This window comes from Oncorhynchus clarkii, chromosome 17, assembly GCF_045791955.1.
Source record: "Oncorhynchus clarkii lewisi isolate Uvic-CL-2024 chromosome 17, UVic_Ocla_1.0, whole genome shotgun sequence".
Lineage (NCBI taxonomy): Eukaryota > Metazoa > Chordata > Actinopteri > Salmoniformes > Salmonidae > Oncorhynchus > Oncorhynchus clarkii.
The window spans coordinates 45,967,632-46,111,810 of record NC_092163.1 but is presented as its reverse complement, the minus strand read 5'-3'; the positions used below and the strand labels follow the sequence as shown (position 1 = coordinate 46,111,810).

Sequence of the window (144,179 nt, the reverse complement as noted above, 5' to 3'; positions counted from 1 at the left end):
ACTTCAAAACTGAGTGGTCAGGGCTCTTAGCGTTGCGAGCTTTTGATGCCTCAAAAGCTGTGCTTGCGAGCTCTCTGAGTTGTAAGATAGGCAAGCCAACGTGGGCTGCAGGGCCCAAGTAGGTAATGAAGGTAGGATACCAGGTCGACAGGAACATTTGTTTAAATGGTAACAGGTCTTCCATGCCTGTTTCAGTGAGTATGCCAAAGTAAGCTGAACGAAGCCTATGATAGTAAGCTTGTGGGTGTTCGTTCCGAGCTTGTTTGACCGTGTTAGCCAGTGAGCTATCGTGTTTGCGAGTCGCAGAACCACCGAATTCTAATTTCAAAGCTGTGGCAAGTTTAGCGTAGTCATTTAGCACGTGTTGCTGTTGTAGGCGAATGATCCTGGTCACATGTCTATTCAACGTTCGCTTCAACAGGTAAACCCTGTCAGAACCCGTAGCGTTCGGGTAGCCATCCAACGAGTCCTCTATGTCAGCTAGGAACGTCTCAGATTCATTTGGCTGACCTGGAACGGGGTTAAAGGTGGGGAAATTCTTGACGAGTTTGTCAAGGTATTCCGCGACAAGCGGGCGGAGAGGGTTGGCTTCATCCTGTGGGGAAAGTGGGGCCAAAAGGCCAAGAGGAGATGCCAAGCTTTGGCTTTGTTGGCCAAGAGGCGCCATATTACTCCGATTGCCGAATGGCCAAGAGTAGAAGACTGAGGGACACTTAATGGAGGCAATGTCTGAAACCGATCATCTTCACTCCTTTGAGTGCAGGGCTCCGGTTGCTTGGATGGGTAGTCACGCTGTGGAGCGTGACCATTCTGGATTTCCTCCAGATGGTACCTAAGGGTGGTATTCTGCTGCATTGCAGAGTCCACTTGAGCGCTTAGAGTACTGATTTTGGACATTTGAGTGTCGCACTTGCTTCTTTCGGTCTCAAACTTATCTATCATGGTTTGCAGATAGAGGTCTTGAGTACGGAGCGAGGGATTCAGTGATGATATTTCTTCCTCTTGCTTCACCACCCGAGTTCTCTCATCATCACTGAATCCAACTTTGTCATTGTGTTCATCAATTGATTGTCTTTGGTCTGCAGAATTTTGAGTAGAACCGTGTTAACGTTCAACAAAACTGCCTGCATGTTATCAAATTACGCGCTCCTATTTGTAGATAATTCAACAGATTTATCTAGTTTGGAGTGGACTACCTCGTATTTAGTTTTGGCTAAATCGAGTTGTTCCTGGAGACAACGATTTTGTTGCAGAATTTGTGCTTGTTCATCGTCATAAGTATTTGCAATTACTTTTAATTTTTCAGATTTCAAACGCAGTTCCTCGACTAGCAGAATGTTTTCATTTCCTGCTTTTGTCAATAGTTGCTCAGTTCTCTCCACCTGTCCCCTCTTGTTAGCCATGTCTGGCACGTGCTTCAGCTGTGCACTGTGGTATTGGACCGATGTCACATTTTTATGGCGATACATCAGTGCAAAAGTGGGGAGAACCGTCACAAAGCCTGTGTTTGGAGATTTTGGAGAGGGTTTGCAATTTCGGCTGTTTTTTCGCTAATGGCATAATTAGGGTTGGTATCGCTGCTGAGGTCAGAGATTAATCATTTTATGGGTGGAGGTTCACTAATTAGCGGAGGAGTGGTGACCACCTCCTTTGATAGCTTGCACATTATTAGAAAAATTTAGAGGAAAATTGTTCCTTTTTTTTCAAAGTTTGGGTTTGGAATTCATTGGAAGCTGCAAAGACAAGTTTAATCTTGAATGAATTTGCAGAAGCAAATTGAATTAATTAATCAATGCCAATGATTAATCCTACCTGGGTAGACTATCTGGGTATTAAACTTTAATTAACCTGAGAAGTCGCTTCATCTAGGTTAATATGAGAAGTTTAAAAGTGTCTCATTTGATTGGAAGAACATTAAGTTATGTTCAACAATTTAATTTATTAAATTAAATGAGACGATAATCCATACAATCTCCATTGATTGGATATCATAAGTGTAAACAGTAGATCAAATGTTGGGCACATTCAACACTGGTGCACTTCTCCCTAAGGCCGAAACCACATGGGCTTCCCGCTGGGGCGGGGCTTCTGTCAGTACTGGATTACTGAATGGTTTTGCAAAAACCAAATTTGACTAATTTATCAATTTAATGATAAATCAGACCTGTATAGGCTATTTGGGAATTCAACTTTAATTAACCTGAGAAGTTGCTTCATCTAGGTTAGTTTGGAAAAAGTTTACAATGTCTTATTTAGACATTAGCCAGATTTAGACATTAGCCAGATTTACACTTATTATTTCAATTGGATAAGACATTGATATCCATCTGGATATCATAAGTAATGACTTGAGTGTGACCTGAATAATTCTTCATGAACTAATATATTAGGGCACACGCCAGCGGTCAATGATTTCACATACTGAAATCAAACGGAACTACCCAGGCCGGGACTTCCGTTCCTCAAGGCGGAGGAATTTCAACGTAGCACAAGGAAAGAGAAAATTGCTATTTTCCCTTGTTAGCTTTAGCATCTCATGCAGCTAAACCCTCCTTTGTGCCTGCAAATGCAGCACAAAGGGAAAGGTTTTTGCTAACAACGTATTATGTTCAAACTCTTTTCGGCGTTTTTTGACAATGTTTTAACCGGAACACGCGGCAAACAACGAAATGCATCTTGGTCTACTTGTGAGAGAGACAGAGATATATATCGCTGGTCAAACTTATCTCCTGAATTTCAATCGGCTGGCCCTTTGTCCTCGCACGAGAAATTAATAATGACCGAGCCTACCCGCATCTGAAACCGCCAGGCAGAAATAGCCCTGCATTTGGCCAAACGCTCTATTTCGCAGATTTCTATAATTAGCTTTATCATACAGAAATGTATTCGATTACATTACCCACTGAATACGTCAGCGAACAACACGGAGGCGGGGGAATCTTCAGCACCCACAAACACAATAATGCTTGTCTACCACTCCAAAAATGTGTACAATAACTTGGTATATTACTGAATCTGTTTTTCAATTTTATACAGGCTGAATCAAAATGAAAGCGTCGTTCTATTTTAGATTCCTCACATGGGGCACCAATAATGTTGTAACTTTGGCTATGCCGGATTAAGTGATATGACATGCTATTCTATAAAATAATTTATCCGTAATGAATATCACCTGATTGAGCTAATCATGTAAATGTAATTAACTAGAGAGTCGGGCACCACGAAAGAATACTTATAGAGCTGTTATCTTCCGAATAAACTCTTAAAGACCTAGTAATATTTTACATCCATAGCAGTCAATATCAATCTTCACCTCAATTGAGTCTCATCTGAAAGTTGCATATTTTTTTATCTGCACGAATCCTGGCTAACAAGTTGAATCAGCAATACAAAATTGGGTTTAATTATGTATTTATTAAATACCTAACTAATCACACAGAATCACACATATACACAATTAATCATAACTTGATTACAAATTACGTCATAAAGGAAAACGTCCCTAGTGAGCGGAACAGATATGACAGCTTGTTACACAAAGGAAAAGGGGCTGGGTTGAGTGAAAGAGCGGGAGACTGAGGAACAAAGGGAAAAAGCTGTGCTATCGTAAATACAGTATCTTATGCATTCTAAATTACCGCCCATTTGGAAAAGGAAAATGCAATAAATATTTACTCTGAGCTGCGCTTCAGTATGTTGGTGGTAGATGGAAGACCGTGTTGCCAAACCGAGTCCTCTGTCCTTTGAAGAATGTCTCTGGTGGTCAATTGGATAAGTTGTAGTAACGTCGTTGTGTGATAGACGGGATACTCTGTCTGTTCCTTCCTAACCCTTGTTTGCAGCAGCTGTTGCTAACTCAACGGCTAGGAGGTATCACTTCTGTAGTGAATAAGAGTTCAAAGTTCATACCATTCTCAACCAAAGCTCACGCTGATGTTGGCTTCGTTCTGTAGTTATTATCTGAACCATTCTGACATAGGACCGTCATCCTCACATCATCGGAACAGGAAGTTATGTTGTCGTCAAGGGCTTATATAGGAAGGGAGAGGGGGGCGTGTTTGAAAAGTTTTATAGCCCATGTCCCTTCACAGGGTGGGCCACTGATTGAGCAGCCCTATCTTATGAAAATCCAAATCTCTCATTTTAGAAGCTAAAATCACATTTCATCCCATCACAAATCATTTAATTTTCAAACATTTAAATTGAACAACAATTCCATGTGAATCCGATAACTCTGATGTGTAGACTTTCCACTGTAGAGTTTATGTCATCTTATCATTGATGAGAATGTCTCAGATGACAACCGAACTGACATCATATTCATTAAGTACCACCGCATATGTTCAATTGTTCGGATTACCAGAATATAGTTCATTTCCCCCCACATTCTGACATTCCCAGAATCTCTATGTTAACCAAGGGTTTTGCAAATGTAACCTCAGTAGGGTAGAGAGAGGAAAAAGGGGGGGAAGAGGTATTTGTGACTGTCATAAACCTACCCCCCAGGCCAACGTCATGACATGAGTAATAATGACTATATAAAATAAATCATAAAAAATTGAGCTATATTGTATGGTCAAAATAATGTATTAATACAAGTAATACTTTTTTTGGATTCAAAATATTGACACCCTTAAACATTTCTATAAATAAAGTACTCAAAAGTTTAGTATTTGGTCCCATATTTCCATAACAAGCTTGTGACTCTACAAACTTGTTGGATGCATTTGCAGTTTGTTTAAATTGTGTTTCAGATTATTTGTGCCCAATAGAAATTAATGCTAAATCATGTATTGTGTCATTTTGGAGTTACATTCATTATAAACAAGAATAGACCATGTTTCTAAACACTTATACATTAATATGGATGCTTCCATGATTACGGATAATCCTGAATGAATTGTGAATGATGATGAGTGAAAAAAGTTAGAGAGGGTCAAAGATCAAACCCTCCAAGACATGCTAACCTCTCACCATTAAAAATAACAGGGGAGGTTAGCATGTCTTGGGGGTATGATCTTTGACTATTCCCCTGATTAGTGTTCTGGGATTGATTTGCACTTTTCGCACCACAGTGCGTTCATCTCTAGGAGGCAGAACACGTCTCCTTCCTGAGCGGTATGACGGCTGTGTGGTCCCATGGTGCTTATACTTGCATACTATTGTTTATATAGATGAACGTGGTACCTTCAGGCGTTTGGAAATTGCTCCCAAGGATGAACCAGACTTGTGGAGGTCTACAATTTTTGGGCTGATTCCTTTTGATTTTCACATGATGTCAAGCAAAGAGGCACTGAGTTTGAAGGTATGCCTTGAAATACATCCTCAGGTACACCTCCAATTGACTCAAATTATGTCAATGAGCCTATCAGAAGCTTCTAAAGCCATGACATCATTTTCTAGAATTTTCCAAGCTGTTTAAAGGCACAGTCAACTTAGTGTATGTAAACTTCTGACCCACTGGAATTATGTTACAGTGAATTATAAGTGAAATAATCTGTCTGTAAACAATTGTTGGGAAAATTACTTGTGTCATGCACAAAGTAGATGTCCTAACCGACTTGCCAAAACTATAGTTAGTTAACAAGAAATTTTGTGGAGTGGTTGAAAAATGAGTTGTAATGACTACAGCCTAAGTGTATGTAAACTTCTGACTTCAACTGTACTAGTTATTGACTTGAATGGGAATGTCCATTCTAGTATTTATATTTCTAATGTTGTCATGGATTCACCCGGTACTGCTGCTCATTCCGTGCACCAGTTCCGGAGGTCTACGTCACCGGCCTCAAGGTGACACTGAATTGTCTCATTACGCACACCTGCATCCTTTTCCCCTGATTTGTAATTGTATATTTGTGCTTTGTTGTTTCGGCTTTCGTGCTGCGTGTATTGTGCACTTGTTATTACGAGTCTCGTCCCGTGTATTTATTAGAGGTTTAACCTCGCTCTGTTGTTTGGGTTTACATCCCTGTGTTTTTGTATATGTGTGTGTTTTGTGCTCCGTCCCCGTGCCTTTTCTGGGCATGTTGTATTTTTGGGTGGAGCAATAAAACCCTGTTACGTATTTCTACGCCTGTCTCCAATCATTTATACAATGTGACCGGAATCGGGACGGAATAGGGAGAGAGAGAGAGAGTGGAACTGCATGACAGGGAGTTGTATAAGAGGCAAATGACAGGAGTTTAACAGTAGCTGCAAAGCAAACAGTAAAATGAGTAAACCACTCCCTTAAGAAAAACTTGCTCATGTTAATGATTATGTTACAGAACACCTTGATGAATCATAATAGTACATGGTAGCACACCACCTTATGAAAACACCAGACCAGAATGACTCCAGTACTGTAATAGCCTGAGGTAGCTGTGTGTTAGTCAAATAATGAGATGAAACATTAACAAATAAGTAGCATTTAGCAAGTCCTCCCTCACAAACTTGGGCAGTTCCCAGCGGTGGCCGTCCACCCTCTCCAGCCTGCCCCAGAGAAGCTCTCCTCTCAGGGTGAAGCCCTTGGGCCAAGTCCCTACCTGGTTCTGGAACCTCTGGGGCCTGGTTGGAGGAGAGTTGGCATAGAGGCACTGGTGGTAGTTCCATTAAGAGTTAGACATAAGTCAATAGTTACACCAGGGTAGGGGTAAGGTCCATTATAGTGGTGGAACGACCTGTAATCAGGTCCCCTGGTGCTCCTGGTCTTTAAGGGGAATTGATGCTGGGTTGGAATAGATGGAAGATGGGACTATAGTTGTTGCGCCACTGTCGCTGTGGGGTGATGGCGGTGGGATACATAGCTCTGTAGAAGTGATGTGTAGGCACAGGTCGAGATGATGTGTATTGATAGGAGTAGTGAGAGTTGATGTTCTAAGAGAGAGGTGGTGTGGAGGTAATGGGAGATGGTCGCCTGGCCTCAGAGGCAGGTTGGGGTTGTCTTCATCCATACAGAGATCTCACATTGATGAAATAAACAACTTTGGAGACAACAAACACAAACAAAGAGGTGAAAAGTACTCACAATAAAAATGCATATAAACAACTTTTATCATTCCTACAACAATTGTAGTAGCACACTGCAAAAAGTGAAATCGAAGCTAGCCTAAATATTCCAAATTGAGTGATAATTAGTAAAAAAAAAAAAATCATACCAAGCTAAATTATCAACCATCATTGGCAGATAATGTTGCTTATTAACCCTTTACACTGGCCGACTGTAGATGGATAGGGCTAAATTGAAATCTTACAGAAGAAATATGAAAAGCATATACATAACCATTTGAGCAATTTAAAGAAGAGTTTGGCGAAAATGGGAAAATGATTAGACCAAAGGTGAGAACACAGCAGTTCACATGACACAAAACTGAATCCAACCATTACACTGTTGATTTTATGTGCATTTTACATTTACTGTACTTTTCGATGCATTTGCTGATAACAAAATCTGAAAATACATTCAGTAACATGATACGACTAGTCCTGGAAAATGTGGAGTAGGTGCAACATAAGACAAAACAATGACAAGGATTTGAGTGAGGGGACTAACTGGTGTCTACAAATAGACACACACCTCTCCAAAGTGTACAAAGTTCATAAGCAGTTTCAATGCAAAGAAGAGTCGTCAACTATAAGATTTTTCTTTTTCGAGCTCTCCTAGCTGTGCTGCTGAGGGACAGGAGCAAGCACACTAGTTGTTTCATTTGGAACACAAGCCTGCATTCCTACCATCACACAATTACTGTTGGTATTTACACAATCCAAAAACGTCCCATTATATATCGCAATCTGGGTCAGCTGCGTATGACTTGCAAGTTTGTTCTATTGCCAACATGACTAGTTAAGTTATAAAATAGATCTTAGTGTTAGGCTTTCACAAAACATTTCAAAGAAACAGATTGTAATTTTGGTGTGCATAGAAACAAGTCATGAGTGCATTTTTCTTCACAATAAACAAACAACCAGGGTATGACGACATAGTATCTTGTACATCAAACATAGTGATCATAAACGTTGACACGGATGTTTGGCTTGCTTGTATGACAACGAAGCAGTAGCACCTATTTACAGTAGCACCTATTTACAGTAGCACCTATTTACAGAGCCTTCAGAAAGTATTCACATCCCTTGACTTTTTCCAAATTTTGTTGTGTTAGTCTGAATTTAAAATGGACTAAATTGAGATTTGTTTGTCACTGGCCTACACACAATAGCCCATAACGTCAAAGTGGAATTATGTTTTTAGAAATTTTTACAAATGAATAAAAAATGAAAATCTGAAATGTCTTGAGTGAATAAGTATTCAACCCCTTTGTTATGGCAAGCTTAAATAAGTTCAGGAGTAAAAATGTCCTTAACAAGTCACATAATAAGTTGCATGGACTCCCTCTGTGTGCAATAATAGCGTTTAACATGATTTTTGAATGACTACCTGTCACGCCCCAGTCTTAGTATTCTGTGTTCTCTTTATTATTTTGGTTAGGCCAGGGTGTGACATGGATGATTTATGTGGTTTGTTTTGTCTAGGGGATTTGTAGTTTATGGGATTGTGTTTAGTTAAGTATTCTAGGTAAGTCTATGGTTGCCTGGAGTGGTTCTCAATCAGAGGCAGGTGGTTATCGTTGTCTCTGATTGGGAACCATATTTAGGCAGCCATATTCTTTGGGTATTTCGTGGGTGATTGTTCCTGTCTCTGTGTTTTGCACCAGTTAGGACTGTTTTTGGTTTTCCACGGTTTCTTGATTTTTAGAAGTATATTGTTCACGTTATCATCTTTATTAAAGATGTTTATAAATAACCACGCTGCATTTTGGTCCGCCTCTCTTTCACCAGAAGAAAACCGTAACACTACCTCATATCTGTACCCCACACATACAATTATCTGTGAGATCCCTTAGTCGAGTAGTGAACTTCAAACACAGATTCATCCACAAAAACCAGGGAGGTTATCCAATGCCTCACAAATAAGGGCACCTATTGGTTAATGTGAAAAAAAACACGCCGTTTTGAATAACAAGCAGACAATGAATATCCCTTTTGAGCATGGTGAAGTTATTAATTACACTTTGGATGGTTTATAAATACACCAAGTCACTGCAACAATATAGGAGTCCTTCCTAACTCAGTTGCCAGAGAGGAAGGAAACCGCTCAGGGATTTTACCATGAGGCCAATGGTGACTTTAAAACAGTGACAGAGTTTAATGGCTGTGATGAGAGAACTGAGGATGGATCGACAATGTTGTAGTTACTCCACAATTCTAACCTAATTGACAGAGTGAAAGGAAGGAAGCCTGTACCGAATAAACATATTCCAAAACATGCATCCTGTTTGCAACAAGGCACTAAAGTAATAGTGAAAAAAATGTGGCAAAGCAATTAACTTTTTGTCCTGAATACAATGTTTTATGTTTGGTGCAAATCCAATACAACACATTACTGAGTACCACTCTTCATATTTTCAAGCATAGTGGTGGCTGCATCATGTTATGGGTATGCTTGTAATCGTTAAGGACTGGGGAGTTTCTCAGGATAAAAAAGAAACAGAACGGAGCTAAGCACAGGCAAAATCCTAAAGGAAAACCTGGTTCAGTCTGCTTTCCACCAGACACTGGGATATTAATTCATGTCACGTTTGTCGTAATGATTGGACCAAGGCGCAACGTGTGTGGAGTTCCACATATTTTAATAAATTGAAACCCACCAAACAAAACAAACAAGCGTAATGTGACGCTACTGGTGTGTACACAGGCAACTATCTACCGTCGGGGGACGCCTCCAGTGCAGGCGAAGGACCCACTCCAATCGCAGATACGATGTCTTCCTCCATGGTGCAGGGATCGTTGCCAGAGGCTCCGGACCGTAAATGGTCATAGGAGACTCTGGACTGAGAACCCCTGCTGAAGGCTCTGGACTGCAGACCGTCGCTGGAGGCTCCGGACCGCGGACCGTCTCTGGAGGTTCCAGACTGTGGACCGTCTCAGGAAGTTCCAAACTGTGGACAGTCTCAAGAGGTTCCGGACTGTGGACCGTCGCCGGAGATTCCGGACTGTGGACCGTCGCTGGAAGTTCCGGACTGTGGACCGTCTCAAGAGGTTCCAGACTGTGGACCGTTGCAGAAGGTTCCGGACTGTGAAACGTCGCCGGAGGTTCCGGACTGTGAAACGTCGCCGGAGGTTCCGGACTGTGAAACGTCGCCAGGGGTTCCGGACTGTGAAACGTCGCCGGAGGTTCCGGACTGTGAAACGTCGCCGGAGGTTCCGGACTGTGAAACGTCGCCGGAGGTTCCGGACTGTGAAACGTCGCCGGAGGTTCCGGACTGTGAAACTTCGCCGGAGGTTCCGGACTGTGAAACTTCGCCAGAGGTTCCGGACTGTGAAACGTTGCTGGGGGTTCCGGACTGTGAAACGTCGCCGGAGGTTCTGGACTGTGAAACGTCGCCGGAGGTTCCGGACTGTGAAACGTCGCCGGAGGTTCCGGACTGTGAAACGTCGCCGGAAGCTCTGGACTGTGGAGGCACACTGGAGGCCTGATGCGTGGTGCCGGCACTGGTGGTACCGGGCTGGTGACACGCACCTCAGGGCGAGTGCGGTAGGAGGCACAGGACGTACTGGACTGTGGAGGCGCACTGGAGGCCTGATGCGTGGGACCGTTACAGGTGGAACTGGGCTGGTGACAAGCATCTCAGGGCGAGTGCGAGTAGCAGGAACAGGTCGGACCTGACTGGGGACACACACTTGAGGGAGAGTGCGAGGAGCAGGAACAGGATACACATGACTGGGAAAGCGCACTTGAGGGAGAGTGCGAGGAGTTGGCACAGGACGTACTGGGTTTTGAAGGTGCACTGGAGACCTGGTGTGTATAGCCGGCATCAATTGTTCCGGAACTTTAACACACTTCTCAGGATGAGTACGGGGAGCTGACTCAGGTGGCACCAAACTGACAACACATTCCTTTATTCCAAATCCGTGTATCCTCCACCAACTCAACAACTCTCCCATTTCTCTCTCCTCCAAATTCTCCTTCTTCTCCCAGACTGGCTCTGATTCACTCCTCGGCACCTCCGACTGCTCCATGTGTCCCCCCCTCAAATTTTCTTGGGGTTTCTGTGGCCTACCTCCCCGACTTCGTCACTGTCCCTCCTTTGCTGCTTCCGCCTGCCTCCATGGCAGGCTCTTCTCTCATGCTATTATGTCGTCCCAAGTCCAGGATGTTCTCTCCCTAATCTCCTCCACAGACCAGGATGCCATTATCTCCCGGGCACGCTGCTTGGTGGGATCTTCTGTCACGATCACTATAATGATTGGACCAAGGCGCAGCGTACGTAGAGTTCTACATATTTTAATAAATCGAAACTCACCAAACAAAACAAACAAGCACAAACGAAACGTGAAGCTACTGGTGTGCACACAGGCAACTATCTGTAGACAAGATCCCACAAAGATCAATGAGGAAATGGCTGCCTAAATATGATCCTCAATCAGAGACAACGATAAACCGCTGTCTCTGATTGGGAACCATACCAGGCCAACATAAACCATTAATCACCTAGATGACCCACCCTAGTCACTATCACTCCCCAACCAACAGAGAATAAACAGCTCTCTATGGTCAGGGCGTGACACTTAATCTTTCAGCAGAACAATAACCTAAAACACAAGGACAAATCTACACTGGAGTTGCTTACCAAGAAGACAGTGAATGTTCCTGAGTGGCCGAGTTAGGGTTTTGACTTGAAAATCTATGGCAAGACCTGAAAATGGTTGTCTAGCAATGATCAACAACCAATTTGACAGAGCTTGAAGAACTTTGAAAAGAATAACGGGCACATTTTTCACAATCTAGGTGTGGAAAGCTCTCAGAGACTTACCCAGAAAACCCACAGCTGTAATCGCTGTCAAAGGTTCTACAAAGTACTGACTCAGGGGTGTGAATACTTATGTAAGTGAGATATTTCTGTATTTAATTTTCAATAAAATTGGAAAAATCTAAAAACATTTTTTCACTATGGGTATTGTGTGTAGATGGGTGAGATTTAAAAATATATATATTTTAAATTGAGCCTGTAACACATCAAAATGTGGATTAAGTCATGGGGTATGAATACTTTCTGAAGGCACTGTATTATAATCCTCAATTTCTCATCTTTCAAAATACATCAAGTCATCTTCATTTACAGGATTTCCCTGACTCAGACAGCAACAAATGTACAAAAGTTGCACAATTACCGGGAGGGATGTGGGCAACTTCTTGTCGTGCATGGGTGCTCAAATTCAGAACGGCTGTCAGTTAAAACCCATACAGTGATGTGAAGCGAAGAGCCTATAGGCCTATAAAATGTTACTATACAGCCTCTACATTCCAATTTAGGCCCTTATTAGAGCTAAAATCAGCCATTATCAACCCATATAGGGTACTACTGTAAATGGCTACACTGACAAAGGTTTAATACAAGTAATTGATCTTATTTTAATATATTTTTCAATATATTTTACTTTTATCATCTTAAGGTATGTTTAAAGATATCTTAAGATACTATCGATTCTACACTGAACAAAAATATAAACGCAACATGTAAAGTGTTGGTCCCTTGTTTCATGAGCTGAAATAAAAGATTCTCAAAACTTTTCATACACACAAAAAGCTTATTTCTCTAAAATGTTGAAAAAGTTTACCAGACATGTCACCCATGTTAGGGATGCTCTGGATCGAAGTGTATGACAGCGTGTTCCAGTTCCTGTCAATATCCAGCAACTTCGCACAGCCATTGAAGGGGAATGGGACAACATTCCACAGGCCACAATCAACAACCTGATCAACTCTATGTGAAGGAGATGTGTCACGCTGCATGAGGCAAACGGTGGTCACACCAGATACTGACTTTTTGTTGTTGTATCTGTGGGCAATAGATACATATCTGTATTCCCAGTCATGTGAAATCCATAGATTAGGGCCTAATTGTCTGACTTCCTTATGAACTGTAACTTGCATGTTGCGTTTATATTTTTGTTTCATATATTTACTCACCCCAGGTTTCTCATGCCTGATGGGGAATTTCCTGGCACTGGCCACTGACTGTCTGTCTGTGCTGTCTATATCGCATGAGATACGGACTTTGCTCTCCTGCAGCGATGCACAGTGCTGCTCCAGCTACACAAGGGCCTTCCTCATCAACATAATCAGCAAATGAAAGGCGTTTAGAAATCTATTTCGATGTTATTTGTCTTTTACATGTAAAAGAAAATACCTGTCCTATTAAACTATTGTATTTTAAGGGTAGGTCGTGTGGTTTGGTGCACAACTTATAACTTGTATCTAATGCTACATTCATAACATCTCGTTAATTCATAAATACGAGCATACGACTGCGAAACATCCGCTTGAACGCCCGTCCAACTTAATTACTTGTGGGAAACTCGTCTATCATACCTGAGCTCTGACTCTGACGTAATTGACGAAAAAGACATACGATAGTGAAGGACCGCCATCTACTGGAACATGCACGAAACATTCTGGATTGTAATTTGGGCCATTATGCGATGATATCAAATAGACGACACCAGAAATACTTTCACGCTATATTTTGCCAGTATTCCTCGAAGATTAGCCAACATTGCATTTAGTGTACATTCATGTTCAACCATTTATTTGCAAACAAAAATAGTAAATACACATTTAGCAAATTGGTGTGACAGACATTTTTACTTTAATCTGTAGGCCAAGCACATGATCACCAACTATCAAATTTCCGTTACTTTTTCCCTTTTCTTTGGACTGATACAAAGTCAGTCTCACAGTAGGCGTAAGTAGGTCCCTGTTTTTGTATTTATTTTTTCAGATAGTTTAGTTTTATCGGGAATGGGAGCACTGCAAAAAGTTACATCTAAGCAAGTACAGAAGTACCAAGTATACTGTAGATATGATAGATGTAGAGTTCGAAGTCAAAGACCACCATTAACTATAACAGTGAGCTAGGCACAGAGCTATAACGGTATGAACACATCTCTTCATATTGACACAGAACCCGATATTCTCCCTGAGACGCTCAGTACTGAGACTATTGAATTTGTAGTAAACCGAATAAACCCAGAATAAACGCAGAATAAATCAAGTCTACCCTGTTCCTCTGGATGAGTTCGATCGCTGCTTTTAACGGCTGGAGCCACAGTCCGATCGGACAGGACAATATAGAACTCATGGACTCAGAGCACGCTGCAAAGAAACAATTATGGGGTTTGTGGAGATATTATAAATAATGTGAATTATTATCATGTAATAATTGTAAATTTCACATGATCAAGCAAGAAAACTCATCAGAAAATCTATGAATCAGTAAACATAATGCATGATCTAGATTATATACAAAGACAGAGAAATATCATAAATGATTGCTTTTTACATATATATATATATACATGTGAACATTTCAGCAGAATAAATAACACAAGATTGTAAGAGTAGAGAGACCACTAGATGGGGGTAACAGTTACAAAAAACACTTCAATAACAATTCTTCATTCATGCCAGATGGGTGGAGAGTTTTTAAATAGAACATCCACCGGCATTCTGTGTGTTCTACAATACGTGTTCTTATCGGTCTACATAATGCTGTAGATGACTGTGCATGTGCTGACGATTTACAGTGATGATGGCCAGAGGCCGAAACATTTGTGATTTATTTTCACCTTTCACACTTTCTTGCATGATTTCTTGGGCACCATGACGTTTTAATAAACATATTTATTTTGCATTCAATCCTCAGTTTTGTATATATTTGTTTTTCAACGTGTGCGGTTCTCCATCTATTCCAATATTCTTATTTTGACTCCTATACAACTGGAACAGGCACTATTCAGTAGTAAGGACCTTAAAAGAGCGCAGATTACTTCTTATCATGATTTATAATACACATAATAATTCACATTTCTTGTTGCTGCAGGATTATTTTCCTGCTGTAGCAAACTTGCTCAAATTAAGACCCTACATCTGTAACTTTATCCGGATTAATAATACAAATCTCAACATTATTCCCCCTATCTCCACCAGTCCTTTTTCTTTCTAGCTTCCAATTTGTTACTCTGGTCGTAGAAGTGATAATGGCCTCATTCATATTGCATACATCATCCACATGTGAGGAAGAATCACATTTGTATTTTTTACCATGGCACTATCTGAAAATTACTGCAATTGAAAAGCGCTTATTTTCTTCCTTTTCTGTGTCAATAACTCATGCTTTCAAGTTTTCAGGAAAATGCGGTGCTGGAAGATAAGAACAGAGAGCAGATCCAGAGTATCCAGGAACTGCAACACAGACCAACATCAGGAAAGACACATTCCAAGACATTTTCCCCAAATTAGATAAGTATTTAGTTTAGTTTATTAATTCTACCATACAAAAACAAGGAAAATCATTGAACACAACACACAATAAAATCTTAGACTTCCATTGATTTCCATTGTGGTCCTCTTGAGACAAGAGGGCTAGGCAAGATCGAATACGGTTGAACACAATATGGCAGCGAGATAATAAAACATAACAATAAAGAAGAAGAACATCTGTCTCATCATTGCAGTTATGTCGTAGGGTACATTCATATGGGCACAGAAGACATCAAACTGTTTTTTACTTTATTTTTAAAGCTGGAAAGAGGACATCGTTTTTATGGGCAGGGACAACTCATTCCACTCTGAGGCTCCAGTATACAAGAAAGTACCTATCCCAGCATTACTCCAGAACCTGTATAAGCACACATTAGCAACGCCTGATCTGGTGCTGTGGTTGTGTGCATCCCTAACATGGGGAAAGTAACAGAACCACAAATACTCCTGTAAACCAGACCCAGTCTAATCTGGGACACCCTAGCCTCAACAGGCAGCCAGTTGAGTTCCTGAAAGCCGCTCCTGCCTATGTGAGTACACAGATTACCCTTCAATACTACCTTGATCAGCTTATTCTGGGCTATATGGAGTTTCCGCTTCAGAAGCTTAGATAAGCCCCCAAACCAGGAAGTACTAGCATAGTCAAAATGGCATTGAATGAGGGCAGTGGCTATCACTCTCATGGAGTCCTTTTCAAGCAGCTTTGACTTTCTATCCAAAAACTTGGTCCTGGCATTAACCTTCGCTAGCACTTTAATGACCATGCTCACACCCCCCTAGCGTCCTTCAAAGATGCATCCCAGGTAGCTAACAGAGGTTTTAGTAGTCAGCACCTCACCCCCTAACTCCACTCTGATTTCAGAGGACCTACACAATTTAAGGACCCAAACAGTATTGCCTCTGTTTTACCTAAGTGCAGAGACAGTTTATTATCTCCAAGCCATTTGATAATGTTAGTAAGCTCTGTGCTAAGTATGTTCTCCAACATAGTTTTACTTTTATGAGACACCAGGAGTCATTCGCATAAAGGAAAAGACAACCAGAACAAGCATCTTTCACATTGTTTATATACAGTAAAAACAGTAGTGGCCCAAGCACGCTACCCTGCGGAACACCACAACTTATCAGTTTTGCCTGAGACAGTGAACAATTAACCTCTACCACTTGCACCTTACATGACAAGTAGGACTTTACCCCGCCTAGAGGGATACTGCTTAACTCCAGGGCATCCAGTTTGGATATTAGGAGAGAGTGGTTAACTACATCAAAGGCCTTCTGTAAGTCAAGCAGTACCATTCCACAAAGATTTCCCTCATCAATCTCTTTCCTGATGAAGTCAGTCAAGTAGACATTAATCAGTGGAGTATGTTTTTCTAAACCCTGACTGAAAATCATACATTAGGCTTTGTTTGTTGAAATATTCATACATTTGCTCATGTACAACTTTCTCCAGGATCTTTGATGTTAAACTGATACAGGCCTATAATTCCCAGGTTCAAACTTTATCCACTTCTTATACAGAGGTAGAACTTTAACTTGTTTCATGTCCTTGGGAAAGATGCTTTGTTCAAGAGAGAGATTAATGACATGCATAATACAAGGGGCAATTTTCTCAGCAGAATCTCTAAGAAACCTTGCAGGAATATTATCAAGGCCTGAGGCTTAGGATAATTTAAACTCTGCTAGCATACTGACTACTTTGGTTGTTGCTATACCTTTGCAAAAGAATAAGAGTTTGGCTGAACCTCTAATTCAACATAATACTTATTGACTTGGTCGTTTCCATACAAACTAGAATTGGTAGGCAGCTTGCTAACCAGCTTGCTGGCAACAGAAGTAAAAAATAAATGTTGAATTCATTGGCAACCTCTGCTTTTTCATATATCATCTCCCCCCTGATGTTCAGTCCAATACTGTTTATTTTGTTTTTGGTAGTACTACTACAGCCTAGTTCCTTAAATTATTTCCGAAGCTTTTTAGGGTGATTTTTGTTCTCAATGATTGTATTAGCAAAGTAACCCCTCTTAGCTTCATCCATCCTGCTCTGTGCTTCATTTCTGTGACATTTATACAGGAGAGTTCTTACATTTCGTAAAGGCCTTATTCCTTGCTTGGATACATTCTAGGATCCCATGATTAAGCCAAGGGCTCAATCTCTCCTTTACTCTGACCTGTCTAATGGGAGCCATCACATTCACCACATCAAGAAATATACATTTAAATGCTTCCCAGGCACTGCCTACCCTTGCACTATCCAGCACAGGTGACCAGCCAATTGCACCCACTTGCTCCCTAAACATTTCAACACAGTATTTTTTTGAGTGCTCTGATTCTAACAGTTTTGTGACATGTAAATATATCTTTAAAAACACTCCTTGTGCAAAATGTAATAGAATGGTCAATGATTCCTGACTATCACTCCATGATCAAAATGATCAATGACTATCACTCCACTCAATCGTACTTTGCACTGTTTGACATACCCTGGTGGGATCTTTTATCATTTGGATCAGAGCAAGTGATCTACAGAAGTGCATAAATACATTGTGGGTTAGGTTATCCTTTTGCAAACATCAGCATTGAAATCCCCTAACAAAATTATTCCCTTCACCAGGGAATCATTACAGTTTGATGAAACAGTTTTCATAGAATTCATTCTGATTGGGCGGCCTGAAACACACCCCACAAAAAAAATCTGCTTGGTTTTGGGGAAGCAGATAACCAGCCAGACAATTCCCGAGCATCGATTAAATTCGATCTGATGTTTTAAGTAAAGCACATGTCCCCCCCACCGTTCCGATTCCAATCCTTACTGACAACAGAGTAATTGCCTATCTCAATTTCTGAGTCACAAACAGATGAACCCAACCATGTATCTGTAAAACATAAGACACCCACCTCTGATTTGCGAACCAACAGGCGTATCTCATCAATCTTCAGTTGTAGGCTTTGGACGTTTAAGTGCACAAAATGTAAACCTTTCTTCCCAAAGGCCTCCCGATCCAAGTCAAGTCAAGTTGACGGAGGGCACTTAACTGTACACTACTGCTCTTCATAGGCTGTGTGATGTTATCAATCCATGCCATGGGGGTGGTTACTTTAGACAATGTGGCTTCAGGCATTTCTTGATGGGGGGGGTTTAAAAATAATTCCGAAAGAACATTGTCTAATGTGCATCCCTAAAACTAAAACAAATACTAAAACTGATATACTTACATTATTTGATTTAAGTAACTATTACCAATATATAGTAAATTGAGTAAAATCTAGGCAAAGAGTATGACAGTGTCATAATACCAACCACTGAGCTGTAGGGTTGTTTATCTATCAGACATCTATCAGTGTCACAAAAACAGCTGGACCAAACTGATACACGTGACAGGATTTTAACCTCTTCTTTCCTCTTTCCATCAAAAGCGATGTCTCGGAAATAGTAATGAGGTATCGCTGTTTAATATTACCCAGGTTTGGGAACAGACTTGCAGCGCCATCTTAAATTGAAATGAAGAAGCACAGAAGAGCCTTGTGTTCACGGAATCCCAGTCTGACATTAAAGGGTAATAAGGTGGTCAAATTTCACCCCTACGGCTGTTCCAAAACAAAATGACACAACACCCTCTGAATACATTCATTTCACGTGGGATTTTATATAAGGGAGATTCAATGTTGAATTGGGGTTTGAGAAATTACGACGTTTTCGGTAAACATCCTGAATCTCACTTAGCAAAGACACCATTTTAGCACTGACGTGTTTTAAGCCTCAGAGAGGGAACTATAAATATGAAGTTGAACTGTAAGTGCAAATGTTCCATATGGAATAAGCTGTACTGACTCTGACTGATTCAAACTCATCATTCTCTGGGCTGGTAAATAGCGGGTCCACACAGACACAACTGCTTTCTCTCACTCTGTTATTGTCTGAAGTCACTTTTGGGGAGAGAGTGTGTTTATTTAAACAGACGTGTTTTTTCCTTCTTCCGTGATAGGATACAGTCTTCCATAGAGAAACTGCTGTCAGCTTGTTTATTCTGTCTTTTACAATTACTTAAGGCAATGTGAGATGTTACTTTCCATTCATTTGTTCTCACTCAGATGGGCCAGTTTTAGGATGTAAAATGTAGGTCTTCATCATCAGAATTGAATTAGCCCACAGTACATCTATCATAGGATGTAAATAGGAGAACACACCTGATATGCATGTAAGGAAATGGAAAGGGACCCAACCCCTCTGAATCATTTTGTGTGAATTTTTTTTTTTTTTACATTATATCAGTACTGTAGGTTTCTAAAATATTGAATATCCATCAAGAATAGCCCATACTTAATCATGATTTCATTTTTGAAGGGCACTTTAAAATGGCACCAAAACCTTCACACGCAATTAACATTTCCAAATGTATACTAAGTATGTTAATAAGGAAATTGTGCTCAGTGTGCATTAAGGTTCTAAATGTGTGTTGTGTTCATTCCAGATGCACCCCGGAAAATGGCAGTGACCTTAAACATCCCTCATGAGGAGCGGCTCCCCATTTAGATGTGTGACAGACTAGTGTCACTTGGCTGCATTTAAACCTGTTAGGCTCTTCTAGGCGCAACCCCAGAATGTGTGTTACACTGAGTGCCCATCTTCTCAAACCTAGTTCCACATTGTAATATGGCTCAACTGGGGTCAATAATCGATTGTAAAACGTTCAAATAAATACCTCCAGGGTTCAGGTTCAAATCATTTGTATATTCTTTGAAAGAGAAAGAAACTTCAAAAAAGTAACATTTATTCTCCTTTTTTGGGAGTGGAATCATACACTATATATACAAAAGTATGTGGACACCCCTTCAAATTAGTGGATTTGGCTATTTCAGCCACACCCGTTGCTGACAGGTGTAAAAAGTACACAGCCATGCAATCTCCAAAGACAAACATTGGCAGTAGAAGGTCCTTACTGAAGAGCTCAAAGACATTTAACGTGGCACCGTCATAGAATGCCACCTTTCCAACAAGTCAGTTCGTCAAATTTCTGCCCTGCTAGAGCTGTCCCGGTCAACTGTAAGTGCTGTTATTGTAAAGTGGAAACGTCTAAGAGCAACAACGGCTCAGCCGCGAAGTGGTAGGCCACATAAGTGCGTAGCATGTAAAAATTGTCTGTCCTTGGTTGCAACACTCACTACCAAGTTCCAAACTGCCACTGAAAACAACGTCAGCGCGAGAATTGTTTGTCGGGAGCTTCATGAAATGGGTTTCCATGGCCGAGCCTAAGATCACCTTAGGAGGAATAATGGTCTGGGGCTGTTTTTCATGGTTCGGGCTAGGCCCCTTAGTTCCAGTGAAGGAAAATCTTTACGCTATAGCATACAATGACATTCTAGACGATTCTGTGCTTCCAAATTTGTGGCAACAGTTTGGGGAAGGCCCTTTCCTGTTTCAGCATGACAATGTCCCTGTGCACGAAGTGAAGTCCATATAGAAATGGTTTGTTGAGATCAGTGTGGAAGAACTTGACTGGCCTGCACAGAGCCCTGACCTCAACCCAATCGAACACCTTTGGGATGAATTGGAACGCCGACTGCGAGTCAGGCCTAATTGCCGAACAGCAGTGCCCGGCCTCACCAATACTTGTGGCTGAATGGAAGCAAGTCCCTGCAGCAATGTTCCAACATCTAGTGGAAAGCCTTCCTAGAAGAGTTGAGGCTATTATAGCAGCAAAGGGGAGACCAATTCCATATTAATATCCATGATTTTGGAATGAGATGTTTGATGAGCAGGTGCCCACATACTTTCGGTCATGTAGTGTATGAGCATTTGATGTGGGTTCATTCAGCTATAATTTATGGTCTATAACTGCCAGTTGAATCTCATTTATTGCCCATTATCACATTCTTCAGTGTGCCACAGAAAACAGAAAATAATTTTCAATATTTAGAATGTTTATAGTTTGCTTTTTCTTTTCACAGTAAGTGCCGCAATGAGAGTAACCACTTCCAACCCACCCTCTTTTCACAAATCTCCTCAGACCCTGTAACCGTAGTTTTGGGAAGTCTCTGACTGTGATTTACTTAAGTGTGGGAAAGAAGCTGGCTTTATAAACAGTGTAGGGCCTTCATCTGGCCATCGTACGGCCGACTGGTCTGATTACTTATGTTGTTTCAGTTGGAAAAGATTCAGCAGAGCCTCAGAGAATACAATTTCCTGGTAGAGAGTGCTGGTCTGCGGCTAGGGGTGTGAACTCTGCCCTCTCACAGTGTTAGGACAGAACTGATTTACAGATGTGTGTGTGTGTGTGTACTGATTGTCTCAAACTGAAACTATGCAGCATACTTGTAAAAGTGCTTTTAATGGAGACTTGGCTCCCTTTGAAGATATTTTTGTACTTTATAAAGAGTTCAACACTGGGGCTTGATTTGACTAATCTAAACAGACATGGATTTTAGGACAAGACACATCCTGTCCCCATATTTTCTATAGAAATGTATATAAAGCAGTGGTTGTCCTGCTTGGGCAATGTAACCAACTCATCAGCAAGCTTTGATGATTTGAATCAGCTGTGTAGTGCTAAGGGAAAAACCAAAACGTGCACCCAGGTGGGGGGGCACCAGGACCGAGTTTGGGAAACCCTGCCCTAGTAGATATCTGCACCGTGGAGGTAAACATTATTGTGGTAAAATAGAGAGAAAACTAACAGTCTAGAACAGGAAGTGACTTACTTTTACGTCATGTAGTCGGGGTGGGTTCTTCGATGAGATTAAAGTAGATTCACACAGGGAAAAGTTGCAGCAGCAATGAGAGAATTGAATGAGGGCTGATTCGAAGCACGCGCGCATCATCAAAGGACACGCTCCGCTGAAAACACCCAGAACGCGCATTGCCTACATGCGTTAAACGGAATTTACAGCACGGGTGAGTATCCATAGGTAGAAAACTGAAGTAGCCTAATTAAAATACGCCATATGACATTTGGAAATTAGCACCCACCATTTAGCCAACAACTTTTTGGACAGGAAGTGCAATAGCGTTCCTAGAAGAAGTGCTATGGATTTATAAAAGCAAAACATTGCATATTGAAATGATTGTCCTCCCCATTACATGATTTAGTTGTTGACCAACAAAGTTAGCGGTGTTCGAGTTTTTAAAATAGCCTATTTGAATTAGCCTACACCATGACTACGTCTCAGTGCATGTTATTAGAGGAGGTGATCTGAAACATTGTGTCTGCCTTTGTGTGTGTGTGTGTGCGTGCGTGCGTGTGCATGCCTTCTTGTGTGATACAGAGAAGAGATTGAAAAAGAGAGGCGAGCGAGCAACCTGTGATTCCACTCTTACATTTTTTACAGGGTTGTGGAACTTTGCAGGATGTTGCCATGACTCCAGGGGTATAGTGTTACACTTGTATAGAATAGATGATGGGACACTGTAACAAAACTGATTGATACATTGGAAGCTTTCCTTGGTACAAGAACAGAATGACAGCTCGGACACAGCTCCCCGAACCGAGAAAACTTTACTATATGGTGAAGTCTGTGCTTTGCTCTGCAATGGAGAATACTGGACAAAATTAGAAGATTCATGGCTACAGTTGTGAGTAAATTCCAGACAATATTATGTTTCAGTGCTATTTACACTCCATAGGCCGTGATATTTTTGTTTGTTTTACAATTTATCTTTAATCCGGGAGCAGTGTCTGTTTATAAACTGTTTATTATAGGGGTTGTTATATTATTTAGCCTAACCAAGTTTATTATAGTAAACGAAAACAGAGACGAAAACTAATAATGAAAAAAACTATTTGGTAACCTGAAATAAAAAAAAATCAACACCCGTTTGAAAAACTACAACTAAACAAACGATTTATCTCCAAAACGAACTAAAATGAAATAAAACCATCATGAATTATGTTTTTTTCTAAACTTTGGGTAAAAATGTAATGGGGATTACAATAGTGTTTTCAAGCTTTTGATGGGGTTTTCAAGCCTACTAAATCCGGTGGTAAATGTGGCTAAGAGATGGTTTCAAAAAGACCTAGCTTGTACATCACTATCACCAGCTAACAGTGGAAAGCAGATCATTAAGTAGTCCATGTAATCAAGTTAAGTTAAACATTGGATTGGTGTAAACATGGGCGAGAGAGATACTCCTTCCACCATATTTCTTTGCATCAGTCTCAGCGCTATTCCTTTCAAATCCAAGTCACATTGAGATTGACTGTATAACGTAAACCTAACCTAACCTATGACCTGACCCATCACTTTACTGCCCCCCAGTTGCAGACTATACAACAGTAATGACTCCTAGTCTGGCACACACATACTTTCTTGCCCTAACATTAGAACTGAACCTAAATAAAATAAAATACAAATATTTTTATACAACTTAAACTAAATAAAACTAGCTAATCAGGTCTGAAAACTGAAACGAAACTGAATTTCAAATAAATCGCAAAACTAATAGGAATAAAAAGGAATATAAAAACACAGAACTATAATAACCTTGAGCTTAACTCTTATGTCCTAGTGAATTAGGACTTTATCTTATGATTATTTTACATATTCTTATTTTTAAGGGATGTTCTTTGCCTTTTCGCTAAGATGACACACACACAGAGAGAGGGCAAGGAGACTTTGCGGAGAAGGGCAAGTACTCCTATCCCTGCCTCTCATCAGCCGGGGACGAGAGGTAGAGACCCGCCAGCCGACCCCCATCACCCTCCGCTTGGCCAGTCCGCCTCATACCATCCCGGAGACAAGTCTCTCCACTGCCGCGCCAACTGGTCATCTGATGACTCGGATAATGACTCGGATGGCTCAGGAGCAGATTGTTTGTACCACGTTGTTTTGCTAGGAGACCACGGTGTTGGAAAGTCGAGTCTTGCCAATATCTTTGCTGGCATTCAGGAAAAGGATGCTCACGACCATACGGGAGGTGGGTTTTTCTACCAAGCACAATTAATATGATTATTATGAGGCTATTTATGGTGTGTAGCCTATTAACACAACTATTTAGTAGTTGTTTGTCAATGTCTTATCAGTAACCTAAAAAAACTATTAGTATCATCCATCCTCATCTGCTAATTAAAATCTATGGACACTAAGCACTAATGAGTTATTCAATGAGTTAATTAATTTTATGCATCTCTTCAACAATGACTGTAAAAGTAATGGTCTCTGACATTGCCCTGGCCCTAACAACCTTGGCTAACCTGTCACAACTACATTGATTGAACTCTTGTCTCTGTCATGTGTAGTACTGAGTGACCTCAAAGCATTGATTGGCAGCTTATATTGACCCATGCATTTTGGCATCCAGCTGTGCTGCTGAGTGATGTGATTTGTGCAGTTTGTCCTTTTTGAAACACCAATTTCTCTGAAAGTGTTTACTAGGACAGGATAAAAGTCATAATATTTACAAAATAAATAACGAAAACTTTTAGGTCATGCCTGATACGGTAGCCTAGACACGGTTTGCTTTATTTGTTTGTGAGAGGTTCATGCTGCCATGACTTGTGCGTGTCGGGTCGGCTGATGGGAGTGACTGGCTAAAGATGCGTCCCAAATAGTACCCTATTCCCCTTAGTGGGGTAGCTCAGGTCAAAAGTAGTGCACTATACAGGGAATAGAGTTCTATTTGTGAGGCAGCCCAGCTGAATGTTGCTGTATAGCCCCTGGTCAAAAGTTTCTGCAATATACAGGGAAATAGGTTGCTGTGTGTGTGTGGCAGCTCCTATCTCTCCAGAGTGGTAAAGTCTCTCCTCATGAGACCTCCCTCTGACATCATCAGGAGAAAGTGTATAGCTGTCCTGTTTTCAGCCTGTCACTGACTTGGTCATGTTGTTTTTAGTTTTGGGTCACTTTGCTTGTCACACTGACAGCAATTTAACTGTTCTTCATAGCGGACTCCTTGGTTGGTTTAGAGCTTGTGTGGTGAATGGCAAGTGTTTTATGAGGAAAGAACGGCATTACGAGGATATTACAATACATTCCATTGTAGGCATATTACTTGTTTGCTTGTTTACAGGTTCTGACCTTCACAATACCAAGGTCCAGAACAAATTCAAGGAAACGTACAGTATTATACAGAGCCATGATTGCATGGAACTCCATTCCATCTCATATAGCTCAAGTGAACAGCTCACCTGGTTTCAACAAAAATAAAGCAACACCTCACGGCACAACGCCTCTCCACATGTGACTTTTTGTGTGTATGAACTGACATGTATGTGTAACTGATAGACGCAAAAACATGCACTACATGTTCATGTATTTAAACGTATGTAAATGGTAGTCTTTTGTCTGTCATTTATTTTTCTTTATGTGTCGGACCCAAGTAAGACTAGCTGTCACCATTGGCGTCGGCTAATGGGGATCCTAATAAATCAAATCAAAAACCTAGATTTGTCACTTCAACTCAAAGACCTCAACTTCTCAAGGCTTTGACGGGCCATTTGTCCTTGTCTTGTGCAGCAGCTTTTACAATAAGGCTATGGTTGACAGGAAAATGTAACAAGTTCTTTTCACTTTTGGCCAAAGTGTGTTTTAGTCTCGCTAGGATGATCTAATCAGACTAAACTAGACATGGCTCAATGGTGTTTCCCGCGGCTTATATTCCCTTGTCATGATGATATGGTAGTGAAGTGTAATAGCTATATTGCACATTTTAGCAGTAGTAGGGATAAACACAAGTGTAGAGTTCTTGTATGTCAAATATTTATATATAACCAAATTCGTAAAACACCTCCATATTTTAGTTTCTAAAGTCATAACCTTAAAATGGACATGGCATAAATGATTCAGCATGAGGAAAAAAGAGATTCTGCACACTGAAATCTATGCTCCCATGTGGTTTATTGACAGCAGTCTACAAGGTTTTGACCCTTGAGTCTCCATCAGGTCTCCATTCACAAAGAAGCCTATATTTAGAGAGAAAGAGAACCAAATTCCATCACACCTGCTGGCTGCAACCAATTGTAGATATGTTTGAAGGAGTTGACATAAAGAAAGAAGTATAATTTATCTACAAGAATAAAACAAGTTGTATTTATATTTTTACCCTAGGTTGCAATGTCTAGACTCCCTTTTAGAACGTTTTCCAACGTTATTGAGGTACAGTAGGAAATAATATATTTTCTATTCTCTTTCCTGGTTGTTTTGTTTGTTTAGGGGACACCTATGAGAAAACCATGATTGTAGATGGAGAGGAGACCACCCTCATCGTCATGGACACCTGGGAGAACGAGAAACAGGTATGACACAACACCAACCATCAACATCTTTGTCACAAAAATGCATTGCACAGTAGAGAATATGATATAGTCTCACATCAAAAAAACGGACTGAAAGCTTTAAGCTTTCTAATTTATATAACTTAATCTTACTCAGTGTTACTTAAGAACACAGGTAGAGCAAAGAAACAAATCTGCTTGTGCCAGCCGAACCATAAGGCTCCATTCTAAACAACTATGATACCAAGGGACAGCCCTGCCCCTCCCTCGGTTTTGTATAAAAATATATGTGCTCGCACTGTGTGCCTATAGCTAAACTCCATTGAGTCAAGCTGAAGTGGGGCAAATCCTGGCTGTGCTGGAGACAGTGAGTGGTGGCTCCAGTGGCATTAGGCGAGTGTCTGTATGGGACACTGATGGCTGTGGGGCTTAATTACTCCAGTATTGATTACAGCTGGGGAGTGAAGCGTGCAGGCCAAGCCACATGTTGACTTGTCTGTACCGGGTTAGAGGAGATATAGGGAGATAAGGATGTCTATAAAGACAGTGGTTTCAATGTGTTAAAGAGCACCAAGTGTCACTACAAGCAGAACGTCAGATGTTTGACCAATAACCATCCCTGGAGACCAGAGTTCTTTCTGTATTCACAAATGCATATAAGTCAACTTAGCTTAGTGCTTTTTCGAATAACAACGTTAAAACTTAATGTTGACCATCACTTATCTCAATTATCTTTTGAATGCATGAGTGCATTTTTGACATCAAAGGTGGCTTCAATGATTCAATTATAACAACAGAAAACACATGCTACATTACAAAGAACCCTTTTGGAACCCTTTTTTCTAAGGCAAACTTTTTAATCCAATGAACCGCTTTTGGAAGAACGGGTTCTTCGGATGTTAAAACAGATTCTTTGGAAGGAAAGAAGGGTTTTACATGTATTTATTTTATTGATAACCTTTGTACAACTAGGCAAGTCAATTAAGAACATATTCTTATTTACAATGACGGCCTACCAAGAGCAAAAGGCCTTCTGTGGGGACGGGAGATAAAAAAATACAAGACAAAATACGCATCACAGCAAGGGAGACACCACAACACTACATAGAGACCTGAGACGACAACACATTGGCAGCAACACATGACAACACAGCATGTTAGCAAGACAACATTACAAAAACACAGTAGCAACATGGCAGCAGCACAGCATGGTACTGTAGCAGCACAAACATGGTACAAACATTGTTAGGCACAAACAACAGCACAAAGGGCAAAAAGGTAGAAAAAACAATACATCTCGTGAAGCAGCCACAAGTGTCAGTAAGAGTGTCCATGATTGAGTCTTTGAATGTAGAAATGGAGATAAAACTGTTAAGTTTTTTTTGTAGCTCGTTCCAGTCACAAGCTGCGGTGAATTGAAAAGAGGAGCGACCCAGGGATGTGTATTAGGGGGCCTTGAACAGAATGTCACTGGCAGAACGGGTGTTGTATGTGAAGGATGAGGGTTGCAGTAGGTATCTCAGATAGGGGAAAGTGAGGCCTAAGAGGGTTTTATAAAAAAAAAAAGCATCAACAAGTGGGTCTTGCGTCAGGTATACAGAGATGGCCGGTTTACAGAGTATAGCGTGCAGTGATGTGCCCTATAAGGAGCATTGGTGGCAAATCTGATGGCGGAATGGTAAAGAACATCTAGCCGCTCGAGAGCACCTTTACATGCCGATTTATACATTTCATCGCCGTAATCTAGCATAGGTAGGATGGTCACCTTAATCAGGGTTAGTTTGGCAGCTGGTGAAAGAGGAGCGATTACGAGAGGAAACCAAGTCTAGATTTAACCTTAGCCTGCAGCTTGGATACAGTGGGGCAAAAAATTATTTAGTCAGCCACCAATTGTGCAAGTTCTCCCACTTCAAATGATTTGAGAGGCCTGTAATTTTCATCATAGGTACACTTCAACTATGACAGACAAAATGAGAAAAAAAATCCAGAAAATCACATTGTAGGATTTTTAATGAATTTATTTGCAAATTATGGTGGAAAATAAGTATTTGGTCAATAACAAAAGTTTATCTCAATACTTTGTTATATACCCTTTGTTGGCAATGACAGAGGTCAAACGTTTTCTGTAAGTCTTCACAAGGTTTTCACACACTGTTGCTGGAATTTTGGCCCATTCCTCCATGCAGATCTCCTCTAGAGCAGTGATGTTTTGGGGCTGTTGCTGGGCAACACGGACTTTCAACTCCCTCCAAAGATTTTCTATGGGGTTGAGATCTGAGAGCACCTTTACATGCCGATTTCTGGGGCATCATAAGTGGCTTGTTTCAGCTTATCTTGTTGTTGATACCATGTCTTGTTTTGAGGTGTTTTGACTGATTTCATGTCAATACTAATATGGCTGTGCTTATTGTGCAAATGTATTTGTTTTCAATAAACATTGAAGACGAAATATAGATTAAATGTTGTCAACAGTCTAAGCTGTGATGGAAAATGTTATGTTTGTGCTTTTTTAATAACCAATTTCTGTGTTCATGCAAGTGACTGAACGAATCCTCACTATCAGTATCTGCAATTTGGCAGTACGCCCAGACCCTTGTTTTGAGAACTAAAGATGTCTCAGCTTAGAGAAGAAGCCTTTTGAGGTATTTGTCTGTCACATGTATGACCCAGTATTGGTCGGACACATGAATGAAGCAAATGTTAATGAACTAATTATGAATGATGAATAAGCTAAAATCATGCAAACATGACTTGTCTGCAGTAAATAAGAGAACTAACAGGAATTCCCCGGGCGAGCTCCTGATCGACATGTGTACTTGGTGCATTGAGTTGGTTGGAATTGCCCTTCTTATAGAGTATTAGGGAAAAAAAGGTGCCATCAAAGTCCAGATCCTGGACGAGCACCCAAATATGGCTGTTGTTGGTGAATGTTGAACTTCTCTCTCTCTTCTTTGTCTGTGTCTCTCAGGAGGAGGATGAGAAATGGGTCCAGGACTACTGTATGCAGGTGGGCAACGCCTACGTCATAGTTTACTCCATCACGGACCGCAGCAGCTTCGAGAGTGCCTCTGAGTTACGCATCCAGCTGCGGCGCATACGGCAGGCCGAGAACATTCCCATCATCCTCGTGGGCAACAAAAGTGACCTGGTCCGCTCCAGAGAAGTGGCTGTAGAAGGTAACGTTGATTCTAATAATGTAATCATTAAAGCGTCTCTCCACACCTTCTGAACAGTGACTTGATGAGAGCCATTTAACAATATGAGCAGCACTCTGCTTATAAAAGAGACAAACAGTTTGGCATACAATAGTCTGTACTGCACTTTCTGTGGCCTTTATAGTCAAATAAACAAGCAAAAGTTACAACTACAGAACATGATCATATATCAAATGTTGCAGTCCACACAACATACTATAAGTTGTTCCCTTAATATTCCATGAGTTGAATTTACAGCACACATCTCATACACTAACACTGTATTTTACAATGTCACCGTAATTCTTGATGATTTGGTCAATGTTTTGATATTTAACCTGTTCTGCAGATGAGAATAAGCTTTGCTAATTCTGGTGCGATGAATCAAATGTATTTATGTTGCGAGTTTCACCTGATCCCTGCGTAATAAAGACATCCCTGACTAATAAAGAATCAAACGTACCCCTCTCACATGTAAACACCTCTCGTATGACCTCTTCTTCCTCTGTGCTCTGCTCTCTCCCAGAGGGCCGTGCATGCGCCGTGGTGTTCGACTGCAAGTTCATCGAGACATCCGCTTCGCTCCACCACAACGTCCACGAGCTCTTTGAGGGCATCGTCCGGCAGATCCGCCTGCGGCGAGACAGCAAGGAAACCAACGAACGCCGGCGCTCCGTCTACAAGCGCAAGGAGAGCCTCGCCAAAAAGGCCCGCCGCTTCTTGGACCGCCTGGTGGCCAAGAACAACAAGAAGATGGCGCTGAAGGTTCGCTCCAAGTCCTGCCACGACCTGGCCGTGCTGTAATGGTTGCTGTGTGACCAAGTGGTTCACGCCGACAGTGGTCGCAGACTTCAACTCTCCTCTTTGCCCTGACGCTGTGTTCTTCGGGCGGCCATCTTGTGGGTCAAATCCTTAAACCAACCAACGGCTGTATTGTACTGTCTAGAGAGACTAATTCTATGCTCCAACCCCCTAGTGGTAAAGGGGATGGACGTTGTTATTTCCTATTTATTTCAGCCATTCAAAGCAATTGAGATGAAAATGTGAGGCAATTGAGACTTTTTTGTTGCTATATCACAGATCTGCTGAGAGTGAGTTTGCTAAACAGATACCTTATCAACTGTTTGCCTTACATCTAAGTCAATAGATTCCTAGACCAGTGTATCCAGACATAGATCTGGCATTTGAAGTCCTTTACAGTCTCCTTTGAGAAGGTTTTCTAAGATTATTGAGGTATGAAATAATAATTTTATTTTCTACCAAAGAAAGTGCTTTGAACACATCGTATGATGTATTTTTGCCATGAGGAAAGCAATGCCCACTTAGGTACTTTTAAGCAGACGTCACTAATGATTTGATTTCAAGGTTTTGCACTATGGGAGACAGTCATGTGTTGGGAGGAATCAATGGACATTCTTCTACAACAACCAAGAGAGCTCTTGTTTAAGACTTCTGTTCTGTCTATGAGCCCATCAGTTGACAGCTAAATTACATGTGAGTGCCGATGTTGTTTGGGAATCGACACCATCGTGAACTTTCCAAAAGGATTATCCCGTCCACACCTTCCTCTACAAGCACCTCCTACGCTGGAAGGACCAGTGGGGTGTTAACAGTACAACTGTAATGGATGCTTTTGAAGAGGCGTGGTCTGATTGACCACAGTCAAAAAACACCAATGTATGATGACATGGTCCTGAAGAGACCAAACAAGAAAAATGTTAAGTCTTCAATGTGTGTGTGTGCGTGTGTGTGAATGTGAATGTGTGTGTGTGTCCTGGTTGGCTTTGAAAGAGGTATTATCACTTTTGTACAAAGTTTGTAAATACAGTACATAAATGTCAAGGATTTTTATGAGGAAATAAAGGAGTAGGAAATATATTACCACTATACCATTGTCTGCTCTGGATTTGAAGGTTTGTCACATTTTTGTAACCTTTTGTAAGAGAGAGAGATATATATAGAAATTAAATGGAAGAGATAGTTGTGCTACCTTTCTGCTTTTTTCCTCATTGTCAAGTGACAATTTGGCTGAAGTAAAACCAGACCAGGCTACTAGGCTAGAAATTACACTCTGAACAATGTGATCATAGAGTTTTCAATGGCTTTAAAAGTACAAGTGATAGTTGTGCTGATTCTGGTGGGCACCTTTAAGCCAGAGCCTTCCATAAACCTGCTAAAGGAATCGGCGACTAGAGAACATAGTTTTACAATGTCTACTTCCCAAATGGCACCCTCCTCCCTAAAAAGAGCACTACTTTTGACCAAGGCCCATAAGGCTCTGGTCAAAAGTATTGCACTATATAGGGATAAGGTGCCATTTGGGACATAGGACAACGTCTGTTTGTGTTCCATATGGAGTTGTATGGCTGCCTCGTAACGTTGACAAAGTACAGATGATCAGGAGGTTTCCATTGATTAATGACAATGCCCATGTTGTGGTTTAAACCCCTAGATGGGTAGAAGCTCATGTTAGCATGAAATTCATGTCCAGACACAAACGGGTTGGGATAAATATGGAATTGTTCAATGCAACTTCTTTCATTTATTTTGATATGGAAGAAATACTGATCTCATTTGATGATCCAGTCTTATTATATTACATGTTCCTTACTTTGTTGCATTATGGACATTTTTTAATCACATTTGAATTACATCTAACATGACATTTAGATATTGAATTAATGAAAGGAAAACAAGAGATAACATGAAAAACATTAAAACATATATGAACTGGTCAACCCTGGATTATTCTCTGAATAATAACATATTGCATTTTATCACCAAAACTGTCATTTGACACGGTTTAGATCAGGCCTTGGAATTTTACGTGGATTTCCATGATTAGTTGCTGGCTTAAAAAGAGTAACAATATAAGTGGATACTCTCCTGCGTCTCAAATGGCACCCTATTCCCTACATAGTACACTGCTTTTCACCAGAGCCCCCACATAGGGCTCTTATCAAAAGTAGTGAACTATAAGGAAGGGTGCCATTTGGGACGTAGCCCCTAAGTGACACTTTCACAACCAACCAGAGCCCAATTTTAGCCAACCATGCACACGGTATCATTGAAACTTCAGTGTACTGAGAGGTCCTCAAGTGACATTCACAATAGGAGACTATTCACTCAGTGTTCATTAACACAGGTTATTGCACTGACATTTTGTGGCATTGATGAAACATTCCTGAACAAAATAAAACTCAAAAACAGGATGTAATAGAAATAACAGTTTTCTCTTGTCATTCGTACAATATATAACTTTTTTGTACTTTTACCCCTTTTTCGTGATATCCAATTGGCAGTTAGAGTCTTGTCCCATCGCTGCAACTCCCCTACGGACTCGGGAGAGGCGAAGGTCGAGAGCCATGCGTCCTCCGAAACAAGACCCTGCCAATCCACACTGCTTCTTGACACACTGTTCGTTTAACCCGTAAGCCAGCCGCACCAATGTGTCAGAGGAAACACCGTCCAGCTGCTGACCGAAGTCAGTTTACAAGCACCCGAAGTCAGCTTGCAGGCGCCCGGCCCGCCACAAGGAGTCGCTAGATCGCGATGGGACAAGGAAGTCCTGGCCGGCCAAACCCTCCCCTAACCCGGATGATGCTGGGCCAATTGTGCACCGCCTCATGGGTCTCCCAGTCATGACCGGCTGTGACACAGCCTGGGATCGAACCCGATGCTGTAGTGATGCCTCAAGCACCTTGATCCAGTGACTTAGACCGCTGCGCCACTAAGGAGGCCTGATGTGCAATATCTTTAAGTTCCAAGAATTCAACCAATATGGAACACTGGAATCCATAAAACGGCATTGCTCCTGGCTGCACCTCTGAAATTATGTTTTAATAAATGACAGGTTTTATGTATCTGGGTTTGATAGAATTTGAGATCAACATGCTAAAAGAGAGTTCCGATTCTACATAGTTACAGCAAAGGCCTCATGTTATTGCAGTATTGATTGTTAGTGTTGTGCTATGCCACCAGGATTGGTTCAATATATAAACTGATTTATAGAGGTTTGATGAGGTGAATTACTGTGGCTCACCACTACATATAAAGTCAAATCAGCATTACTGTATAGTTGAAAATGATGCGATATGGTGACCACCCACCCCGTAAGCAGCAGTGAAAAGTATAATTTTGAAAGTACAAAATTGAGTGGTCAAATCCCCCAAAAGCATTGATACAGGTTATTTGATCACTTATGGAAATGCTTATAGGCCTACATGTCAGGGTAATGGGTTCAATTTCCAGGAGTCCCCCATACGTACAATGTATGCATGCATGACAAAGTTGCATTGGATAAAAGTGTCTGCTAAATGGAATTGTTTGTATTATTATTATGTCAAATCAAATGTATTTGTCACACGCATCGAATAACACAGATGTAGACGTTTACCATGAAATGCTTACTTACGAGACCTTTCCCAATAATGCAGAGCTAAAAAGTAAGAAAAACGTGCACACAAAAAATAACAAAATAGTAACACAATAACGAGGCTATTTACAAGGAGTGCCGGTAGAGTCAATGTTCAGGGGTACGAGGCAGTTGAGGTAATATGCACATGTAAGTAGGGGTAAAAGTGACTAGGCAATCAGGATAGACAATAAATAGAGTAGCAGTGGCGTGTGCTGTATGAAAGAGTGTGAAAGTGTGTCTGTGTGTGTGTGGCGTCAATATGCATGTGCGTGTGAGTATGTGTGTATGTGTTGGAGTATCAATGTAGTATGTGAGAGTGTGTGGGTAGAGTCCAGTGAGTGTACAAGAGCCAGTGCAAAAAAAAGGGTGTCATTGCAAATAGTACGGGTAGCATTATGTAAAAAAATAAAAATAATAATAAAATAAGATCAGCGCAAAAACACAAAATAGCACAATTGGTCAGGACCCCATAAAACGCCTGCTACTCCCTCCAGCGCCATAAAGTCATGTCCTGTTACCCAAAGGGTCATTGAATCATTTTGATTAGCTTCAACTCAGTTTTCTATTCAGAAGAATGTCTCACTTGTTTTTTCACAAATTATCTCAGTTTTTAGGCATATTTATTCCGTTCCTGACATTATTTTAAGCTGTCCTCCCCTCAGCAGCCTCCTGTGCTTTACACTTCTGACAAACCTCACCTTTCACATAAGGTGCCAAAACCAACACGTTTCACAGGAATAGTCAAAAGAAACATAAGCAAACAGTAGAACTAAGAATGCGTGTGAATAGTCTGTGTGTGCATGCAAGGCTGTGTGAGTGTGTGTGTGTGTGTGTAAATGTTATTGGAGCCTGGGTCGCATGTGTTGAGACAGCCACTGTCTGTGTGTCTCTGTGTGTGTGTGTGTGTGTGTGTCAAGCTCCATGAGCAGCAGCAGGAGGCCAGGCAGGGGGCCAGGGCTACATTGGGGCCAGGCCTGGCCTGACAGGGTTGGGTCAGCTCTTTCCACTCTCCCCCCTAGCACAGCACAGCAAAACCAGAGAGGGAGGAGGAGGAGAGATGTAGGGGGGTGCTAGTTGGCTCTGAGCTCACTGCATTGATTTGGTCTGGGTAATGGAAAGAATGCACAAACCCTAACGAACACACACATGCACCATACACACGCATACGCACACACAGACCCACTGACATACGTATGTATGCAAACAAACAGGATGTCACAGGTCACACGCAGACATGTAGAAACACACACACATCAAACACTCTTACGCCCTTTCATTAATTTTGCATTATATCGTTAGCTGGAGTTATGAAGCCAAGATTCTAAATTGAATGAAATAATGGTGTCATTAGACATTATCCATCATCTGTGACTGATGTAATGGTTGTGGACAATTAGGTGAATTATTGTACTCACACTGTAAGTCATCTATGAAAAACTAAATCCACCATGTTTTTACTGTACTGTCTAACTGTTGTGCAATCACAATGTAGAGTTTATAGATGCCACCATTAGCTATTCTTAGTAGAATAGCTAATGGATGAGTAACAGTGAAAAAGATCAGTAATTTGATAATGAACTCGAGAGTTTTGGGGAGAGTTTACTGCCTACGGAGCACCGACAACAAAACAGCAGAAAGCAGAGAGCAGAATGGAAAAAGTGAATAAGAGCAAGAGGAGAAGGGAGGTGGCGGGGAATACAAGAAGATGAATGCTCCTGCGCCAGTCGCAAGGCTGGTTCTTGTTACGTGTCAAGAATCTGGCGTCCTCCAGATGTGTGTCATGTTTATATTGGGCAAATCCCCCAGAGAGATTTAATTTGCCGGCCCTGCTCTCTGGTGAACAGCTAGCAGAGATGGAGAGAGAGAAGGGGAGAAGGAGAGCGAATGTGAGTGAGCAAGAAAGAAAGAAAGAGAGAAAGAGAGAAAGAGAGAGAGAGTGCGCCAGAGAGAGAGATAATTACGGAAAGTTGGCAGCCAGCAGAGGAGCAAGCTGTGGCAGGACACAACGGAAAGAATAAGATTAAACACAGAAAAATGCAGGGTAATAAAGTTTAAGACAAAAAAGATGAGTAATGACCATGCTCCTCAGCCTCTAAAAGGTGAACTTCCTCTCCTAATGTTTTGGCTAGTTTGTCCAGGAGTGCAGACTGGTTGTAACAAGGATAACTTGTAAGGGAGGGGTGATCTTCAGGTCATAAGAAAAATGTACTTTGGGGCTCTTGTTTCAGGGCAATTATTATTTTTGTTAATGAATTTTGTTTATATCTTTTGTTTTTAAAATGTAAGACATGCAAATATTATAATCCATACATATATTCGGGGTATTTTCTCACTGACTTCGATAGTCTACTGGGAGAGTTTTAAGGCCAACTGTTCGCTGTCCTCTTTCTGTCCCTCTCCCACACTTCCTGTGTGGACCAGCGGCATGGAAATCACGCTAATTAACTATCCTTGAACTGTAAATCTCAAAATAACATTCACGATAGCAATCCAAAACCATGGATATCGAGCCAACATAAAGCCCTATAGAACATGAAGGATTTCTTGCTACTTGCAAGAATGCTAAGTATGTCAACTTCTTGTTGCTCCCCATCTGAAAATTAAATATTGTAATCAAACTCGAGGGAATATTACTCTCAAACTACACTGTGTTTGAACGTAATATTGCCTGCCCTCGACTTTGACATAACCTCAAATGTAATAAAATGGGGATTATGTACAGTTTCAAAAGTGAAAAAAATAAGACTATTTTAAAGGAGAACATGCAACTTGTATCATTACAAATTAAATGCTTGTCATACTGTACTCAAAAACATTGTTTCCTAGATGGATTGTAAGGAAAGAGTGCCAATTTGCCATGTAAAGGCTCTGATTTAACCCATACAGCCATTTCCACTCATCCTCCCAAACATCACTTGGAAAAATGTATTTATCAAGGAAGATCATGTAATAGTATTGGGTCACTGTGTCTGCTAGTTTATGAACTTACAATACGGTTGGCAACTGATCTAGACTTCAGATGCAGGTATATAAATATATCTATTGCTGACTGCAGATATGCACTGCTACATGGATTATCCAAGAGTCCAGGCCTAGGTCGAAATGGTATGGAGACAGGTTGTGTAACGATGACTGATTTAGATTTAGTCTTTGGCTCCCTCTGGCGGATGTACTAAATGCCAGCACACAGTCTGTACTGTTCCTAGGGACTGTACTGTTATTCATCCAGTCAATGTACTATACATAGCCTATCTATTTAGGAACTACATTTTCTTATATAACTTTGCCCTGTGCTTCTCCAATCTTGTACTTCCTATAGCCTATCGTGCACTGCTGCTGAATGTATCAGAGATGAGGGGCATACATCAATATATAATAAGCAACAAAATAATCACCAAAAAAATCTATTACAAATTACTAGACCTGATTTGTTTCCTCGAGTTCCCAGTTGTCTTGAACACACTGAAGTTGGAAGTCTGAAATTTCAGAGTTCCCAGTTGTATTGAACGCATTTCTACCACTGTATGGCATCACTACAAGCGCTACTCGATTCGCTAGGTTCTCTACACGCCCACATTCTTGATACGCCAAGCACAAATATGGACTGATCGAACAGCCAATGGAAAGGTAAAAGCGAAATGCCCACCAATACTGGCCTTAGCGAGGAGAATGAGAGAGCAGGGTTGTAAACCAAAGTTACACATGGTCTAATTCAATATGTACATTCCAAAAGGCTGAAAAATACTGACATTTAATCGATTACAAATTACCCTCCCTGAACATAAATAATAATAATACTAAACCCTGGCAGAAATTGAAAAAGCATGACCATCCCCCATTTTCCTCCAGGTAACAATTGCGTAAATTTTAACCACTCCCTAAAAATAAAGACTCAACCCAGTAAAATACTAAGTATCTGGTTTAAAATGTACTTAAGTATCAAAAGTATAAATTACATCCTATACATCAAATTCCTTACATTAAGCAAACAAGACCGACCACTTAAAAAAAAAAAAAAAAATCTACACAGTCAGGGCAGCACTCCAACATTCAGACATAATTTACAAACCTATTAGTTGCGTTTAGTGAGTCCGCCAGATCAGAGGTAGTAGTGACGACCATGCGTTCTCTTGATAAGTGTGAATTGGACCATTTTGCTATCCTGCCTGAGCATTCGAAGTGTAACAAGTACTTTTGGGTGTCAGGGAAAATGGGAGTAAAAAGTGCACATTATCTTTATGAATATAGTAAGAGTCAACAAAAAATTACTCACTTATTTTTACTTAGTTACTTTACACCACTACCTGCCAAGCAGGGAGGGAGATTTAGTACCACACTAATGCCTTGCTGCTCCCACTGTCTAGCCTAGTGTTGCACATTATTTGTAAGTGGGGTACAGACGTCTTTTAACACATTGTGCCTTATTGTAAACCCCACAGTATCCGTCCAACCCCCATTTATCCCCAGCAAAAAGCCTAGCTATTAGCAACTGTAGTAAACTCAACATGGGCATCTTTTCAGGCAAGTAAACAGGAGTTAATTTATCTAAATTACAATCCTACAATTACTGCTAAATCGACCCTCTAATGTATTCTTCTCCACTCCCTCATGTTGGCACTGATCATTAGCTGACATTCTAGAAGATGCTGTGTCTGGCTGATCCACGTGTCTAGAAGTTTGTTGTTCTTCTTTGTAGGCTCGCACGTCCTTTCAAATAAGTGTAGCCGAGCCTGTGAAAGTAAAACAACTCGAGGGCACGGCCTTCACGTTGGAAAGGTAGTTTGATACACTTGAATGACTTGCTTTAGTTATTTAGCAAGAGTAATGGCACAGAGGTTTTGCTAACGCTCTTTATCTCAACCACTGAGGTGTGATCACAAGTTTATCGAAAACTACAGAGGACATTCAAGGATATTCAACAACAGTGTTATACGAAAAATACATACGCTAGGGGGTGCTCAGTCCTATAGCATGACGGGGGCTTGAAGTTATGCAATGTGCAGTTCATTGCTCTTTAGAAAAACAAAAATAAGATACATTAAAGAATTAAAGATGGCTTCGGCTGAGAGTGTTTCTATATACGATAATCCAAATGTAGCTAGAAATGTTATTAATAGAAAAAGCGAAACTTTTGAAAATAAAACAAACAGTTCATGTTATTCAGAGGGTTTCTGTTGATTTAAAACAACCGTAAAAGTAACAAAATGCATTTCATACAAATTGGTGACATTTTTGTTGTTGTCACCATTAACATGGACGACAAATTATTTTTGAAATAACCTTTTCAACAATGCCCCATGGGCTTGTTCAGTTGAGATAGTTTCAAACAGAAATGCAGTATATGGCCTACACAATTCCCTATTCAGTGTCAGTTCTTGTACAAAAGTATTTTCCATTGGACCTAAAAAACCCAACTCTGACTTCCAGGTCTTCAAAGCCTTGGTCACAACCTTACTTCTGTTTGGACTTCACAGCTGCTTTCAGTTTGGTGTAGAGATATCCACAATTCTTAAAAAGGAAGAAGGAAAGTGGATAAATGAGCACATGGTCAGTGTTTATTGAGCAACAATTTCAGACCCTGGCACTAATGCATAATTAATATTGCATAATCTCACAATAAAATAATATGCTTAATATCCCCGTTGGGAAAATGCACTTTTTTGGATCCAGTGACAGAGTTTGTTGACAAATGGGCAGTCTATGTATACCAAGGTGAACTGTGAATGTCTACCAACCTCGATGGCATAGTAGACTATCGCCAGGTAAGCAGCTATACAGCCCCCAAGGAAGAGGTCAAAGGCTGCTGGCTTAATCCTGGTGATAAAACATGTAGGGAACGAAATCCAGTTAACAATTACCAAACATAATGAAAACATGGAAACAACCTCACAAACCCAGACGATGAAATGCATTGTTTACTTAAATGTGTATGCACTATTCGTATAATAAAAATATGAAAAATATAAGGTTAGTCATTGGATTGGCAAGTGTGGGTGTTTGGATACTGTTTTCCTCATTGGACTAGCACCTAAAATGTGACTGTTTTACACATGTAGTCCTCATACCTATACATCATCATTGGTTGCTCCATTTGGTCAAAAAAGGTAAGTTCAGGATCCCTGAAAGAGAAACAAAACATTACCAATTCACTCTTAACAATCATAATTTCAAGGAACGAAAGGTAGGAAGACGTGTTCTTTATGGCTGTGTGCATGCGCACGTGCGTGCGGCTGTCTGTCTTGTACCTCTTGTCTTGGCGGAAGGTGTGTCTGTGGACCTGGTGCAGATAGTACCTCAGCTCATGTTCCAGAGTGTTCACCAGTATGGTGTGTTTGGGATCCTTATCCAGCTGTGTTGCCCGTGGGATGGACGTCAGGAAGGACATCAGGCTAGACATGCGACTGTCCTGAAACTCCTATACCAGAGATTGAGATGGACTATTGAGGATGCATACTGTACAAGTTTAGGTTATAGGTACAGTGCCTTTTGAAAGTACTCATACCCCTGGACTCATTTCACATGTTGTTGTGTTACAACCTCAATTCAAAATAGATGAAATGTATATATTTTTTCTCACTCATCTACACACAATACCCCATAACGACAAAGGGGAAAAATGTATTGACATTTCAATAAATATTTAATTTACATAAGTATTCACACCCTTTTGCTATGACACTCCAAATTGAGTGTAGGTTCAACCAATGTCCTGTTTCCATCGATCATCCTTGAGATGTCACTACAACCTCATTGGAGTCCACCTGTGGCCAATTCAATTGTTTGGACATGATTTAGAAAGAAACACACCTGTCTATATAAGGTCCCACAGCTGACAGTGCATGTCAGAGCAGAAACTATACCATGAAGTTCAAAGAACTGTCTGTAGATCTCCGAGATAGAATTGTGATGAAGCATATACTGTGTGTATATATATATGAGGAAGGGTATAAAACTATTTCTAGCATGTTGAAAGTTTCCAAGAGCACAGTGGTTTCCATAATTGGGAAATTAAAAAATATATAGAATTACCCCGACTCTGCCTAGAGCTGGCTGTCCGACCAAACTGAGCAAGAAGGACCTTAGCAAAAGGCACGTAAAAGACTGAGATCATAAGGCAAAAGATTCTCTGGTCTGATGAAACAAATGTTACTCTTTGACCTGAATGCAAAGCGATATGTCTGGAGAAAACCAGGCACAGCTCATCACCAGGTCTAACACCATCCCAACTGTGGTGGCAGGATCATGCTATGGGGATGCTTTTCAGCAGCAGGGACTGGGAGAACGGTAAGAAGAGGGAACAATGAATGGAGCCAAATACAGGCAGATCCTTGATGAGAACCGTGCAAACGACCTTAGACTGGGGTAAATATTTACGTTCCAACAGGACAATGATCCCGAGCATACCTCCAAAGAAATGCTGGAATCCCATTGACAATATGTGTAAAGAAAGACTTGAAGATGGCGGTTCACTACTGAGAGAAAAATGCCTGAGTCCAGAAAAGCTGATACAGACAAGATGACTCAAAGCTGTAATCACTGCCAAAGGTACTTCTACAAAGTATTGACTCGGGGGGTGTGAATTCTTATGTAAATTAAGATATTTCCGTATTTCATTTTCAATACATATGGCAACCATTCAAAAAAATACTATGGGGTATTGTGGGTAAATGGGTGAGAAGAAAAAAAATATTTCATCCATTTTGAATTCAGGTTGTAACATAACGTGTGGAATAGGTCAAGGGGTATGGATACTTTATGAAGGCACTCCAAGACGGAATTGTTTCACACAAAAAGTGGCAATTAAGTGTTTCCTTAAGAATGTTAGATTTGTATCTGCATTTGCATTTATGGAACCCCATTAGCTGCCGCCAAGGTAGCAGCTACTCTTCCTGTGGTCCGCGAGAATTAAGGCAGTTATACAATTTTAAAAACATTACAATACACTTATTACATAATTCACTAAGTGTGTGCCCTCAGGCCCATACTCCACTACCACATATCTACAAAACAAAATCCATGTGTACGTGTGTGTATAGTGCGTATGTCATTGTGTGTGTATGCATATGTATGTGCCTATGTTTGTGTTACTTCACAGATCCCGCTGTTCCATTAGGTGTATTTTTACCTGCTTTTTAAATCTGATTCTACTACTTGCATCAGTTACCTGATGTGGAATAGAGTTCCATGTATTCATGGCTCTATGTAGTACTGTGCGCCTCCCATAGTTTGTTCTGGACTTGAGGACTGTGAAGAGACCTCTGGTGGCACATTTTGTGAAGTATGCATGGGTATGCAAGCTGTGTGCTAGTAACTTCAGCTTGTCAACGCCTATTTTGAAAACAAGTAATGATGATGTCAATCTCTCTTCTACTTTGAGCCATGAGAGATTGACATGCACATCATTAATGTTAGCTCTCCGGGTACTTTTAAGGGCCAGCCATGCAATTTTTCCAAGTCCCTCTTTGTGGCACCTGACCACACTACTAAACAATAGTCCAGGTGCGACAAAACCAGAGCCTGTAGCACCTGCCTTGTTGATAGTGTTGTTAAGAATGCAGAGTAGCGCTTTAGTATGGACATCTTAGCTACTGTTGTATCAATATGTTTTGACCATGACAGTTTACAATCCAGGGAAACTCCAAGCAGTTTATTCACCTTAACTTGCAAAATTTCCACATTATTCATTATGAGATGTAGTTGAGGTTTAGGGTTAAGTGAATGGTTTGTTCCAAATGCAATGCTTTAAGTTTAGGAAATATTTAGGATTAACTTATTCCTTGCAAAACATTCCGAAACTAACTGCAGCTCTGTGTTAAGTGTTGCAGTCATTTCAGTCACTGTAGTAGCTTAAGTGTAAAGTGTTGAGTCATCCGCATACATAGACACACTGGCCTTACACAAAGCCAGTGGCATGTCGTTAGTAAAGAATGGAAAAAGCAAGGGGCCTAAACAGCTACCCTGGGGAATTCCTGCTTCTACCTGGATTATGTTTGAGATGCTTCCATTAAAGAACACCCTCTCTGTTCTGTTAGACAAGTAACTCTTTACCCACATTATAGCAGGGGGTGTAAAGCCATAACACATCAATATTTCCATAAGCAGACTATGATCGATAATGTCAAAAGCTGCACTGAAGTCTAACAAGACAGCCCCCACAATCATTTTATAAATCAGTTTCTCTCATCCAATCACCAGTCATCAGATTAACGATTCCCCTTGCATTATGTTTGCACTGTGCATAGGACAGTCAACTTCTGATAAATCTGCTTGGAGCTGATTCAACAGTGTACGCTAAATTGGATGACAGAATTGTTCCTTTCATGACTGTAGTTGCCTTTCCTGATTCTGGTAAAAAATAAAATCTTACCATTTGGCCCTTGAAGACCTGTATGTCTTTTGGGGAACCCTATTGGAAAACAAATTGAGATGAGTTAATTTGTTTCCTCATTGATTAAAATAAAGTATTATTTTGTGTGTGTGTGTGTGTGTGTGTGTGTGTGTTAATACATGTTTTATACCTTGTCAGAGAGATTATACATAAACCGAGCTAGCGATTCTGCAATAACGATGGCATTGCGCTTCATCTTCCTCAAGTCCACGTGCAACCTGTTGGGAGGGTAACAGTCTCATTATGGACCTTTTCCAGACTCTGTAATAATACCAATATGTCTAAGAGTCTAGATACTAGACTGGAAAAATATTGTGGAATATGCATTTAATATACTGTTGTCATTCTACCCTAAAATAAAACAGAGTAGTGCCACTCACACAGTGTCCAGGATGGAGCCTCTGAGTTCAGCTTTGGGGTCCTCCAGGTGAGACAGCGTGAAGCCTGGTATCCTGCGCATGGCATAGCGCTCGTGCTCCCAGGAAACAGTGGACTCCCCCAAGTTGATCTTCTTGTGGACCATCCCAAACCTCACCCAAGGGAACCGGGAAGAAACTACCTACATGAAAGGTGGTGGGATGCATGTACGTTTAGTTCATACAAGTGACATTGGGCCATCAAGCGCCTCCACACTTCCTACAGTATCTGCTGGTGGGAGGAGTTACCTGCTCCAGATGTTGTACGAAGGCATGCTGAGGGGTGCCAGGTTTGGGGGGGCGGGACACGTGCAGGAACATGTCGTCCCCATTGGCCAGCGTGTCCAGACACAGAACAAATGCCACATTGTCATGGAGAAGGCTGGTCTCTGGAGGGAGACAGACCACAAGGATAGAATCAACTTGAGAGAGACATAAGGCAAGGCTACAATCAACCAGACTGCAGGGCTGTTGTAGCAGTGTCCTCCCAGCCATGGATCACCCACTAAACAGCAGATGAAAACACAAGTATGTGGCATAGTAGGTAGGAAAACATGTGTTTAGGGGGCCTACCTCCCTACTGTAGAAGCCGGGTGTACGTGCAGTGGGTAAAGTTTTTAGGGTGTAGATGCTTTATGTTTCTGACTTGAGATGGTTGGTCTTGGTCTAGTCTTCGATAGTTCTGGTCTCTACTCCATAACTGAAAGACGATCAAGTGAAATAACAACTCACCGGCATGATCCATATTCTCCTCTATAAACCTCTTGGTACCCAGGAAGTTATACTTCCCACCGCCAGTCAGGGAGAAAAGAAGATGGTATCTAGAACACAAAGAACACAAGCGTCATTTCAAATGCCCAAACATTCCCTTAAAACCTGATTGGATAAGGTACTATTACTCAAAGTGTATGATATTTGAAATGTAATAGAAATGTAATATACAGTGCATTTGGAAAGTATTCAGACCCTTTGACTTTTGCACTTTGTTATGTTACAGCCTTATTCTACATTAGATTTGTTTTTTTAAATCTTCATAAATCTACACACAATACCCCATTATGAAAAAGCAAAAACAGGTTATAGATTTTTGTAAATATATAAAAAATGTTAACTGAATGATCACATTTACATAACTATTCAGACCCTTCACTCAGTACTTAGTTGAATCCCATTTGGCAGCGATTACAGCCTCAATTCTTCTTGGGTATAATGCTACAAGCTTGGCACACCTGTATTTGGTGGAGTTTCTCTCATTCTTCTCTGCAGATCCTCTCAAGCTCTGTCAGGTTGGATGTGGAGCGTCGCTGCACAGCTATTTTCAGGTCTCTCCAGAGATGTTCGATCAGGTTCAAGTCCGGGCTCTGGCTGGGCCACTCAAGGACATTTAGAGACTTGTTTTCCAAAAGACACTCCTGCATTATCTTGGTTGTGTGCTTACGGTCGTTGTCCTGTTGAAAGGTGAACCTTCGCCCCAGTTTGAGGTCCTGAGCAGGTTTTCATCAAGGATCCCTCTGTACTTTTCTCCATTCATCTTTCCCTCAAGCCTGATTAGTCTCCCCAGTCCCTGCCGCTGAAAAACTTTGCCACAACATGATGCTGCTGCCACCACCATGCTTCACCGTAAGGGATGGTACCAGGTTTCCTCCAGACATGCCGCTTGACATTCAGGCCAAAGAGTTCAATCTTGGTTTCATCAGACCAGAGAATCTTGTTTCTCATGGTCTGAGAGTACTTTAGGTGCCTTTTGGCAAACTCCAAGCAGTCTGTCATGTGCCTTTTAGTGAGGAGTGGCTTCCCTCTGGCCACTCTACCATAAATTGGTGGAGTGCTGCAAAGATGGTTGTCTTTTTGAAGGTTCTCCCATCTCCACAGAGGAACTCTGGAGCCATGTCAGAGTGTCCATCAGGTTCTTGGTCACCTCCCTGACCAAGGCCCTTCTCCCCTGCTTGCTCAGTTTGGCTGGGCAGCCAGCTCTAAGAAGAGTCTTGGTGGTTCCAAACTTCTTCCATTTAAGAATGATGGAGGCCACTGTGCTCTTGGGGAACTTCAACACTGCAGAAATGTTTTGGTACCCTTCCCCAGGTCTGTGCGCGACACAATCCTGTCCCAGAGCTCGTCAAGGGGTCTGAATTTTTTTTCCGAATGCACTGTATATGTGATTAATTATTTTAATTTCATCTATGAATAGTGATAATATTTAATATATATAGTAATCATTTATGCCACTTAGCGACTTAAAGTCATGCGTGCATACGTTTTACGTCTGTAAATAACTAAAAGATAGTGTGTTTAACTCACGCAGGCTGGCTGTGGGGGTTGCTATAAAGTTTCTGGAAAAGACGGATCAGCTCAAGCAAGATGATGACTCCGCTACCGTTGGAGTCTGCTCCATATGACAGCCACTGTTTTACACACGCACCAATATTTTTGATTGAAACTCCGTATTTGTGAATACATTTTTATTTCACTAGTATACGCAGCGTGCAGTTGACTTACTGGAGTAAGGCCGTAGGAGTCGTAGTGGGCCGTGATAACGATGGTGGGCGCATCCTCTCCAGCACCAGGAAGTACACCCTGAAGGCACACTGACCAATCACAATCTGTACACAAGTCTGACTTGGCTATGTTGGGACCAGAAGGCCTAATACAGTATTTCACATCCAATTATAATTCATTCCAAGGTTCATATGCCATAAGAATTGGCTGATGTCCTTGGTCATAGACAGGGTTGGAGAGACTCACCTCCAGAGTAATGATTGTACTGTCAGTGATGGGCTTGATGGGGTTGGTGTTGCTCACTAGAATCTGAAATACGGTGGCTGTGACCATACTCCGGAACACTGACAGAGAGTAAAAGAAAGAAGTTCAAGTTGTGTAATGAAAGATGCTGAACCTATTACATTTATTATTATTAAAATCGATTTTCACATTGCGCTGTATCCCCCTCCTTTCTCTTCCCTCAGTCTACCTCCTTTCTTTCATCCCCTTTACTCATGCCCCTCTCCAACCTTCCTACTCTCCAGACCCTCTTCCTCCCATCCCGCCTTCTCCACTTACCTCGGACCAGTATAGAGGAGGTGCGAGAGGCTGCAGCGTGCTTGACCTCTTCGTACATATAAAGGAGCTGCTCGTCCTCCGGGGTCACGTACACAGGCATGATGGTATCCTTTAACAACGCTTCGCTCTCACTCACCATGAAGGTCTGTATGGAAGCAAAGGGTTAACACTATATTGGATTCATGTGCCACATATCCAGAACTTGAAGGTGCCAGGTAGAGAAAACAGGCATTGTCATAAACCTGTAGATTGTTGTATGCTCCCAAGTGATTGATATTACAATAGAATGGGGCACCAACCCTGATAAAAGGTCTAAGATACCTGTATGATATCCTGGGGGACAGCGGACATGTTTTTGGGTAGCAGGAGGAGTACAGCGGCAGCGCTCTGCCTCAGAGCCTCAAAGTATCGCTCCACGGTGAAGTCCGGCAGCTTCATGATGACACAGCGTCGTGTTAACACTGGTTCGTCTGCTGAGCGGGCCTCCGCCTGCACGATGGCACCGCGACAACCTCCACAGGTCAACACAGAAGTCACATGAAAAAACAGTTCCAAACTTCACTTTGTCTTTCCTGTCTCAATCACAGAAAATAAAAATACAAAATAATGAAAACAGTGCACAAATATCTTCTTTAGGAGTACAGCACAGAAAAAGAAAGCTGCTCCACAGAGCTGCACTATATATTTTGAAATGATAAAATAACATGGGTAAACCTTTCTCTGGTGCAGATACTTAGTATGTCTGGCCAAGTGACCCTACCATGTTTTTCCTGCTGAATGGCATACTGCTGCATCCTATAGGCAGTGAACTCGTAGGAGGATACAGTAGGCAGCACAGAGGCATGCAGGAGCTGAACATACAGCATGAGCAGTGCAGCCACTCGGGGCAGAATTCTCAGCAGCATGGCTCCACGTCCTGATGAGATCCCCTTACTGTCCTGACACAGAAATCTATGGAGGAAGGTTGGCTGTTAAAACAAGCACGATACATGTGCTTATTGAAAACACGATCGCTCAAATAGTATTCCTCTTTTTCAGGAGATTCCCCAGATACGCCAATAGAAAACTCCCTTACTCCTCACCTTACCAACAGATATAGCACTATAGCCAAAGGATTTACGAAGTACCTGAGCAGCTTAGGAGAGACGCATACCATTCTCTCCATGGCCTATGCCCAGAGTTAAGTTGGGGGCCAAACTATCCAAGGAGAGACACTCAGGGCCTGTATGTCTTTACTCACCTGTCTCCTAGGCTCTCTCCCTCTCGGTGAACAGACAGCGAGTTCTCTCCACACCTCCTCGCAGCGTGGACATAGACTAGCCTCTTAAGGGAGAAGGCTCAAGACGCCTCGTTGGTAAGCCGCTAAACCCGTGTCCACCATCTGTCCCTGGGGATAAAGTCAGGCTAATCACCCCCTCTTCCCTTCTCTCCCCTACCCTCCTGGCCTGGCCCGGCCCATAGTTACTGTCACAACCCCAATCACTAGTGGAGGTAATAATTGTACAAGCCCTTGGTCATTGGGCTATCGCCTACAATTTGCTCTATTATAGGTTCTCAAGCGTTACAAAAATAAACATCTGAGGACATTATTTTAAATCCGTTTTCTATCCAGCACCTGACCATTGGCTGTGCATATTTTTCCTTTTTCCAGACATCACATGGCGGTTGCACCACAACGTTTAATTCAGACTGTTGATATTTATTTGTAGACATGATACACTACACAGAACAATAACATTGTTACATACAGAAACTTTAATTGTTCACATCTTCATTAAAATCACAATGAGTGTCTGAATGATACCCCCCAAAAAAGCCTATGGGCAATATTTAACATCTGCAAAATGGCACTAAACTCACAATATTATGAGTACTGTAGAATTTCAGTGCAGTTTCATAGCTGTAAGTGCTGCCCTCTGTCTATGTTAAAATGTAGACCCCCCCCCCCCCAAATAAATTAAAACAAATAAAACAGGCAATAAATATCTTCCAATACAATGCATTACTTAAGGCATACTCTACTTTAGACAACTCTGGGGTGAGAGTGAGTGTGATCAGAGTGTGAACTTGTGATCACAATGACAGGGGAAGCTAATGCTTAGCGCTCAGACAAAGCAGGGATACATTTCCATTGCTATTTGGATGATGCATCCTTGAATATAGACAAAGCGTTTTTCCACTTCTTGCCTACTGAACACAGTGTTCCCTGTTTCGCACCATCCTAAAACAGCAGGTATTTTCATTATTTTGCATTGACCCGTTTGTGCTTGATTTGTGTGTATTCAAACTGGAGTCAATCCCTCATATCATTCATTGCACTACAGTGGAATGCACTGGATAACCAAGCACCCAAAGAAATACAGTAAATAACATATTTACCTCATCCATCCCTTGCTTTACATATAGTACGCTATACACAGTCTTGGATCGTTAGACATGAGGAGCATTTTCCAATTTGAAGCATTCCATAGTGCATTCTGTGTGTGTGCGCCATGTGTACTGTGCCTGTGTGATTGCACAGACTGTGTCAGTGGCAGTGAGAGAAGCACAACGTGACGCTACAGCCTACTTCTGGAAGCACTATAGGAGGACATGGGCTGCTGTGTGTACAGGCGGACATTTTGCCCAACCACTATCATTAGTGTACTGGTAATATCCCTGCTCAGGAATTCAGAAGGACACATTCTCCATTTCAACTGGTATATTCATACAATATTTTAACACCATCTCATGTTAAAATTATGGCTGTTATGCCCATGAAAGTGTTTTTTTTTGGACACTATTATACAAATACATTGTTTTTTTAAATGGCCTTTTGGCACAGTTAAACTACAGTACCCACAACCACTGGGTGCCAGGACTATGAAATGGTATTATAGTATGGCAGGTACAGTAATGGTTAGCACATGGTTGTTAGCACATTAATCCTATTGAGCATATTGGAAAATGTGCTTTCATACAACAGTTCAACGCAATTTACAACAAAATAAAAAGATAAGATTAGAAGCACAATAGACAAGTGAAGACAGCATAGTGAAATCAACAATGAGTATACGTATAAACAGGATGACCCAATATACAATTATATTGAGGGGTAACAAACCATTTAGTGTTACAGAAATATCCACTAAAATAAGTTATTATTTTCATGTGGACAGTAGTAGAATGGCACTAAATACACATTGGCTTCACCATACAGTATCAGACCTAGCCTGGTCCCAGATCAGTTTGTACCATCTTGCCAGCTCCTATGGTCATTGTCATGCCAAACAATGCGCAAGACAGCACAAACAGATCTGGAACCAGGCTTTGTGACCTTTGAATCCCATATATTTTTCTCTAAGTTAAGTACTGCACAAGAAAATGACCAGATCTAATTGGCGCTAGGGTGAAGTCGCAGTAGACTGGTCCCAGATCTGTTTGTGCCGTCTTACCTTGACCATACTTCAGTTTGTCAAGAGAGCACCAGACAGATCTGGGACCAGGCTAAGGATGCAGTGGGTCAAGTTGAGAGCCTAACCACCGCTCCCCAGTTACTGTATTGGTAAGGGTGTTTATCTAAGTGGCACAGTGAGCAACATGCAAAGCTGTTCTCAAGTCATATATCAAAGTTTTAAATAGGAATAGTTATTCTGATGTCTTTGTATGAGAATTCAAATATCATCATGTGAAACACGTATCACGACAACAGGAAGAGAGAGAAAATCTGATCAGAAAAGATAGAGGAGCGAGAAGACAGACTGCTGCAAATCCACTCAACTCAAAACTCACTTTGCATTTTAACTTGTGAGATGCCTGCTTGGGAACATAAAATAAATATTCGGGATTCCTCTGTGTTCGTTGCTGTATCTCCTTAAATATTCTAAAAGATTTGATATTTGATTTTAGACACGTTACACACACTCAGACAGCTCTTCAATCAAATGTTTGTCCTTTTTCCACGCTCACAGTACATTCCCTGTTGATCCCTCCATACAGTAACAGCAACAAAGACTTTCAGGAGGTCAAAAAAAAAGCTTAAGACGACATAATCCTCAAGTGACCATCTTCGAAACACTGCCATCTCACACAAGTTCAGCATTTTAGACCTTTCCATTGCCATCCATGTAATATTCCAAGATGAGACAAGGGAGAGCTGCTTCTGAATACTACTCAGACATAAAGACCCATAAAGACAAACGTATGCACATGTCCTACCATAGGAGGAACCAGTTACTCTCAGTAAATTTGTTCTGCATTTTCACCCTTTTCAAATCCACACTAATTCCAATACACCTATTCTTCTGTCCCGTCCCCCCAATCATTTAAACTCCTCTTCCTTGTTGCTGCCCTGGTGGCAGGGGCATCTGTCATGGGAGGGGCTACTGGATGTGGCAGGCTGAGGAGGAGGTGGCTTGGCAGCACATGCAGGTGGGGTTGACTGATTTGGGAGGGATCAGATCCAGATCCTCGTCGTCAGGGATCTCGTCTAGCCGGTAACCGTCCTTCAGAAGCTGGATGTTGAGGTCCTGGTTGATCTGCTGCAGGGGACAGAGTGGACAAAACATGATCATTTCCCAATCGTAATACAGTGTGTTCGGAAAGTATTCAGACCCCTCGACTTTCTCCAAATGTTGTTACGTTACAGTCTTACTCTGAAATGGATGACCATGTCCCCCCTCATTAATCTACTACACACAATACCCCATAAGGACAAAGCAAAAACAGGTTTTTAGAGATGGAAAAAATATATATATTTTTGTTACATGTCACATTTACATAAGTATTCAGAGCCTTTACTCAGTACTTTCTTGAAACACCTTTGGCAGCGATTACAGCTTCGATTCTTCTTGGGTATGACGCTACAAGCTTGGCACACCTGTATTTGGGGAGTTTCTCTCATTCTTCTCTGCAGATCCTCTCAAGCTCTGTCAGGTTGGAAGGGGAGCGTCGCAGCACAGATATTTTCAGGTCTCTCGAAAGATGTTCGATCGGGTTCAAGTCCAGGTTCTGGCTGGGCCACTCAAGGACATTGAGACTTGTCCCGAAGCCACTCCTCTGTTGTCTTAGCTGTGTGCTTAGGGTCATTGTCCTCTTGGAAGGTAACCCTTTGCCCCAGTCTGAGGTCCTGAGTGCTCTGGAGCAGGTTTTCATCAATGATCTCTCTGTACTTTGCTTCATTCATCTTTCCCTCAATCCTGACTAGTCTCACAGTCCCTGCTGCTGAAAAACATCCCCACAGGATGATGCTGCCACCCCGCTTCACCATAGGGATGGTGCCGGGTTTCCTCCAGACATGACGTTTAGCATTTAGGTCAAAGTGTTCAATCTTGGTTTAATCTGACCAGAGAATGTTGTTTCTCTTGGTCAGAGTTCTTTGGGTGCCTTTTGGCAAACTCCAAGCGGGCTGTCATGTGCCTTTTAGTGAAGAGTGGCTTCCGTCTGGCCACTATCATAAAGGCCTGATTGGTGGAGTGCTGCAGAGATGGATGTTCTTCTGGAAGGTTCTTCCATCTAAACAGAGGAACTCTGGAGCTCTATCAGAGTGACCATCGGGATCTTGGTCACCTCCTTGACCAATGCCCTTCTCCCCCAATTGCTCAGTTTGGCCGGGTGGCCAACTCTAGGAAGAGTCTTGGTGGTTCCAAACTTCTTCTATTTAAGAATTATGGAGGCCACTGTGTTCCTGGGGACCTTCAATAATGCAGAAATGTGTTTGTACGATTCCCAAGATATGTTCCTTGACTCTGAGCTCTACGGGCAATTCCTTCGACCTCATGGCTTGGTTTTTGCTCTGACATGTACTGTCAACTGTGGTACCTTATATAGACAGGTGTGTGCCTTTCCAAATCATGTCCAATCAATTTAAATATACCAAGTGGACTCCAATCAAGTTGTAGAAACATCAAGGATGATCAATGGAAACAGGAAGCACCTGAGCTCAATTTCAAGTCTCATAGCCAAGGGTCTGAATATTGCGTAAATTAGGTATCTGTTTTTTATTTGTAATAAATTTGCTAAAATTTCTAAAAACCTGTTTTCACTTTGTCCTTATGGGGTATTGTGTGTATTGTATTATTTTATTTTTTCCACTCATCAATTTTACGATAAGGCTGTAACGTAACAAAATGTGGAAAAAGTCAAGTGGTCTGAATACTTTCCGAATAGACTGTAATAAAGAGCCACACACGTTATTATTGATTTGAAATATCACAATGTTTTAGGTAAAACATAAGCGAGTACAGAAATGCTATGGGTCGTGCTAGTGCTAGTCATTGTATAGTCGCAGACCTAACACCAAGTAAAACTCAAGTGAGACAAAAATAAAATGACTACTTAAACACATATAGACAAACACATGGATATAAATGTATGGTGATGAAATGTATGGATAAATCACGACTGACTGAAACGCCATAGTTATACATTTACAAAAGTGAATGGTGATCAGAGGAGAAAAAAAATACAGGTTATAGGATAGAAGCTATGGGAATTGACATAAGCAGGGAAGTGACATGACAGGTTATGCAGTGCTTATGACAGCTTATGGTGACATTAGCTGTATGTAGTGCATAGATACCTGGTCCCTCAGACATCTCACCTCGGCTGAGGAGTATCCAGACGAAGAGTATCTGGACATGTCAAAGTCATCATCACTGAAACAAGAAGAGATGGTTAGTCTGACACCTAGACCTCCCAAACACCAGGACGTAACAAACATTGATAGGGACAGTAAAAAAAGTAAAATAAATAAACAAACATAAAAAAAAACAATATTTTGCTATGGAGCTTACATTTCTAGATAATAAAAAGGGAACTCATTTCGGGATACTTTTTAAAACATTGCTCAGCATTTCAGTGTGTTCCCTTCCAGAAAATGATTTATGAAAAACAAAAACAGTGTTATATTCTAGATCTCCAGGCATCTCCCTAGTAGATAATTAGGCACCACGAGGAGCTGACATTTCAGCAGGATTGATTTATTCTAACAGAGACAACCAGCAGAGACAATCTGGAACGTTCCATTGATCCCGACTCCAGGAATGATTGGTCCTTTTCTTAATGAGGCTGAAATCTATCAGACATGCCCAAAGACAATAAACACACATGTACTTTCATACATGTGTTTTTTGTGTGTGTGTTTTCGGGCACATGACATAATACAGAATTGTGTGTGTGTGACAGAGAACAACTATGGCAGTGCAATTGAGTGCAAGTGTGAGAGAGAGCATGACGTCATCGTTGTGATGGGTGCCAAAAAGCGCAAATCGGCAGATAAAGGTCATGGAAAAACAACACAGGGTACAGGATCCATGTATTTGTTCCAAATGGCACCCTATTCCCTTCATAGTGCACTACTTTTAACCAGGGACCTAGTCAAAAGCAGAACACTATGAAGGGAAAAGGGTAGAAAATGGTGCCATTTGGGACGGCTCCCATCTGTATCACATGCTGGGCAGGGAGCACTGAAGGAGGGAGGACACTGAGCCTCTTTTCCCGGCGGTCCAAATCCCAAACCCCCCTAATCCGACACCCCGGGAGAGGATTTTCCCCAAATTTGGGAATGACTCTGCCTGCTTGCCGAGAGAGAGAGGCTCGGAGCGGAGCTGTAACAGCCAACAGAGCAGTTACACTTTTCCTGCTTACCCAGAGTCGGATCACCCTTTTCTGGTATGTGCTTTGTGCTACTCTTTCAGCCTGTATTGAATAGTAGAAGTAGTTAGTCCCCTACGCACTGTGACTGAGCTTTGAAAGGCTGAAGGCGGAGGTCTGGAACAAGTCTGTTGGAAGCCAGTGTCAGAGAGAAAGAGAGTAGACATCGGCAAAATGTGAGATGGATATCTTCTTCTCACCCTTTTGAAATCCCATTCAGAGAAATATTACATTCACTGTTACCTGTCTGTATCCAGCGCTACCAGGGGCTTCTCATCTGGGCTGGTCTGGTCTAAAGAGGAGTAGCCTTTGTTTGGCACCACCAACCTAAAGGAAAGTAGAAGAAATTACACAAAACGTGTGTGAAAATGTCATGGGGATCCTCAAAGTAACATTTTCAAGTTTTCAATAAAAAGGGCAATATATCCCAAAATCTTAAACTTGAATGTTCAGTCAGTTCCAGTTATGTGGCGCCAAAATGAAGATATTCTGGTTCCTGGGTTTCTCCTCCGATCTCTTGGATACAACAGATCTGTGGCTAAATCTGGGCCAAATATGGGATATCATAAAATGGCACGAACCAGCCTCCTCCTCAGCAGCAGCTGTTAGTCACAGCAGGGGTTAGTATTCTCCTAGCCTGGTTAGAGCGCTTTTGGCTAAATCGCCATCCTCCAATCTAATGGGTGCTGCCCATAATCTGGGGCTCTGGGTGTAGGGGGAGCTGCTTTCACATCTCTGCTAATCCACCGAGGGACTAGGATTACAGACAAAGGGAAGGGCACCTGTTAGTGGGTTTGACTGAACCAGGCCCATACGCTTATCAACTAGAGAGAGTCTGAATTTAGCATTCACACAGACTCCCATTTCTAAAGTCCCTGTTTAGTTATGAATGGTTTATATTTTGAGTTTTAAAATGTTAGTGTTATAGTGTATTTCTGATACCATTTAAGACTTTCTGGTAGATGTTTTCTAAGACCCCTTTTCCATCTGTTCACCCAGAAATCAAAGCCTTTACTTATGGCTAAATTTTAAAGACGGAAAATACAGACTCTGCTTTCATTTGACACCCAATTTGATATGACCTATTAAGTTCACGTTGGTGCTCATTGGTCCTTTTCCATGGAAATGCCACAAAATAATAACATGGTGAGGAAACCATAAAGTTTGAGCTTGTTACCGTGTTCTGGCCATGACGTTGTTCTTCTTGGGTTGCTGGTTGACGGGGCTACCCACGGTGCCATTTTTTACTGATACCTTCCTGGCCAGCTCTCTCTGTTTCTCTGCCAATCACAGGAGATATCATCATAGTTAGAAACAATTAACAAACAAGGCAACAGTAAACATGTAGTCCCCCATGGATGATGCAGCGCCCAACCTTGGGCCAATTGAGACAGCGCGTGACTAACAAATTTCAGCTAATTACTTCAGCTCCCGCCTTGGGCCAATCAGTGTAATTTAAGCAAATTCTGGATCTCTACTGCAAGACGCGTCATTCACCTAGGTTTCTTCAAAATCGGACCAGGGATGTCTAAGATATCACGTGTCACTAACATATGAACAAACAAAAAGAGAGCTCCAAAGTCCTCTCCGATTTCATCGTGAGCGACAATGAGGGAAAGTGTCACCCCCTCCATCCCCATTGTCTTCCAACAGGTAGTGTCATTCCTAGCGAACACACAGTCCTCAGCATAGTCGTCACCACTATTTTATGCCAGACTATGCCCCAATACCCTTTTCCACAATGTATTCAATTGTTCATCTGATTTGCTTTCTTTAGTGGGCCTACAATAAAACATGTTGCTTTCAGGTCCATCACTACCTTCTACCTGAAAATGACTAAAAACAAAATGTTAGTAGGCAACCGTACTGCAACACTGGTTGTGCTGACATATGGAACACTGTGGTCATTTATAACTCATAGCCCTACTGGAGGGGCATGTGGGGTTTATAATGTAAACTTTGGGCTTGACTTTTATGGGACTTCCACACTGTCGTCTGTGTGCTTGGAATTCCTCTGCGGTCCAGTAGTGAATAAGCAGGCTGTCAAGACAATGATTGTGATGCAAAGCTTAATTAACATCAACATGACACTTCATTTATTTAATCTCTGAAGCACAGTGTTGCTGACCAATTGAGTACATGAGAGGGAGATAGGGTTATGGGATTGGAAGCGGTGACCTCAAAGCCCTTTCAAAGTTCCTGCCCTGGGTTACGTTGAGTAACTTCAGCCTGTTACTGCTAGCAAGGGCAGAATGGCTATTGGGTATTGGCTTTAGGCAATATACCCCAAACAACCACATAAATGCTCAGGGAGATCAAACACACTAAAGCTTTATTAGGCTTTATTGTGGAAACCGTTTAATACAGTGCATTCGGAAAGTATTGAGACCCCTCGACTTTGTCTACATTTTGTTAGGTTACAGCCTTATTCTAAAATGTATTACATAATTTCTCACCAATCTACACACAATTCCCCAAAATGACAAAGTGAAAATAGGTTTAGACATTTATGCAAATTCATAATAAAAAAATAAAAAAAACATTATTTACATAATTATTCTGTGTCACAGGAAGGCCCCAAAAAATTGTCAAAGATGCCAGTCATCCAAGTCATAGACTGTTCTCTGTGCTACCACACGGAAAGCGGTATCGGAGCACCAAGTCTAGGTCCAAAAGGCTCCTTAACAGCTTCTAACCTCAAGACATAAGACTGCTAAACAAATGTATCAAATGGCCACTTGGACTATTTACATTGACACTCCACTCCCCCCTTGTTTTTACACTGCTGCTACTCGCTATTTATTATCTATGCATAGTCACTTTACCCCTACCTACATGTACAAATTACCTCGACTACCCTGTACTAACCTGCAAGAGTTGCAAAGGGTCGGAAAATTTCCGGTAAATTTCCCAGAAATGTTCCATTGGAATTTTGCTTAAATTCATTTAGAAAAAAGTTAGCTTATAACAGTGAACCTTTGTGGGATACACAAGGCAATTCTAGGTCTTGTGGCATATTTTGGTTAACCTATCCCAAATTCAATGGAATTACAAGCCTCTGCATGCACAGTGCATTCTTCTATCACATGTGCAGCTGATTCTCAAGATTTTGCAAACTAATGAGATGCTATTGAGCCCACACTACTACACTGTCTGAGCCAAGGACTATATGCTTTCTGGTATGTTTTGATTACAATACTGGGTGGGGTGAATATATTTAATATGACATGCATGATTTTTTGTTTACTAGTAAATAGTAGCCTACAGCAGAGTGTGTTTAAATCATTTATAACTTGTTAATTTCAGCTAGTTAGTTTTTTCTACCGTGTGGGTTTTAGCTTGCTTGAGCCTGCTAACTGAGGAGTGTTAATTCAAACATTTATCTTACAAAAGGGGTTATTTAATCTAACTGCTTAACTATTTATCTGGACATGGAATTGTAATTGTTTTGTTACTCATTTTCTTCTAATCTTTACACAAAAATGCCATGGGCACTATCTGATGTGTGGAGAATTTTCACTGCAGCCAATGTAGAAGGAAAAGCTGTGTACATTTGCAAATACTGTGCCAAATTATATGTTGGACCACAGAAGGTATTTGCACTGGTGACAGACAATGCTGCGAATATGAAGGCTGCTTGGTCTAAAGTGGAGTCCTACCCTCACATCACACCCATTGGCAGTGCTGCTCATGCACTGAATCTGCTCCTCAAGGATATCATGGCACTGAAAACAATGGATACACTCTACAAGCGAGGCAAGGAAATGTTTAGGTATGTGAAGGGTCATCAAGTTATAGCAACAAATCGACCTCACCAAGCAAAGTGAGAAGAATAAGAGCACCACATTGAAGCTGCCCAGCAACACCCATTGGGGTGGTGTTGTCGTAAGTTTGCCAGTCTCCTGGTGGGGAAGGAGTCTCTCCAAGAAATGGCCATATCACAGTCTGCCGATATGGATATACAGCCCCATCAAGAGGATCCTCCTGGATGATGTATTTTGGGAGAGAGTGGTAAGCAACCTAAAAACCTATGGCAGTAGACATTGCACAGATTGAGGGAGACGATGCCAACCTGTCTGATGTTCAGACACTGCTTGTAAGAGAAGAAATCCGTACTGCCCTGCCCACTTCACTGTTGCTCCAAGCAGAGGAAACTGCAATTCTGAAATGCATCAAAAAGCGTGAAGACTTCTGTCTGAAGCCCATACACGCCGCAGCATACATGTTGGACCCCAAGTATGTTGGCAAGAGCATCCTGTCTGGTGAAGAGATCAACAAGGCCTATGGTGTCATCACTATCGTGTCTCGCTACCTTGGCCTGGATGAGGGCAAGGTTCTTGGCAGTCTGGCAAAGTACACTTCCATGCAAGGGCATAAGGATGGAGATGCAATATGCTAGTTGTGCCAACATATTTCATTAGCCACCTGGCGGAAGGGACTTTGGGGATCTGAGGCTCTTTCCCGTTGCCTCCATCATACTCCAAATCCAACCAACATCAGCCGCCTCAGAGCACAACTGGTCCATGTTCGGCAACACACACACACTAAAGCACACAACAGGCTGACCAATACAAGGGTTGAACAATTGGTGGCCATCTGTGCAAATTTGAGGCTTTTTGAGCCTGACAACGAGCCATCCTCAACAAAGTTGAAAAGTGACAGTAAAGATGAGCCCTCAGAGTCAGATGTTCAAGAGGTGGACATTGAGGAGGTCCAGGGAGAAGACATGGAAGCCTGAGAGGAAGACAACCAAAGCTTTAGTTCCTAAATTAATTTTACAGATGTACAGTTGAAGTCGAAAGTTTACATACACCTTAGCCAAATACTTTAAACTCAGTTTCACAATTCCTGACATTTAATCCTAGCAAAAATTCCCTGTCTTAGGTCAGTTAGGATCACCACTTTATTTTATAAATGTGAAATGTCAGAATAATAGTGGAGAGAATGATTTATTTCAGCTGTTATTTCTTTCATCACATTCCCTGTGGGTCAGAAGTTTACATACACTCAATTAGTATTGCTTTTACATTTTTAACTGCGTCAAATGTTGCAGGTAGCCTTCCACAAGCTTCCCACAATAAGTTGGGTGAATTTTGGCCCATTCCTCCTGACAGAGCTGGTGTAACTGAGGTTTGTAGGCCTCCTTGCTCGCACATGCTTTTTCAGTTCTGCCCACAAATTATCTATAGGATTGAGGTCAGGGCTTTGTGATGGCGACTCCAATACCTTGACTTTGTTGTCCTTAAGCCATTTTGCCACAACTTTGGAAGTAGGCTTGGGGTCATTGTCCATTTGGAAGACCCATTTGTAACCAAGATTTAACTTCCTGACTGATATCTTGAGATGTGGATATATTGAAGCAACATCATTTTCCGTCCTCATGATGCCATCTGTTTTGTGAAGTGCACCAGTCCCTCCTGCAGCAAAGCACCCCCACAACATGATGCTGCCACCCCCGTGCTTCATGGTTGGGATGGTGTTCTTTGGCTTGCACGCCTCACCTTTTTCCTCCAAACATAACGATGGTCATTATAGCCAAACAGTTCTATTTGTTTCATCAGACCAGAGGACATTTCTCCAAAAAGTATGATCTTTGTCCCCATGTGCAGTTGCAAACCATATTCTGGCTTTTTTATGGCGGTTTTGGAGCAGTGGCTTCTTCCTTGCTGAGCGGCCTTTCAGGTTATGTTGATATAGGACTCATTTTACTGTATATATAAATACTTTTGTACCGGTTTCCTCCAGCATCTTCACAAGGTCCTTTACTGTTGTTCTGGGGTTGATTTGCCCTTTTCGCACCAAAGTGCGTTCATCTCTAGGAGACAGAACACGTCTCCTCCCTGTGCGGTATGACGGCTGCATGGTCCCATGGTGTTTAAGCTTGCGTACTATTGTTTGTACAGATGAACGTGGTACCTTCAGGCGTTCGGAAATTGCTCCCAAGGATGAACCAGACTTGTGGAGGTCTACAATTTGGAGGTATTGGCTGATTCCTTTTGATTTTCCCATGATATCAAGCAAAAAGGCACTGAGTTTGAAGGTATGCCTTGAAATACACCTTCACCTACATGTACACCTTCAATGAACTCAAATTATGTCAATTAGCCAATCAGAAACATTGAAAGCCATGACATTCTCTATGAAAATGTAGGAAGTAAAAATAAAATTTTCTTTAGGAATGTAGTGAAGTAAAAGTAGTCAAAAATATAAAAAGTAGGCCTCCAGGGTGGCGCAGTGGTCTAGGGCACTACATCGCAGTGCTAGCTGTGCCACCAAAGACTCTGGGTTCGCGCCCAGGCTCTGTCGCAGCCGGCCGCAACCGGGAGGTCCGTGGGGCGACGCACAATTGGCATAGCATCCAGGTTGGGAGGGTTTGGCCGGTAGGGATATCCTCGTCTCATCGCGCACTAGCGACTCCTGTGGCGGGCCGGGCGCAGTGCACGCTAACCAGGTTGCCAGGTGCACAATGTTTCCTCCGACACATTGGTGCGGTTGGCTTCCGGGTTGGATGCACGCTGTGTTAAGAAGCAGTACGGCTGGTTGGGTTGTGTATCGGAGGACGTATCAGCCTTCGTCTCTCCCAAGCCCGTACGGGAGTTGTAGCAATGAGACAAGATAGTAGCTACTACAACAATTGGATACCACGAAATTGGGGAGAAAAAGGGGTAAAATAAAAATAAAATAAAAAATACATAAAAAGATGTTTCTACAACTTGGAGTCCACACGCTGTAAATTGATTGTACATGATTTGGAAAGGCACACCTGTGTGTGAATTTGAATAGTTGAAAGTGCATGTCAGAGCAAAAACCAAGCCAGGACTGTGTCGAGGCACAGCATTGCAGCATTGAAGGTAAGGTCCCCAAGAACGCTCCGAATGCTCCTCCATCATTCTTAAATGTAAGAAGTTTGGAACCAAGAACTCAATGGTCACGCTGACAGGAGTTCCTCTATGGAGATTGGAGAACCTTCCAGAAGGACAACCATATCTACAGCACTCCACCAATCAGGCCTTAGTAGAGTGGCCAGATGGAAGCCAATCCTCATTTAAATGCACATGACAGCTTACTTGGAGTTTGCCAAAAGGCACCTGAAGTACTCTAACCATGAGAAAAATATTATCTGGTCTGATAAAACCAAGATTGAACTCTTTGGCCTGAATGCCAAGCGTTATGTCTGGAGGAAACCTTGAACCATCCCTACGGATGGAAGCATGGTGGTGGCAGCATCATGCTGTGGGGATGTTTTTCAGCGGCAGCGACTGGGAGACTAGTCATGATCGAGGGAAAGATGACTGGAGGAAAGTACAGAGTGATCCTTGATGAAAACCTGCTCCAGAGCGCTCAGGACCTCAGACTGGGGCAAAGGTTCACCTTCCAACAGGACAACGACCCTAAGCCCACAGGCGAGACAACCAGGAGAGCCTTGGGGACAAGTCTCTGAATGTCCTTGAGTGGCCCAGCCAGAGTCCGGAATTGAACCCGATCAAACATCTTTGGAGAGACCTGAAAATAGATATGCAGCGACGCTCCCCATCCAACCTGACAGAGCTTAGGAGGACCTGCAGAGAAGAATGGAATAAACTCCCCAAATACAGGTGTGCCAAGCTTGTAGCGTCATACCCAAGAAGACTCGAGGCTGTAATTGCTGCCAAAGGTGCTTTAACAAAGTACTCAGTAAAGGGTCTGAATACTTATGTAAATGTGATATTTCACAGTTTTATTCGTAAGAAATTTGCAAAAATGTCTAAAAACCTGTTTTTGCTTTGTCATTGTGGGGTAGTTTGAGTAGATTGATGAGGAGAAAAAACAATTTAATTAATTTTAGAATAAGGCTGTAACGTAACTAAATGTAGAAGTCCAGGGGTCTGAATACTTTCCGAATGCACTGTATCTTGGTTATGACTTTCAGTCAGTAACTCAAACCTATTTTGATAGCTCTAGGCCTATGTCAATATTTTTTTTTAGCAAAACATGGTAAAGGAGTAATGTTACAAAGATGCATGCCAAAGAAGAATCATCACTTTTGTGCATCTGACTGAACCTGCCTTTCTGCATGTCGCTGTGCTATAAGCCTATCATAAATATTTATTGTGCTTACGCAAAGAACACAGCATTGCTCCAAAAATAGATGAACTACTGAATGAGAATAACACCGTTGACTCATTAATACATTCTGTCTGGTGGATATGTGGTGTAGGGATGTTATATGATGTACTGTTTTATCTTTAGCTCATTTAGTACAAACATAGTTCACCGTTTTATCTTTTGTTTTAGATCTAATGTGGGTGCTTTGGTGTCTTTGGACCCCAGGACGAGGCAGCAGCTAATGGGGATCCCTAATAAATACATTAACCAATTGCTATAGCTGATTCACTCAGTTTGATAGCATGCCATCAATTTATGCATTTGCTCAAATGCCACAGCTGGTGGTTGTATGTTGTTATACATTGACTGACAGGCTGAATGAATGATTTAATCATTTATAGACAGAGAGATGGTCTTATTGAAGGCCACCGTGTGTTAGTAGAACACAGACACATTGATGATGTACAGAAAATGAGGAGTGGAGATCCTATTATAAGGCTCACCTATTTTCACTTGCAGTGGGGAGGGCTTGTAGTTCATGGCCACAGTTTCCCCTTCTCTAGTATCGGAGTCGGCCTCGGAGGTGGAGGATGCTGCTGGGTCCTGCTGCAGAAAAAAAAGGATGATTAGCTTTCCCAGGTTTGATATGGTCATTTTCTATCAGATGTGTTCAACTTTTTTCCCCCACCTTTATTTAACCAGGTAGGCCAACTGAGAATAAGTTCTCATTTACAACTGCAACCTGGCCAAGATAAAGCAAAGCAGTGTGACAAAAAATAACAGAGTTACACGTGGGATAAACTAAAGTACAGTCAACTTTCAAGATTCACTGGGGTTGTTTTACATTTGACCTCTGGCACAAATCAGCTTCCATAAGCGACAGTCGTATTTTCAATTCCAAAACAGGCAGACTTCAGCTTCACAACCGGTGAAAATATTTGTTTTATTTGACCATGCCCAAAAGGCCTTTTCCAGCCCCTTTGAGCACCTTCTTCCCCTCATCTATGGCGTTCTACTTATATTTTACTGTTTAGTTAGCCTCTGCTTCCAGGCTTTGCTCACGTAAGGTGAAAGCCTGTGACAGAGACTACTGTTAAGTGTGTGCCTGCTTGTGACTCTATGCTTGGCCAGTTTCCACTGCCAGAGCATTCTACTTGTGAGACTGGGCTGGGAGTGGGCCAGTGAGGATGTCTGTGAGTGACGTCACTCGGGGGCCGTGGGAGAACAGAGGGGGTTCCTATTGGACGGGGGTGTGTCCCAAATGGAACCCTACGTAGTGCACTACTTTTGACCAGGCTCTGGTCACAAGTAGTGCACTATAAAGGTAAAAGGGTGCCGTTTGGGACGCAACCGAGAGCTGCTGGATGGTGGAAGGTCTGGCTGGCTGGTCTGCCTACTCCATTGACAGAGCCCTACATTATGTTCACCACAAGCCTGTCACAGCCAGCAAAGTAGGCCGGAGCAGAGATCCCACAAGGGCAGCCTGAAAGAACACTGCATTCTCTCCAGGGAACTGCCTGGCTGCCGTGGTGAAACAACAGACCACTAACAAGCAGTACAGCAGGCAGAGCATGAAACTACTATACAGCACCTAGTGAACATATCCAGTATAGAGTCCCTCTCTTGCAGTTTACCCATTCTGCTGACTTCAATTTTATAAGCATAGTTGATTACATTTAAACACGTACTGTGTAGTCTACACTGTAGACAGACCTAAGTGTCATTACGTAATAGCCTATATTTATATTTGTAATTTAGCAGACACTCATCCAGAGCCACTAACACACACACTTATTTCACTCCCAGAACAAGTGTTAAATAACAGACTCAGAGCTTTTCCCCCTGTCTAGTACAATTCTTACCAGCACTGGACACAAACAACAGCTTCATCCGGGCGAAATATTGTTCATTAAGCTGAACGAATTAATCAAAAGTGACAACGTGGTGCTAACAGAGCACAGGGACATGGGAAAGTACAACAATGAGCTATTCCCACTGTAACAGCCTGCAAACATCAGGCTATTTTTGTTCTGCGACAAAGACCCATTATGTTCTTTGAGGTTTTCCAAACACCAGCTTCTCCTTCTACCCATTCAGAGTCACACCTTAGCTCACACAATAGAGCTCTGAGCAGCTGGAGATAAAAAAAATAATATTTAAGTTATCTCCACTCACAATAGATGAAGTGTGGATGATGTATCAAGTATTGGGAATTATGTTCTCCTTGAGGTCTTTAATCTAGTATGGATGCATGTAGAAGGTGCATCTGTTTTTGTGTGCGTTTTGATGAAGTGAGCTCTCACTGTGCAGAAGGTGAGGGATAAATGTTAGAGGTCATTCGACATATCATCAACACACACTGATACATCTTCTATATGCATCCATGCTTGATGAAAGACCTCAAGGAGATCATACCATACACCAGTTAAACTAGGTGTGATTCCATTCCCTGGTCTGGTCAGCTATGACCTCCTGAGCTAACAGCAGTGGTGGAAAAAGTATCCAATAGTCATACTTGAGTAAAAGTAAAGATACCTTAATAGAAAATGACTCAAGTAAAAGTCACCCAGGAAAATCCTACTTGAGTAAAAGTCTATTTGGTTTTGTTATATACTTAAGTATAAAAAGTAAATGTAATTGATGAAATATACTTAAGTATCAATCATTTCAAATTCCTTATATTAAGCAAACCAGACAGCACCATTTTCTTGTTTTTATTAAATGTTTTATTTTATTTACGGATAGCCAGGGGCAAGCGCCAACAGACATCATTTACAAATGAAACATGTGTTTAGTGAGTCTGCTAGATCAGAGGCAGTAGGGATGAACAGGGATGTTCTCTTGATAATTGTGCAAATTAGAATATTTTCCTGTCCTGCTAAGCATTCAAAATATAACGAGTACTTTTGCGTGTCAGGGAAAATGTATGGAGTAAAAAGTATATACTTTTCTTTAGGAATGTAGTGAAGTAAAAGTGTTGGCAGAAAAATTCCAGGTCCCGTCAGTTAAATTGGATGTGGCATTTGGCTTAAATACACGTCACCCTTCTATAGTGCTGTTTAAGTTAAAGGGAGTGTTGGCACAACCCAACTCAAACCGTAGCCTAATTCTACAAAGGACAGCCTGTTTTATTAATTTGAAGTCAATTTCAGAACATTTGAGAGGCAGTTGTCAAGTTGATTCATTTGCTTTACCATTCACAAAGAACTGATTAGCATGAGAATGCACAGAGCTCTCTGTGCAACAGAACAGCTGGCTCTTTGACTCTCTGATATGGATTGAATAAGGATAGACTACAAGTTGTCACTGCGGTCTACGTAGACCTAACAGACCTAGCCATTGGATTTTCTTCAAGTAAATCAGGCTAGAAGTTAAAACCAATACTAGCAATCTGAAGACAAAAAATAAAAATTTAATCACTGACAGCAGTAGTATGTTGAAGTCTTATTACAAAAAGAGGATTGAGGAAAGGTGAATGTCAATGTTGAGAATTTAAAAGAAGCAGGCTGAGAGGAGAAAATAAGGGCAATGATGGAGCTCTACCATTCGTTTATGACCAACACACACAAATACATTAAGGCGTAACCAGATAAAAGCATTAAATCCCTGCCAGCATTAGCAGACGTGAGAAACATGAGAACATGGACTGTGAATCAAATCGATATGTTGAAGAAGCGAGACAGGCCTAAATTATTCTCTCTGATTTTGTGTGGGGGGGGGGCACCTTATAATATCAAGGAAGCCCCCACAGTGTTCAAAGTATTTTCTATCCAATGCACCTTGAAAGAGAATATATAAAACCAGAAGACACTAGGCCTTCCATGGAATGAATTTGACACCCCGGCTGTTGAGGAAATTAAGGGACCTAACCACAGTGTATGGGGCACTAAACACACTGAATGGTGAAAACCCATGAAGAAACAATGAAGGACACTGAAAGACCTAGTTGTGGTGGTGAACCTATACTCATCCTGCACTGACAGGCACCTGCAGTCCCTGTTGAGACTCAAGAGGTACAGAAAGGTCCTTCCTGAAACACCATGCAAATATCGAAGCCAGAATGCACAAATTAAAAGTGAACTGACACCGTGTCCAGACCAGTGTGCATGTATACAGTGCAAGTGCGAATGTTAATCTGTATCCAGAGTTAAGCCTATCAGTGGTATAGTACTGTAATTCTCTCCTCCAGACGAACCTACCATCTCGGGCAATGCATCAGCTGAGGCTGGGACTGAGGCTGCCGGGCTGGGGCTAGGCATCAGCTGGAGACAGCGCATATTCACCCAGCCAACAGTCGTCATATCGAAGCGAGCTCTACTTCCCCTCCCCAATTCCCAAGAAATAACACGTCACCAGTTTGGTTAGAAACTAATCGCGGTGGCAATGACGGCCAGACGAAGTCCATCCAATAAAATGTTATCGGTCAGAAGAAATGCTTAGGAAGACTCAAACATAATTGTCAAACGGGAACCCACCCACCCCCACCCCAAGCAAACAACACCAGGCAGTCGCTAACCAGCTGTCTGACAAGGATTTTCGACAAACACACCCGTACACGCATTTACATTCTAGTATGGGCTTAATTTCAAGGTAATTTGAACTAAAATGAAGCTAGCAATAAACTAAACAAGACATGGCACTTACCAAGGGCTGCGTCTCCGTAACTGGGGGTACTTGGAACCTATCAATTTCTTCTTCCTTCATCATTTTCGACGATTGGTGTTAGCTAGCTACACCGCCAAACCGATGTAAGATCTTAATACTTGTAAGCACAAAAATACTCGACTTATTCCTTAGGTTGTCGCATAAACGATCTGTTATTTTTGTGTGATTCACGTTTGTTTTCTGCCTCTAGTCTGTCAGTAAGGCATGGTCAGATCTGGTGACTCAACCAAAACAGACAGAGCTACGTCGGTCCTAGTGATCTGTCATTCGCGAACAAACGGCTCTTTTTGAATGTATCTTGTTGGTGAACGTCGGGAACATAATGGAATCGGTGAAAGAGCCGTACATTTGGCTCCCTGATTTGCATACTGCTTTTTGACCTCAAAACAACGTTTTTCTGCGGATAAGTTACAAAATAATTATCTAAAGAGAGTGAATCCTCACTGCAAAAACAATAAATAATGGGGAGAGCGCGTCAATCTGGTCCACGCCGTCTTGGAGCCAAATGAGCCGGCTCTTTTACGTGAATGGTGCCAAATGAGCCGGTTCACCAAAAAGACTCGGAATGACCATCACTAGTCGGTGCCATCTTCCGGGTCTGGAAAAACTCATACATTATTCATGACATCACCGTCCAATCATGGACGAATGATGATGGCAATATGAGATAACGCTTGAAAAACATCAATTTAGGAGATCACAACAACCACGTCGACAATATAGGAGGTCTAGACAAAAGCATGTCAGATAAAGGCTATATATATACATACACACATATATATATATATATATATATATATATATATATATATATCAGATATATATGTATATATATGTAAATATATGTATGTATATATATAGCCTTTATCTGACATGCTTTATATATATATATATATATGTAAATATTTGTATGAACATAACAAGATTAAACAACTGACACATAAACTGAACAAGTTCCACAGACATGTGACAAACAAAAATTGAATAATGTGTCCCTGAAAAAGGGGTGGGGGGGTCAAAATCAAAAGTAACAGTCAGTATCTGGTGTGGCCACCAGCTGCATTAAGTACTGCAGTGCATCTCCTCCTCATGGACTGCACCAGATTTGCCAGTTCTTGCTGTGAGATGTTACCCCACTCATCCACCAAGGAACCTGCAAGTTCCCGGACATTTCTGGGGGGAATGGCCCTACCCCTCACCCTCCAATCCAACAGGTCCCAGACGTGCTCAATGCTATTGAGATCTGGGCTCTTCGCTGGCCATGGCAGAACACTGACATTCCTGTCTTGCAGGAAATCACGCACAGAACGAGCAGTATGGCTGGTGGCATTGTCATGCTGGAGGGTCATGTCAGGATGAGCCTGCAGGAAGGTTACCATATTAGGATGTCTTACCTGTAACGCACATGTTGAGATTGCCTGCAATGACAACAAGCTCAGTCCAATGATGCTGTGACACACTGCCCCAAGACCATGACGGACCCTCCACCTCCAGTTTATAGACACACACACACACACACACATATATATATATATATCTGCCATGGCCAGCGAATATATATATATATATATATATACAGTTGAAGTCAGAAGTTTACATACACCTTAGCCAAATACATTTAAACTCAGTGTTCACAATTCCTGACATTTAATCCAAGTAAAAATTCCCTGTCTTAGGTCAGTTAGGATCACCACTTTATTTTAAGAATGTGAAATGTCAGAATAACAGTAGAGAGAATGATTTATTTCAGCTGATATTTCTTTCATCACATTCCCAGTGGGTCAGAAGTTTTCATACACTCAATTAGTATTTGGTAACATTGCCTGTAAAATGTTTAACTTGAGTCAAACGTTTCAGGTAGCCTTCCACAAGCTTCCCACAATAAGTTGGGTGAATTTTGGCCAATTCCTCTTGACAGAGCTGGTGTAACGGAGTCAGGTTTGTAGGCCTCTTTGCTCGCACACGCGAGCAAAGAGAGCACGCCCACACATTTTCTACAGGATTGAGGTTAGGGCTTTGTGATTGCCTCTCCAATAGCTTGACTTTGTTGTCCTTAAGCCATTTGGTCTGTTCTTAAGCCATTGAGTGTATGTAAACTTCTGACCCACTGGGAATGTGATGAAATAAATAAAAGCTGAAATAAATCAGAAAATGTGAACAACTGAATTTACATGTATTTGGCTAAAGTGTATATACATATTCATATATATTTTACTCTTGGAGTGCATGCAAAAGGCTTGAAAATGGCCCTCCGTCCTTGTAGACTTCATCAACAAAATGTAGGCTGCATTTGGAATATCACTACCATTGACATCCAAAGGACAGCTGGAGGCGCTCGTGCTCCACAAGACCCAGACTGGACATGTTCGTTGGCACGGCAACTGATAAACACTTGCAGCAGCTGGAGTGGAGTTACAGTTTGAAAACTTTTCATCTCTCTATTTAAAAAATTGTTGTATAGCGCTCGTTATCTATACAATAAAAGGGTATTTCTTATCAATAGTGTGTTATCTCTTGGACACAATGCCTGTAGTTCACAAGACAGGAACTGTGAAATCCAAGCAGGTAACGTTAACGTTTTATAACGCTAACATTAGCTTTCGTTAGCTAATGTTTTAGCTAATAAGTTCGCTATTGCTGAATGCATGATTGTACAGTAATATACATTGTAACTACGTTGCTATCAAGTAGCACTAAGTGACTGATTTGCTGATTAAGGGCTGCATCTCAACGGTTTACAGTGGCTTCCATTATTTATTCCTTCTCCTTATCTGCATTGAGGTGAAGAAACTAAAGTTGCTAGTAAACAGCTGACAGGGTCCTCCCAAGGTGATGCTGCTGAGTACGGCTGTAACTGACATTTTCTGCAATCAAAAGCAGAAATGTGCCTTAAATGGCACAACCAGTCCACAAGGTTAAGCAGCAGCCCTCTTTCATTCTTTGGGGAGAACTCTGAGAGGCAAATGTCTGGTTGCTATGGTCTACTCTGTTCTTTTCAGAAAATTGCAGATAAAGGAGAGAAGACCAGCAGAAGAAGCCACTGACTGACTGTAGAATATTGAGATGCAGCCCTGGATCATGAAACAAAGTTATGAAATATGTCTGTTTTGTATAGGGGTCAAACACTCAGTCCCAGAAGGCACCCGCAGCAAAGACTGCAAAAGCTGCCAGCAAGAAAAAGGTAGGTGGCTATTATAACTATACACAAATTGAATGACTAAATTCTATTTGTGCCATTGGAAGCATGTAAAGAACTTCTTTCATTTGTGTTTCTTGTCACATTTGCTTTGTAGTTGTTACATTTGTATCATTTCACCTCACCTGTAAAAGTGAAGAGGAAATCCAGCATCTCTGGAGGACAGTGGAAGTTGATCAAAGGGGTTCTTTAAGATTAACCCTATTCGGTAAAAGCAACACCCGTAGCTTCAGATTCTAGGCCTACAGTCTGTTTTACTAATAGAAAATGACGGAAGTTTATGTTTCAAAATCGACTCTTATTGGTCAGGTTTTTCTACCAATCCCGCCATGTTTTATGTTGTATTCCCATTTTGATTGGTCACTGAAACCATAGGAGGCAAGTTTGAAATACAGTGAGCTCCAAAAGTGTTCGAAGAATGCATTTTCTGTTGTTGTTTTGGCTCTGTACTCCAGCACCTTGGAATGATACAATGACTATGAGGTTAAAGTGCAGACTGTCAGCTTTAATTTGACGGTACTTTCATCCATATCGGATGAAAACTTTTAGAAATTACAGCACTTTTTGTACGTGGTCCCCCCATTTCAGGGTACCAAAAGTGTAGGGACAAATAAGCTTATGTGTATTATAGTAGTCAAAAGTTTAGTATTTGGTCCCATATTCCTAGCACACAATGATTACTTCATTTTGGAGTCACTTTTATTGTAAATAAGAATAGAATATGTTTCCAAACACTTCTACATTAATGTGGATTCTACCATGACTACAGATACAGTGCATTTGGAAAGTATTCAGACCCCTTGACTTTTTAATAATTTTGTTACATTACAACCTTATTCTAAAATTTATTAAATTGTTATTTCCCCATGTCAATCTACACACAACACCCCATAATGACAAAGCAAAAACAGGTTTTTAGAAATGTTTGCAAATTTATATAAAACACCCCCTGAAATATCACATTTACATAAGTATTAAGACCCTTTACTCAGTACTTTGTTGAAGCACTTTCTTGGATATGACGCTACAAGCTTGGCACACCAGTATTTGGGGAGTTTCTCCCATTCTTCTCTGTAGATCCTCTCAAGCTCTGCCAGGTTGGTTGGGGAGTGTCGCTGCACAGCTATTTTCAGGTCTCTCCAGAGATGTTCGATCGAGTTCAAGGCCGAGCTCTGGCTGGACCACTCAAGGAGATTCAGAGACTTATCCCAAAACCACTCCTGCTTTGTCTTGGCTGTGTGCTTAGCGTCGTTTTCCTGCTGGAAGGTGGTCCTTCAACCCAGTCTGAGGTCGTGAGCGCTCTGGAGCAGGTTTTCATCAAGGATCTCTCTGTACTTTGCTCCTTTCATCTTTCCCTCGATCCTGACTAGTCTCCCAGTCCCTGACGCTGAAAAACATCCCCACATTATGATGGTGCCACCTCCATGCTCCACCGTAGGGATGGTGTAAGGTTTCCTCCAGATGTGACGCTTGCCATTCAGGCCAAAGAGTTCATTCTTGGATTCATCAGACCAGAGAATCTTGTTTCTCATGGTCTGAGAGTCCTTCAGGTGCCTTTTGGCAAACTCCAAGCAGGCTGTCATGTGCCTTTTACTGTGGAGTGGCTTCCGTCTGGCCACTCTAACATAAAGGCCTGATTGATGAGGAATTTTTTTTATTTAATCTATTTTAGAATAAGGCTGTAACGTAACAAAATGTGGAAAAGGGGAAGGGGTCTGAATACTTTAACCTCATAGTTATTGCATAATTTAAAATACAAAGTGCTGGACCACAGAGCCAAAACAACAAAAAATGTGTCACTGTTGCAATACTTTTGGCGCTTACTGTATATACCTTCATGTCTCTTTTCTGTCCTGAACAGTCTTTTCAGTTTGGCAATTCTCTTATGATGCGGTTCACAGAGGCACTGACAAATGAGTTTTGAACAAACCTTTCCCACTTTTGTTCCATGCTGGCTGTAGACCTAGCTAGCCAGTAACTAGCTAACAGTAGACACAAAGGGGAATCATATCTTTGCCATAGATGAGTAGGGTAAACTTGTAATGATATATGCTGACATTTGCCTACAGTAAATTGTTGGCACCAACAGAGGAGCCATCTCGCTATAAAAACCACGCCCCTCTGCAAACACACCTTATCTGATGTTGGTTACAAGCCGGTACATATTTAAATTAGGTAAGAGAATATCATGTTACCATTGGTGTATTCAAATGAGAGTTAAGATGATGTCACCTTGTCCACTTAGTAATGAATCCACGTGTTTGACATGGGGGAGGGCACCAGTAACTTTATGATCAAACTTTATCAGTGTAGAAGCAACAGTCATTGTTCATACTTTGGTCATCATACTTTGATCAGGTTTCCTTCAAATATAATCACATTTCATGAAAAACGTGATTTTGACTGTTCATGACCTTTAAAACCTGATAAATACATAGACTGAGTGCATTTTTTATGTTATCAATAAAGATGCACTTTTAACAACTTCCACTGTCCTCCAAGAGTTGCTAAATTTTCTCTTCACTTCAGTTTGCTCCTCACGTAATGCACCTTTCCCTTTGCACTTCACCTGTTAGAACCATGACCACGGGTAAGTCTGTTCCGCTTTGTGACCATAGTTTCGCCTTTACGATGAAGTAAACTGCTCCTCTCTAGCCCAAACCTATCGAAAGTTATGACTCATTTACTGAAGCTAAAATGTTTCTTTCTATCGCGGCTTTGCGGGTCACATTTTATAATAATAAAACATTTATAATATTTTCAACGTTATAAACTAGACTTCTTGCGGGCTGCTCACTATTTGTTTGATAAGAAACAAACATGTCGAGCCATAACTTTTAGATGGCACTGAAAGATAGGAAAATAGATGAAAGACACTCATTACTAAAGCACCAGTGCTACCAATGAATAAGTTCATTCAGAGCCCTGTATCCACATGATCACATCGTTAGCATTAGGCAAGCTATATAGCCTATGTCAACTTTTTTTAGTCAGACAAACATGTTGCTTATGTCCGTTTGGTCATGTTTTTTTGGTCAGGATGAGGAGGATGGAACAGAGATGGGTGAAGGAGATGAGTGGATGCAAGGGAAGACTCTGATCAAGCCACTTGACCAGCTGGATCTCACTGAGGCTGTGAGTTTACTGTAGCTGGACTGTGGTGTCTGGATTCCTGACATGGCACCAAACAGAGCCAGACTGTAATTGAGTCATAAAGGACACAGAATAGTTCTGACCACAGATACTGTATAAGTAACTTATTCTTCATAAGACTTTAAGGTTCTGGCTCATTCATTTACCAGTTGTATGTCATGTTTAGAAGTTGTTTGATGTACTGTATCTTTTTGTCACTTAACCAGGAGTTAAAAGAGGAATTCACCAGGATCCTGACTGCAAACAACCCACATGCCCCTCAGAATATCGTCCGCTACAGCTTCAAGGTAAAGTATTACAGTAACCTCCAGTCTAATCCATGATTTTATGAACAACTTCTCTCTTCTTCCCTATTGGGTCCATAATGTAATGGATATTAATGTAAACAAACAAGATTGTCAAGATACCTTGTATGATGGATATACATAAGCATTATCCAATGCAGATACATGTGTATCATTGTCTTCTCTCAGGAACGTTCATACAAGCCAATCAGCAGTGTGGATCAGCTGGCTGTCCACTTTGTGCTGGAGGGTAACCTGTTGCACCAGGACTCAGATGAGGCACGCAGACAGAGGGCCAAACAGGGCCTCCCTGAGGGTAGATAGCCAGGGCTTCTGGAATTTTTGTGTGATCAAATATGCTGCCTTTTACAAGAGCAAACATTTTAAATAACTTTGATGGTAACATGAGATGTTGATTATTATTCCAGAAAAAGCCACAGTTGAGACCGCTGTAGCTGAAAAGCCTGAGACTCCGGTAGGAAAGCACTTGAGTTATTAACATACCAAGAAGTTTGTGAAATAGCCTACATTCAGTAATTTGAGTGACTCTTAAGTGACTTCCAATCAACGCATGCCAAACCCACACAAGAGTCGGAGACAAGATAGTGAAAAGTGTTCTCTCGTTCTTTCTTCTGGCTCAGGCTGCAGGTGGGGAGGATGCAGGGGATGTGGAGGAGGGCGGGGGAGAGGAGAGAGCTGACAGTGTGGAGTCCAAGGCTGGCAAGAAGGAGCAGAAAATCACCAACCAGTTCAACTTCAGTGAGAGGGCCTCCCAAACTCTCAACAACCCACTCAGGGTAGGTAGATTAGGGCCAAGGCAGACCATGTTGCAGGAAGCATACATTGCCTATAATATTGTAGAAGGGCAAATCTGTCTTGCGAAGATTGTCAAGACAATAATTCTCAGAACTCCTTCTCAGGAAAGGGGATGTCAGACAGAGCCCCCTCCTCGTGCAAACTTCTCAGCTACTGCCAATCAGGTGAGAAATACATTATTTTGAGTTTGATGATTCTCATTGTTTGCTGCTCCTCAACATGAACTTTATGAAGGCTAGTGAAACAACAGGGTAACCTCCTCCTTCTCCTACTGCAGTGGGAGATCTATGACGTGTATTTGGAGGTGCTGCAGAAGCAGGAGAAGAACAAGGAGAAGGCGAAAGCCGTCCCCAAGAAGGACGACGACAAAGGCAAGAAGAAGATGATGCTGGTGGAGACCCAGGTAAACCTCAAGTCAACAGCTATTCACTTTGACATGAAAAATAAACTATGACGTCAAGCCAATCAATTGGAGATAACACTTAGATAAATTGGGCCCTCAACAACACGCAGACATTGTTGATCCCATTGAAGGTAGAGAACTGAAAACTTTCCCCCTGTTTCCCCCTCAGAGTGATGACATCACCAAAGTGGCCAAGGTGGCCAAGATCATCGAGCGGATGGTGAACCAAAACACGTTTGACGACATTGCACAAGGTAAGTCCTTCTTTCCATGTTATTTTACCTTGATACAAAACCTCCTGATAGTCCCTGCATGATGACATGATATGAGATGTCACTTCCCTCTTTTAGATTTTAAGTACTTTGAGGATGCTTCTGATGAGTACCGGGAGCAGGAGGGCACCCTTCTCCCCCTCTGGAAGTTTCAGTATGACAAAGCCAAGAGGCTGTCTGTCACTGCCCTCTGCTGGTCAGTCTTCTCACATTACAACAACATCGACAATGCGGCTTTACTATAAATTAAACAGTTCTGATAGGTGTGTGGCTTATAGACAGTAGTTGGACCACTGGGAAAACCTGAAATCTTCCTAATATTTTTGGGGAAATGCATGAAAGAATTATAGTTTCTCTGTTCCTCCACAGGAATGAAAGCTACAAAGATTTGTTTGCCGTCGGCCTTGGATCATGTAAGTACACAAGGTATACCAAACCTGTACCATTTTTTACTTCTTTCTCTGAGCTATCTTGACCCGCTCTTCCCCCCAGATGACTTCACCAAGCAGGGGCGGGGCATGCTGGTGTTCTACTCCCTGAAAAACTCCACTTTCCCTGAGTATATCTACCCCACGACGTCGGGCATCCTGTGCCTGGACATCCACAAGCACCTACCCTACCTGGTGGCCGTGGGCTTCTACGACGGCTGCGTGGCCGTCTACAACCTCAAAGAAGAGACGCTGCAGCCCATCTATAAGAGCACCGCCAAGTCTGGCAAGCACACCGACCCTGTGTGGCAGGTTTGTGTTAGTTTGTGCATGTTCTGTATTTTGGATAACACTCACTGACGCATGATGTTCCAAGACTTTGCTTGTCTGTCTGGCTGTCTGTTTGTCTGCAAATCACTGTCTCGGATGTGTGTTTTGTTTGGGTCATTGTGCTAAATTATGTTTGTGACATTTCTTTTTCAGGTGAAGTGGCAGAAGGACGACATGGACAACAATCACAACTTCTTCTCTGTGTCATCTGATGGCCGTGTGGTGTCATGGACTCTTGTCAAGGTGCTCGAGAAACACATTCACTTTCCTCAGTATGTGTGTTAATATATGTATGTCTGCTTGTGAGCATTTGTGCATATTTTGTATTAGGATCCCCATTAGCTGTTGCAAAAGCAGCAGCTACTCTTCCACAAGACATGAAACATGACATAATACAGAACATTAATAGACAACAGCTCAAGGTCAGAACTACATAAACAAATATATATATATTACAAAAGGCACACGTAGCCTACATATAAATACATACACACAAACTCTCTAGGTCAAATAGGGGAGAGGCGTTGTGCCGTGAGGTGTTGCTTTATCTGTTTTTTAAAACCAGGTTTGCTGTTTATTTGAGCAATATGAGATGGAATGGAGTTCCATGCAATAATGGCTCTATATAATACTGTACGCTTTCTTGAATTTGTTCTGGATTTGGGGACTGTGAAAAGACCTCTGGTGGCATGTCTGGTGGGGTAAGTGTGTATGTCAGAGCTGTGTGTAAGTTGTCTCTGCAAACAATTTGGAATTTTCAACACATTCATGTTTCTTATAAAAATAAGACGTGATGCAGTCAGTCTCTCCTCAACTTTTAACCAAGAGAGACTGGCATGCATAGTATTTATATCAGCCCTCTGATTACAAGAAGAGCAAGACGTGCCTCTCTGTTCTGGGTCAGCTGCAGCTTTAAAAACATTAAATATGTGTTAATAAGTACAGTACGTGAATGTTCATGTGTGTGTGTACCAGTCAAATGTTTGGACACACCTACTCATTCAAGGGTTTTTCTTTATGTTCTTTCTTTCTTTTCTTTATTTCTACGTTGTAGAATAATAGTGAAGACATCAAACGATGAAATAACATATATGGAATCATGTAGTAACCCAAAAAGTGTTAAACAAATCTAAATATATTTTATATTCTTCAAAGTAGCCACCCTATGCTGAGCACTTGTTGGCTGCTTTTCCATCACTCTGCTGTCCAAATCATCCCAAACCATCTCAATTGGGTTGAGGTCGGGTGATTGTGAAGGCCAGGTCATCTTATGCAGCACTCCATCACTCTCTTTCTTGGTAAAATAGCCCGTACACAGCCTGCTGGAATGTTGGGTCATTGTCCTGTTGAAAAACAAATCATAGGCCCACTAAGCGCAAACCAGATGGGATGGCGTATTGCTGCAGAATGCTGTGGTAGACATGCTGGTTAAGTGTGCCTTGAATTCTAAATCAATCACAGACAGTGTCACCAGCAAAGCACCCCTACACCATCACACCTCCATGCTTCATGGTTGGAACCACACATGCGGAGATCATCCATTAATCTACTCTGCGTCTCACAACAACATGGCGGTTGGAACCAAAAATCAGACCGAAGGACAGATTTCCAGAGGTCTAATGTCCATTGCTTGTGTTTCTTGGCCCAAGCAAGTCTCTTCTTCTTATCGGTGTGCTTTAGTAGTGTTTTTTTTTGCAGCAATTCGACCATGAAGTACTGATGCACGCAGTCTCCTCTGAACAGTTGATGTTGAGATGTGCCTGTTACTTGAACTCTGTGAATCATTTATTTAGGCTGCAATTTCTGAGGTGCGGTTAACTCTAAATGAACTTATCCTCTGCAGCAGAGGTAACTCTGGGTCTTCCTTTCCTGTGGCGGTTCTCATGGGAGCCAGTTTCACCATAGCGTTTGATGGTTTATACGACTGCACTTGAAGAAACGTTCAAAGTTCTTGACATTTTCCGGAGTGACTAACCTTCATGTCTTAAAGTAATTTTAGCTGTTCTTGCCATAATATGGACTTGGTCTTTTACCAAATAGGACTATCTTCTGTATACCACCCCTACCTTGTCACAATGAAACTGATTGTCTCAAACGCATTAGGAAGGAAAGAAATGACCCAAATTAACTTTTTCAAGGCATACCTGTTCATTGAAATGCATTCCAGGTGACTACCTTATGAAGCTGGTTGAGAGAATGCCAATAGTGTGCAAAGCTGTCATCAAGGCAAAGGTTGGCTACTTTGAAGAATCTCAAATATAAAATATATTTAGATTTGTTTAACACTTTTTTGGTTACTACGTGATTCCATATGTGTTATTTCATAGTTCTGATGTCTTCACTATTATTCTACAATGTAGAAAAAAGAAAAAAGAAAGAAAAACCCTTGAATGAGTAGGTGTGTCCAAACTTTTGACTGGTAATGTAAGAGTATTTTTGTGTATTAATTTGTTCTCACAGTAGTTTTGATGTGGGTTTGAATGGTTGCAGAATGAGCTGGTCTTCACAGACATCATCAAGCTGTCGTTGGCGGGAGCTGTGTCAGAAGAACCAGAAGGCGTGCAACTTCCCATCATGGGTAAGACCTGTCATCAACTGACGCATCATTTCAACACTGTTTGATACCTGTTAGGATCATTGAAATATTTGACAATGTTTGTCGTCCCACAGCTTGTGGAACATCCTTCGACTTCCACAAACAGATTGACTACCTCTTCCTGGTTGGCACGGAGGAGGGCAAGATTCACAAGGTGAGCAGACATTAAAACATGGTCCCCAGTCATGTATCCCCCACTGACTATTGCTGTGTTCAGCCACTCCAAAATGTTTACTTATTTTATGGCAACTTAATGAGATATGAATTGTCTTGGGTGTCCTGACCGTCTGCTAGTTGCTCGTCTGAGGAATCAAATGGAGTCTTGTTCTGTTGTGTTTGTTGTGTGGTGTGTGATATCCTGCTGGGCCACAGAAGCAATGCCTTCTCCTTGTCTCTCAGAGAGTGAGGAAGTTCTCTCATTAGCACTAGGCTTTGGGCTTGGCACAGCCTCTTTCCAGCGGGCTGTAAAGCACCACTCTGAAGTGGTGCTTTACCTCTATCTCCGCTCTCAACGGTGCAGCCCTACAACTTGTTTAGTGGTTTTTCGGGGGCTCAGAGGGAAGGCTTTTTCAAATGCTAAATTTAAGAAGAGGAGTAGTCACGGTGATTGGCATAATTTAAACACTGTTTCAAAATATATATTTTTTTCCCCCGTATTTGTCAGAGATTTGTCAGTCTATGCTAGGATTGTTAGTCTAGGATAGGCTTGTCAGTCTAGGCTGGCGCTCTGGGAGGCCCTCTCACGCGGTGCTAAGCGTTTAATGAGAGCCAAAATGAGGGCAGACCCTCCAAACCTCTCCCAGATTTGCTCATTAACAGCAGACAGCTGTAGTTTTTGGCTGGCGTCCATCCTCATTTGGCCTTCTCACACAAGTGTCTATCCAGCAGTGGTGCAAAGAGACACGCTACTGTGAGGTTCTGAACACACACACACTGAAGCAGAGTTCTACAGGGGATCTTTTTTTCCCTCAATCTAGACGGGATGACGGATTCAATAAGGTTCCATCGCTCTCAGCTACAGCTTTGAGACAGATTGACTCAATCTCACACACACAGACAAACGCCTTTTAGAAGCCCCTTACAGAACTGCCACTGCCACGCAGAGCCTCAAGTGACAGGCAGCTCAGTCTACTCTCTCTAAAGGCTATGCTAATTGTGAGCCTTAGCCCACTGTGTTAGCTAGCTAGCTCCCTGCAATGTTATGGTTCGGTAAGCGCATATGCAAATGAAGAGTTTTGGCTGATTGCGAGCTCGCTGTAGCAGTGTCATCAAAAGGCCCATTCTGATTTTCCAGATCTTCCTGACTGTGCAAGCTCATTAGTTTCTCTTCAGTGTCTCGTTGTTGTGGCGTTTTTGCAACATCGGGTGGGAGATAGTTTCATCACACACACACACTGTGGTCTAAGTCACAATAAACCTACAGTATTTAGTGTTTAATATGCCTACATTAAGGGTTTTTGAAAACTCTGTACATTACATTGTAATGAAGGCCTTTTATGTTGTACAACAGGGGTTCCCAAACGTTTTCTCTCAGGCCCCCCTTCCAGCATTGGGGAACATCCCGCCATGTTTATCTCTATGGGCACAAGCACTGTAAACAAATTTAGAAGGTTTTAAAGCTTATTTCCTGCAATTCTACACATTTTGTCATGAGGTGCAGATAATTTTCAGTTTCAAAGCAAATTTTCTTGCAATTCTATACATTTTGCCATGTCTAATGTGGATTCATGTGATATTTGAGTGACTGAAACATTACAACAAAATCTATGGTCAAAAAAGCCTAGCTAAAAAAAACGTTAGCTTACATGGGCAAGTTGATCTGGACATTTCTGGCAAGTTGTAAATAGCTCTCTTAAGGTATGCAATGGCTGACATGACAAGATAATTATACTAGTGCATTCTACCATTACAACTTTCAAGAGTAAGTTGAAAGCCGTGCCCCGCCCCACAGTTTGGGAACCACTGTTGTAGAAGATGCTAAGACGTTCATCAGGCTCATGATCGTGTGCTCTATATCAGGATAAAATTGAGAGAAACGATCATAGGTGGCACAGGAGTTTCAAGGTTGGGGAAACTATCTTTTCACCCCCCCCCCAAAAAAATCACCTTTAAGATAAAGCATGCATCTATTATCCCATTTGCAGACTAATGTAAAATAGCCTACTATTTCAAATGTGATGAGAAGATTGAATAGTCATAAATTAGGATTATAATATAACTCAATATTTGCAAAATAATTAGGTTCTGAACAATGCTTTTTTTCTCCTTTGCACAGATTCAGAGCTCAGCCCTAGCTAAGGATTTTTTTGGGGGGGGGTTCGGAATAGATTTTTTTATTTTAGAAACACATTTCATGCAATTCTACGAACACTTTACATGACTGCCGACATATTAGCAGAATCCTAATCTTTAACAAAAATGACAGGGTAGCCTGCTCTGCTGACAAACTGACAGCAATAAAAACAACCTTGTCTTGAATGCAACCATCTAATCTAGGCCTATGAAAAGGTGAGACACATATTGTACAATATGACGTCCATCTAGCCTGGAGGAGGAAATTATATTATCCTAAAATGACTTTCCAGTGGCACTGACTCACACAACGAATGATAAAGACAGGGAATATGTTCTCCACTAGTGCTAATACGATGGGCAATAATGTTTTGTTCAATTTAAGAATTTAGAATTTTTGTAACTAAAGACAGATTATAGTTTTTACTCTCTTTTCTCTTTAGTGTTTGTCCCACAATTGTATTTTGAAATATTGCGATATAGCCCTAGGACTATTTTAGATGCGTTTCACTGACAGCCGCACTCAACAAACAGCTATGTGCTTGTGATTTAAAACAATCCACAGGCATTTCTTAAAAGAAGCTAATGACCCTCTGTGGATAAATCATGCTCTCTGGTTTAGTCATTTGAATGATTTTAAAAAGTTATTTGTATCATTTATATTATTATTGTATTTATTTCTTCATAGATAGGATTAATTATAGCTAGCTCCTTGTCTCCTCCTTGTTAGCTCTAGCTAGCTCCTTGTCTGTGACATTTTTGATTCATGCAAACTCGCACAAATACACACCCACACACACAGCTATGCGTGTGATATCAGTTCCAATCTGTCACCTCTTGTTGGAAAACAGCCACCTCCGGGAGCTCTTGGGACAAATGTAATATCTCTGCTGTGATTTATTCACTACATATCCCCTTATATAAAAACCCCACTGGGCACAGACATCAGTTCAACGTCTATTTTTATTTACATTTGGTTGAGTTGTCAACTAACACGAAATCAACAAAACATGTCACCATGACATTGGATTTAGTTTTTTAGTTTTTTTAAGAAATTCCCTTACGTTGGTGACTTTTTGCAAATCCAATCTGTTTTCCACGTTGATTAAACCTCCTAATAATGAATTTCTTTGTTGAAATGACGTGGGAACAACGTTGATTCAACCAGTTTTGGCCAGTGGGGGACATACCATTTAGGCCTGGGCTGCATTTTGATTTATCTCTTTCATTTAACTCTGATACTTTCTCTGTGCTTTCACTCCTATCATTCTGTCACCGTGCAAATTATGTAGCTTGCAATAATAGTAGAGAGCAAGTTTGGTTCACAGCTACAGTACATTGTCTATCTGGAGTGGTTTATGGGTGAATGTGAGGACTGACTCCATATTGTTGCTGTGTCATTTCCAGTGCTCCAAGGCTTACTCCAGCCAGTTCCTGGAGACCTACAATGCCCATAACATGGCAGTGGATGCAGTTAAGTGGAACCACTTCCACACCAAGGTCTTTATATCCTGCAGCTCTGATTGGACCGTCAAGATCTGGGACCACACCATCAAGTAAGTCTACTCACCATCACACTATTGTGCCCGCCCACCATCAAGTAAGTCTACTCACATCACACTATTGTGCCCGCCCACCATCAAGTAAGTCTACTCACCATCACACTATTGTGCCCGCCCACCATCAAGTAAGTCTACTCACCATCACACTATTGTGCCCGCCCACCATCAAGTAAGTCTACTCACCATCACACTATTGTGCCCGCCCACCATCAAGTAAGTCTACTCACCATCACACTATTGTGACCCGAATCAAACTATGCTGTCTCTGATATTTATTTTCACATTGGCCACCTCAGATTAGAGGAGTAGCTAAATTCAAAAAGGTCTCGCTGTTCCAAATCTATGTCAGGCTATAATTCTGGTTTTAAAATGGCACCTCAAAAACATCCATTTGAACCCTGGGGGCTCTATTTTTGTCTGCCACAAAGGAGGCACAAGATAGTTTCCAATTTTATGATGTAAAAACTGTCGGTCTGGCATTTTCCAGCTCCAACGTCAGGTTCGGCAGTTTACCTGTCTAACATCAGCTCGATTGCGCTGAAGTGGGAGGGGTGGCAATATCTGAGGCCTGTCCTTAAAAACAAGCACAAAATAGAAAATGTCATAATGCGCTAATTAGAAGTTTTAAGACCCACATAAAGCAGGTCTTAAAGGTAACGCATGGATTTTGAGAGCGGATGCGCAGCCTAGCCAGCCATGACGTGCAGTGCACATGGTGATTCTCATTCTTATGAACATAAAAAACTATTGGTTTCCCCCCATTTAGTTTCATTTGATTAAAAAACAAGCATAGCCTACCCTCCCCTTAATCAAGGGTGGTTTAGCAGCATCACATAGGTTTGTCTTTGTATCCTGGCCATGAGCCAGAAGTAGTATATGAATAAAGGGGTTTTAAATGGTCTACTGAGTGCTTTGAAATATTTTGGAGGTTTTTGCCCTCATGCTTTTTCATTATTCACAATTCACATAGCTGCATTTCACTTGTTCAAGTAGCCATCCATCCCCATTTTCAAAGAGCGCCCCTCGCTCGATTACCAATGACACGCACTTCCAAACTATTCAGTCCTCCGGTAATGCCATATCAATGGGCAATGTTTTTGAGAATCAGTCTCGCAGGTAGGCAACGATACAATTGACAGGAGCCTCGTATTTTGTAGACATGCAAATGTTATACGTAAAGACATTTAGGCCTACTTGTGCACACAGTGCCATGGAATGAGAAAAGCGATTTATGACATCATGCTTCTGACCCGATCCTATTTAGAAATATTGTTGTTGGTTTAAAAAACAGATTGATTGTTTTTCGTTGAATTGGATTAAAAACCAAACATATTAGAAAGATTCACCTTCCATGGGTTTATGGCGAGAACGTACTGTACATGGCTCAAATGCAATATTGTCTGCTATTTCTGGAGATGTGCAAATGTGGTCTGGAAGGTTGTTCCATGATGTTTATAAAACATTACATTTGCGAGCAGTATAACGGTGAGTGGACATCCCCCCTTTCTCTTTATATTGGCTCTATATCCAGCTCCTGTCAAAAGTTTGGATGTGTGTAAAACGCTCAATAGTCTAAGTTGCCTTGTCTGTATTATACGCCCACATGGAGCAATTAGGGTTCTTGGAACTGGATTTAGACTTAGCCTATTTTAAAACAAGTTGTTGTTTTGTTTTTATAAGAATTAGATTAGAATGATGCACAGTTTTTTCAGGCCTTATCAATAGCCTAGTGATTTTAATCTTGTATGTTGACTACGTTTGGCATGTCCAGACTGTATTTACAGTTCGCCTAGCACATGTATCAGTGTACAGTAAATGCTATAGCCTATGTTTAACAAATCAAACCAAAAATACATTTTCACATGCACCGAATACAGCAGGTGTAGACCTTACCGTGAAATGCTTACTTACAAGCCCTTAACCAACAATGCAGATTTTTTTTTTTTTTAAGTACGAAAATATTTACCCAAAAGTTAATAAAAAACTAAAGTAAGTAACACAAATGAATAACAGTAACGAGGCTATATACAGGGGGTACATGTACCGAGTCAATGTGTGGGGGTACAGGTTACTCAAGGTAATTGAGGTAGTACAATATGTACTGTAGGTAGAGGTAAAGTGACTATGCATAGATAAATAACAGCGAGTAGTAGCAGCGTATAAAAGGGGGTCAATGAAAATAGTCCGGATAGCCATGTGATTAACTGTTTAGCAGTTTAGCAGTGTACAATATAAACGCAACATGTAACAATTTCACAGATTTTACTGAGTTACTGTTCATAATGGAAATCAGCCAATTGAAATAAATTCATTAGGCCCTAACCTATGGATTTCGCATGACTGGGAATACAGATATACAGTACCAGTCAAAAGTTTGGACACCTACTCATTCAAGGGTTTTTATTTATTTTTACTATTTTCTACATTATAGAAAACAAAATATACTTTATACTTGAGATTCTTCAAAGTAGCCACCCTTTGCTTTGATGACAGCTTTGCACACTCTTGGCATTCTCTCAACCAGCTTCATGAGGTTGTCACCTGGAATGCATTTCAATTAAGAGGTGTGTCTTGTTAATGAGTTTAAAATCAAATCAATTCAAATTGTATTAGTCACATGCGCCAAATACCAAAGGTGTAGATCTTACAGTGAAATGCTTACTTAAAGGCCCTAACCAACAATGCAGTTTAAAAAATAAGTATAAGAACAAGTAATTAAAGAGTACCAGGAAAATAACAAAAGCGAGACTATATACAGGGGGTACCGGTACAGTCAATGTGCGGGGGCACATTGGTAATTGAGGTAATATGTACATGTAGGTAGAGTTATTAATGTGACTATGCATAGATAATAACAGTGGGGGGGGGGGGGGGGGGGGGGGGGGGGTGCAATGCAAATAGTCTGGGGTAGCCATTTGATTAGATGTTCAGGAGTCTTATGGCTTGGGGAAAGAAGCTGTTTAGAAGCTTCTTGACCCCAGACTTGGCGCTTGCTGTGCGATAGCAGAGAGAACAGTCTATAACTAGGGTGGCTGTAGTCTTTGACAATTTTTAGGGCCTTCCTCTGACACCGCCTGGTATAGAGGTCCTGGATGGCAAGAAGCTTGGCTGTACTGGGCTGTACACACTACCCTCTGTAGTGCCTTGTGGCCGGAACCCAAGCAGTTGCCATACCAGGCAGTGATGCAACCACTCTCGATGATGCAGCTGTAGAACCTTTTGAGGATCTGAGGACCCTTGCCAAATTTTTTCAGTCTACTGAGGGGGAATATGTTTTGTCGTGCCCTCTTCATGACTGTCTTGGTGTGCTTGGACCATGTTAGTTTGTTGGTTATGTGGACACCAAAGAACTTGAAGCTTTCAACCTGCTCCATTACAGCCCCGTCGATGAGAATGGGGGTGTGCTTGGTCCTCCTTTTCCTGTAGTTCACAATCATCTCCTTTGTCTTGATCACGTTGAGGGAGAGGTTGTTGTCTTGGCATCACACTGCCAGGTCTCTGAACTCCCTATAGGCTGTCTCGTTGTTGTCTGTGATCAGGCCTACCACTGTTGTGTCATTGGAAAATTGAATGATGATGTTGGAGTCATGCCTGGCTGTACAGTCATAAGTGAACAGGGAGTACAGGAGGGGACTGAGCACACACCCCTGAGGGGCCCCTGTGTTGAGTATCAGCGTGGTGGCTGTTTTGTTACCTACCCTTACCACCTGGGGGCGGCCCGTCCGGAAGTCCAGGATCCAGTTGCAGAGGGAGGTGTTTGGTCCCAGGGTCCTTAGCATATTGATGAGCTTTGAGAGCACTATGGTGTTGAACTCTGAGCTGTAGTCAATGAATAGCATTCTCACATAGGTGTTCCTTTTGTCCAGGTGGGAAAGAACAGTGTGGAGTGCAATAGAGATTGCATCATCTGTGGATCTGTTAGGACGGTATGCAAATTGGAGTGGGTCTAGGGTTTCTGGGATAATGGTGTTGATGTGAGCCATGACCAGCATTTCAAAGCACTTCATGTCTACAGACGTGAGTGCTATGGGTCGGTAGTCATTTAGGCAGGTTACCATAGGGACATGGTGGTCTTCTTAAAACATGTTGGTATTACAGACTCGGACAGGGAAAGGTTGAAAATGTTAGTGAAAACACTTGCCAGTTGGTCAGCGCATGCTCGCAGTACACGTCCTGGTAATCCGTCTGGCCCTGCGGCCTTGTGAATTTTGACCTGTTTAAAGGTCTTACTCACATCGGCTGCGGAGAGCATGATCACACAGTCGTCCGGAACAGCTGGTGCTCTCATGCATGTTTCAGTGTAATTTGCCTCGAAGCGAGCATAGAAGTAATTTAGCTCGTCTGGTAGGTTCATGTTACTGGGCAGCTCTCGACTGCGCTTCCCTTTGTAGTCTGTAAGGGTTTACAAGCCCTGCCACATCCAATGAGCGTCAGAGCCGGTGTAGTACGATTCGATCTTAGTCCTGTATTGACGCTTTGCCTGTTTGATGGTTCGTGGGAGGACAAAGCGGGATTTCTTATAAGCTTTCGGGTTAGAGTCCCGCTCCTTGAAAGCGGTAGCTCTAGCCTTTAGCTCAGTGCGGATGTTGCCTGTAATCTATGGCATCTGGTGGGGGTATGTATGTACGGTCACTGTGGGGATGACGTCATCGATGCACTTATTGATGAGGCCAATGACATGGTGTACTCCTCAATGCCATCGGAAGAATCCCGGAACATCTTCCAGTCTGTGCTAGCATAACAGTCCTGTAGCATAGCATCTGCTTCATCTGACCATTTTTTTACCAAGTCACTGGTGTTCCTGCTTTAATTTTTGCTTGTAAGCAGAAATCAGGAGGATAAAATTATGGTCAGATTTGCCAAATGGAGGGTGAGGGAGAGCTTTGTACGCATCTCTGTGAGTGGAGTAGAGGTGGTCTATAGTTTTGTTTCCCTCTGATTGCACATTTAACATGCTCATTGAAATTATAAAACGGATTTAAGTTTCCCTGCATTAAAGTCCCCGGCCACTAGGAGTGCTGCCTCTGGATGAGCGTTTTCATGTTTGCTTATGGCGGAATACAGCTCATTGAGTGTGTCCTCAGTACCAGCATCGGTCTGTGGTGGTATGTAGACAGCTATGAAAAATACTGATGAAATCTCTCTAGGTAGATAGTGTGGTCTACAGCTTATCATGGGATACTCTACCTCAGGCGAGCAAAACCTAGAGACTTCCTTGGATATCGTGCACCAGCTGTTGTTTACAAATATACAAAGTCCGCCCCCCCTTGTCTTACCAGACGCCGCTGTTCTATCCTGCCGATACAACAGCCAGCTGTATGTTGATAATGTCGTTGTTTAGCCACGACTCCGTGAAGCATAAGATATTACAGTTTTTAATGTCCTGTTGGTAGTTTAATCTTCCTCGTAGGTCGTCAAATGTAATTTTCCAATGATTGCATGTTAGCTAGTAGAACAGAAGTCAGTGTGGGTTTATTCGTTCGCATATGAATTTTCAGAAGGCAGCCCGACCTCCGTCCTCTTTTTCTCCTTCTTATCTTCACGCAAATAACAGGGATTTGGGCCTGTTCCCGGGAAAGCAGTATGTCTTTCACGTCGGGCTTGTTGGACTCGTTAAAGGAAAAAAAACGCTTCTACCAGTTTGTGGCGAGTAATTGCTGATCTGATGTCCAGAAGTTATTTTCGGTCGTAAGAGACGGTAGCAGTAACATTATGTACAGAATAAGTGAACAAATAAGTTACAAACAACGCAAAAAAATGAACAAAAAAACACGGTTGGTTAGGAGCGCGTAAAACATCAGCCATCTTCTTACGGCGCCATGAGCCAATCAGTTGTGTTGTGACACGGTAGGGGTGGAATAGCCCTATTTTGTAAAAAAACAAGTCCATATTATGGCAAGAACAGCTCAAATAAGCAAAGAGAAACGACAGTCCATCATTTCTGTAAGGCATGAAGGTCAGTCAATCTGGAAAATGTCAAGAACTTTGAAAGTTTCTTCAAGTGCAGTTGCAAAAACCATCAAGAACTACGACGAAACTGGCTCTTATGAGGACTGCCACAGGAAAGGAAGACCCATTATTACCTCTGCTGCAGAGGATAAGTTCATTAGAGTTAACCGCACCTCAGAAATTGCAGCCCAAATAAGTTCTTCACAGAGTTCAAGTAACAGACACATCTCAACATCAACTGTTCAGAGGAGATTGTGTGAATCAGGCCTTCATGGTCGAATTGCTGCAAAGAAACCACTACTAAAGGACACCGATAAGAAGAAGAGACTTGCTTGGGCCAAGAAACACGAGCAATGGACATTAGACCGGTGGACATCTGTCCTTTCCAAATTTGAGATTTTTGGTTCCAACCGTCTTTGTGAGACGCAGAGTAGATGAACAGATGATCTCCGCATGTGTGGTTCCCTCCGTGAAGCATGGAGAAGGAGGTGTGATGGTGTGGGGGTGCTTTGCTGGTGACACTGTCAGTGATTTATTTAGAGGCACACTTAACCAGCATGGCTATCACAGAATTTTTCAGCAATACGCCATCCTGCCTGGTTTGTGCTTAGTGAGACTATCATTTGTTTTTCAACAGGACATTGACCCAAAACACACCAGGTTGTGTAAGGGCTATTTGTCCAAGGAGAGTGATAGAGTGCTGCTTCAGATGGCCTGGCCTCCACAGTCACCCGACCTCAACCCAATTTAGATGGTTTGGGATGAGTTGGACCGTAGAGTGAAGGAAAAGCAGCCAACAAGTGCTCAGCATATGTGGGAACTCCTTCAAGACTGTTGGAAAAGCATTCCAGGTGAAGCTGGTTGAGAGAATGCCAAGATTGTGCAAAGCTGCCATCAAGGCAAAGGGTGGCTACTTTGAAGAATCTCAAATATAAAATATATTTTGATTTGTTTAACACTTTCTTTGTTACAACATGATTCCATATGTGTTATTACATGGTGTTGATGTCTTCACTATTATTCTACAATGTAGCATAAATATAGTAAATACCAATATAGTAAACATAAAGAAAAACCTTTGAATGAGTAGCTGTGTCCAAACTTTTGACTGGTACTGTATTTATACTGTATATTGGTTCCTGATCTTTGTTATATCCCTCATATATAGGACAGACACTTCAGAAGAAACTTCCTTTAGATTTTTTGGGGGGGGACTATCTGTTGTTCCATGCAGTGAATCTGTTATTTCATGCATTTGTATGGGCTAATAGCAGTAATGCCAAATAACATTTTTCATAAAATAATTGTTTTATGTATTTTTTTGATACTTCAAGGGGTCTTAAAATTCTAAATCAAATAGCAAAATATATCCTTGGTATGACCTTCTTAAAACAGAATACTTTTTCAGAAATTGATTCTACATTGTTTAGGGAGCATGGTGAAGGAGCCACTTATTTAGTTCAGCAGTAGTTGAACAGTAGTCCCTCTGCACACGTAAATGGTCATTTGAATAAGATCGTGTGTATTGATTAGGTCGGAACTACTTTTTCCTGTTGATACAAGCCCTTGTAACTCCATCTATCTGAATGGCCTGTGAGTGATGAGTCATGCGTCTCAGATCAGATCTAGCCTGAGTCACAAAATGTCAGAAGTAGTGTTATAGATTTCTCTGCAGGTTACAGAAATCAGGACTTCAGCCTGGCAGCCTGTGATAAACGAATAATATCATTCAGCTTACCCCGCACTCTCTTGACATCCTAGTTTCTTTCAGTAGCTTCATGTGCTATCTGTCTGTTTATCTACATAGAATAACTACCTCTCTAGTCTATGGACTGGCTGCACCACTTTTTGATTGACAAAATACAAGCATTTGGCTGCACCTGCAAATCTGTGTATGCGACCAATAAACGTTGATTTCTACCATATTTTGTATCTTAGTTAACAGAAACGATTTAGAGTAAATGTGTTCTTTAACTGCCTGATACCACTTTGGAATCAGTGTGACCCAATCTGTTTTGTTCTCATTTAATGAAAAATCACTCCAAAGATATTTTGGATAGATTTTTTTAAACCAGGCAAGTCATTTAAGTCATTTTATTTTGAATGATGGACTAACGGGGAACAGTGGGTTAACTGCCTTGTTCAGTGGCAGAACGACAGATTTTTTTACCTTGTCAGTTCGGGGATTTGATCCAGCAACCTTTTGATTAGTGGCCCAACACTCTAACCACTAGGCTATCTGCCGACATGGCATTGACCAGGTTCTATTTTCCACATGTCTTTAGCGCTACTTATCTGCCTGCCTGCACCTCAAAAGACTGAGGACAAACATTTCAAACCATTGTATTGTTCCTACAGTTCACCAAAGTCTCACCACTGGGAGCAATAACAGTCACTGTTCATGTCTCCTTCCTTTTCTTTGGAAAGAATGGAATATAAGATACTGCAGTTCACGCACTTTCAAACTTATCATCCTGGATCCCATTCCCCGCTCTGCCTCATCTCTCTAGACCCTGACGACCTCACAGGAGCAAATAACATGCCTTATAATACACTGACAGGGAGGAGAGGATATTTTTGGTGGGATAAGAGGAGGGCGCAGGTTGCATTTACTCATCGGCTCGACCCAATGGAGTCTATATAGCCTGAAGAGGTGCTATTGATTTTTAATTTCAAGCCCTCTCTCTCTCTTTATTTTTTTTATCTCGGGAAGAGTAATGTCTGTCTTCGTCTTTTTCACTCTTTACTCTCTAACTTTTTACTTGTACTTATGATGAACTTATGAAGTAATGTGACCTGCTCTTACAAAAGTTTAGAGAAGGTGTCTATGATGTATTGTTTTCTGCTATCTTTAAGGTAAATAACGTAATCTAGATTTTATAGTATTAGTATTTGTATCCATTACGGAGTCCTTATACTTCAGTGTCCATGTCTCTGTAGGACCCCAATGTTCACCTTTGACCTGAACGCCTCTGTGGGAGATGTGGCATGGTCTCCTTACTCCTCCACTGTCTTCGCTGCAGTCACCACTGATGGCAAGGTATGTAACCAATTAGAGGCAATGAGACCAAGGCATGTCCTCTCACTCAAAAGTTGTTTTTATGAAACTCCATCAAGGCCAATGTAGTCAAAACGTTGTTAACTAGCAAAAGCTTAAGTCACTTTTTTGAGGAGCAGCAAACGGTGAATGGACATAAATGTCTGTCTGTCTATCTTAATTTCTTCCGAAAAATATGTTTAACTCTTATATGGCTAAGAGGTAACAAACAACTTATATTACAAGGGTATCCCCTACTGAAGACATGGTCTGCATCAAAAAGAAAGAAATCAATAAGCATTGCCAATGCAGGTTTGATGGAGTCCGTCCCAGAGTCATTTGTACTACAGCACTCCCAAGTATTTTGTTCTGTTTATCTCGGTGTCTGTTGTTAGCGCGCCAGCCAGCTGTTGTCATTGGTCTACTGACGTGATTGGTCTTCAGTGGCTTGGCCGGTCCATTGATGCGGGAGTAGCTGTGGAGGTTGTCATCTCTCTGGCCTGCCTGGGAGTTCATCACATTCTCCTCTCTCTCTCTCTCTCTCTCTCTCTCTCTCTCTCTCTCTCTCTCTCTCTCTCTTTCTATTTTGCCTGTCATGTGAAATTAAGGAAATTAGTGCCGATGAACAATGTGACGATGCGCTATGAACCATCTGCTCTGTCACTTTGTCTGCAAACAGACAGATTAGAAAACTCTGCGGTGTGCATGGTGTCTGATATGGCTGAAAACGGAGTCCTGTACTCCAGGGGTTTGGGCCTCCCCAGTCCCCCACAGACAGGGAATGATATGGTTCACTGATAAAGACAGTCAAAAGGATGCAATAGCCTACATAAAAAATCTGGGCTAATTCACAAAACATGTATCCAGAAAATACTCAACACAAACACAACAGTAGCCTCAATAATGGCAAATAATTACTGAAATCCAGTTACCTCAACATTTGATGGATAAATAGTTACTGTAGAAATGGAAAAGGCCACATTCACATAACCAAAGAGATACCTTCCATTAACACTATACCTTTATCTCATTCTCAGCCATGTCAAATGAAATACACTGACAGCCATAACAACACAATTATTATTGAAAGGAATTACACTCATTTATATTCCCTAGATTCAACTATAAAGAAGAATAGAGACTTCCCAATTGTATGATATTACCATTTATTGACCTGTTTTGTATCTAATCCAGTTCCTAGCTGCTAGAAAACTTTCTATGGCATAGCCTAGATTTTGTTTTTCAAGCAGTTTCACAGCAACATCAGTTTCTAAGCAGACAGACCAGAATATGAAATATTCTCGGTTAAGGTTGAAACTGTCACAATACAACCATTCGTTTTTTGTCCTATACAGTACCACTTGTCTAATGACTGCTACAATTTGTATCATTTGGATTATATTTACAGTCATTCATAGTTGCCTCATTGAGATGAAAAATCCCTATTATAAGTGATAGCAAGCCTAGAGGTCAACGGCAGCCCTTCTTTAGAATGTCACTGCTGGCTATGTGGGCTGCTTGCTTCGTCACTCCCACTAATGACCAAAATACTCCCTCTACACTGTGTGTGTGTGTGTGTGTGTTGGTTGACATGTATTTACTGATGAATGGACCAATTTTCAGTGATGCTAAATGTCAGGAGAGGCAAGCTTTTCCTGTCAGAGTCATTTGAATAACAAGACATCGCGCACACACACACACTCTCTCAGTGTTGCGCAAACACTGGTACGAACACCAGATGGTCCGAGTTGCATCCCCACTGAGAATCTCTCTCGCTTGCCTTGCTGATTTGGTTTGTCACTCAGAGGTTCCCAGCTGGAATAGATGAGGATGGAACAACATGCGCAACTAAATTTTGTTTTGAGAATATCTCATATATCTTTCTATAAAAAACAGTATGAGTCAGCTTTCACACTCATTCCAAAAGGCAGCAGGTTCAAACATATTTCTGTTCTCCACCATCCCACATTGTATTGCTTTTCAGGTTTGACCAAATGACTCCCCTTGCATTCGCATGAGATAATCTCCCGAACTTTCTATATATCTTTTGCTTTTTTTCCTCAGGTTCATACCTTTGACCTTAGCATCAACAAATATGAGGCCATCTGCCAGCAGCCGGTGGTGGCCAAGAAAAAGACTAAGCTGACTCACATTGAGTTTAACCCCGTCTACCCCATTATCATCGTGGGAGACGACCGAGGATATGTTACCAGCCTCAAGCTCTCGCCTAACCTGCGCAAAAAACCCAAGGTAAGAGCCTAAAGAGCCCAGCAGCGCTGGACCTGTGTCAGCAACTCTTAGCATGGAAATGTGGTATGTTAAAAAAGCAGCTTTTCTTTGTTGGAATGGTGTGAGCATACCCCAACGAGAGAATGGTGTAGGTGTGTACCAGTCATTTAAAAACATTAATTTAAGTAAGCCGTTAATTGGCCAGCTCATTCTCCATGAGGAAATAGCAGGCTTTTTTTAAACAGTTTGTTTGAGATATTGAGATACAAGTTTGAGGTTTTTGAAGTGTTTTGTTTCTCTATATGCTTTGGCCACAAATACAGGTAAAGGGTGAGTCAATAACATTATTTGTGTATTAGTTAACAGAAAATTAACTTTTAAAAGTGAGATTTCCACTGGACAGTTAGTTTAACAATCAAGCGCTAGTTTACCAAGGATGTGTTGAGTCAACAGGAAGCCATGGCACCCTATTGCCTATATTAGTATTTTGGACCAAAAGTAGTGCAGTATATATGGGAATAGGGTGCCATTTTGGATACTTTAGATCTTTAGACCCATTTTCAGAAAGGAAAGCTAGCTCACAGTGCTACTGATGATTAAAAAACGATTAGATAAGCAGTGCTCTAATGATGAGCAGTAGTTCAGTGTTTACTGATTTCAACAAAGTGAGATGAGAGTTTTTTCCCTCCTTGGAAACAAGAAGATGCAGTTTCTTCACTTCCTGATGACTTGATCTCAATGGGCCGGCCATCGATCGGGGACTAAATTGTTAATTGCCAGCCGCTGCGTAGCCGGCCCTTGTCACATGCATTTCTCATAAAGGAAAAACCTATAATAAACCTTATAATCATTGGTGTGTCTAGCTGCCATAAAACACCATTGATTGAAGGCCTTTGTGCATTTGTTTATTTTCACCTCTGGGGGCTCAAGTGAAAATGGATTGAGTGATATTTTATTACAGTATGGGATTGTTTGTGGCATATATCCATTTGAGGGCAGAGTGTTCAGCCTTTTAAGGTGCTCATGTTCATTTTCATACTCTCCGTATTCATTCTTTGATAGTTGAGTAAGGCCACGTATTTTCCAGTCACTTGTAATTTCATGTCATGCTTTCTTCAAGGAACACACTTGTTTGCATCTCAGTGCTACAATGAGACAGCAAAATGACTTCCAAAGCCAAATGCTTCTAATTGGCATCAACAATGCTCCGATAGGCGAGCAGAGTATACTAAATGACAAATCACATTTCAGGGGGCGTGCGGTTATCGTGTCAAAGATGATTCACTTCCTTCGTAGCTTAAAATGACTACACTCTGCTAGCGTCATCGGTGTACTACTTGTACATTCTGTGTTTTTCATTTGAGTGGGGAAACTTTACTATTCACCTGTGGCTGTATCCCACTCTAGATCTGTATCTGGCCTTTGCATTATTCATACAGGTCTGTTGTTGTTCTACACAGCTGGGAACAGATCAAATGATTCGTCATCAGCAATGCCCACACCCAACGCATAATGCAATAAATAACACTGTCATGTTGTCTCTGCTACTCTCTCCTCTAGGCCTCGAGACACACACACACCTCTTTCTTCCCCCTCCTCTCTTTACGCTAAGTGCTTACACATAGGCCTTTGTACAATGTAAACAGTGGATTGAATCACGTGTATAGTATGTGTGGTTCAACATGGGACTACCACTCTCTCTCCCCCACTCTGTCCAATTAGCTTTGGTTGCACATCGTGAAGTAGTTGTTTGTTTGTTCATCTGTTTAATTAGATCATTCGTTTCTAAATGATCGTTGTACTGTGGTGAGAATATACATATTCTCAGTTTCAGTTCTTGTTCCCTCTTGATGGCTCCACTGGAGAACATGGGGGTTAGGGTCCGGGCAATTCACAGAGTAAAACCAATTTGACACGGGAGCCTTCAGCTGTTCCCATCTCATTAGTCACACTCCCGTTGTACCCTCTGATAGTGGTGGCTAATGAGGTGTGGTGTTTATAATCACTGTGCGCTCAGTAACCACAGGCCAAGAGAAGGAGTCTCTGACATAAAGGACAACACGGACATCAGGCGTCAAGTCACGGCATATTAATTACACTCATTTTGGGGGTTAGCCGCGGCTGTAGTTCCGGTACACGTCAGAGCATTTAACAGTTGGACTCTGATGTTTCTCAGTGACTAAATTAATCATTAATGGGAATCGTTGGTGTTGATGAGACCCGAGTTCTAAGCCAAGTTATATAGTTGAGGGCAAACATTTATCTGTCCAACTTCATCCCCAGCACAGCACCCTCCAGATGTTTATTTAGGAGCATTGTGACAACCAGCCTCTCCCCTCCTTCTCCCGTGGCTGTCCAAAGCCACTGACAGTGAAAAGACAAAGCCTGCCCAAAACTCAATCTGTTGCCCCAGGACACAGCAGAGCCATCTCTTCCTTTGTCCACTGGCACACCAATGAACCTGTAATGTGTATTCACAGTTACCACCTTCACAACGTTGCAGATAGACATGCAATGTATAGGCTAGAGCTGACATAATACACAGCTTTTACTCCAGCTTTTACTCAGACACATTCAAATCCTCCCTCGACCCAAATTTGTGTTCACCAGTTGAGAATCGCTGGAGTAAAAGTTACATGGATCTCGGTCATTGAGGATAGGCTAGGCTGTGTATTATATATATATATATATACAGTACCAGTGAAAAGTTTGGACACACCTACGCATTCCAGGGTTTTTATTTATTTTTTACTATTTTCTACTTTGTAGGATAATAGTGAAGACATGAAAACTATGAAATAACACATATGGAATCATGTAGTAACCAAAAAAGTGTTAAACAAATCAAAATACATTTTATATTTGAGATTCTTCAAAGTAGCCACCTTTGCCTTATTGACAGCTTTGCACACTGTTGGCATTCTCTCAACCAGCTTCATGAGGTAGTCACCTGGAATGCATTTCAATTAACAGGTCTGTCTTGTTAAAAGTTAATTTGTGTGATTTCTTTCCTTCTAATGCGTTTGAGCCAATCAGTTGTGTTGTGACAAGGTAGGGGTGGTATATAAAAGATAGCCCTATTTGGTAAAAGACCAAGTCCATATTATTTCAAGAACAGCTCAAATAAGCAAAGAGAAACAACAGTCCATCATTACTTTACGACGTGAAGGTCGGTCAATCCGGAAAATGTCAAGAACTTTGAAAATTTGTTCAAGTGCAGTTGCAAAAACCATCAAGTGCTATGATGAAACTGGCTCCCATGAGGACCGCCACAGGAAAGGAAGACCCAGAGTTATCTCTGCTGCAGAGGATAAGTTCATTAGAGTTATCTGCACCTCGGAAATTGCAGCCCAAATAGATGCTTCACATAGTTCCAGTAGCAGACATCTCAACATCAACTGTTCAGATGCGTGAATCAGACCTTCATGGTCGAATTTCTGCAAAGAAACCACTACTAAAGGACACCAATAATAATAAGAGACATGCTTGGGCCAAGAAACATGAGCAATGGACATTAGACCACTGGAAATCTGACCTTTGGTCTGATGAGTCCAAATTTGAGATTTTTGGTTCCAACCGCCGTGTCTTTGCAAGACGCAGAGTAGGTGAACGGATGACCTCCGCATGTGTGGTTCCCAACGTGAAGCATAAAGGAGGAGGTGTGATGGTTCGGGGGTGTCATCAAGGCAAAGGTTGGCTACTTTGAAGAATCTCAACTACAGTTGAAGTCAGAAGTTTACATACACCTTTAACCAAATACATTTAAACTCAGTTTTTCACAATTACTGACATTTTATCCTAGTAAAAATTCTTAGGTCAGTCCATTCCCATGAACGTTGGAGCACTGGACAGGTGCTCTATAAGCCAAGTCACCCATAACACCACTCCCATCCACCTATGGGTGTCAGGGAACCACAGCGAGGCTATTCGGTTCCTGCTCATCAAGTCCCCTCTGATTCCCGTGGTATTGGGATTCTCCTGGCTCCAACGACACAATCCCCTCATTGTTAATGGTCTACTGGTGCCATCATAGGCTGGAGCCCATTCTGCCACGCCCATTGACCGAAGTAAGTGCAACCTGCCCCGGGACATCTTCCTGGGGGCTTGGAAGGTGCCCCAGACCATCCTGGTTCATCCGGACCCAACCTGTCAGTTCGTGGTGGAGGTGAGGGGGCTGTCCTGTCCCAGCGTTCTGCCCTTGACCACAAGCTACATCCTTGTGCCTTCTCCCATCGCCTCAAAGCCACGAAAGGAACTACGATGTAGGGAATCGAGAGCTTCTCACGGTGAAGATGGTGTTGGAGGAATGGAGACACTGGCTGGAGGGGGCGGAACATCCGTTCATCGCGTGGACTGACCACAAGAACCTAGAGTATCTCCGCACCGCCATGCCTGATGACCGGGTGTTCGTTCCCGACACCATCCTCTCCGCGGTCCTAGAGTGGGCCCACTGCTCTAGGCTGGCCTGCCACCCGGGAGCCCGTCGGACCCTGGCCTTTGTGCAACTGCGTTTTTGGTGGCCTACCATGGTCCCAGGCGTGTCCACATTCGTCACCGCTTGCATAGTTTGTGCACAGAACAAGACTCTTCGGCAAGCTCTGACTGGTTTCCTCTATCCTCTGCCTGTCACCCACCGTCCCTGGTCTTACATCTCCCTGGACTTTGTCATGGGTCTTCCTCCAACTGATGGCAACACCGCCATCCTGACTGTGGTGGATCAGTTCTCTAAAGCCGCCCTCTTCATTCCTCTCCCCAAACTACCATCTGTCAAAGAGACTGCCCAGCTCATGGTGCAGCATGTCTTCCAGATCCATGGACTGCCCGTGGACAGAGTCTCCGACCGGGGTCCTCAGTTCTCATCCCAGTTCTGGAAGTTTTTCTGCACCCTCATTGGGTCGTTGGCCAGCCTGTCCTCCGGGTTCCACCCCTTGTCCAACGGCCAGCAAGCCAACCAGGACCTCGAGACCACCCTGCGCTGCCTGGTCTCTGCCAACCCCACCACCTGGAGCCAGCAGCTTGTGTGCGTCGAATATGCCCGCAACACCCTTCCCTGCTCTGCCACGGGCCTATCTCCCTTTGAGTGTTCCCTGGGGTATCAGCCCCCGCTCTTCCCTGAGCAGGAAGAGGAGGTCGGCATACCTTCTGCCCAGATTTTTGTCTGCCACTGTTGTCGTACCTGGAGGAGAGCCTGGAGGAGGGCCCTCCTCAAGACCACCTCCAGGTATCGACGACAAGCGGATCGCCTCCGGTATCGTCTCGGGCTGAAGGTATGGCTCTGGGATCTGTCCCCTCAGGATCTGCCCCTCCGGGTGGAGTCTCGCAAACTTTCCCCCCGGTTTATCGGCCCTTTCCTCATCTCCAAGGTCAATTAGCCCCTTTGCTGTTCATCTTCTGTTGCACCATACCCTTTGTATACGCCCCACCTATCATGTGTCCCATATCAAGCCCGTGTCTCACAGTCCCTTGTCATCCATTTCCAGGCCCACCCCTACTCTCCGGGTCTTCGATGGCCATCCGGCGTACACGGTGAGACGCCTCTTGAGGGTTTGACCACGGGGCAGGGTTTTCCAGTACCTGGTTGACTGGGAGGGTTATGGCCCAGAGGAGAGGTGCTGGGTCCCTGCTAGAGACATCCTGGACCCAGCCCTCATCGCTGACTTCAACCGTCGGCACCCCGGTCAACCTGGTATGCGCCCAGGTAGGACGTCAGGTGGCGCCCCTAGAGGAGGGTGAGGGGGTACTTTCACGCCCTGATCTGTTTCACCTGTCTTTGTGATTGTCTCCACCCCCCTCCAGGTGTCACCCATCTTTCCCATGATCCCCTGTGTATTTATACCTGTGTTCTCTGTTTTGTCTGTTGCCAGTTCGTCTTGTTTGTCAAGCTTACCAGCATTCGTCTTGTCAGCTCCTGTCTTTTCCCAGACCCTTTTTTTTCTCGCCTTCCTGGTTTTTGACCCTTGCTTGTCCTGACCCTGAGCCTGCCTGCTGTCATGTACCTTTGCCTCTGTTGCTATAATAAACGTTGTTAATTCGACACAGTCTGCGTCTGGGTCTTACCTTATCCTGATTTCAAGTAAAAGTGAATGTCACCCAGTAAAATACTACTTGGGTAATAGTCCAAATGTATTTGGTTTTAAATATACTTAAGTATCAAAAGTAAATGTAATTGCAAAAATATGCAAAAAGTATGCAAAAAGTATCAAAATGAAAAGTATTAATCATTGCAAATAGCTTATATTAAGCAAACCAGATGGAACAATTTTCTTGTTTTTATTTGTTTACAGATAGCCAGGGGCACACTCCAACACTCAGACATAATTTACAAACAAAGCATGTGTTTAGTGAATCCGCAAAATCTGAGGCAGTAGGGATGATAAGTGTGTGAATTGGACCATTTTCCTGTCCTGCTAAGCATTGAAAATGTAATGAGTAATTTGTGTGTCAGGGAAAATGTATGGAGTAATAAGTACATTATTTAGTGAAGTAAAGGTGAAAGTTGTCAAAAGTTGTCAAAAATATAAATAGTAAAGTACATATTTTTTATTTTTACATATACCCCAAAAAATGATTTATTGTAGTACATTAATGTATTTTTACTTTAGTACTTTACACCACTGTGACTAAAACCAGGAAGAACAAGTGTAGACATCATAATGATCCTATAGTTTTTAATATTTAATTTAACATCTTAACAATTTTTCTTCAATCACAGTATTGTTAGCAGCGGTATTTAGCGAATTTGGTTGATTTTGTGATCACAAACCAGTGACCTTAACATTATTCATAAACAATATTGGCAAAATTGAATTATTGACAATGAAAAATGTTTGACTGTTGTCATATTATTGTTACATTTACTATCAATATAGCATCAAAAATAGTTTTCCAGCTTGCATTTTGGCAAAACATTATTCGCAATGTGAATATTGGATTGCAACTGAGACAACCTGGTTAAATTTGGGTCCCGAGGCAAAACCAATTGAGAACCACTGTTCTACAGTATATCTATCTGCATGCCCTGTAACATTGCACCCTCATGAACAAGCCCCTGATTTAGGAGCCTATGCGTATTATTAGTCTGCAATGCAGTACTGGGGTCTCATCTATATGCATAACCTCTCAACATTGAGAGAAATCCTATTGAAATAGGTAGGACAAGTGCCATGATTTGAAGATCTCTGTCCCATGCATGCCGACAAGATAAGCTCCCCCTCGGTAAAAGCTTTCTAAAAAAGGTTATGAATGAGATGTATTTTTTCAAGGCCAGTCAGCCATCTACTCACTGTACCACTGCCTAAATCAGGTCATCCACTACAGCATCAAGTCATCTGTAGCATTTTTGCAAAATATATTTTTGTAATCTGTGGATATTGCAGTGCTCTGTCACTGATTTTCCATAAATTCAATATTAGACCACCATGTTTAACTGCTGTGTGTGTGTGTGAAGGTCCCTGTGCTATAACACTCTACAGCACAGCCCTTTGAGCTTTGAGGATCCCTATAATATAGTATACTGTAGTGATGTTGTATGAGGGGTGGAGCAGGAAGCAGGAACAGGAATGGGATGGGTGGAGAAAGATGGATCTCACTCCACTACTTATCATCTCTGCCCATTCAGCTTTCTCTCTCTCTCCCGTATCTATCAGATATGATGAAATGCCTTAAACAGAGAGAGGGGGCATATTTAAACAGATAGGGGAATATTTTCATTAAAATACTTACTATGTCGGGTCTGCCCACCTGTCCTCGCACTTCTACCTTGCAACTTCTAGAAACAGCATTAGTGTTTTTCAAGAGTGTTAAAGCACTCTGTGCATGACATGTACCGCAATGCATGTTGGATTGAATCATACCCTTCCTTAGTCCTTACCAGTTAACAAGGTTGGGCAAGGACCGCTGAAAATAACCAGCGCTCTCGAGTAAATAATCCAAAGGATGCTAATTCAATAAAAGTCTCACCCCAGGATACACAGTGTTCCATCAGCCAGGTCGGTAACCATAGTGATGATCTCAGATAAGGAGGAGGTACTTGATGTCCTCCCAGGGAGAAATGATGAACCTCCAGAACAGCATGGGAGAAGTTACCACCGGACACCATGTTGGACCACTTCCTTTACCTCTTGTTGGCCACGTTTGAAGTCAACAATGGATGAGTTTTAACTGCCAATAACACATTCCATATTGGAAGTTGCAAGCTCTGCAATTTCTTAGTCTCCGGAAAGAAAGGCTTTTATTGGATTGCATTTCTCCAGGTCTTTTATCTTGCCTTTGTTTACCATCCCTTCCTTCCCAGCTTGTTTTCAGTGTATGTTTTTCTTCATTAAGGTCAAGTTGTTTCCCTTGCAGTATTTGACATGTGTGCTACTGTGTCTCTCACCAGGAGAAGAAGGGTCAGGAGCTGCCCAAGGGGCCTGAGGTGGAGATCGCCAAGATGGAGAAGCTGCTGAGTTTACTGCGGGAGCCAGAGAACAGCAATGCTTAGAAACTATGACAACATCATGCAGGACTGTAGTCGCCCACTATTTCTACTACTGCACTCCAGTTATAAACCCACCACCAGTCATGCCTTATTACTACTGTCTTCTGTCTTCTAAAGCTGCATACTAAAGCCACCGTTCCTTCCCATGTTGAAGTATAGTGCGGTCTATTGAATCTGTGCAATCTAGCCTACTGTTTTTCTCACTCTTGCGCTGTGCACTATACTAAACATATAGATAGTCAGTGTGCAACCAGCAACGTCTCCTTTACCTGATGCGGCAAAACCACTCAAGCTTTGGGTTATATTTTTTGGTTTTGGAAAACAGAGTAGCTCAGTTGGTTTGGAAATATTAATAAAAAATATTTATCATTCCAATGTCTGGCACATCTTGTTATTTTTGTTGTGAAGGGGAAGAGATGCTATGTCCTCGTCAGAACAAGTCACATAATAGGAGTTGTAGGAGTGCTGTCCTACAACAATGTGTGGGCTGTCATTGACACTGTACCAACGGAGGTTAGTACTGAGAGGACCACATTTTAAGAGGACAAAGTGAACAAAGCCTCTAAGCTCCTTACATAACACTTTATGCTTCTCTCAATGAGTGACCATGACGCACACTCCACACAGCCCGCTGTTACCGTCAATACACACAGGCTTGTTTTTCTTCGCAAGAAAATGTCTGAAATTAGAAGCATTTAGAAGCTTTGGAGAAGTCCAGTCATTCGGAGAAGTCTGGTCCAGTCCTCAGACACTCAAGGTTCTAGCCTCTTTGACTTCACATGAATTAACCTTGTGTTAAACCATGTGTCTTTGACCTCACTAAGTTGTGTGTGTGTATAACACATTCAAGCCTGCATTCCGTTATACATGTCAGTACTATCAAGGACCAAGACCACATTTTTAACTGTTACAGGTTGTTTCATTCATTCAGCTGCTGAAGTTAAGAGGAACAGTTATACTTTGATTTTTAAGAGGGCCAGTGGGTGCTGTCTGCTTGACAGTTGACATGCAGTTAGAGCCAATTTGTCTGGCGCCCATTCCTCCACTAGCCAGTTGGCTAGTAGAGATCAGTCTATTCGGTCTACTATACAGGGGATCAGTCTATTCCTCTACTATACAGTACCTCCCGGAGCATTTAATATACGCTGTGGTGCTCACTCTCTCTAGCTGCCAGTCAGGAGGTCAGCAAGTACTTGTGTTCGTTGCTCTGTTGCGGCTGCCCAGCGGGAACAGCCAGCACTGGCACCCTCTCCTGGCTGGAGGGCACCTTGCAGGCCCTGTAGATGATGAGGAAGAGGACAAGGAGGAGGATGGCCACCAGGGCATTGCAGGCGATGGCCACCACAGCTGCCGTGGACAGCCCCAGTCTCTCCCCGGACTCCATGACACAAACCAAACAGGAGCTGAGTCAACTGAAACAAGTCACCCAACACTAGAGTGGGCTCTCTTTAACTGTAGTCTCAGCGTAAGAGTATATGGTGTGAATCTATTCAAATATCTGTGGGTGGGTAGACTGGCGCCAACTAGAATGATTCTAGAGCTCTTGATGTTGTGATACTTGTGCAGGACAGATGATGTCAGTATGATATCATTAAAAAAAAATATATATATATAGTTCCTCGACTCAAGCTCCCCATCAAAAATGTAACAACTGCTTTTAAGCTTTTAACTTGCTCCAAGGCTTCATCTTCGCTCTCATTCTTGTAATACTGAAGAACAACCTTTAAAATATTCATATATTAGAGTAAAGTATCAGTCCCAGAAAGCAGTCTATGCTTTCATTTTGGGGAAAAAATGTAATTCAACCCTCGATTTTCCTTACCAAAAAATACATTTCTTCTAATGATACAGCACTGTATATTGGAGAGATTTTTTTTATGTCCTATAGTTCTCAAATCTCTCTTTCGATTTTGTCTGGAGTAAGTCTTCACCACCGCCCCTGCTATGTCTCAGAGTCAATCAGGGCCCAGTCATCAGGACCCCAAGGGTCAAACCGCTGCAGCTGGCTCTCCATGATGATGATCCACAGTGATGTTGGTACATCCTGGACATGTGTGTGAGGTGGACGGCTCTCCGCAGGTTGGCTACAACGGTTGGCTTTACAGTGGTTGCCCTGCAACAGAAAACATTTGAGAAATGTTAGGAGGTGGAGAAAAAAGCCTGTCAGAAAACAAATATATTTTTGATGCACAATGCATGTTCATTGTAGCCTCTAGACATTCGGTATTGCTTGTTTTGTCCCACTTACATGTAACATCTGCTCCCTTATCTGTAATTGATCCACTCAGCAACTTTACATCCCTGGGACATACCACATTCTGATGTTCTGAATGCAGCTTATGAGTAGTGAAATTGGAAAGCTGCTCTTATGCTCTTAACATTTGCATACCTATGCATTTTTATAAATCTTCTTGAAAAGCATCATTAAGCATGTATTAGGTAACATTTGTTTACATAGAGGGCATCACAAATTGCACCATGTTTCATCTATAGTGCACTACTACTATGTGCCAGGCATATTGTTAAGCACTATGAAGGGGAATATGGTGCCATTTGGGACGCAGGCATACTGTACATATGCTCTTACACGTGATTTATATTTAGCACATTTGTTTTAGGGTTGTCACTATACCAGTATTGTGATACTACGATACCTGATTTTCCAGGGCAAAAAGGAAAACACGAAGCAGACCCCATTCTTTGGTCCTTTAAAAAACCTACTGTATGTAAAATATTGTGTGCTATACAGTGCCTTGCAAAAGTATTCATCCCCCTTGGCATTTTACCTATATCGTTGCATTACAACCTGTAATTTAAATCGATTTTTATTTGGATTACATGTAATGGACATACACAAAATAGTCCAAATTGGTGAATTGAAATGAAAAAAATTACTTGTTTCAAAAAATTCTTACAAATAAAAACGGAAAAGTGGTGTGTGCATATGTATTCACTCCCTTTGCTATGAATCCCCTAAATAAGATCTGGTGCCACCAATTACCATCAGAAGTCACATAATTAGTTAAATAAAGTCCACCTGTGTGCAATCTAAGTGTCACATGATCTCAGTATATATACACCTGTTATGAAAGGCCAGAGAGTCTGCAACACTACTATGCAAGGGGCACCATCAAGCAAGCGGAACCATGAAGACCAAGGAGCTCTCCAAACAGATCAGGGACAAAGTTGTGGAGAAATACAGATCAGGGTTGGGTTATAAAAAAATATCAGAAACTTTGAACATCCCATGGACCACCATTAAATCCGTTATATAAAAAATGGAAAGAATATGGCACCACAACAAACCTGCCAAGAGAGGGCCACCCACCAAAACTCACAGACCAGGCAAGGAGGGCATTAAATCAGAGAGGCAACAAAGAGACCAAAGACAACTATGAAGGAGCTGCAAAGCTCCACAGCGAAGATTTGAGTATCTGTCCATAGGACCACGAAGCTGTACACTCCACAGAGCTGGGCTTTACGGAAGAGGGGTCAGAAAAAGCCAATGCTTAAAGAAAAGAATAAGCAAACACGTTTGGTGTTTGCCAAAAGGCATGTGGGAGACTCCCCAAACATATGGAAGAAGGTACTCTGGTCAGATGAGACAAAAATGTAGCTTTTTGGCATCAAGGAAAACGCTATGTCTGGGGCAAACCCAACACCTCTCATCACCCTGAGAACAACATCCCACAGTGAAGCATGGTGGTGGCAGCATCATGCTGTGGGGATTTTTTCATCGGCAGGGAAACTGGTCAGAATTGAAAGAATGATGGATGGAGCTAAATACAGGGGCATTCTTGAAGGAAACATGTTTCAGTCTTCCAGAGATTTGAGACTGGGACGGAGGTTCACCTTCCAGCAGTTGCTAAAGCAACCCTCAATTGAGAATCTGTAGTATGACTTAAAGATTGCTGTACACCAGCGGAAACCATCCAACTTGAAGGAGCTGGAGCAGTTTTGCCATGAAGAATGGACAAAAATCCCAGTGGCTAGATGTGCCAAGCTTATAGAGACATACCCCGAGAGACTTGCAGCTGTAATTGCTGCAAATGGTGTCTCTACAAAGTATTGGCTTTGGGGGGTGTATAGTTATGCACACTCAAGTTCAGTTTTTTTGTCTTATTTCTTGTTTGTTTCACAATAAAAAATATTTTGCATCTTCAAAGTGGGATGCATGTTGTGTAAATGAAATGATACAAACCAGGTTCCATGATACAAACCAATTCCAGGTTGTAAGGCAACAAAATAGGAAAAATGTGAAGGGGTCAATACTTTAGAAAGCCACTGTAGCTTGGAAAAGGAACACGAATCTTGGGGACAACGTGAGGATGCTTGTTTCCAACATTTTTCTCAGGAAATCTAGTCCTCTTCATGTTTTGTTTCCTTGCCACGATTTTGCGAGTATGGCATCGTGACAACCCTATTTTGTTTACCTGTAAATTTTTCATTTCAAACTTGTAATTCTTTAGCAGATATTCCATTGCTAGATACTAGTGGCAGGGAGATGCATGGAGTGTAGTTTTCAGAATAAGTTTAACGGTTGACTCCATGACATCAACATACACAGTGGGGCAACTTCCTTCTTACGGACCTCAACAACAACATAATATTTCAAGAAGTGACACAATTTTCACGCTGCCTTGAGGGCACGCCCCCAACACGAAGCAGGAAGAAAAATTATTTTACCAAAGGATACAAATAAAGAGTTTGGAGGGAGAGATGAGGAAGAAAATAGGTTCAGATACAAAGATAATCTATTGTGCAACAAACACATGCATGCTCGGACATACACACACCTACCGACCGTTACTGTAAAACAGATACTCACACTTATCCACTGTTAAACCGCAATGTGCTAGAGCCGGATCATATACAGTGCCTTCGGAAAGTACTCAGACCCCTTGACCTTTTCCACATTTTGTTACGTTACAGCCTTCTTCTAAAATTTATTAACACGTTTTTTTTCCCCTCATCAATCAACACACAATAACCCAGAATGACATTGCCAAAACAGGTTTATAGAAAGTTTTGCTAATTTATTAAAAAAAAAAAACTGAAATATCACATTTACATAAGTATTCAGACCATTCACTCAGTAATTTTACGTAAGTATTCAGACCCTTTACTCAGTACTTTGTTGGAGCACCTTTGGTAGCAATTACAGCCTCAAGTCTTTTTCTGTATGTCGCTACAAGCTTGGCACACTTGTATTTGGGGAGTTTCTCCCATTCTTCTCTGCAGATCCTCTCAAGCTCTGTCAGGTTGGATGGGGAGCATCGCTGCACAACTATTTTCACGTCTTTCCAGAGATGTTCGATCGGGTTCAAGTCCGGGCTCTGGCTGGGCCACACAAGGACATTGAGACTTGTGCTTAGGGTCATCAGCTTCCTATTTCTCAACAAGGCTTCCTTCACTCATGCTGCCAAACATGCTGCCAAACATGACTATCCTATCGATCCTTGACTTCACGATGTCATTTATAAAATAGCTTCCAACACTCTACTCAGCAAATTAGATGCAGTCTATCACAGTGCCATCCATTGTATCACCAAAGCCCCATATACTACCCACCACTGCAACCTGTATGCTCTCGTTGGCTGGCCCTCGCTTCATATTCGTCGCCAAGCCCACTGGCTCCAGGTTATCTATAAGTCTTTGCTAGGTAAAGCCCCGCCTTATCTCAGCTCACTGGTCACCATAGCAGCACCCACCAGTAGCACACGCTCAAGCAGGTATATTTCACTGGTCACCCCCAAAGCCAACTCCTCCTTTGGCCGCCTTTCCTTCCAGTTCTCTGCTGTCAATGACTGGAATGAATTGCAAAATCACTGAAGCTGGAGACTCATATCTCCCTCACTAACTTTAAGCATCAGCTGTCAGAGCAGCTTACATATCATTGCACCTGTACATAGCCCATCTGTAAATAGCCCACCCAACTACCTCAACTACCTCATCCCCATATTGTTTGTTTTTTGCTCCTTTGCACCCCAGTATATGTACCTGCACATTGATCTTCTGCACATCTATCACTCCAGTGTTTAATTGCTAAATTGTCATTATTTCGCTATTTATTGCCTTACCTCCCTAATCTTACTTCATTTGCACACACTGTATATAAACTTTTCTATTGCGTTATTGACTGTACGTTTGTTTATTCCATGTGTAACTCTGTGTTGTATGTTTTGCACTGCTTTGCTTTATCTTGGCCAGGTCTCAGTTGTAAATGAGAACTTATTCTCAACTGGCCTATCTGGTTAAATTAAAACTTATTTAAAAAATTGTCCTGTTGGAAGGATCTTTCTATACTTTGCTCCCTTCATCTTTCCCTCGATCCTGACTAGTCTCCCAGTCCCTGCCACTGTTAAACATCCCCACAGCATGATGCTGCCACCACCATGCTTCACGTTAGGGATGGTGCCAAGTTTCTTCCAAACCTGACACTTGGCATTCAGGCCAAAGGATGATCAATGGAAACAGGATGCACCTGAGCTCAATTTCGAATCCCATAGCAAAGAGTCTGAATACTTACATAAATACAATAAAAAAAAATAACATTTGAAAAAATGTCTAAAAACCTTGTTTTTGGTTTGTCATTACGGGGTATTGTGTGTAGATTGTTGAGGAAAAAACGTTTTAATCCATTTCAGAATAAGGCTATAACGTAACAAAATGTGGAAAAAGTAAAAGGGTCTGAATACTTTCCAAATGCACTGTATATTTAAATATATGGCTCGGATAGAGCAGAGTTAGCCCTAATCCTTGCCACATTGTAGCAAAATAATGGTCTACTCTGACTCTAGCAGCAGAAGAAGATTCTGCTGTGTGTGTGTGTGTGTGTGTGTGTGTGTGTGTGTGTGTGTGTGTGTGTGTGTGTGTGTGTGTGTGTGTGTGTGTGTGTCAATAACAGAAGAAAGCAGCTGCAGTAATCACCTGGGGTGGTCATTCCTGCAGAGCTGGCAAAGGATGCACCGATAATTAAACAGGTGATTAGAAGGACTCACCAAGAAAAACTTCCAAAATGATTCCTTTGAGGTAGAAAGGAGTTGGAGCACTCAACAAAAAAAGCATACATTTATTTATTTTAGCTCACTTTAATCCATTGTACAGGATGCAAAATCAAATCCAATTTTATTTGTCACATACACATGGTTAGCAGATGTTAATGCGAGTGTAGCGAAATGCTTGTGCTTCTCGTTCCGACAATGCAGTAATAACCCACGAGTAATCTAACCTAACAATTCCTCAACTACTACCTTATACACACAAGTGTAAAGGGATAAAGAATATGTACATAAAGATATATGAATGAGTGATTGTACAGAACGGCATAGGCAAGATGCAGTAGATGGTACCGAGTACAGTATATACAGTGCCTTGCGAAAGTATTCGGCCCCCTTGAACTTTGCGACCTTTTGCCACATTTCAGGCTTCAAACATAAAGATATAAAACTGTATTTGTTTTATGAAGAATCAACAACAAGTGGGACACAATCATGAAGTGGAATGACATTTATTGGATATTTCAAACTTTTTAAACAAATCAAAAACTGAAAAATTGGGCGTGCAAAATTATTCAGCCCCCTTAAGTTAATACTTTGTAGCGCCACCTTTTGCTGCGATTACAGCTGTAAGTTGCTTGGGGTATGTCTCTATCAGTTTTGCACATCGAGAGACTGACATTTTTTCCCATTCCTCCTTGCAAAACAGCTCGAGCTCAGTGAGGTTGGATGGAGAGCATTTGTGAACAGCAGTTTTCAGTTCTTTCCACAGATTCTCGATTGGATTTAGGTCTGGACTTTGACTTGGCCATTCTAACACCTGGATATGTTTATTTTTGAACCATTCCATTGTAGATTTTGCTTTATGTTTTGGATCATTGTCTTGTTGGAAGACAAATCTCCGTCCCAGTCTCAGGTCTTTTGCAGACTCCATCAGGTTTTCTTCCAGAATGGTCCTGTATTTGGCTCCATCCATCTTCCCATCAATTTTAACCATCTTCCCTGTCCCTGCTGAAGAAAAGCAGGCCCAAACCATGATGCTGCCACCACCATGTTTGACAGTGGGGATGGTGTGTTCAGCTGTGTTGCTTTTACGCCAAACATAACGTCTTGCATTGTTGCCAAAAAGTTCAATTTTGGTTTCATCTGACCAGAGCACCTTCTTCCACATGTTTGGTGTGTCTCCCAGGTGGCTTGTGGCAAACTTTAAACAACACTTTTTATGGATATCTTTAAGAAATGTCTTTCTTCTTGCCACTCTTCCATAAAGGCCAGATTTGTGCAATATACGACTGATTGTTGTCCTATGGACAGAGTCTCCCACCTCAGCTGTAGATCTCTGCAGTTCATCCAGAGTGATCATGGGCCTCTTGGCTGCATCTCTGATCAGTCTTCTCCTTGTATGAGCTGAAAGTTTAGAGGGACGGCCAGGTCTTGGTAGATTTGCAGTGGTCTGATACTCCTTCCATTTCAATATTATCGCTTGCACAGTGCTCCTTGGGATGTTTAAAGCTTGGGAAATCTTTTTGTATCCAAATCCGGCTTTAAACTTCTTCACAACAGTATCTCGGACCTGCCTGGTGTGTTCCTTGTTCTTCATGATGCTCTCTGCGCTTTTAACGGACCTCTGAGACTATCACAGTGCAGGTGCATTTATACGGAGACTTGATTACACACAGGTGGATTGTATTTATCATCATTAGTCATTTAGGTCAACATTGGATCATTCAGAGATCCTCACTGAACTTCTGGAGAGAGTTTGCTGCACTGAAAGTAAAGGGGCTGAATAATTTTGCACACCCAATTTTTCAGTTTTTGATTTGTTAAAAAAGTTTGAAATATCCAATAAATGTTGTTCCACTTCATGATTGTGTCCCACTTGTTGTTGATTCTTCACAAAAAAATACAGTTTTATATCTTTATGTTTGAAGCCTGAAATGTGGCAAAAGGTCGCAAAGTTCAAGGGGGCCAAATACTTTCGCAAGGCTCTGTACATATGAGATGAGTAATGTAGGGTATGTAAACAAAGTGGCATAGTTTAAAGTGGCTAGTGATACATGTATTACATAAAGATGCAGTAGATGATATAGAGTACAGTAAATACAGTGGGGCAAAAAAGTATTTAGTCAGCCACCAAAAGACACCTGCAAATAAATTCATTAAAAATCCTACAATGTAATTTTCTGGATATTTTTTCTCATTTTGTCTGTCATAGTTGAAGTGTACCTATGATGAAAATTACAGGCCTCACACATATTTTTAAGTGGGAGAACTTGCACAATTGGTGGCTGACTAAATACTTTTTTGCCCCACTCTACATAGACATATGAGATGAGTAATGTAGGGTATGTAAACATTATATTAAGTGGCATTGTTTAAAGTGGCTAGTGATACATTTTTATATCAATTTCCATTATTAAAGTGAGCTGGAGTTGAGTCAGCAGCCACTCAATGTTAATGGTGGCTGTTTAACAGTCTGGCCTTGAGATAGAAGCTGTTTTTCAGTCTCTCTGTCCCTGCTTTGATGCACCTTTACTGACCTCGCCTTCTGGATGATAGCGGGGTGAACAGGCAGTGGCTCGGGTGGTTGTTGTCCTTGATAATCTTTATGACCTTCCTGTGACATCGTGTGGTGTAGGTGTCCTGTAGGGCAGGTAGTTTGCCCCCGGTGATGCATTGTGCAGACCTCACTACCCTCTGGAGAGCCTTACGGTTGTGGGCGGAGCAGTTGCCGTACCAGGTGGTGATACAGCCCGGCAGGATGCTCTCGATTGTGCATCTGTAGAAGTTTGTTAGTGCTTTTGGTGACAAGCCAAATTTCTTCAGCCTCCTGAGGCTGCTGCGTCTTCTTCGCAACGCTGTCTGTGTTGGTGGACCAATTCAGTTTGTCCGTGATGTGTATGCCGAGGAATTTAAAACTTACTACCCTCTCCACTACTGTCCCCGGTGAATTAAACAGGTTGGTGTGCTTACATTCAATCTCTTGAGCAGTCACACCTTCTGATAGAAAGGCATAGCCTACAGAAGGACAGAGATCATCAGGTTATGGAAGTGGATATGGATGTAGAATTCTCTCACTCTTCCTCTCTCTCTTTCAATCTCTCTCTTTCAATCTCTCTCTCTTTTTCTCTCAACTCTCCCACTCTTTGTCCCATTGCACCACTGCACAGAGAGATAAAGAAGGCAAGTTGGCCCTGCAGGCCTCTCCAAATCCTCTTCCAACGGGAGGGGTTATCCAGAATATGTCAGAAGCGATATGAACCATGAAAAGGAGAACAGAGTGTGCCTAATTACCCAGGGGGTCTGCATTACACAACAAGCTGTATTTTACAAATGTGCCTGTCACACACCACTCAATGACTTTCAGCTTGGCTCTCGGCGTAGAACATGGCCAAATCGCACAGTGTTTCAGGGTTTTCCGAGTAGGGAAGTCTGAATGAGCACACAGAAAGAGAGAGAGAGAGAGAGAGAGAGAGAGAGAGAGAGAGAGAGAGAGAGATTGTGAGTGAAACCCAGCCATGGGCTCGGTGGAGTGGATCTGAGTGCCCGAGACATTATTAAGAGTAGTTAGCTGGACCACTTTTAGACTATAAGGTTTGCCAGGAATAGTTCCCGTCAAGTTGGTAAATGTTGTTGTTGAGGATGTTGTTTCTGCATCAAAAATGTCTCTGTACAGACAGCCCGTCGCATGCATGCACACACACACAAACCTTGCCTATGAATAACGATGAGACTCTAGTGATTAATATGACAGACAAGGGCAAAATCATTTCCTGGGAGATAAACACTCAGACACCTCACAATACCCAGGCAGGCAGCCTTGAGATCAGAGTCAGCTATGTGTGTCAGCCTGAATGTGGGAAGGACATGCACAGCAGATAGGCGCTTTGTCTGCCAGTGCGTGGGCAGGAAGGAAGGACTCTGCAAGTTCCAAAGAAGTGGGACACGGGAGCTGGTGATACCCACTGAGGCTGAGTAAGAGCAAGCGTCTCCCTGCAGAGAGAGGGTAGAACAGCATTCTTCAACGCTGGAGACACACAGGGCAGGAAAGCTTTTGTTTTAGCCCAGTATTAACAAACCTAACTCTAAAAATCAAGGGCTTGATGATTAGTCGATTAGATGAGTGGGGTGCTTTAGTCGTGGGCTGGAATAAATGACCGCACACCCTGTGGGTTCACAAGACCAGGTTTGAATAACACCGGTGTAGAAGTAATCAAAGGCTTTTGACCACTGTAAGTATTTGGTTCTTCTAGTGGAGGGCACTTTATTACTTATTTAAAACTTACAGTTGAAGTTGGAAGTTTACATATACTTAGGTTGGAGTCATTAAAACTCATTGTTCAACCACTCCACAAATGACTTGTTAACAAACTATAGTTTTGGCAAGTCGGTCAGGACATTACTTTGTGCATGACACAAGTCATTTTTACAACAGTTCTTTACAGACAGGTGGTTTCACTTATAATTCACTGTATCACAATTCCAGTAGGTCAGAAGTTTACATACACTAATTTGACTGTGCCATTAAACAGCTTGGAAAATTCCAGAAAATGATGTCAGGGCTTTAGAAGCTTCTGATAGGCTAATTGACATAATTTGAGTCGATTGGAGGTGTACCTGTGGAATATTTCAAGGCCTACCTTCAAACTCAGTGCCTCTTTGCTTGACATCATGGGAAAATCAAAAGAAATCAGCCAAGACCTAAAAAAAAAAAATTGTAGACATTCACAAGTCTGGTTCATCCTTGGGAGCAATTTCCAAACACCTGAAGGTACCACATTCATCTGTACAAACAATAGTACGCAAGTATAAACACCATGGGATCACGCAGGCCGTCATACCGCTCAGGAAGGAGATGCGTTCTGTCTCCTAGAGATGAATGTACTTTGGGGCGAAAAGTGCAAATCAATCCCAGAACAGCAGCAAAGGACCTTGTGAAGATGCTGGAGGAAACAGGTACAAAAGTATCTATTTCCACAGTAAAACGAGTCCTATATCGCCATAACCTGAAAGGCCGCTCAGCAAGGAAGAAGCCACTGCTCCAAACCGCCGTAAAAAAGCCAGACTACGTTTGCAACTGCACATGGGGACAAAGATTGTACTTTTGGAGAAATGTCTTCTGGTCTGATGAAACTGTTTGGCCATAATGACCATCGTTATGTTTGGAGGAAAAAAGGGGAGGCTTGCAAGCCGAAGAACACCATCCCAACCGTGAAGCACGGGGGTGGCAGCATAATGTTGTGCGGGTGCTTTGCTGCAAGATGGACTGGTACACTTCACAAAATAGATGGCATCATGAGGAAATAAAATTATGTGGATATATTGAAGCAACATCTCAAGACATCAGTCAGGAAGTTAAAGATTGGTCGCAAATGGGTCTTCCAAATGGACAATAACCCCAAACATAGTTGCAAAATGGCTTAAGGACAACAAAGTCAAGGTATTGGAGTGGCCATCACAAAGCCCAGACCTCAATCTTATAGAATATTTGTGGGCAGAACTGAAAAAGCGTGTGCGAGCAAGGAGGCCTACAAACCTGACTCAATTACACCAGCTCTGTCAGGAGGAATGTTAAAAAATTCACCCAACTTATTGTGTGAAGCTTGTGGAAGGCTACCTGAAACATTTGACCCAAGTAAAAAAATGTAAAGGCCATGCTACCAAATAGTAATTGAGTGTATGTAAACTTCTGACCCCCTGGGAATGTGATGAAAGAAATAACAGCTGAAATAAATAATTCTCTCTACTATTATTCTGACATTTCACATTCTTAAAATAAAGTGGTGATCTTAACTGACCTAAGACAGGGAATTTTTGCTAGGGTCAAATGTCAGGAATTGTGAAAAACTGAGTTTAAATGTATTTGACTAAGGTGTATGTAAACTTCCGACTTCAACTGTATGTATTATTAAAACATCTGTGGAGGATGTATGCTCCTCACGGAGCTATAGAGTTTGAGTCAAGTCACTGTATTACGACTGGTGTTGTAATCTTTATAAATGGTGTAAGAGTAACATTAACGTTAACATCGGGGCATAAGGCAGCTGTTCTGTTTGTTATGAAGCCTGCGTACTAAGTTTGACTTCCATTTTGTCGCTGCTCAAAGTCAAGCTTTAAAAGGACAAATAACAAATGTCTTGTAAATCCTGGTACGAAGCACATCAGACAGGCAGAACACATTGCCTCGGGACTGTGGATTGTAGGTCAGAGAGAGAAAAAAGAAAACAGCACGGTTTGGCTGTATATGGTAGCAGTATACATGGTCAGAATGTTGAGCAACACAAAGCATGCGTCCCTAATGGCACCCTATTCCCTGTATAGTCCACTACTTTTGATCAGAGCTCTATGGGCACAAAATAGGGAATCCTATTCCATTTTGGATGCACACAAAGTGTCAGACTAAATATTGGTTGTTTTTAAAGGCATGCCACATCGATACCTCAGTGGGTTGGTGCCAGTGCTGTTTCATATTTGAAGTCATTTTTATAGAGCAATGCTTTCAGGCAGATTTGGTTGCACTCTCTGGTATTGCATTTTGAATGTTGAATTCAATGCTGTTTATTAACCTAATATTGCATTAACTTCCTTCGATAGAAAACAAATCTGTGATGTGCTGAGCTAACGGGAAACTGGTCTTTCGCTCCTACTCATTTGTTTCCATTCCACGCAGAGGCAATGAACAGTGATTCTGAACCTCTTTCTTTGACTGCTTCACTGATCCATGACATTGAAATCAATTTAAATACGATACTCAACTCAATGTCTTTAATTAAGAGAGCACATTGAATAGATGGTCATCTCTCATACGATAACAAGGTGAGCTTATCCTCTTGCCCAGCATTGACCCCAAACTCAACCTTACTCAAATGACTGGTTGGAAACAGGGACTACTACTTAATCATTCATAGTAGCATGTACACTGGTCTTAGAGTGATATATTTCCTTGATTCCTCTCTCCTTGCCCCTCCTCAAAATGCATTGGAGGAGAAGATCCGAGGTTCCTCCCCTCTGACGTTCTTCTCCAATGCGTTTTGAGAAGGAAGCAAGGAGAGAGGAGGTGAGGAATCAAGGAAATACAATTGGGATTCATTCACATTTGGAGACATTAAATCAGAAGCATCAGCAGAAACTGAGGATATTGCTCAAGCATGGAACGTAGAATCTTCCACAACAACAAACCACCCCTTCTTCACCCTGAAGGCAGCAGAACGAACCATCTGTATCAGCAGGGGGGAGGGTTGTGGCACGACTGGCCTGGGCATTCATCTGAGATGATTCCCAAGGTCTAAGTCACTGTCAGTTTCGGTTTCTCTAGTCCAGGGGTCTCCAAACCTGTTCCTGGAGAGCTGCCCACCTGTACATTTTTGCTCCAACCCCAGTTGTTACTAACCTGGTTCAGTTTATCAACCAGCTAATTATTTGAATCAGGTCTTCTAGATTAGGGTTGGATTGAAAACCTATAGGATTGTAGCTCTCCGGGAACAGGGTCGGAGAGCCCTGCTCTAGTCTCACAGTGCTAATCTCAAGGCTAAGTTTACCCCCAGACTCAAATAAGTACATCAAGCCTGCAAGGCTGTAACCCATTGACATCACCTAATTTGATATCTTCATTTTAAGATACTTCATGACATTCAGTCTTGACTCTTTTCTTTGCAGAGCCATGTTCAGTTCAATTGTTGCATGTGGGGTTTTCTGACTGCAGTCTCCTCTTCAGCAAGTCAAATGCATGCTTGACTGGAATAACTTTGAACCTTCTCCCCAGTCTGAGGTCCTGAGCTCTCTGGAGAAGGTTTTCATCAAGGATCTCTCTACACTTTGCTCCGTTCATCTTTCCCTCTATCCCGAAAAGCCTCCCAGTCCCTGCTGCTGAAATCCCCACAGCATGATACTGCCACCACCATGGGATTGTGCCAGGTTTCCTCCAGGCGTAATGGTTGGCATTCAGACCAAATAGTTCAATCTTGGATTCATCAGACCAGAGAATTATGTTTCTCATGGTCTGAGGGTCTTTAGGTGCCTTTTGACAAAACTCAGAGGAGGCTGTCATGTGCCTTTTACTGAGGAGTGGCTTCCATCTGGCTACTCTACCATAACGGCCTGATTGGTGGAGTGCTGCTGAACTCTGGAGCCATGTCAGAGTGACCATCAGGTTCATGGTCACCTCCCTGACCAAGGCCCTTTTCCCCCGAACCTGGGAACCTTCAATACTGCAGACATTGTTTGGTACCCTTCCCCAGATCTGTGCCTCGACACAATCCTGTCTCAGAGCTCTATGGACAATTTCTTCAACCTTATGGCTTGGTTTTTGCTCTGAAATGTACTGTCAACTATGGGACCATTTATAGACAGGTGTGTGCCCTTCCACATCATGTCCTATCAATTGAATTTACCACAGGTGGACTCCAATCAAGTTGTAAAACATCACAAGGGTGCTCAATGCAAACAGTATGCACCTGAGCTCAATTTCGAGTCTCATAGCAAAGGGTCTGAATACTTATGTAAATAAGATATTTCTGTTTTTTCATTGTAATAAATTAGCAAACATTTCTTAAAAACCTTGTTTTCGCTTTGTCATTATGGGGTATTGTGTGTAGATTGATGAGGGACATGTTTTATTTAATCCATTTTAGAACAAATGAGTTATGGGTTATGGGTTATGATGGGGTAAGACAGTTGTAACCATTATGAAGCTTTAACTTATTATTTTAACTTCAATATTTTTGAAGAATAAAATGCCATTGAACAGCTGTAAATATTGCATTTGATGAGCATGTGTGCAGGCATTATCTCTCAACCCACTACACTACAGCCTCTGGAATATAGTCAATATACTATCAGACAACTGAACCGAACAGGGATACCAAAAATAGAATTAAACAAAGAGCACAAAGAGCCTACCTCTTGAACACAGATGTAGATTCTTCTCGGGATAGGCGTCTGAATTCATTCTCAAAGCAAAGCAGATGAAATGCCAACTGTTCTTGACACAGGGACTGTCTGGCTCCAGTCTGCGCAGTGAAACGCTTGTAACCTACTCTCAGTCACATGGTTTGTCACATGTTAACCCAGCAAATGTAAGGGAATTTCTGGATTCCTCTTCAAAATAAAGCTCCTCTTCAAAATAAAAGCGTTCTTATAAAACATATAAAAATGTTTTAGAAGAACATTTCGTTCAAATATACACCCATCTAGTACCATGTTTGACACCCCTTTGCCTCCAGAACAACCTTGCCTCCAGAACAACCTTGCCTCCAGAACAACCTGAATTCCTCGGGGCGTGGACACATTGCTCAATTGTCTATGTAAGTTTTTTGTTTGTTGTCAGAAAAAAACGGGGGAATAAGTGAAATTAAATATTACAAGAATCAATGGACCTAACGTGTGCCAGGAAAACATACCTCGTACCATTGCACCACCGTCACCAGCCTGTACCGTTGACACCAGGCAGGATGGGGCCATGGTCTCTGCCATCAGCATGACGCAAGAGGAACTGGGATTTGTCAGACCAGGCAATGTTCTTCCACTTCTCAGTTGTCCAGTGTTGGTGATCACGTGCTCACTGGAGCCGCTTCTTCTTGTTTTTAGCTGATAGTGGGGGAACCGGTGTGGTCGTCTGTTGCAATAGCCCATCCCTGACAAGGACCGAGAGGGCCCCTCAAATAATGCCCTCTCACTTCATATTTGCTGTTGTTTCTTAGTCTACTTTGCTTGTTATCCCTCTCTCTTCAACTTAACATTACAAACCATACAAAATGTCTACTTGTCTTGGACCAAAGTGAAAAGGAATTGGATTTCATTATGACAGACACAGGAGTTTTGGTGTCAGGTGTGCGGCTGCAATCTCAATTGAACATAGCCGTAGAGACTGAGCCAATGAAAAGAAGCATGCAATGTCCTTTAATTACATGTTCCCTTTTGAATGGGGATATGTGGCATTTGGCTGCAAGATACTCTGCAAGGCAAGGCAGTTTCTGAGGAAAACATTGTATACATTTTAATATGCATGCTGTGGTATCACCCCATTGCCATTATATAATATAATATAAACAGAGCTCTGATGAGAGTATCTCTGTGATTTACATCAGTGCATACCAGTCATCTCATCAGCTCATCTGTCTCATCTGGCATCAGTCATGGTAAAATGTGTAGAATTGTAGGAAATTGCTGTAAAACTGCACATTTATCTCTCTGCTCCATGGCAAAAGTAGCATAATTGCATGAAAGTTTTTTTAAATTCCTTCGACTTGGGGGGGCCCTCAACCAAATCTCGCCTAGGGCCCCAAAAGGTTAAGGCCGGCCCTGGGTAGCACAACACAGCTTTGTTTGAAATTCAACCACACATCATTTTCAGCAGTTAGAGGAGGAATGATTGTTTAAATCATTATTTCAGAGGGCTCAAATGTTGTTCCATGAATAGAGTGCCTTTTATGTCCTTCAGACATTATGTGTGTACATTTTGATAAAACTCAATTTAACAGTGGCTCTAACTAAACTAAACCATGTTAAAAAGGGGAGTTATTGTCACATCTGCTCCTGCAACACCCTCTACTGCTACTCTCCTTGACCTGCAGCCACTCCCCCAGTACTCTCTCCCTCTCTCCCTCTATCCCTCTCCCTCTCCCTCTCTCTCTCTCTCTCTCTCTCTCTCTCTCTCTCTGTGATTGTGTGGGCGGAGACAGGTGTGCTGGAGTCAGAGCAGATCCCCACCAGCTGCAACCTGTTCCATAATGAAGACCTCTACAAATACTCAGCCCTGCCACTTCCACGCTGCCAGATGGTAATCTCTGCTCAGTCAGTCTATGGTTCTAGCCGTTTGTTACTATTCAGATCCTGTCGTGCCTGTTTTCCTTGCCTGACGCTGTTTTCCGCTGCAGTTCTGCCCGCTCTGACTCTGATCCCTGTCTCCAGTCCCACGTCTCGTCATCCTGCTACTCTGTCCTGGATTCCCCACTCTACTACTCCCTTGGATTCCCCTACGGACCTGCTTACCTTTTCTCAATCCCTCTCACTCCAGCCTTAGCCTCCACACCTGGTTTCCAGCAACCCGCCCGAGCTTCCCCTGACCTGCACTCCCCCTCTGTTTCAATAAATACCTTGGTTACTTCATCCTAGTCTTCTTGTCCGAGTATGCTCTAGGGTTCCCCTGTTACACTCCACGTAACAGTTATGGCTGATTTAGGATAAAATTGTCAACCCTGTTATGTGAACTTTTATAGTAATTTTCCCCTTAGTTTAATATCTTCAGATCGGAAAACATGTTTGCTTGGAAGTTGAACATACTCTTTATGACAGAATGTTAAAATTAGGGAACATAAATAGGTGACAAAATTACACTACCCAAAAGGCCCTCTACTCGTGGAATGGCACGCATATGCTTGAATTGTGGCATAATGCTTTGAGAGGAGGACTGTGCTTCACTAGTCGTCCATGACCTCAAATAATACAAATGTCAACCCTGATACAAAAGTGTTGGAAGTGTCAAACCATTCGAAAAATAGGCCTATTTGGGAGCTAATTGATGCCACAATGAAGAAATTAAGATTATACACAATGTCTGGCATGATGAGGAGGAAATCTGAATCTGAAATTTCTGTAATTTAATGAAACCTCAAATGGTTTGTACCATCTGGGGTGTTTATTCACTAGTGTCTGAGGCCCCCTACTGGTCAAGACAATATCTATATTTTGGGCCCTAATTTTCAAGCTAGAACAAGGAATATGCCCTGTTCTCAGCTTTGTAAGAAATAATGATTATATATTTTAAGCTGATGTTAATCAAAACATTGAGGACAATATTTCAATAAAATAACATATTTTCTCATGTATTTATAGGTCTTTATTTGAAGAGCACACAGACACGTCTTAGTTGTCCATCATGGTCTGAAATAAATAAAAAAACACAGGCTCAGATGAGTTTCACAAGGCAAACAAAACACATTTGAAACAGAACTAAAGAAGAACACCAAAACACTCAACAGTGAAATGGTTGGAGTCAAGCCCATTTCAACAATTCAGGAAGTCAATTCAGTTCCAATTTTCTTCAGTTATTTTCTATGAGGAAAATTTGGACATGGAATTGGAATTTGAGTTTCTAAATTGACTGAATTGCAATGGAATTGACCTCAACCCTGTGTGGTGATGTATAGCGATGTGTTTAGTGATCTGGTCATCAGCAACTCCGGTTTACCTCATCAATCCACTCATTGTAGTCGGAGACGCGGGTGAAGACGGTGGGTTTCTTGATGTAGTTGCAGCCCTGGCCGGAGACGAAGCTAGCAATGCCATGCACCTCCCATACTCCCGCAGAGTTCTTACAGTTCAGTGGGCCACCAGAGTCACCCTGAAACCGAACACAAAACACTTCGTATCTTTGAAATGTTTACCACACAGGTTGATGAAAATATAATGCTCATCAGCTTTGCTTGAATTTCTTGTATCTTCATTTTTTTGCTTGTATCTCCTGTATATCTAATTGTCTGCTCTCCAAATGGCACCCTGTGCACTTTATATTGCACTACTTTATACCAGAGCCCTATGGGTGTGTGTGTCTGACTCACGTTGCAGCCTCCCACCACTCCGTCCCCGCCGGCGCAGACCATGGACCTGCGAATGGACACGCCCCACCAGTCGCTCTGGGTACACGTATTGTGGTCCACCACGGGCATCAGGGCCTGCTGGAGGGTGTCGGGGGTGGGACCTCCGGCTGGAACACACACAGCAGGGGGATAATGAGCATGATTGTAATGAAAGAGAAAAGACATACAGTATGCTGTCTTGGCCTTACATACAGGCAATTACATACAGGCAGAGACACAGAAGCATGCACGGACATGCACACACACACACACACACACACCACTCATCACTCACTGGTGAGTCTTCCCCAGCCGGTGATGTAGCAGGGGTAATTATTGGACAGGATGGTTCCGGGGGCGGGGACACAAGCCAGCTGGACCTGGTCACTCAGAGTCACATGCTCTGCCAGCTTGATCATGGCGATGTCATTGCTGGTCATTTGGGAAATTAGAGTATGAATGGATCAGAATAGATCAGAAACTGTTACTGGTTACTAGTTTACTGTTATCATGGCCATTGAAACCATATATAAGTTCAGTATTTAGAACAATTTCCCACCAATGTGTATAAACTATTTAATACTTAACTAATACTTAATAGGTTATAAACTCTTTATTGCTTATAAATCTGAATATTCTGCGTCAATAGTGTAAATGTAAAGTTTTACTTGTGTTTTTTCAAGCCATTGCCCAACTTACCCTACTGACAGGAGGACAGGGTTATAGTGTTTGTGCACGATGATTCCTTTCTTAGCTGGGAAGTAAGCCTGAGCACTGGGCTCAGCCTCTGCCAGGTTGTGCTTGCCCACAACCACACGATAATTCAGCTTCAGACTGTAGGGAGGAATAGGGGAAAAACTGTCCCATGAAGCATCATTTTGCAGACCAAATAGACCTACCCGTTCTTGACATTGGTCAAACACAATTGCTTATTTTTTTCACTGTTTTGTGCTGGTCAACACCTTTAAAAATAGCAGCAGTGTGTCTGTGTGTGCTGGCTTACTCAATGCAGTGGGCAGCAGTCATAATCCAGTTGGTAGCGATGAGGGATCCACCACAGGTGTGTCTGTACTCACCATTTCTCTCATACTGCAGAGAGATCTACAAAGATTGACAATGATCAGTATATTCTTACAGCACTTAGCAATTAACCTAAACTTAACATTTTAGTCCGCTCCATCAACACTTTTACACAAAATTATCAATGATTTGCAGTAGATACAAAGAACACTTTAGTTTGTTCCATCTAAACATTCCTGTAAAGTCCATTACCATTAAAAGTTGAATTCCGTCAGCACCTCCATCACTTTACCTATTTACAGTTACATTCAGCACCATTTACATTTTGAAAAATGTAGTAAAAATTTGAAGTATCTTGAACGAAAACCCTGTGTCTCGACATCCTCACCTGCCAAGGCCAGCTGTTGGGGCGGGCATCCACGCCATTGACCACGCGGGTAGTATCAGGCTTAATGGCTGGGGTTCCACAGCCAGATGCTGCAGACGAGGAAGAGGAATATCCAGGACTTATTACACAAGGGGTGGCAGGTAGCCTAGTGGTTAGAGCGCTGGGCCAGTAACTGAAAGGTTGTTAGATTGAATCCCTGAGTTGACAAGGTCAAAATCTGTCGCTCTTCCCCTGAAAAAGGCAGTTAACCCACTGTTCCTAGGCCGTCATTGTAAATAAGAATTTGTTCTTAACTTACTTGCCTATTTAAATAAAGGTTAAAGAGACATACATAAATATAACAGGTTTGGAGTGTTGCACATAGATCTATTTACAGGTTGGGGTCATTCCAGTCAATTCAGAAAGTGAACCAAATTCTAATTCCAAATGTTCCTCGTTGAAAAGCATTGAAGATTTTGGAATTTCAGTGTACTTCCTGAATTGACTGAAATGAAATGGAATTGACCCCAACCCTGTTATAGGCTATGTAAAGGGCTGTCAAGATTTCCTATTCTAGGCCAGTGTCCCTGAGATGCATAGCCGCGGGAAGTAGGGAAAATAGTTGTACTAAGAGTTGTTGCCCTGTCCCTTTCTCTGCGATTGTCATTCTAATGGAATCTAGAAAGAACAACACCCTGTCCTCAAACATGTACATCAAATAGTGGAAAGTTATGGACAAAGACACAAAACATCCAAATCAAATTAAATATTTTTCTTGATCAAATAACATGGAAAACAACAGTATTTTGTTCAATATAAATTGACCATCCTTACAAATCACTTCATGTAAATGTACATGTATTGTACATAGGCTGGTCATCTAGGTTTGTTCAATATAAATTGACCATCCTTACAAATCACTTCATGTAAATGTACATGTATTGTACATAGGCTGGTCATCTAGGTTTGTTCAATATAAATTGACCATCCTTACAAATCACTTCATGTAAATGTACATGTATTGTACATAGGCTGGTCATCTAGGTTTGTTCAATATAAATTGACCATCCTTACAAATCACTTCATGTAAATGTACATTACTGTATTGTACATAGGCTGGTCATCTAGGTTTGCACCTGAAGACTTTCCATCACCATGAAAAAAAAAACATTGCACAATACAGTAATTGAGTACATTTAGACAAGCGGTTTGTGATGATGTGGCTCAGTTGGTAGAGCATGGCGCTTGCATATCTAGGGTTGTGGGTTCGATTCCCACAGGGGACCAGTAAAAAATAAGAGTGTCTAGTAAAAATGCAAAAGGAATGAATAGACCATTTCAGTTTTCTCTTCAAAAGAAGTTGGACTTGCAAAGTATTTCAAGAAACTGGAAAACATATATCAAGCAAGTATTTTTAAATTCTACAAGTATTATCAGATGAACTGTTTTGACAGATAATTATCAGACTCAAGTTACAAATGCTGGTAAACACTTAGTTTACCAACACTTAGTTTTACATTTTTTCACATAAGTAGACCGATATAAAACTTTGAAAACACTGTTCCTTGAGATATAATGATAATTTAAACACAATAATCTACTTGCCATGTTTGTTAAAAATGCAAAAAGGTCTTACCACTGGCAACAAGGGCCAAGACCAAAATGATAGAAGTCATGTTGCTGCTGTCATGAGTGCTGGTGGAACTCCTTTATATTGCTTTTTGTTTCTTATTCGTGACTGATAAGTGAGCTTCATCCAACTGGTTTAGTTTTAAAAAACTGCCCATTCTGTCCAACTGATAAGCCTGATAAGCCAACTGATTAGTACAGAAGGTGTGAGAAACATGTGTCTGTCATTATTGCTCTTAGGCCAGAGATATTGATTCTGGCCTTCTTCCAACTGTCTGGCTTAGAAAGTCATGTAGGCCTACTCTGAACTGCTATCCGGTCAGGCCAAAGACAACCCAAATCCAAATGTGCATTCTTGCAGTCTTAGAATAATCATGTTCTGGACTTGGAAAACTTGGTATACGGATTTAATAGGATTTGACTGTATTCACTACACATGTAAAAGAGATGCATCAGCAAAGATTTGTTCTAACAATTATTGTAATGGTCTATTTTTTTGCTAAATGTAAAAGTACTGGTAATATATGATGTCCTTAAGTGTAATGTGAAACAGGACATCCAGACAGCACTACTCTAAAACCAACATACAGTAGCCTTCATCTTGAAGGGTCAGCAACACCTGTTTACTTCCCAGAGTCTTCGTATCCACACTGCAAATGTTTAACCACAAGAGCACAACCAATGACAAGCAATTCAATCTTTATTTTTTTTCTTGAATATGAGAAACTACAGATTACTGAAATTACATGTATGAGGAACAAGTCACAGTGATAGAAAGAGAAATTGGCGTGCTCAACTCAAATATTTGTAGTAAAATAAATGTGGGTGCTAGGTTCAAAAGGCATGTACTAGAAGGAGGGAAAATATTTAGTGGCTTATTTCTTTGCAACAGAGGTCAAAACAAAGACACTTTTCGGCGGCAACCTTTGTCACATTTCTGAGTGAACAATTACGTTTTGGTGGTTCAGTCCAAATGAAGACAACACAACTCCCTGTCAGTCTAAGTTGCCTCTGGCACAGGAAGCATATGTGCATGGAGCAGCAGCAGATCCCATGTCTCAGGTTTCTGTTTACTGCCAGTTCCACATCACAAACCCAGGAGTTCCAAAGAAACATCAATCACACCGATTTGTCTAAAAACTGTTTTCATTTCGAGTGCCTGAGGTGTGTCTATTTGTGATGTGGTGTCTGAACCAGGAAGTTAGTTAAAGTTCCTTTCAAGCACTGAGCTCATGGATATAGTTTCTCTATCCCGAGGGTTTAGACAGTGGACGACACTCGGATGTGGGGTGGGAACTGTTTACCAGTGTGCCATAATTTTTATAAGACATTTATCCCTTCCTATGTACAGATGTCATATCTTAATTTGCACAGCAGGAAATGCAAACTTGCAGGCTATTCAAGCTTTAAAAAGGCTTCTAAAGTTGATATTTTCCACTTTAAAATAGATTTGCCCTAATGAAAAATGTATCAACTCCTACAAAATTGTCAATTTATTATAAACCACATTATAATTACCTGTTGCTGCAGGATTATTTTCCTTCTCTGAGAAACTGGTCAAATTAAGATAGGAAATGTCACAGTTTAGTGTCAACCTCTTTACTCCACCCAACACAGGATGTATGTAATGATGGGGCGGTGAGTCGGAAGCAGGTGCAGGTGAAACGTTTTAATCAAACAACAAAACCAAGAACACGACACTAACATAAGGCAGTATGCCGATAAACAAGAACAATATCAACTGGTGAGTGAAAATGGGAGACTGACATATAAATATGAGGAAATTAGGAAGGTAATGGAGTCCAGGTATGAATCATAATGATTCACATGTGTGTGTAATGATGAGTACAAGGTGTGCGTAATGATGATTCCCAGGACCGGTGGTTAGTACTCTGGCGACATTGTACGCCGGAGGGGAGTTGCAGGAGTAGACTTGATCATTTAATATTCTCCAGCACACAACCCCAACACACAAGACCAGGACAGGTAAGTATGCTCAAGGTAAGTCATTTTAAATTCATGGGTTAATATGGATCGGACACAATAGAGCCTCCACTCAGGTAGGTTATCCTCCGTCTGACTCTCTCAGGTAAATAGCGGGCATGCAAAAGGGACACACTGCAATCTGAATGATTCTGATATGGCACTGCAACAAGATAGTTATTCTAATGGAAGGCACTGCAAACAATATGGTGAAAGGCACTACACTAATGTCGCTCTGGTGCTGCATACAATATGGGACCAACCCTTGGCCCTGCTCGACTCTGCAAACCCCTTTAAAGGACTCTACTACTATGGGACAAAATAAGGAGCGTGAAAGACAGACAAGACAACATACAGAAAGGGTTGGGATAGATTCTCGATTTCTAGGGCCCAACAAGAACCATATCCCCACAAAATAAAATAAACGTCTCTGTATGGCAATATCCAGATCCGTATAGCTCCCTGTCCTGGAGCGCGCCTGGTCTGAGACTCTGCTTGGCGACGTCACCGATGGACCCGCCTCCGGTGCTAAACAAGAGGAAGACAGACAGCAGGGAAACATGCCAACAATAGTGGGTTTCAGTGGCAGGGCAAAACGGCCCAGAGAGAGCAAGACTGGTGTAAATGGAACACGGGAAGAATCATGTCCCTTACTTGTGTCGTACCAATGCCTCTCTCGGTCCTCTGCTCTCGGATCGCCACTCAACTCCACAGCCCCAGTTCGTCATCAGGGCAACCACCCATGAGTTGCATCTGGGAGTGTTCTGAAGGTCGTTATGGGCAAGGTTGCACATGGTTCAGATGAATGGCCCGTATTGGTCTCCTCCCTCTGGTCGGACACGAAAGACTGCCAGTCCAGGCCGAAGGTGTCCTAGAATGACAAAAGGCTGCAGCTGTCATCGGGGGGCTAGTTTACCCTGATCTTGTCATCGGAAGTTCTGCAGGAGCACCCGGTCACCAGCCGTCAACGGAAGGTCCTTTCCCGTTTGTTCTCGCTCCTGCTAATGTCGGGTCCATGCCTCGACCTGACTGTAGACCAGTCGTAGCTGGTCATGATGGTGCCTCAGCCATCCATCAAGGTCCATCTGCAGCGTCTTGGCCTCCGCCACCTGAAGTCACATCAACAGGAAGACCGACATGCCTGCCACTCATTAGAAAGAATGGGGTAAGACCGGTGCTGCCATGTTCAGTGTTTTTGTATGCCTGGAGAAGCATAGGTAACTGCACTGGCCAACCCATCTGCTCATCTTGCCCCAGGGACCCAAGAAGAGATAACAATGTTTGATTAAACCGCTTACAGGCCCCTTTGCCTCTGTTGGGCCTTTCAGCTCGGTTGACCCTCTCTGCTAATGATAGAAGGTATTGATGCTCCTGTTGAATCAGACACACCTGCCCGTCCGTGCTGGATGATCTGGAGAGAAAATCAGCAGTCTGGTAGAGCAACTGGGGTGGTACTTCACCAGAAAACTGGAAACTGTACAGCTGGGCCACCCAGTGCTGTGCAACTGACCCCAGTTTTGCAGTGTTGAGGTGGACCAGGGGGTTGTTGTCTGTGTAAACTGTGAACTTCGCCCCTCACAGGTAGTCTCTGAACATTTTAGTCACTGCCCATAAAAGGTTTGAATGAACTATAGTTCTGATCATTCCTCTCCAGAGGAGACAGGCTCGGTCTGGCATAGGCAATTACTCTCTCCTTGTCACCTTGGACAGCACTGCCCCAAGGCCCCTCAATCTAGCGTCAGTGTAGGCGAGGAATGGTTTACTGAAGTCGGCATATGCCAGAATTGGGGCACTGCTTGACTCACCACATGCCCCAAGTAGACCACCTCCCTCTGCCAGAGCTGACATTTTGTAGGCTGCAATATCAGGACATGCTTGACAAGCCTCTTGAACACCTGATCTAGATGGGTGTAAAAGTCAGTTGAGTAGATAATACCATTAAGTAGATCAAAAGAAAGTTGTTTACCTTGCATCCTAGACACTTCTGCATGAGGCTCTGGAAGGTGGCAGGGGCGTTGCAGAGTCCAAAGGGCATGCCAGAGAACTCAAACAGCCCCAAGGGTGTGGTGAAAGAAGTCAGCCCAGGGACTCAAGCTTGGAGTCTGAGCTCTGCGTACAGGCTTGGTGAAATTGGCTGGTGTCTCTCTAGGCTAAGAGGGGTGGACAGTACCTGTGGGAATGTGATGTAGGACAGCATCAGACTTAGCAAAATCCTCCTCATGAGCAGAGAACACACTTGACCAATGGGATAGGAGAGCATGGAGCCTTTGTTGCTGTGTTGGCTCCCTTTACCTGTTGGAAATTTACAGGGGGTTGGCCATCAGCCTGTAACTGAACTGTCTGCACACCCACCTCAACTTCACCTGGTGCCTGGGTGCGTAGCACCAGTTCTCATTCTCCACAGATCTGAGAAGGCTCCAAGAGGGTAACAAGGGGTAAGGGTTTCAATTCAGCAGTCGAAAGGGTAGCCTTTCTCCTTGCACTCTTGCCACACAACTCCATCATCAGTATACTCCACCAGGGTTTAGCAGTCTTTGGACAAGGTCCCACCAACAACTCCAGCCCACAGCAACTTTTCACTGCTAGCTGGGATCCCATTGGGGTCTCTCTTGGACAGGCATGCAGTACCTGGTCCCCCTCATGCTCATCGGTCTGCATGACTCGTCTGCAGACAGCGAAAGCATTCTGCCACTCCTTCCTGGCAGCTACCCACAGTGGCGTTGAACCCAGTGAGACTCATTCGAACAGCTCCTTCCAGCATTAGCCTATGACGGTCATCCCAATGATTACTTGGTCAGCCCCCAGACAGTCATCCTTGACAATCACAACCCCCTTGGCTGGAACTTGCACTCCTCCAACTACAAAATCCACGACCGCATAGCCGACAAAGGGGATGTGTAGGCAATTGGCTGCCTTCAACGTGAGCCGGCGGAGATCTGAAGAATCTTGCATAGGGAGATGAACAAACCACTTCTGAAAACTAAACACTGTTACATTAGACACCGTATCCAACATACAGTTGAAATCGGAAGTTTACATACAGTTAGGTTGGAGTCATTAAGACTCGTTTTTCAACCACTCCATCAATGTCTTGTTAACAAACTATAGTTTTGACAAGTCGGATAGGACATCTACTTTGTGCATGACATAAGTAATTTTTTCAACAATTGTTTACAGACAGATTATTTCACTTATAATTCACTATGTCACAATTCCAGTGGGTCAGAAGTTTACATACGCTAAGTTGACTGTGCCTTTAAACAGCTTGGACAATTCCAGAAAATTTGAGTCAATTTGAGGTGTACCTGTGGATGTATTTCAAGGCCTATCTTCAAACTCAGTGCCTCTTTGCTTGACATCATGGGAAAACCAAAGAAATCAGCCAAGACCTCAGAAAAAAAATTGTAGACCTCCACAATTCTGGTTCATCCTTGGAAGCAATTTCCAAACGCCTAAACGTACCATGTTCATCTGTACAAACAATAGTATGCAAGTATAAACACCATAGGACCACGCAGACGTCATACCACTCAGGAAGGAGACGCATTCTGTCTCCTAGAGATGAACGTGCTTTTCTGCAAAAAGTGCAAATCAATCCCAGAACAGAAGCAAAGGACCTTGTGAAGATGCTGGAGGAAACAGGTACAAAAGTATCTATATCCACAGTAAAACGAGTCCTATATCAACATAACCTGAAAGGCCGCTCAGCAAGGAAGAAGCCACTGCTCCAAAACTGCCATAAAAAAAGCCAGACTAGGGTTTGCAACTGCACATGGGGACAAAGATCATACTTCTTGGAGAACTGTCCTCTGGTCTGAGGAAACAAAAATAGAATTGTTTGGCCATAATGACCATCGTTATGTTTGGAGGAAAGGGGGAGGCTTGCAAGCCGAAGAACACCATCCCAACCGTGAAGCACGGGGATGGCAGCATCATGTTGTGGGGGTGCTTTGCTGCAGGAGGGACTGGTACACTTCACAAAATAGATGGCATCATGAGGAAATACAATTATGTGGATATATTGAAGCAACATCTCAAGACATCAGTCAGGAAGTTAAAGCTTGGTCGCAAATGGGTCTTCTAAATGGACAATGACCCCAAACATAGTTGCAAAATGGCTTAAGGACAACAAAGTCAAGGTATTAAATGGACAATGACCACAAGCATACTTCCAAAGTTGTGGCAAAATGGCTTAAGGACAACAAAGTCAAGGTATTGGAGTGGCCATCACAAAGCCCTGACCTCATCCTATAGAAAATATGTGGGCAGAACTGAAAAAGCATGTGCGAGCAATAAGGCCTACAAACCTGACTCAGTTACAACAGTTTTGCCAGGAGGAATGGGCCAAAATTCACCCAACTTATTGTGGGAGCTTGTGGAAGGCTACCTGAAATGTTTGACCCAAGTTAAACAATTTAAAGGCAATGCTACCAAATACTAATTGAGTGTATGTGAACTTCTGACCCACTGGGAATGTGATGAAAGAAATAACAGCTGAAAGAAATCATTCTCTCTACTATTATTCTGACATTTCACATTCTTAAAATAAAGTGATGATCCTAACTGACCTAAGATAGGGAATTTGTACTAGGATTAAATGTCAGGAAAAACTGAGTGTAAATTTATTTGGCTACAATGTATGTAAACTTCCGACTTCAACTGTACATGTTGTTTTTATTTTGATTACCTCCACTTCTATATGAGGACAGTTTCCCACAACAGCTGACTTCTCAGGGCTTTCCTCCTGCCTGGTGCCTGTAGCCCCGACATCGAGCTCTACAGTGGCCAGGGGATTCCTGTTTTAAAAGGGCCTGTTCATCTCTCTGGGTGGAGCAGAAGCATTTGATGTGGCCAGGCTGTCTACACCCCAAACAAATGGGTCTGCCCTGTCAGTCCCACTGGAATGGGGTTCTCTTTCCATTAGAGAAAGGAACATATTGCCCACCTACTACACGCCCCGTGGCTCCTCCCTCGGCCATGGCAGGGCAGCTGAATGAGACTTCTGCTGTATGACCTCTCACTAGGGTCTCTGCCAGGCTGTTCAGTTGCTCCTTCATCTCCTGCCATAGCTCACCACATGTTCTCCTTCCATTGCTCAAAGTCTGCAGTGGTTCACAGCGGCTGGGGTGCCACTTGTATGGGGAACAGTACGGCAAACCTGGCAGTCCTTTCCCTCCATCTCTCTGGCCAATGACTGAGCCTTCTAACTAACCTTAATGTCATCCCTTGCTGTCGCTAGGCATACTTTTGGAGCGCCTGTTCCACAGGGCCCTCCTTTAGACCTGTACTGAATTGGTCCCTAAGAGTTTATTCATCCTTGGCATATCCGGCCGGATCTGATTGGAGCTATCGGCTAAACAACTCCCATGTGCACAGGAGGTAGTCTCCCATAGGCTTATCTCCCCTCGGGTTACAGTCAAAGAAGTGGGACTGGAGAGTTGGTGTAGGGTCAGAGGCTACCAAATCAGGCCTGTAACTAAACATGGTTTCTCTTTGCACGGCCATCTAGAGCTTCCATGATGAAATCAATCTGCTGCTGTTCTCTCATTCCTTGCACCCTCAATATTGCTTCCATTTGTGCTCGCCACTCCCAGTCCACTACTCTCAGCAGCAAATTTGGGAACCCAGGGTGAACACATGAACCAAGGCATTGCTACAGGAGTATACTGAAGTAGTGTGCATGCCCCTGAAGGACTAGAGCATTCTGCCCCCTGTGCTCCATCCCCTCGCTGATCATTAGTCCCCTGTGCAAGAGAAGTGTGCATGGAAAAATCGTGCCGACCCAACGCCACTTAAAGAGGTGTCACTGTTAAGTGTGAACCCCTTTTTACTCCACCCAACACAGGATTTAATGTTCTCCAGCACACAACCCCAACACAGGAGACCAGGACAGGTACGTTTCATTTTCCATTCACGGGTTAACATGGGTCAGACCCCGTTTCTCCATCTCCCACAGCAGACTGCGCGATAGTGTCGACATAATAGAGCCTCCCCTCAGGTAGGTTACCCTCCATCTGACTCCCTCAGGTAAATAGCTGGCATGCAAAAGTGACACTGCAACATACTGCACACTGATTTATTCTGATATGGCACTGCAACAAGATACAGTGCCTTGTAAAAGTATTCATCCCCTTTGGTGTTTTTCCTCTTTTGTTGCATTACAACCTGTAATTTAAATAGATTTTTATTTTGATTTTATGTAATGGACATACACAGAATACTCCAAATTGGTGAAGTGAAATGAAAAAAATTACTTGTTTGAAAAAAAAATAAAAAATGCATGTGTATTCACCCCTTTGCTAAGACCCTAAATAAGATCTGGTGAAACCAATTACCTTCAGAAGTCACATAATTAGTTAGATTTCACACAGGTGGACTTTATTTAGGTGTCACATGATCTGTCACATGATCTCAGTATACATACACCTGTTATGAAAGGCCAGAGAGTCTGCAGCACCACTAAGCAAGGGGCATCACCAAGCAAGCGGAACCATGAAGACGAGGGAGCTCTCCAAACAGGTCAGGGACAAAGTTGTGGAGAAATACAGATCAGGGTTGGGTTATAAAAAAATATCAGAAACTTTGAACATCCCACAGAGCACCATTAAATCCATTATTAAAAATGGAATGAATATGGCACCACAACAAACCGGCCAAAAGAGGGCCGCCCACCAAAACTCACAGACCAGGCAACGAGGGCATTAATCGGAGGCAACAAAGAGACCAAAGACAACTCTGAGGGAGCTGCAAAGCTCCACAGCAGAGATTGGAGTATCTGTCCATAGGACCACTTTAAGCCGTACACTCCACAGATCTGAGATTTATGGAAGAGTGGCCATAAAAAAGGCACTGCTTAAAGAAAAATAAGCAAACACATTTGGTGTTTGCCAAAAGGCATGTGGGAGACTCCCCAAACATATGGAAAAAGATACTCTGGTCAGATGAGACTAAAATTGAGCTTTTTGGCCATCAAGGAAAGTGCTATGTCTGGCACAAACCCAACACCTCTCATCACCCCGAGAACAACATCCCCACAGTGAAGCATGGTGGTGGCAGCATTATGCTGTGGTGATGTTTTCATCGGCTGTGGCTGGGAAACTGGTCAGAATTGAAGGAATGATGGATGGTGCTAAATACATGGAAATTCTTGAGGGAAACCTGTTTTAGTCTTCCAGAGATTTGAGACTGGGACGGCGGTTCACCTTCCAGCAATACAATGAGCCTAAGCATATTGCTAAAGCAAAACTCGAGTGGTTTAAGGGGAAACATTTAAATGTCTTGGAATGGCCTAGTCAAAGCCCAGACCTCAATCCAATTGAGAATCTGTGGTATGACTTAAAGATTGCTGTACACCAGCGGAACCCATCCAACTTGATGAACCTGGAGCAGTTTTGCCTTGAAGAATGGGCAAAAATCCCAGTGGCTAGATGTGCCAAGCTTATAGAGACACCCCAAGAGACTTGCAGCTGTAATTGCTGCAAAAGGTGTCTCTACAAAGTAGTGACTTTGGGGGGTGAATAGTTATGCACGCTCAAGTTCTATTTTTTTGGTCTTATTTCTTGTTTGCTAAACAATAAAACATATTTAGCATCTTCAAAGTGGTAGGCATGTTGTGTAAATCAAATGATACAACCCCCCCCCCCCAAAATCTATTTAATTCCAGGTTGAAAGGAAACAAAATAGAAAAAATGCCAAGGGGGGGGTGACTACTTTCGCAAGCCACTGTAGTTATTCTAATGGAAGACACTGCAAATAATATAGTGAAAAGCACTGCAATCTCACTCTGGTTCTGCACATAAATGGGACCTACCCTTGGCCCTGCTATACTCTGAAGATCTGCTATGGGACAAAATAAGGAGGGGGAAAGACAGACAACATACAGAAAGGGTCGGGATAGGTTTTAGATTTCTAGGGTCTGACAAGGATCATATCCCCACAAAATAAAATAAACGTCTCTGTATGGCGATATCCAGATCCGTACAGCTCCCTGTCCTGGAACGCGCCCGGTCTGAGACTCAGTTTGATGTCATCACCAATGGAACCATCTCCGGTGCTAAACGAGAGTAAGACAGACGGAAGGGAAACCACTAGACACTGGTCCAGTGTGATCACAGCAATGGTCCAAGACATGATCCCTTGAATAGGGGACCGATCCCCACGGAGAGACATTCTCTGCTCAACTCCCAGCCTCGAACACCACAAAACACACAGCGTTTAATGGAAATGACAGCCAATCCCCAGTTTCCGATTAGCTAACTCGCTGGATATGCGTCTGATCACACCAGCCCCGCCACCCAATTATCCACTTATCTACGAATCCATCTCGTGACATACATACAGTATGTACAAGAAAACGTTTTGTTTGTACCCTTTGTTGGAACCATTATGTAATCCAAAAGCACCTATAACTTGTAGCAAAACACTTCTTGGATAACAATTTGTTTGATAAAATAGACAAGAAATGTCGAACAGAAAGATACCCCGTAGTTTTGTAAAAACACATTTTTTTATTTTCCATAAAGCAAAACATATTATCTATCATACTTGACCCCACTAGGCTCTAATTTGAAACCACACTACCATAAAACATATCAGTATGTTTTATTTTCTGGTAGCTTGTGAAAAGATGATCTACCACAGCTTTCCTATATCTACCCTCCAGATTAGTTGGTGTGTGAGGTCTTAGCAGTGGCATCTTGAACATCCACAGACTACCGGGGATTTCTGTGACCCACTACCCAAAATCCACATCTTACTACTCTTCTGACAGTCTCTTAAGGTAGGAGATGGATATGCACTGATGACATGCCATTTTAGGTCAAGCAGGGAATGTGCCTGGGCAGAGTATTCCAGCGCATCTTATTACCAAAGGTTCTGTTAAACTACCCGGCCACAGACCATCGTTGACCGCCTCCCGTACGGCTCTCAGGCTTAAGCCATTGACTGGCTGTGTGCCCCACTTGTCTTAACACGTTCTCAGGACTATCCTCTTTCCCTCATCATCATCACTGTTAGGTTATAATGCTGCGTTGCGTGGGAAGCATGATATTGAGAAGTGTCCAGTGAAACAAACTCTCAAGTGGACCGAACAGGTTACAACAGTGAAACTTGGTTGTGTGGAAACAGAAGCCTACATCAGTTTTGACTTGTGTGATTATTTCATGCATTAAAAACGCATTGGCCAATAGAAAATAATTTGCACAGGCCATCAACTTTCACTAGCCTGTTATAGACATTGTCATCCTTTACAAGGCAGACACTTGTCATTGCAATGCCATTGGCTGATATCCCACAGACATACTGTTCCCCTGTTACTAGTAGAGGCCCACAACTGAACTCCATAGAAATCAGGCCTCTCACAGCAAGACAAGCTGAAATGTAGCCTCACATTGAAGCGTTTTACCATTTTCTTTTCAGGACAACCAGGCCTACAAGTAGAATACAAAATCATTTGGCATAAACAGTTGCATTCATGAGTTTTATTGACAAATGTCAATAAACAAATAAGGCCTGCCAAGCAAAAACCTAATAAAAAAATGAATTTATAAGAATGCCGTAAGTACAGAAATTGTTTACTCGGTGGGTAATGAATGTCCAACTAGTCAGTGACAACTGTGTGGATTTTGGAGTTTGTTACAGCAACTATGTGAGCTTATTACAGTACTATAGACATTATTTCCTGGGATTTCCTATGATCTTCTATGTTGAAGAACCCCTTACCTTCTAAGGACTGTTCTGTAGCTTGTGAGCGCCATAGAGCAAAACGTCAGAGTCTCAGCTCTTCATAGATGGTTCATAATAGTTTGTAGTTCACCATTCGGACTCTACAGACGTTTTTTATGAGAAGAACCGCCCCTTGACCCCGCCTCGGACCCCATCTGCGCTTGTCTCACAATCACTGCTCTAACTCAGCCCCTGTTAATCACACATACTAATGGTTGGTATCAGCAGATACAGAAGAATAGACAAATCCAATGGTACAACTGGAAGACTGTAGCTCAAACACACAATGTTTAAAAGGGGTTAGTCCAAAACGCGCCAGTGTGATAGTGGGACTCAACAGGTAGTAGCTGAGTCAGCTCTTGTCCATGTGAGCTACACTTGGCAGAACACAGCAGGCTAGCGTGTCATGCAGCCCAACACCAGCACACAGGGGGACATCTGTCCCTATATTTAGCCAGTGATGGGTGATACTGTTACATATCAAACTACAGGATCCTTCCGACTCGGCAGATTGCAGGGGACTAGGGGAGAGCCAGGGGGAATGGGAGATGGGTGAATGAGGGCCAGAGCAGGTTGTGGGCAGTAATTAAGACCATCTGTGTTCAACCTGAGCTATCTGTGACCAAAACTAAACAACTCTCAGAACAACTCCTAAACCCTTCATATGCCCTGTCAATGGCAAACATGAACATAAACCCAAATCTTAGTTTTTTTAAAGACATTTGTTACTAATTCATCTTTATTATGTAGCTATTCTAATATGTTACATTCTGTCGGTATAAAGTTTTCATTCCTGTATTGTCATTGTTTAGTTTTTTTTTTTACATGAGAAGAAAACACTCCTACACATACAGTGCATTGGGAAAATATTCAGACCCCTTGACTTTTTACACATTTTATTATGTTACAGACTTAGTCTAAAATTGATTCAATTGTTTTTTCCCTCATCAATCTACACACAATACTCCATAATGACAAAGCAAAAATAGGTTTTAGCTTTTAAATTTGTAAAAAATAAACAACTGACATCACATTTACATGAGTATTATTTACTCAGTACTCTGTTAAAGCACCTTTGTCAGCGATTACAGCCTCAAGTCTTCTTGGATATGACGCTACAAGCTTGGCACACCTGTATTTGGGGAGTTTCTCCCATTCTTCTCTGTAGACCCTCTCCAGCTCTGTCAGGTTGGATGGGTAAGGTCGCTGCACAGCTATTTTCAGGTCTCTCCAGAGATGTTTGATCGGGTTCAAGTCCGGGCTCTGGCTGGGCCACTTAAGGATATTCAGAGACTTGTCCCAAAGCCACTCCTGCGTTGTCTTGGCTGTGTGCTTAGGGTCGTTGTCCTGTTGGAAAGTGAACCGTCTGCCCCAGTCTGAGGTCCTGAGCGCTCTGAAGCAGGTTTTCATCAAGGATCTCTTTGTACTTTGCTCCATTCATCTTTCGATCCTGATTAATTTCCCTCTCCCTGCCGCTGAAAAAAACCCCACAGCATGATGCTGCCACCACTATGTATTACCATAGATATGGTGCCAGGTTTCCTCCAGATGTAACGGTTGGCTTTCAGGCTAAATATTTAAATCTTGGTTCCATCAGACCAGAGAATCTTATTTCTCATGGTCTGAGAGTCATTTAGGTGCCTTTTGGCAAACTCCAAGCAGGCTGTCATGTGCCTTTTACTAAGGAGTGGCTTCCGTCTGGCCACTCTACCATAAAGGCCTGATAAAGCTGCAGAGATGGTTGTCCTTCTGGAAGGTTCTCCCATCTCCGCAATGGAACTCAGGTCTGTCAGCGTAACCATCAGATTCCTGGTCACCTCCCTGACCAACGCGCTTCTCCCCAGATTGCTCAGTTTGGCCGGGTAGCCAGCTCTAGAAAGAGTCCTGGTGGTAACAAACTTCTTCCATTTAAGAATGATGGAGGCCACTGTGTTCTTGGGGACCTTCAATGCTGCAGACGTCTTTTAGTACCCTTCCCTAGATGTGTAACTCAACATAATCCTGTCTCGGACCTCTACAGAGAATTCCTTCAAGATCATGGCTTGGTTTTGCTCTGACATGCACTGTCAACTGTGGGACCTCATATAGACAGGTCTTTGCTCTCAAATGTACTGTCAACTATGGGACCTTTTATAGACAGGTGTGTGCCTTTCCAAATCATGTCCAATCAATAGAATTTACCACAGGTGGACTCCAATCAAGTTGTAGAAACATCTCAAGGATGATAAATGGAAACAGGATGCACCTGAGCTCAATTTTGAATCTCTTAGCAAAGGGTCTGAATACTTCTGTAAATAAGGTCTGATTTTTGTTTGTAATACATTTGCAAAAATAAAACCTGTTTTCGTATTGTCATAGTGGGGTATTGTGTGTAGATTGATGAGGACATTTTATAATAAGGCTTTAACATAATAAAATGTGGATAAAGGGAAGGGGTCTGAATACTTTCAGAATGCACTGTACATATTTGGCAGATGTAATATCAAGTAAAAAAGCGAAAGACATTTATGACAGTAAACACTCGACAGTTACGTAATTGACACATCAAACATCCCAAGTGGCACAATAATGCCACGTTCAGAACAACTGGGTACTTGGAAATCTCCTACTTCCAACTTCAGTTCAGTGCATTCAAGACAGCTGGAAAAAAATAGCTCCGACTGGGAAAATAGTTTTGAATGGTCATCCAACTCGGAATTCCAATTCGGAAACTCTGGGATCCTTCTAGAACTCTGACTATCCGACCTGAAAATCCCTGATATCATAATTTGACCTAATTTTTCCAGAGTTCCCGGTTGTCTTGAAAGCACCATAGATACAGTAATTGTCAGCATGTTAGTGCTACAGTGACCACACAGTTACCGCTGCAAAAAGTAATTGTTCACTCGTCCAACAGCCCACATTATCAATAAATGCACACAGGAATGGGCAGCTGTTTCCTCCTCTTCTAATGTGTGTGTATGTGTGTTTATTTACCAGAAGTCCTCACAAGGATAGTAAAACAAGGAAAATTCAGACAAGTGGGGACATTTTGCTGGTCCCCACGAGGAAAAACGCTATTGTAGGCTTAGGGTTTAGGTTTAGCGTTAGGGTTGCAATTAGGGTTAGTGTTACAATTAGGGTTAGGAGTTAGGGTTAGGTATAGTTTTAGGGTTTGGGGTTAAGGTTAGGCTTAAGGTTAGGTTAGAATTATATTTAGAAGTGAGGGAAAATAGGATTTTGGATGGGAATCAATTCTTTGGTCCCCACAAAGATAGCAATACAAAACTGTGTGTGTGTCTGTGTGCGTGCATGCGTGCGCGAGGTTTGTGCTGTGGGTATCATGTGATCCAGAGGTCAGTGTTCCATACAGTCTTTCAAAAGCAGAGTCTTGCTTCTTAAGTTCTTCTCCCAGATAGAAGAGTAGAAAGGCTGGGTGTGGAGGATGTGTGACGGCGAGAAAAGATGGATACCACACCTGGAGTGGAGTCCCGTTCTTGAGGATGGAGATTACTGCCAAATCCGGGGCCCCAGAACCCTTGTCATAGTCCATTCAGAGAAGTGTCCATAGTCCATGTCTTTGAGAGCGACATTTACTTTGTTTGGCTTTTTCCAGGCAACTCTTCTACAATTTATACTAGAATAGAGAGAAAGAAAAAACACACAGATGAGACACACACATAGAAGTATGCAAATCATATTTATATATGGTTGAATGCCTGTTTGAATGTTTGTCTCTGTTTAATATTTGCATGTACTTTATGTCTGTTCAAATGGTTGTAGTTTTCTTTTAAATACTTTGAGCTTTTGATTGAGCCTGCCTGGAGTGCCAGATGAGCAGCGTTAGCACTTTATGGGATATCCCATTGGTTACATTGTGGGGAATGGCTGCCGCATTACCGTGGTGAAGTGAACGATGATAAATATGGCGATGATGAGGAGGCCGATGATGATGGAGGCGATGGCCACTTGGAGAGCTTTCTGGCCGAGTCGTCGCGAGCCGTCATAGTCTTGCAACTCATAACTTTTCCTGGACTGCATGGGGACAAGAGGGAAAACACTTCACTAAGGGAGCGTTCAACTTCACCAGCAGTCGTGGACTAAAATGTGTTGCCTTACCATGATCTTTTAAGGAGAAACATGTTCATGCCACATACTGTACCTACCTCATACTGAAGTAGACCTGTATTTGGAAAATAATTTGGAGTAAAATAAATGTGTCATATTTACATGTGATACTCACATGTGAATGAGGTACGGAACACGTAACACCACACATGGGTTCAAATAGTATCCGTTTTCTTTCTAATATTTTGAGTGTTTGATTGAGCCTGGCTTGAGTGCCAAATACTGGAATAGTAAAATACTATATGAACCCAGGTCTGCATAACATTGTGTGATTGTGTGTTTGAGAGGGAGAAAAGAAAGGTGGGAGAGAAAGTAATGGAGTCCAAACCCTTTGGATGGGAAAGTGTGTCAGTGACGTGGTGTTTTGAGAGGTGAAAGGAGCGAGCATGTTTGGAGGGCACATCGAGCACGTCAGAGGGCACTTCGATGAAACCCTGCCCTACCACAGACACATCTGTTCCTCTCATCAGACACATTTGGCTCTTTTTTCTTCCTCAAACACATACACAGACAGACAGACCGACAATCCATGCACATACACGCACGGCCACACGCAGATATTCAAGTAAATACGGGATTACCGGTAGACTCCTTCCCATATTACCAACACCACTTCTCTTTCTTGGTCCCACAAAAACACACACACATCGTGAGAAAGTTGGGGCAGAGATCCTAGTGTGATCAGCCAGCTCTCAACACCATATCTTATGACCTGACATGTAGCTTAAGAACATATGAGAATTGCAAAGGAGAACTGTTGTGCTGGCAAGCATTCAAAGCTGGTGCACCAGATATTTTTGTTTACGGCTTGTTGCTGGAATCCCAGAATATGATTTTTTTCCTTTGGAGACGCAGTCAAAAGCTAGAGCAGAGTTGCTTTCCGCTCTCCTCCACTTTCCCCATGCTTTTGAATAACCGCTAATGGACACAATCAGTTAACACTAGCATTGCTATATTTAAAAAAATGCTAGCCATATTATTCTGGACATTGCTAAATAATTAGCTAACGATTTAAAAAATGGTTTGGAGGAAACAACATCCTAGGGAAGTTGAAAATAAGGTCAACTTCAAAAATGCCTACTGTCCCTTTATTACTACATAAACAGAATGTGATTAGGATTATTAGGATTATTAGGATTATTTTATAATTGCAAAAATTGTGAAATACAACTGGCCGTATGTTTACAATGTATTCATCTTGCAACATATCAATCAGCATTGGCTTTTTCCTTCATGGAAATTGACCTGAGGTACTTTTCACATAATTTTCTATATATTTCTCATTCAGTAGTCTATACATTTATATCAGCTTTAAGACATATATTAGTCAGTGAGTAAACCGTTTCCCATATGCCTGTGATGTCCCCTACTCACCAGTACTGAAAAGACCAGAGCTACAATGTTGACTGGGTACGCGGGGCAGAAGCAGGTGAGGATTGTTAGCCACAGGTAACTGTGGAGGGGAGGTGGCGGGTGCTGTTCCCCCATAAAACTAAGTCTGTCAAAGTCTGCACTCCCATTTAGGGAACTCTTAACACCCAAATGCCCTCTTATCGGCTCCAGAGCCAGAGGACGGGCCATGGTGTGGGTAACAGACGACAAGAGCGGAAACACAGCCAACGAGATGAAAAGAGAGACGAGCCACAAAACAACCAATGAAGAAAAAGGGAAAGGAGATTAAGAAATCTCAGGACAAAAGAAAACAAAAGGAAAAATAATGGCCAAATGGCAGAAATTCAGCCAATTGTAGGAATGGTACACAGCACAGGAACAACCCCACAACCCCAAAAATGAAGGATGGAATAGCCAGTGAAGGAGTAGAGTTGAGCAAGCTTCCAGGAACTGTCCAGAACTGATTGAGGGGTCTGAAGAAGGGAGGCTGGTGTGGAATGGGGGCGTCGAGACACCCCTACCCTCGCGTAGAGCTGACCTCATTTTCTTTAGGGTGGGCAACATTACCACCCTGTCTCACACACCCCTCCCCAGGCAAGAGAAAGGAGGGAGACGAGAAAGACCAGGATCTGACCTCATATGCTGTGGCTAACATTAATCTCCCCCCTTCACACACACACACACTGGCAGCCAGTCCTGGCCAACACTGAGCAAAATGTGTGTGTTAGTGGTGGAGGTCACTGTTTACCACTGGGACTTTGAACATTACCAAATGAGTTTGTTAAGTGTATAACACTGTATTTCCCACACTCACAAACAACATTTACTCACACTGCAATCAATTCATCAATAAGACAAGGGTGACTAGCCAACCCTACTGCTTCTGTTTGAGCCCACCTTGAGCACACCTGGGTGGTGTTCAGTAGGTATGAAGTGGGACAAAATGTACTGTACCTAGTAAAATAAAGGTTACGTATTAATATGTGCTTTGTCCTGCCAAGGTCAAGAACGGTGCTAGAGTCCTTCCAAAATATGTGTTGATGCTTCCCCTACATTTAAGCGTCCCCCACTATAATAGGGCTTTCCAGAGGCTAGTCCAAATGACATCAGTCACTGGGAGTGACGACACCGTAGCTAAGCACATGATGACATGTCATCGCATCGGGTGGAAGTACCTGTCCTGTGGGATTAAGTTTACATCAAATCTCAAGATATACAAAATAACTGAGGTAACACTGTGACCTAATAATGCATTGTATGACTTGCTGTAAGGCATAAGTATGGTTATTATAGGACAAATAGGCCAGAAACCCTCAACATACATAAATGGGTATAGAAGCTTATCCAAACAAATAAATCAAGAATGTTAATCATTTAATGTATTTCTTTATGGAAGTAGATTCATGCCCCCCCAAAAATAATTGTATTTGAACTATCATATAGCTAACATATAGAATTGTTTTAAGATGGTCATACCAAGGACAACTTGCAGACTTGTGTACGTGTTGCTGTGCGTTTTGTTGCCAACCTTACTTTGCTACCTGACAACGCTTTTACTTTTTAATTACCGTTTATATTTTTGGTTTTTCCCTCAACTTTTTTTTTTCATTCAACTTTTTCACTCCGGACGCTTTATCTGGACATGGTTCGTCAGGACCTCCAACAGCCGAAGCTAAGTAGTAACATGAACATGATGCCTTCTTAATTGCAGTCGCTGTACTCATAATATACAGGAGAACGATCGCTTTACGGCGAGGATAGCTGTGCTACAAGCCCAGCTTCAGACGCAATCGTTAGGCAAGGGTAATTTCAGTGTAGAAAAGGATGAAACAGCGTCTGTGCCACCAGTAAGTACAGATAGTAACGTAGGTATAAATCCCCTTGCAAGGTCCCTGCAGCCGGACAACTTTCTCACGGTTTCTGGAGGGAAATGCTGTAGG

The 144,179-nt window shown here is 42.1% G+C and overlaps 6 protein-coding genes across 12 annotated transcripts; 2 read left to right on the top strand and 4 right to left on the bottom strand.

The window, feature by feature from the left end:
- The first annotated feature begins 21,870 nt into the window (after positions 1 to 21,870).
- On the top strand, positions 21,871 to 34,076 carry LOC139369775 (GTP-binding protein REM 1-like). 3 transcript variants are annotated; one of them, XM_071109038.1, is made up of 6 exons: positions 21,871 to 22,250; positions 22,685 to 22,928; positions 23,936 to 24,269; positions 26,504 to 26,586; positions 29,534 to 29,741; positions 30,286 to 34,076. In XM_071109038.1, the coding sequence occupies exons 2-6, from the start codon at positions 22,917 to 22,919 to the stop codon at positions 30,561 to 30,563; spliced, it is 915 nt and encodes a 304-aa protein (XP_070965139.1). In that variant the 5' UTR covers positions 21,871 to 22,250; positions 22,685 to 22,916; the 3' UTR covers positions 30,564 to 34,076. The 3 variants fall into 3 exon arrangements, with proteins under 3 accessions (XP_070965139.1, XP_070965140.1, XP_070965141.1); XM_071109039.1 differs by having other exon boundaries at positions 22,092 to 22,250; positions 23,911 to 24,269; XM_071109040.1 differs by lacking the exon at positions 22,685 to 22,928 and having other exon boundaries at positions 22,124 to 22,250; positions 23,911 to 24,269; positions 30,286 to 32,497.
- Positions 34,077 to 38,514: 4,438 nt separating this feature from the next.
- LOC139369774 (BOS complex subunit ncln) lies at positions 38,515 to 48,346 on the bottom strand. The gene is made up of 16 exons (XM_071109037.1): positions 48,278 to 48,346; positions 47,798 to 47,988; positions 47,359 to 47,549; positions 47,038 to 47,182; positions 46,723 to 46,820; positions 46,477 to 46,554; positions 46,279 to 46,382; positions 44,713 to 44,801; positions 44,230 to 44,369; positions 43,945 to 44,123; positions 43,695 to 43,782; positions 43,544 to 43,582; positions 40,422 to 40,591; positions 40,242 to 40,295; positions 39,912 to 39,990; positions 38,515 to 39,684 (listed from the first exon to the last, which is right to left on the bottom strand). Exons 2-16 carry the CDS (start codon positions 47,940 to 47,942, stop codon positions 39,628 to 39,630), a joined length of 1,656 nt encoding a protein of 551 aa, XP_070965138.1. The 5' UTR covers positions 47,943 to 47,988; positions 48,278 to 48,346; the 3' UTR covers positions 38,515 to 39,627.
- Positions 48,347 to 48,715: 369 nt separating this feature from the next.
- On the bottom strand, positions 48,716 to 67,714 carry LOC139370936 (protein FAM219A). Of its 4 annotated transcripts, none has more exons than XM_071110837.1 (6): positions 67,399 to 67,714; positions 63,258 to 63,360; positions 55,847 to 55,949; positions 54,913 to 54,996; positions 53,618 to 53,672; positions 48,716 to 51,557 (listed from the first exon to the last, which is right to left on the bottom strand). In XM_071110837.1, the coding sequence occupies exons 1-6, from the start codon at positions 67,459 to 67,461 to the stop codon at positions 51,399 to 51,401; spliced, it is 567 nt and encodes a 188-aa protein (XP_070966938.1). In that variant the 5' UTR covers positions 67,462 to 67,714; the 3' UTR covers positions 48,716 to 51,398. The 4 variants fall into 4 exon arrangements, with proteins under 4 accessions (XP_070966938.1, XP_070966935.1, XP_070966937.1 ...); XM_071110834.1 differs by having other exon boundaries at positions 53,597 to 53,672; positions 67,399 to 67,708; XM_071110836.1 differs by having other exon boundaries at positions 53,597 to 53,672; positions 63,258 to 63,357; positions 67,399 to 67,651.
- A 2,175-nt stretch (positions 67,715 to 69,889) lies between these two features.
- On the top strand, positions 69,890 to 102,700 carry LOC139370935 (dynein, axonemal, intermediate chain 1, paralog 2). Its single transcript, XM_071110833.1, has 20 exons — positions 69,890 to 69,984; positions 70,535 to 70,600; positions 73,655 to 73,750; positions 73,975 to 74,055; positions 74,242 to 74,368; positions 74,481 to 74,527; positions 74,694 to 74,849; positions 74,973 to 75,032; positions 75,146 to 75,271; positions 75,441 to 75,525; positions 75,622 to 75,739; positions 75,913 to 75,956; positions 76,036 to 76,283; positions 76,455 to 76,544; positions 78,792 to 78,879; positions 78,972 to 79,051; positions 82,597 to 82,745; positions 91,641 to 91,740; positions 93,802 to 93,987; positions 102,347 to 102,700. Exons 1-20 carry the CDS (start codon positions 69,943 to 69,945, stop codon positions 102,446 to 102,448), a joined length of 2,091 nt encoding a protein of 696 aa, XP_070966934.1. The 5' UTR covers positions 69,890 to 69,942; the 3' UTR covers positions 102,449 to 102,700.
- An 18,556-nt stretch (positions 102,701 to 121,256) lies between these two features.
- Positions 121,257 to 130,450, bottom strand: LOC139370933 (chymotrypsin-like elastase family member 2A). Its single transcript, XM_071110830.1, has 8 exons — positions 125,042 to 130,450; positions 123,427 to 123,515; positions 123,022 to 123,119; positions 122,718 to 122,852; positions 122,314 to 122,450; positions 122,001 to 122,146; positions 121,631 to 121,783; positions 121,257 to 121,323 (listed from the first exon to the last, which is right to left on the bottom strand). Exons 1-8 carry the CDS (start codon positions 125,079 to 125,081, stop codon positions 121,306 to 121,308), a joined length of 816 nt encoding a protein of 271 aa, XP_070966931.1. The 5' UTR covers positions 125,082 to 130,450; the 3' UTR covers positions 121,257 to 121,305.
- Positions 130,451 to 135,504: 5,054 nt separating this feature from the next.
- On the bottom strand, positions 135,505 to 142,777 carry LOC139370934 (transmembrane protein 233-like). Of its 2 annotated transcripts, XM_071110831.1 has the most exons (4): positions 142,222 to 142,682; positions 140,886 to 140,902; positions 140,620 to 140,754; positions 135,505 to 140,356 (listed from the first exon to the last, which is right to left on the bottom strand). In XM_071110831.1, the coding sequence occupies exons 1-4, from the start codon at positions 142,426 to 142,428 to the stop codon at positions 140,230 to 140,232; spliced, it is 486 nt and encodes a 161-aa protein (XP_070966932.1). In that variant the 5' UTR covers positions 142,429 to 142,682; the 3' UTR covers positions 135,505 to 140,229. The 2 variants fall into 2 exon arrangements, with proteins under 2 accessions (XP_070966932.1, XP_070966933.1); XM_071110832.1 differs by lacking the exon at positions 140,886 to 140,902 and having other exon boundaries at positions 142,222 to 142,777.
- Positions 142,778 to 144,179: the final 1,402 nt, after the last annotated feature.

Excerpts from the sequence above, each read along its gene's own strand:
- LOC139369775 (XM_071109038.1), top strand. Across the intron at positions 24,270-26,503 it reads TGCTCACGACCATACGGGAG|GGGACACCTATGAGAAAACC; the intron begins GTGGGTTTTTCT and ends TTGTTTGTTTAG. Across the intron at positions 29,742-30,285 it reads CAGAGAAGTGGCTGTAGAAG|AGGGCCGTGCATGCGCCGTG; the intron begins GTAACGTTGATT and ends GCTCTCTCCCAG.
- LOC139369774 (XM_071109037.1), bottom strand. The coding sequence starts at position 47,942 with ATGCTGCTGAGAATTCTGCCCCGAGTGGCTGCACTGCTCATGCTGTAT. Across the intron at positions 44,124-44,229 it reads TCGTACAACATCTGGAGCAG|GTAGTTTCTTCCCGGTTCCC; the intron begins GTAACTCCTCCC and ends CCTTTCATGTAG. Across the intron at positions 43,583-43,694 it reads TGTATAATCTCTCTGACAAG|GGTTCCCCAAAAGACATACA; the intron begins GTATAAAACATG and ends GTTTTCCAATAG.
- LOC139370936 (XM_071110834.1), bottom strand. The coding sequence starts at position 67,461 with ATGATGAAGGAAGAAGAAATTGATAGGTTCCAAGTACCCCCAGTTACG. Across the intron at positions 53,673-54,912 it reads GTAGCGCTGGATACAGACAG|TGATGATGACTTTGACATGT; the intron begins GTAACAGTGAAT and ends TTCTTGTTTCAG. Across the intron at positions 51,558-53,596 it reads TGAGATGTCTGAGGGACCAG|CAGATCAACCAGGACCTCAA; the intron begins GTATCTATGCAC and ends TGTCCCCTGCAG.
- LOC139370935 (XM_071110833.1), top strand. The coding sequence starts at position 69,943 with ATGCCTGTAGTTCACAAGACAGGAACTGTGAAATCCAAGCAG. Across the intron at positions 70,601-73,654 it reads AAGCTGCCAGCAAGAAAAAG|GATGAGGAGGATGGAACAGA; the intron begins GTAGGTGGCTAT and ends TTTTTTGGTCAG. Across the intron at positions 75,957-76,035 it reads TGCCGTCGGCCTTGGATCAT|ATGACTTCACCAAGCAGGGG; the intron begins GTAAGTACACAA and ends TCTTCCCCCCAG.
- LOC139370933 (XM_071110830.1), bottom strand. The coding sequence starts at position 125,081 with ATGACTTCTATCATTTTGGTCTTGGCCCTTGTTGCCAGTG. Across the intron at positions 122,853-123,021 it reads ACTGCTGCCCACTGCATTGA|TCTGAAGCTGAATTATCGTG; the intron begins GTAAGCCAGCAC and ends TCCTCCCTACAG. Across the intron at positions 122,147-122,313 it reads CGGCTGGGGAAGACTCACCA|CCGGAGGTCCCACCCCCGAC; the intron begins GTGAGTGATGAG and ends TGTGTGTTCCAG.
- LOC139370934 (XM_071110831.1), bottom strand. The coding sequence starts at position 142,428 with ATGGCCCGTCCTCTGGCTCTGGAGCCGATAAGAGGGCATTTGGGTGTT. Across the intron at positions 140,357-140,619 it reads TCATCGTTCACTTCACCACG|TATAAATTGTAGAAGAGTTG; the intron begins GTAATGCGGCAG and ends TCTCTATTCTAG.